The 117302-nt window shown below is 48.6% G+C and overlaps 4 protein-coding genes across 8 annotated transcripts; 2 read left to right on the top strand and 2 right to left on the bottom strand.

Moving 5' to 3' along the window:
- Positions 1–5301: 5301 nt before the first annotated feature.
- On the top strand, positions 5302–52072 carry PRR12 (proline rich 12). Its single transcript, XM_081883746.1, has 14 exons — positions 5302–5606; positions 16042–16154; positions 18484–18645; positions 20181–23659; positions 27545–28163; positions 30170–30489; positions 32035–32151; positions 33342–33475; positions 34898–35361; positions 37718–37843; positions 40690–40787; positions 41379–41507; positions 47118–47213; positions 48759–52072. Exons 1-14 carry the CDS (start codon positions 5521–5523, stop codon positions 48897–48899), a joined length of 6084 nt encoding a protein of 2027 aa, XP_081739872.1. The 5' UTR covers positions 5302–5520; the 3' UTR covers positions 48900–52072.
- A 1185-nt stretch (positions 52073–53257) lies between these two features.
- On the bottom strand, positions 53258–64590 carry RRAS (RAS related). Its single transcript, XM_081884475.1, has 6 exons — positions 63944–64590; positions 61530–61617; positions 59883–59985; positions 58014–58122; positions 56537–56655; positions 53258–54850 (listed from the first exon to the last, which is right to left on the bottom strand). The coding sequence occupies exons 1-6, from the start codon at positions 64046–64048 to the stop codon at positions 54763–54765; spliced, it is 612 nt and encodes a 203-aa protein (XP_081740601.1). The 5' UTR covers positions 64049–64590; the 3' UTR covers positions 53258–54762.
- Positions 64591–76090: 11500 nt separating this feature from the next.
- Positions 76091–100247, top strand: SCAF1 (SR-related CTD associated factor 1). 2 transcript variants are annotated; one of them, XM_081883788.1, is made up of 11 exons: positions 76091–76255; positions 79836–79993; positions 85214–85280; positions 86961–87088; positions 88588–88706; positions 89471–89583; positions 90387–93611; positions 95561–95643; positions 97030–97314; positions 99249–99377; positions 99475–100247. In XM_081883788.1, the coding sequence occupies exons 2-11, from the start codon at positions 79856–79858 to the stop codon at positions 99649–99651; spliced, it is 4464 nt and encodes a 1487-aa protein (XP_081739914.1). In that variant the 5' UTR covers positions 76091–76255; positions 79836–79855; the 3' UTR covers positions 99652–100247. The 2 variants fall into 2 exon arrangements, with proteins under 2 accessions (XP_081739914.1, XP_081739915.1); XM_081883789.1 differs by lacking the exon at positions 76091–76255 and adding an exon at positions 76310–76332.
- A 3032-nt stretch (positions 100248–103279) lies between these two features.
- Positions 103280–116279, bottom strand: IRF3 (interferon regulatory factor 3). 4 transcript variants are annotated; one of them, XM_081884188.1, is made up of 11 exons: positions 116057–116279; positions 114360–114531; positions 111650–111824; positions 111443–111540; positions 111230–111284; positions 110478–110543; positions 110061–110171; positions 109375–109491; positions 107666–108034; positions 106578–106696; positions 103280–104412 (listed from the first exon to the last, which is right to left on the bottom strand). In XM_081884188.1, exons 2-11 carry the CDS (start codon positions 114522–114524, stop codon positions 104248–104250), a joined length of 1440 nt encoding a protein of 479 aa, XP_081740314.1. In that variant the 5' UTR covers positions 114525–114531; positions 116057–116279; the 3' UTR covers positions 103280–104247. The 4 variants fall into 4 exon arrangements, with proteins under 4 accessions (XP_081740314.1, XP_081740315.1, XP_081740316.1 ...); XM_081884189.1 differs by having other exon boundaries at positions 109375–109485; positions 116057–116274; XM_081884190.1 differs by lacking the exon at positions 110478–110543 and having other exon boundaries at positions 116057–116278.
- Positions 116280–117302: the final 1023 nt, after the last annotated feature.

Below are 117302 nucleotides of genomic sequence, written 5' to 3'. Positions count from 1 at the left end.
GGTTTGCGGTATGAAGTCTCTCCATCAGTATAAGTAGTGGTAGCTCGGCCTTCTGCCCCTGCATCCTCAATGGAGCAGTGCCTGATCTAGAGAACATCCCGTCCATATCTAACAATGACATAGGGCACACAGCCATGTATCGGGTCAGTATTTTCTAACCTAGTGTTTTCTGCTGTGATTGGCAGTTGCTTTCCAGGGCTTCAAGCAGGAGGGCTTTTTTGCAATGCAAGCTGAACACCCCCACGCCCCAGGTGTGAAAATTAGGGAACAAGGCAGGGGGTTAGAGGCAGATGCAAGGGTGTTTAAAAGATAAGGGGAGACATAGGTTGGTGAGAATGTACAGATCAGCTGTAGAAAGCAAATACACCTCTATGGTGATGTAAGGAGGAGCAAATTATGTTTACATGCATTGCCTGCGGCTATAGTCAGACAATTTTGTGTGGATGTCCAGGAAGGGAAGATGATCATCCAGTAAAATGGGCACAAGGTGTTTGCATGCCCATATGCTAAACTCATATCCATTCATCCTTTTCCACTCACATGTCCTGAAGTGTTGCTTGCTTGACCCTGAGCACACCTTTATAACTTGAGCCATCTGTGAATCTTTTATTGTAGCATTTGTAGAAAATAAAATTTGAACTATTCTGTCATTGTCCTCCTTGTCTGAATAGCTCTTGGGACTGGGCTTGGCACAGGCAGGTTTCACTTACTCTTGGGAAGAAACTAGCCATAGAGTACCAGGTTGCCCAGGACTTGGCAGCTGAGACATTGCTCTAGCACAGGAGTTCCCAAATGGTACTCCTTGGATCACCAATGGTCTGCAAGCTTCATTTGGGTGGTCCGCAGAAGGCCGCTTCACCCATGAGGCAACCGCCTCAGGCAGCAGGATCCACAGAGCCAGCAGATCCTGATGAGGATCTTCATTCCTCTCCCCTTTGTTTGTTACAGATAGGTAGCCGTGTTGGTCTGCCATAGTCAAAACAAAAAAAATTCCTTCCAGTAGCACCTTAAAGACCAACTAAGTCAGTTCTTGGTATGAGCTTTCGTGTGCATGCACACTTCTTCAGATACACTGAAACAGAAGTTTCCAGACCCTTCTATATAGTGAGAAGGTGGGGAGGGGTATTACTCAGAAGGGTGGTGGGAATGGGTGATTGGCAGATAGCTGTGATGAGCCTGTTGACGACTCTTAACGACTGCAATAGGTCTTACAGGAAAAAGCAAGGGGTGAAAAGGTGAAAAATGGCTTTGTCATGTATAATGAGATAAGAATCCAAGGTCTTTGTTCAGACCAGGTTTCTCCATGGTTTTAAGTTTGGTGATAAGTTGCAATTCAGCAGCTTCTCTTTCCAGTCTATTTCTGAAATTCCTTTGTAGTAAAACAGCTACTTTGAGATCTTGTATAGAATGTCCTGGGAGATTGAAGTGTTCTCCTACTGGTTTCTCTGTCTTGTGATTCCTGATGTCCGATTTATGTCCGTTTATTCTTTGGCGTAAGGTAACGTTTATTCTTTTGGCGTAAGGTCTATAACACAAACCCTTTGTTTGTGTTATAGACCTTCACTCACCCATTCTTCCCTTCCAGTAGCACCTTAAAGACCAACTAAGTTAGTTCTTGGTATGAGCTTTCGTGTGCATGCACACTGGTATCTGAAGAAGTGTGCATGCACACGAAAGCTCATACCAAGAACTATCTGTAACCATTCTTCCCTGGTGAGGAAGGGAAGAATTTTGTGATTCACCTCCGATGCCAAAATCTCTTTGGCCCTGGGTCTGCATTAAACATACTGATCTTTAAAATTGTGTTCTTAGTGTATTATACTGTTCTATGAAATGCAAATTGCAATGCAATAAAATGCAACATAAAAGAAGCAATAAAAATACAATTTGAAATCATACAGCATCTAGCACAGTGCATTATCACTGCTATGACAGGTGCAAATAACGTCAAGCAGCTCACCAAGACCATCAGCAGTTTTCAGGTGGTCTTAGGGGTACTGCAGCACTCTTTGCCAATGTGAGGATTTGGGAAAGGGTGTATAATAGGGGGAAACACAGCATAGTACTCCATCATATCTGTGCTTTGGCTTGCTCCCAAGTGAAGCACCAACCACAGCTGTGAAACACGGCTAGAGATAAGCAGTATATTGTGTTTAGTCTTTACTAGTAGTCTAGTATATTGAGTGACAACGTATTCCAAATGTCAAGGGTTTAATCTCTTGAGGGTGTATTTGTTCCAAGTTTCTGAATAGTACAGAAGAGCCACAACTATGCTTCGATCTCTTGGCTAGTTTGTACCAAATTTAGGCACATGACGCTGCCTTTGGCTGTTGCTCCACCTAGCCTACTATTGTCAACCCTGACCAACAGCAGCTCTTCTCTGTCTTCTGCTACTTGACCATTTAACTGAGGATGCAACAAACTGAACCTGTGTTCTGAATACAACACAATACAAAGTTTACCGCTGAGATTCCGCCCTTCCCTTTCAGCTTCCTGCTGTCTCTCCAGTAAAGACTGGTGAAAGAAACACAACATCCATGGTGGTGGCCATCATTACATCTCGTGGCAGTGAATTCTCACAACCAGAAGACACACACACCTGCCATGTCCAAGTTCTTTGTGTGTTAAGGGACAGGACTCTCACTGGCTTGTTCTGCACTGAATGGACCTTGATTATGACTTCCAAATAAATAAAAACTAGGAACAGCATTTAGAAACTTTAGTTCTCTCCCCACTACAGTACACACAGGGATGCACAACTGCAGCTTTGAGAAAAGAGATGCAATTCTGGGCACCCCCCTCTATTCATACTTTTTGCTTAAGCAACCAAGGTGGTTTACTCAATCAAAGCAGTTGAAAAATTAACATAATGGCAGGCACCAGAAAGCTAATAATGGGAAGGCAATTAGGCAAGCATTCATGCAGGGGCCAAGCCAGGGAGTTGGGGTGGGAGAGCTGTATCTGAATCTCAACCTGGAGAGTGTGTTCTCCAGTTGAGTAAACTCTTTGATGTCAGCAGCTAGAGAGTGAGGCACGGGGAACATATTACATTGCTGACAGCTAGACAGCAGAGGGACAGGCCAATCCAGAGACTTTGTACAGCCTTCCAATCGCAGGAGCTGACATTGCACACCACTGTTTCTGTCTGCACCTATAGTGGGCTGAGCACACACAGACCCAGGTGCCTTGCTAGGGTGTATCTCAGCTTCAGGCCATGAGGTTTCAACCTCTGGAGTCCCTGACAATTAGTAAATGGAGGCGTAGATTTAAACCACTCCTTTATAGCCATAATACCTGCAGGGAGTGTAGGGGGTGTAACATTCTGAAAACTAGACTCAGATTTTTTTGAATACGCTTTTTTTCTGGGCAAAATCAGAATGCTGCTCTACTGCAGTCAGTAAACAGGGTCTTACCCTCCCCGTTTCCATTTTAAGATGATGAGTTGGGTGCTTTCAGGCCTGAATTTAAACGGCCTGTAGCTCGCTGTGTCTGAGACCAAGCAAGTTACAGGCCATTTAACTTCAAGTCTGAGCTGAAAATGGCCTGCTCAGGCCTGAGACCTGTTTTTATCTTGAGCTAAAGTCTTTTAACTGACCTGCATCTTCCCTCCAGCCGAAGCTGTCGATTGCTTATGGTCTATTAACCATTGCATCTTAAAACCAATTCACCTTCCGAGAGAAGCGACTGGCCGTGCATTTGTGTAACTTGCTCTCTTGTAAGGCTTCATTGTCAGATTCTACATTTGCTTTTGCACGTTAATATGAGTGATAATCGGGAGTGCATCAGGAAGCCACTAATTTTCACACGTCATTGGTATACCGCAGAGGGGGCTATTACTGAACTACAACTCCCATCAGCCCCAGCCAGCATGGCCAACAGTTAGGGATGATGGAAGCTGTAGTCCAATAACATAAAATAAAATCTGGAGTGTCACAGGTGAGCCACCTTGGCATACACTGTCATTTATGAAAATTGTGTGAGTGTCTATTTCGATCTGTGTTTGTGGACAGAGCACAGAGGGGAGTTTAGCATTTTAGTTTGGCACATAGTTTAGCTTCACTGTGTCCTTGCAGTGTACTCCTTGTTTTCATAGTGTGTACACAGGACATGAGATTGAAGCCACTTACTGGGCGCGAGAAAGTAGTGTCTCTGAAGTCATATACACACCTGTGCACAGGGCTAGGATCAAACATCCGGCACGAACCATTGCTGTACCTTTCCCTACACCTTTGTGTGAAGCAACCCTGAGTGCCCTTGCACAGATCCGCACAGATCTCCTACTTCCCCACAAGCCAAGGCTTGACTCTCGTCTCCGCCGTAACGTTTTGAAGGGCATCCCCACGTGTCGGAAAACACACGCCCGGTGGGGTGGGGGGGGGAGGAAGAGAGAAGCCTTAGCCAATCAGTGCTGCGAAGGCCGAGTTCACCGCGTCTTTTTAAGATATGCGAATGCCCTTCAAACATTACCGGGGGTGGGGAGTTAAAAACAAAACAAAACACAAAGCCGCGAGAGGAAACGGCGTGGAGAGCTACCCCGCGCGCTCCACCAACTCCCAGCAAAAAGCGGTCCAACTTCCTGGCCCACCTTGTCGGCATTTTAAGTTCACACGTGGAAAGTAAAGCGGGGAAGACCTCGGCACAAAAAAGGGGGAGAAAAAGTTCCCAGCTTTTGCTGCCCTTTCTGCCCCCCCCCCCACCCCGCCAGCCCTACTTGACCTGTCCCCCTCTCCATCATTTCCCGCTTGTTCTGGCTCCTTCCCCCCCCCACACCGCGACCCGCCTCAGCTCCCCCCACATCTCCCCTCCGCCCGTCCACCTCCCCTCCCCTCACCCCGGCCGGCTCCGGCCATTGCCCGCTCCGGCCGCCGCCGCCGTTGCCTTTGTCCTTCGGCCCCTGCGGGCGCCCTCTCCGTCCAGCCTTGCGCCCCCCTCCCCGCTTCTTCTTCTTCTTCTCCTCCTTCCTGCTCCATTTCCTGCGTGCAGACTCTCCCTCCCTCCATCTCCGGCGCCCCTGCCCCTTCCTCCCCGCCTGCCCACCATCCCCTCACAGCCGCCCGCCCGCCTCCTCCTCCTCCTCCTCCTCAGCACGGGATTGTGGGAGGAAGCGGAGCGGAGCGCAGACAGACGCCCAGCGAACATGGCTGCACCATGAGCCGCCTCCCAGAGGCTCGCCGCCGCCGCCACCACCGCCGCCGCCTCCTCCCGCCGCCGCCGCCGCCTCAGCGCTAGCGCCAGCCCGAGGCTTGAGCCCAGGCCGAGCGGCGGGGCGGGGCGGCGGGGAGCGCCGCGGCCGAGGGGGGGAGGCGGAGGCAGAGGCGGAGGAGGGACCCCCCCTCTCTCTCCTTGCCTCCCTCCCTCCCTCCACGGTCTCCTCCCCGATTGCCCCCCTTCCTCCCCCCGTCGACCGACGCCGCCGCCGCCGCCGCACGGGGAGGCGCTGTGGGGACCCAGACTGAGCGCGGAGACGGGCCGACGGACCGAGGCCGGCCCCAGGCGCCCGCTCCCCGGCGCCCGCTCCCCATGGATAGGAACTACCCCAGCGCCGGCTTCGGGGATCCGCTGGGCGCCGGCCCGGGATGGAGCTACGAGCGCTCGGCCAAGGCCAGGTCAGGCCGACGGACGGGGAAGGATGGGGAGGCGGGAGGGGGGAAAGGGAGAAACAACCCCCCCTCGCAGTCCCGGGCAAGCGCTGGGTGGGGGGGGTCAAAGAGGGAACCCCCCCCCTCAGCCAGCCCCTCCTCGCCTGCTGCTTCTGCTTCGCGGGCCTCCACTTCTGGGCCTGGGAAAGCGGGGTGGTGGATGGGTGGGGGGAAGCGGGGTGCAGAGTGCGGGGTGGGGGCCCGAGGGAAGGCCAGGAATAACCGGAGGGTGTGCGCTTTTTGCCCCCTCCCCCGAAGGCATTTGGGGGGACCTTCCTCGCGTCGGGAGGGTTGCCTTGTGCAAAGTGGGGGGAGGGAGAGAAGAGGCCTCTAGGCCATGCAGAGGAATGGGGGAGCCACTGAGGCGCACGGCTCCCCGCGGCGGCGGTTGGAAGTGGGGGGGGGGATGTTTTACACGCGCACGGGTGTGCAAAGGGTAAGGGGGGTGCAAGGGAAGGTGAGGATCCTCGGGCTTCCCCCATCTCCCCCCCCGTGCAAGGCAACCCGGCAACCTCTGCAGGGAGAAACTGTGCTCGGTTCCATGCAGGTGAGAGAGGAGCAGGGAGAGAGAAAAGGCGCTGTGTGGTGGGGCTTTTTTGGGGGGGGGGCGTCCTCTGCTTCCTTGCCCCTAGGGATACACACGCTGAGAGGTGTCCGGTGGGGGACACTCCTTATCCCCTTCCGTGATGCTGGCGTTGCATCCCCTGGATTTTCTTCATGCGATGCAAGAAGCTTTTGCAACTCCCACCTACATCCGTGTTTTGGGGGGGGGGCAGGGAACGTGGCCCTGGGAAAATCAGCCCTCCTTGGAGAATCTTCCTCCTTTGCTAGGGCTGTGCAGAACTGATCTCCCTCCTGCCTTTCAGAAGGCTTTGCATTTGGGGACCAGGGCCTCTCGCAAAGTGGGAGAAACTCCCCTTCTTTTATTCACATGGTGACATGTATGTACCCCCTTGTGCAGTGTTGAGGGTGGTTCAGAGTGAGGTACCTTTGAATTTGTGTGTGGATATCTGGTGTTGGAAGTTGTGGAATATAGGCTAAGCCCTTTGGTTGGGGGATGGAGACGAAGATATAGAGGTGTTTGTAAAAGGCTTGGGGAGGTATGCTCTAAATGAAGGAAGGAAGCACAGGACATTGGGAAGCCCCTATGTTTCCAGGGACTTCCCTGTGAAATAAGGCTCTGATGGGGGGGCAAAGATCCTGTGACCCTCTTTATGCTGTGCTTCTTAACTGGGACACATATCCTCTATGTGGTTTATGCCTGTGGTGGCATCATTCAGCCGTAGAAGAGAGACACAAAAGGGGGGAGTTGGCCACCTGAATCTCTGAGACCTAGTGGAGGAGGGAGGAGGCCTTTGAATCTTCAAACTTTAGATCTCTGGCGATTTGTTCCTGGGAATGCTTCTTAGGAATGAAAATAACTTGTGGGGGAGTTCCACCAAGTACAGATCTGACCTACACCATTTACTAAGAAAAGTGGGAGAAGATTGGCTACACAAATCCTCATCCCCATTGATACAAGACACATCCCACTTGCTCTCTCAGAGAGAAATACAATAGCCCTGCCCCCTCCCTTTTGAAGAACCCAGTTATTTGGATGCTTATACCCTTTCATACCTCTGCTCTTGACAAATTAGGGCAGGCTCCCTCCAGATGTTTTGGACAATACAACTCGGACTGCCTGGGGCTGATGGGAGTTGTAGTCCAAAACACCTGGAGGGCACCAGGTTGATGAAGACTGTATTAGGCCTTGCTGCCTGCTAGGAGAACCCAAGAATGCTGATTCCAATAATTCCTGCTCTCTTTCTGTAAAGAGTCCTGTATCCCTAATCCCGCCTCTCCACTAAAGAACCTAGCAAGAGTGGAATGGTCTTTCCTCCCTTCCAGTAAGCGGGAAGGGTCATAGCTCACCTGCTTTGCATGTGGATGGTCCCAGATTCAATCCCCAGCATCTCCAGGTAGGACTTTCTGGGAGAGACCCAATGTCTGAAAGGCCAGAGAGCCACCGCTGGTCCATGTACACAACACTGAGATGGGTGGACCTAACAGGCTGTCTTGGAATAAGGCAGCTTTCTATGTCCCAATTTTCTTTTTCATTTCCCACAACATTCTGGAGTTCCATCTCTCTCTTTTTTGCACCAGAGGCCAGTTTGCTGCTTCTTCATCCCCTTTCCCAGTAGTGCTTTTACAGGTAAGGAGTGCAGAAGGATGGCGTGTTGTGCCGTGTTACTTCCACACATCTTGTGCAAACTGTTTGAGGCAGCCCTCGTGCTTGTTAGCCTTTGATAAGAAAGTGGCAACCTGAGATTTCATTTAAATGTGACACTGGCCACAAGAAGTGCTTAACCCATATAAACATTCCCTGAGGCCGCCATCCATCTGTATAAATGCACTTACTGCGTGTGCTGCCACACATGGGCAGAGCGCTAGTGTAGCAGTGGTCCACGCAGGTGCGTTGCTGGAATGCTTGTGCTGCTGGAACTTGTGTGTGCCAGCACATGCACACTTAAATGTGCATACTTTTGTCCAGTGTGCATTATGGATTTCCCTTGCAGCAAGTGAAGGACCATGGGAGAGGCAAGATGGTGGGGCCCAGAATCCCTGGCTTCCCTTGAAGTATATGGTCCAGTGCTTTAAGAATAGGGGATTTTCAGAGGCAGCGCTCTAGAGTTTTCTGGGAAGGGGAACTGGGGTCAAGTGAAGGTGGGGAAATGAGGTATCAGATTCTAGACAAGCCACCTCAAAGATTCTTAGTGGGGCACTGCTCCAGTGTTTATTTGCAGGGGTCATGGCTTTAGACATGTACGTATGTATATATACATTAATCTCAAATGGGCCAAGGAGCAGAGTGAGACCACCTGGGCACAGATTGTCTCCAATGTGCATGCAGACATACAGGAAGCAAATCAGGAGGCTACATTTATTACCTCTCACATTTATTGTTGCATTATCTACCCCAAAGGAGCCATCCTCCGGTGCGTACAAGCTTTTGGCTTCTCAGCTTGCCTCCCTGAAGAACCCTCTTCCTCCTTTTTTCTCCTCCTGCCCCTGGGACGAGGGCTGCTGAGGGATGAACTATATTTATTGTGCAGTTCAGTTACATTTGTGGAACATTGGAACAGTTGTGTTTGTGGCTTAAGGTGGGGGGGCTCATCATCAGTATGTCAAAACATGGAGAATTCTTGGCCTTTCTTACTTACTGCTGTCTTGGTGGGGGTGACCTTTTAGAAGCTGATTGGGATCACCTTCATCTCCTTTTGAAAGCACAGGTATGTATTTGGTACTGGGCACCGGGGACGCAGGTGGCGCTGTGGGTTAAAGCCTCAGCGCCTAGGACTTGCCGATCGAAAGGTCGGCGGTTCGAATCCCTGCGGCGGGGTGCGCTCCCGCTGCTCGGTCCCAGCGCCTGCCAACCTAGCAGTTCGAAAGCACCTCTGGGTGCAAGTAGATAAATAGGGACCGCTTACCAGCGGGAAGGTAAACGGCGTTTCCGTGTGCGGCTCTGGCTCGCCAGAGCAGCGATGTCACGCTGGCCACGTGACCCGGAAGTGTCTCCGGACAGCGCTGGCCCCTGGCCTCTTGAGTGAGATGGGCGCACAACCCCAGAGTCTGTCAAGACTGGCCCGTACGGGCAGGGGTACCTTTACCTTTACCTTTATAGGACAGCAACTTCTGCCCCTGCTGCAAGGTGCATCTGTGTGTACACAGAATACATTTCAGTCAAGTCTCTGTTCCCTTTGCTCCCAGTGCAGTAGGACTTTACCTGTCTGAGGCTGGCAATCAGAGTTTCCAGGTTGGAGGGCATGTTTTCTAGGTAGTCTTGAGGCCCGGGAATTCTCTCTTTGCCTTTGGGCCTGAGGTGAGTTGGTTCTGTGGCTGTGTCTGCGAATGACTTTGAGGCAGTCTTGAAAATAAATCTGTAAAAGTTGCTCGCCCAGTAAGTTTGTATTATCTGCCAGCCTGCATGCACAATCTTTGATGTCAGGCTCAACAGTAGTCTTAAGTGGAAAGTGCTCTTTTTCCAGTTGACAGAGGCTTTCTGGCCTTCCTTAGGAATTACAAGCAACCTAGACCAGTGGCTGTTTAGCGGCCTGTTTGGAGGCAGCAAGAGGCTGAGTTGGTGTGGTGGGCAAACTTTTTTGCCGAGGAATCAAGCCTATAACATCCATTGCTTTGTTTCCTAGTGGAGCTTTGTGCTTTGGTCTGTTGAGTCCCCCTCATTCGTAACTTAAGTTTTTGACGTGTTTCTCTTAGACTTAATTTCCACCTCACACCCAAACCTGCCTCTGGAACTCTGCATCTGACCTTAAAAAGCTCACACTCTCCTTTACAGGTTTGTGATGCTCTTATGTCACAAGGCAGTGATACTGAGTGTGTAGGCTTTGGCTTTGGGGTGTGTTTCCTGTAGATGTTTCAGCCTGCAGGGTGAGTGCTCCTTCTCTCGTAAATTACGCTTTGACTACCGTGCGTGCACTTGAGTGTTATATATTCTGTCTTCATAGCGTGGTGATTCTGTCACCACCACACAAACCCGCAACAGATAAAGTTAGTGTGCTTTCTAACACAGTTGTGTGTGGCGTTCATCTAGAGAGTACCCCACTGCTGGGACTTGTGTGCCATACGTTTATTTTTAAAACGTTCTCCGAGGCAATTCAGATTTTCTGTCAAGAAAAGCGGAGTTTGAAAACTTGCATAAATGATGCAGATTTGCATGTGTTTTGCTTATTTTGCCTAATTTGTGCAGCTTCAGATAAGGAGAAAGGCGAAGGAGCTACTAGGCAGGCGGCCCAAGCGCAGAGATCCAACTCTACCAGCTTTGGAGACTTCGCTAGGTGCTGAAACCCATCTTTGCATCATCATTACGGGACAGATGTTTCTCAGGAGACTGTGCCCAGCACGCAATATTAAATACTGTGTTTGCACAGTAGTGCATACTGTTCACAGCTCTTGTCCGCTGCCAGCTTGTATTCCTGCACTTGGGAATACTAGAAAGCTGTGTGGTGTGTTTATATCAGGGGTCAGCAAGCTTTCTCAGCCGGGGGCCAGTCCACTGTCCCTTAGACCTTGTGGGGGGCTGGACTATATTTTGGAAAAAAATAATAATGAATGAATTCCTATGCCCCACAAATAACCCAGAGATGCATTTTAAATAAAAACGCACATTCTGCTCATGTGAAAACACCAGGCAGGCCCCACAAATAACCCAGAGATGCATTTTAAATAAAAAGACATATTCTACTCATGTAAAAACATGCTGATTCCCAGACCGTCAGCAGGCCGGATTTAGAAGGCGATTGGGCCAGATCCGGCCCCCGGGCCTTAGTTTTCCTACCCATGGTTTATATCCTGCCACATATGGATTGTTGGACTGGCAATCTCTTGATGTTACCCTTGAACTTGCAGCACTACATGCACATTTGTGTTTGCCCTCCCTGAGATGCATCCTACCATAACTTAATTCCGCTCCCCACCGTCTCCGCTTCCTGTGTCCATGGCTTGCTTATTCCTGTGCATCATTTTGCATGGATCACACACCTTGTTCTGCAGGCATTTGAACACAATTAACCAATAGCTGTTGGATTTGTGGCTGCACCTGCAAGACCTGCATTTAGGGAGTCCACTTGCAGGCTGCACTCATGGACTGTAATACAAAAGTTCTGCAAGTAGAACATTGGGCCAGTTGTCCTTTCAGTTATGTTGTGGGTGCTTTTTGTGCAATGCATTTTCACTTGCAATAATTGTATTTGCGTATCATGTAGCTTCTGTGGAGGAACTAAGTGGTTGGGACAACGATGCACATGTTTCTGTACAGTTGCATCTACAAAACCTTATGGCTATCATTGGGCTCCAGAGCTCTTAAGTGCACATTCCATTAGCTTACATGGAATCCTGCATGTATGTGTGTTTCTCAAAAACTGCAAGTTTCTAGTTCTCATGGGGCTAGGGATTATTTGAACAAAGCTCAAGTTGATTCCTTTCCTTGGGGGGGGGGGGGAAATCCTGCAATCTTTCTTTGCCAGCCACCTTCCTCTGTTCCTGTTTCCTTCCACCTTATTTGTTGTTTCTCCACACACACGCATACCATATTAAGAAAGACAGGGTGGCAAAGCATGCTCATTTGTAACCTTTTATTTGCTGTTAAAATTTTCAGGTGCACACTTCTGCAGGTGCCTGGCTGCATCCTGGTGGGGAATACCCCACCTTTGCCGTTCCTCCTTTCCCCACTACAGACAGCTGGACATGCATCTTAGGCTCCAATCACATGTCGTGTATTCTCAAATAATTCCTTACAAACCCTCAATAACCACAACTCCCACCTGTATGATGCTGGAAGCAATCTATGTAGAAAGGTTGCCCCGCAAGAGAGGAAGAAATCTTGGTAGTATTCTAGGTTGTGGTTTCCTGGAAAGCGGGGTGGTGGGGGTGGTGGTGTCCAACTCTGATAGGTGGTGGTGTGTTTTTTTAAGTAAACAATCCAGGAGTAGGGATATCTATTTCACTTTAAACTATAGTCTATATTATTCTCCTTCCTAACTTCAGCTTCTCTGTATTAGAAGTGATGAGAACGGTATTTAACAGTTTCAACTGGTGGTGTTTGTGTGAACATGGTGCTTGCATTTAATGCTAATGATATTTTACTGCTGTTCTGCATTTCTTGCAATAAAACAGGGGCTACATTTGAAGCAATATCATTCCAGTTTATTAACAGATCTTGCTTCCCCCAAAAGAATCCTAGGAACTGTAGCCTGTTACAAACTCTGAGAGCTTTTAGGGGACTCTTATTCTCTTCACAGAGCTGCGGTTTTTAGTGTGATTTAACAGTAAGCCTCCCAATGTAAGGCAGGCATAGGCAAACTCCTGCCCTCCAGTTGTTTTGAGACTAAATTCCCATCATCGCTGACCACTGGTCCTGTTAGGCAGGGATGATGGGAATTGTAATTCCAAAACATCTGGAGGGCCGGAGTTTGTCTCTGCCTGCTGTAGGGGAAATAAGAGTCTCCTAACAACTCTCAGAGCCCTTAACAAACTACAGTTCCCAGGATTCTTTGGGGCAAGCCTTGGCAATTTTAAGTGGTATGATACTGTTTTGAATGTATAGTGCAAGTGGGTCCAGGGTTAGGTTTGTAGCCCTCTGCCACAAAGGATTTGTCCGTAACGTTATTCATCATCCTCAAGCTACTCTGGGAAACGGGTCACTCGTCTTCCTCGGTTATAGGTGAGGGAAACTGTTGCTCAATAAACAAGACCCACTGACTTGCTCAGCATCCTCTCATAGCTCCCAGAGGTCCAGTGGTTTATCAGCTGTTGCTTATGTCATCTGGGTTTTTTGGAAGGGTGCGACCTCTTTCCTTCTGCCAGGAGCTGTGTAGCTTATTAGTGGCAGGCCTTGTAGGCAAGATCCAGTGTCCTGAGCAGGAAGAGGGCTAGGATAGGTGGTGTTTGGGCCTGGGCGGGGGCCTGAACTCAAGTGTTGACCCATGTTTTGTGTTTATTGTGTGGCCTCGGAAAAGTCACACACTCTCAGACTCAATCCCCGGGCTCTGTGCAGTGGGAACATCAGTGGCCTGCCTAACTGGATTGTTGTGAGAGTGAATTTAACAGAGGTCGTAAAGCACTCCTGCAAATTAAAAGTGTTGCTATACCGCAACTGAAAATGGTATAGAGCAAAATTACCTCCTTCTGCAGACACCCGAACGGAGCATGTCTCGCATGTGTGGATCCAATCATCTGAATCTTTCTGCCTAGTTACTAGAGTTCACTGGTATGATATGCATTTGCTTTGCCATCTCTGCCGAAAGGGCTTTCCCCATCAGCTACTGTCTGCTTAAGTGAGGAATCGGCGTTTAGTGCAGAATTGGGAGAGTTCTCTGTTCTGTGCTAACCGTCACCGAGGGAGGCTTGATTTCTATTCGCCATGACGGCTGTGCTCTTACCTCCACAGTTGGAGGCAGCAGTGTCTCTGAACACCAGTTGCTGGAAATCACAAGAGGGTAGAGTGCTCTTGTGCCCAAACCTTCCTTGCTGCTTCTCTCCAGGCAACTATTCGGCCCCTGTAGGAACAGGACGATGGACTAGACGGGCCACTGGCCTGATCTGGCAAGCTTTGTTTACGCTTGTGTGCGTCTATCTCTTTCTCTGCCTCGGGATGGTTTTCCATTCAGCTGTTGACACAGTGCTCTGTAGCAAGCGAGACAGTGAGGAGGGTGAATGAAAGACTCTCTTATTTCCTGTTTCCTGTAACCCTTTGCAGAATGGCCCTCTCGTGGTTGCTACAGTGCAGTCCATCCCTCGGCTGCAGGCAGGCATGCTGTGTGCAAAGGGGGGTTTGCCTGCTTTCATGGCCAGCCGCCTCCTTCCTTGCCCTCCCTGCCTCGCTTTCGCATTGCAACCTCTGTAGCTCCCTGCCAGTCTCCCCGCCCGCTAGCAGGTAGCTGCATTCCTGAGACAGGCGCGCTTGCTGCTGCTACCAAGATCACTCGTACCACCTGGATTCCTCCCTGCAAAGAGGGGTGCACACCCCACGTGGCTTCTCCTGTCCCAAAGCTGTGCTTGCGTTTCCTGCACGGCACGTGCATAATAATTGTGCGTGTGTGTCGAGGCATGTGCCACATTTCAGAAAATAAGTAACAGTGGCAGGTTGGTTTGGCGCTGGGAGGAGGGGAGTGGCAGTGTTGTACATAATTAGGCACATGAAGTGTTTCCCAAAGGGAGTGCAGAAAGAGAGAGCATGGCCTGGGTGTTGTGTACAGAAAGCTGGGAGAGTGGCGGGTGTTTCTGTGAAGGAATATCTCTCTCACCCCCCAGTAAATCTTGGCAAACCTGTGTGGCGTACCAGGCCCTTCTGGCACATTATTTACTGCCCCAAGTGAATAGCTGTCTGCGGTTTAGGGTGCGGTGCTGTACCCTCTTAACCCCATTCACTTCAGTGGGACTTACTTTGGAGTAGCCTGTACACTGGTACCTCGGGTTAAGAACTTAATTCGTTCCAGAGGTCTGTTCTTAACCTGAAACTGTTATTAACCTGAGACACCACTTTAGCTAATGGGGCCTCCCATGCTGACGCCGCACGATTTCTGTTCTCATCCTGAAGCAAAGTTCTTAACCCAAGGTACTATTTCTGGGTTAGCAGAGTCTATAACCTGAAGCATCTGTAACCAGAGGTACCACTTTATAGGATTAAATTATAAGTGTGTTAAATCCAAGTGGCTGGGAGCTCTAGCACCTGTGATTTCCGATAAGAGCAACCAAACTGTCAACTGGGCACATATATTTGGGGTAAGGGCAATGGGAGAGTATTGACTTTTTCTTTTTTTTTTCTTTTAAAGGGGTGGTAAATTCCAGTGGTCTAGAGCAGGTGCTTAAGAGGCAGGGCCTGGGAAAGGGGATTTTTGCGACTTAGAGCAGGGAGCTGGAAGCAAGGCCTTTTGAGCTCTCAGTTTTCTTGACCTGGTCATTTTTTTTTAAGAGTACATGTGTGAGAGAATATTTCTACAAATCATCCAAGGCAGAAATGTGTGTATGTGTGTGAAGAGAAGAAGAATTTCAGGTAAAGGACAAGAGTCAGCAGCATCAGGAGCAGGGCTGAGCTGGCTGGGTTGCAGATAAGGAAAGAGAGAGAGAGATATATCTCAGCAGCACCTACAGCTGAGGAAGGAGGTCAGGAATGAGGGGCGTTCTTCTGTGAGCTGTGTTTGCTGCGTTTTGGCCGCTGGGCTAGACAGCTGCGTCTTCCTGTGCAAGGCAGGGGAGAGGAAGGGATTCGGGTCACATGCAGAGGCTGTGGGAAACCAGGAGGTGGGGACTACATTTCCCATCATGCATCACTAGTTACACATTCCAGTCTTTTTTCCTGCCTATGTGAGTTGCTAATGAAAGAGGATGGAGTGTGGGGAGGGGGGTGTATGCTTGGGGTGGTGGGAGGAGGTGCCTTGATTTTTCCCCCAAGCATCTAAACAAGGCAAGGCGAAACCTTCTCCTGGTGCCTGTGGTGTTTCAGTATCAACTGTGTGGCACTTTTGAACGTGCAGCGTGTTTTGGCTTAATATAATTATTTTGTTCCTCTCGAATGAGGGCACTGGTGTGCCCATTTTATGGATGAGGAGCTCACGCCCATGGCTGCGCAATGTCACCTAGAAAGTTAATAGCCGAGAAGGGTTCTGAACTCTAGAGCGCATGTGCTAGACCCCACAATTCTGTGCACTCGAAATTAAAGAATCCAGTATAATTGGGTTCCTTGACCTCAGCCACTACCAGACTTTCCGCTGATAAGCTTTGCATGAAACCTTTTGTGCATATAATCAGGATGTCCAAACTGTGTGAAGTGCGTCAAATAATCTCAACCACATTGCCAGAGAAGTTGCCAAGTCTGACCAAGTCTTTTCTATGTGTCTTTGTCCTTCAGCCTGGTGTATGGTGGATCCCGGAGCTCACACCCAGACACGGATATCTTACACCGCCAAGCGTACGCCACCCCCCATCCTCTGCAGGGCTACGCCACAAACCACCACCCGGCAGGTACTGTGGTTCTGTTTCTCTCTCTCTATTGGTGTTTCTCTTTATGTGTTTTAAAACACATGTGTTTTAACCAAGCCTCCCCTTCCTTCCTCCTCTCCCCTCTAGCTGTGCGCTTGTCCTTCTCATGCAAGTGTGAATGGCTGTCATGCCTACGTTCTCTTCCCCTGGTTCACCTTGACTGCACTCCTTTTGCCCTACGCTTTCAGGGTGATACTACAGGTTACAGTGATGCAGCCAGTGGTACTTCTGAAATGCAGTTGCTGTGAACAACAAGAGAGTAGGGTGCTCCTGAACTCAAGTCCTGTTTGCGGGCTTCCCATAGGCATCTGTTTGGCTGCTCTGGAGAGCAGGGTGCTGAATTAGATGAGTCAGATCCAGAAGGGCTCTTCCTCTTACAGCGTTTTTTTAAATGTGCTTAGCGCGCAGGACGTTCTCTTTTAACCCAAAGCAGAGGATGGGAATCCAGATCAGAACTGTGGCCTGGGAGAAAGGGGATCTAATCTTTTTCTCCATGCCCTTTCCCTGCCTCTCCACCCAAAGCTATTAATTTTCTAGAACAAATAAACCACACTTCTCTTTCCCAGTCCCCACTGCTGTTGACTAAGAAGTACCGTATTTTTCCGTGTATAACACCTCCCCATTTATAAGACGACTCCTATTTTTGGGGACCACAGCAAAAATGGGGGGGAGATTGCCCAGAGTTGTTGAGGTTTTTTTGTTTTTTGGGGGGGGGGCGAGATTGCCACGGCCACCAATCATCAGCACACTAACCGCCGAAAGCCCACCTGCCCACTTGACGCAACCACAGCCGATTGCACGCACGACTCGCCGCTGTCGTAAATAGACCGCCCAGTTGCCAAAGCCAATCATCAGCAGGCCTTGCCGCAGCAACCAATCACACGCCCAATTGCTGCTGCCAATCTCCTACTGGCTGCTGCTACCTATTGCCCGTCCCCCCTGTCCATGTATAAGATGACCCACAATTTTTGCCTATTATTTCTAAGGAAAAAATATCGTCTTGTACACGGAAAAATACAGTAACATGCCTGTGCTCAGCACGCAAAAAGAAACAGTCTGGCCAATGCAAATTATAATTTGGCCCTCAGCTTATGGGTTTCCAACAGAGCCAGTTTTCTGACCTTCCAGCCCGTCAGTTTTGTCTCAGTTCCTCATTTGTCCTTCATTTCCTGCTTTTTCTGACTTCTCCCCTCTCCCTTAGCAGCCACCTGTCTAGCTGTCTATAACTTCTCATTTCTCCCCGTTCTGTCTGTGCATGCCTTGCTCTTGGCTGAGTCTCCCCTTCACCACCAAAACAAACAAACTAAAAAAAAACACCCCCAACCCTCTGTGGTTGGTGTGTCTTCTAATGGTACCAATGTTTCTTCATCCTTTTGCTGTTCTGTACCACTGTGTGTCTCAAGGCTCTCCTGTCTGTTCAAAGTGGTGCTCCTCTTCCTGCCTTCTGTATCAGGCAATTCGGCACTTCAGGCCCAGAGACCAACTGCGGTCCTCAAAACTCTCTTCAGACCACACCCCTGTCCCCTGACCCACACTCTTCACTGGCTTGCCTTCATACGCAGAAAGGTTTTGCCCTGCTGGAAAATGTCATTGAACTTTGATAATGTCTTGTGTTTCCTGGATGGAAGACAGAGAGGGGCGTGGATAGAAACTAGCCTACAGTACAAAGATAAAATCCACATTTTATTTACAAGGATTTAATTTACCAAGATAAAATTTACATGGACTGAAAATTAAAGAGGATGGGACAGGAAAAATCTTGGACAAAGTGGGCTGTGCAGTTAAGAAGTAAAAGGGAAAACATCTAAAGAAAGCGAACTATTAGGTTTTCATACACTCAGAAAGAAGGAAAGGAAATTTATTTTAGAAATAATTATTGATCTTTTGTGGATTGACAATCTGATGAGCAAACTCACTTCTAGGTATCTGAAGTGTTACAATATTGTACGTGCAGGAATTGGCAAATGGATAGCTGATGGCTAAAGAAAAGAAGTTTAAAATGACCAAAAAAATTGTAATATAAGGTTAATTTTGGAAAATTGAATTTATTTTAATTTGTGGTTGATTTGTTGAAATTTGGAAAATTAATGAAAATGTTTTGGCTTTTTTTTTTTACATTTGTTGCTCTGCCCAGATTTGCCTCTGGCCAGACCTACCACTATCATGTGGCCCTTGGATTGTTGCCTCGAATGGAATGCGGCCCTTGGGTAGAAAAAGCCTCTCCACCTCGGATCTATCTTTTCTTTCTCACTGTATTTCGGCACCTGACCTCCTTTATCTGTCTCCTTGATTTCCCCCCCCCCTCCCCCAGGTCTCTCTGGCCTGTTCGAGACAGGGCTCCATCATGCCAGCAGTGCCACCCCGGACGCCTCTGTCATGAATCTCATCTCAGCGCTGGAGTCTCGGGCACCTCAGCCGGGCCCTTCTGCCTCTTCCCTGCTCTCCCAGTTCCGCACCCCATCCTGGCAAACAGGTAACTACTGTAGCACACCTTCCAGTGGCACAGAAAGGACAGGGGCCTTTTGCTGGCCGTGGGCTGGGCTGAGCTTTCACGAAAGGGCTTTTGTTGATTGCACTGATGTACAAAACACATGGTGGCTTTGTTTTACCTCCACTATCGGAGCACTATGCCTCTGAACACCAGTTACTGGGAATCACCGGTGGGCAGAATGCTCTTGTGCCCATGTCCTCCTTGCAGGCTTCCTACAGGCATCTGGTTGGCCACTGTGAGAACAGGATGCTGGACTAGGTGGGCCATTGGCCTGGTCCAGCAGGACTCTTCTATCCTTATGTTCACATAAAGGTAAAGGTAAAGGGACCCCTGACCATTAGGTCCAGTTGTGGCTGACTCTGGGGTTGGGGCGCTCATCTCACTTTATTGGCCGAGGGAGCCAGCGTACATGTGACCGGGTCATGTGGCCAGCATGACTAAGCCACTTCTGGCCAACTAAAGCAGTGCACGGAAATGCCATTTACCTTCCCGTCGGACCGGTACCTATTTATCTACTTGCACTTTGACGTGCTTTCAAACTGCTAGGTTGGCAGGAGCAAGGACCGAGCAATGGGAGCTCACCCCGTTGCGGGGATTCGAACCGCCGACCTTCTGATTGGCAAGTCCTAGGCTCTGTGGTTTAACCCACAATGCCACCCATGTCCCTTATATGTTCATATAACACCAGTCTTAAAGGATCTGCATTGGCTCCCAGTATGTTTCCGAGCACAATTCAAAGTGTTGGTGTTGACCTTTAAAGCCCTAAACGGCTTTGGCTCTGCATACCTGAAGGGGCGACTCCACCCCCATTGTTCAGCCCGGACACCGAGATCCAGCTCCAAGGGCCTTTTGGTGGTTCCTTGTCTGCAAGAAGTGAGGTTACAGGGAACCAGGCAGAAGACTTCTGGGTGGTGGTGCCTGCCCCATGAAAAGCCCTCCCATCAGATGTCAAGGAGATAAACAGCTGACTTTTAGAAGACAACTGAAGGCAGTCCGGTATAGGGAGGTTTTTTAATGTTTGATGCTATATTATGTTTTTATATGTGTTGGAAGTAACCCAAGAGTGGCTAGGGTAACCCAGTCGGATGGGAGATGGGCGGCATATTAACAACAACAACCTCTGATGGGAGGGACCAGGTGGTAGAGTGTCATCTCTTGAGCAGGGGTCGCCTGTAGCATTGGGTCATGACTCTTGATCCCTTTCCCTTAATCTGTACCTGCTCCTGATCGTATCGGGAGCGAACATGGAAGCTTCTGCATGCAAATCACATGCTCTTATTGCTGAGCTGTATCCTGCATCGCAGAAACCCTGTCTCAACAATGAGGCGCAAGGTGAGCCTGCCTCAACATGTCTTTCAGGAGCGTGTTTTGTTGACTCTTTGGGCACAGCTTACTCCTCCTCTTGTGAGTAGGCCAAGCTCTGTTCCTTTACCCCCCGCCTCCCGTGTAAGTGCCTTGCAAATCCTGCAGCTCTGTGCAGAGAAATCCAACTAACCCGATGCCTTTGTTTCTTGCAGCCATGCACACTCCAGCGCCCGCCGAGCTCTTCATCTCGGGGGCCCTCCCAGGCTCCGGCACCTTCCCCTCCTCGTCGGCACTCTCCGCTTACCAGCACCCAGCCTCCTTCAGCGGGCGCAGCTTCCCGGTCACTTCCTCGCTCACCCTGCAGGATGCCACCTTCAGCCCCACCTCCAACGGCCTCTTGTCCCCACATGACCCCCTGCTGCACATCAAGTCCTCCCAGCCCAGCGTCCCCTCCTCCCTCAGCTTTGACCGGCTGGGCAGTGCAGTGCTGGGCACGGGCTTGCCCTCCCAGAGCTCAGCGTACCGCAGCGCTCAAGAGTCGGCTTCCCGCCACCTGCCCTCCCAGTTCAACCTCCTGTCGTCCTCGCTGGGGCCCTCCGACCAGACATCCCAGCTGTACAACACCTCCGTCTTCTCCAGCTCGCCCGCCTCCTCCATCGACAGGGCCATCCCGCGCCAGGACAGTGTCATCAAGCATTACCAGAGGCCCTCCAGTGCCCAGCCCCAGCTGCCCGCCGCCCATTCCCTCCAGCACTACCTGAGCTGTGGGGGCAGCTACCAGCAGATGCCCCACCGTTCCAGTCTTTCGTGCAGCCCCTTGGGCGAGCAGTCGCCCGCCAGCAGCGAGGGCTCGCAGCAGCAGAAGACCTCCCAGGCCACGCGGCAAGAGCCCTCCCAAAGTTACCGCCCCATCATCCAGTCCCCCGGCTACTCTGGCACGGCCTCCTCTTCCAAGTCCAAGAGCTACTCAGCCTCCCGCCAGCCGCCACGCTCCACCGCCACGCCCAAGTGCCAAAGCAACTACAGCTCGTCCACTCCTAAGCCCAGCTCCGTCATCGCGAGCCAGTCGCAGGCCTATTCGCCCGGGCAGCCCCAGAGCCTGCTCTCCATGAGCCAAACGCAGAGCTACTCAGTCAGCCAGCCGCAGAACCTGTCTTCGGTCAGCCAGGCCTCACAAGGCTTCAGCAGCAGCCAGGCCCAAGACCTCACAAGCGTGAGCAAGGCGCAGAGCTACTCAACGACAGGGCAGGCCCAGCAGGGCCAGGCCGGGCAGGGTGGGCAAGGGCTGCAGACATGTCAGAATCAGACTTACTCGCCAGAGCAGCTCCAGGGCCTGTCATACAGCGTCCAGGCCGAGCCTCATGTCTCCGTTAGCCAGACGCCGAGCTACGTGCCGGCGCACTCACAGGGGATGCCCACGGCCAGCCCGTCGCTGAGCTACAGCACCGGCCACTCGCCAGCCATGCCAGGGCACAGCCAGTCCATCGGCTACTCACACAGTCAGAGCCTCCCGGACTCGAGCCCTTCACAGATCATCCGGCCCCTCCAGTCGCCCACCACAAACCGGCCCCAGAGCGTGGCGTCGCCCGGGCAGTCTCAGAAGTACCTCACCTCCGTGCTGTCTCCTTCGTTCATGCAGCCGGCCCACACCCAGAGCTACCAGAGTTCCCAGGGAGGGCTGGAGAGGGCAGCGACCTACGGCAAATCCAAGACCGACTCGGACCTGCTGTCCTCGGAGCGGACGGAGGACGAGGAGTTCCTGATCCAGCACTTGCTGCAGTCGCAGAGCCCGCCCCGCGTGCCCCCCGAGGGCATGGTGGAGTGCGAGGAGAGGGCCGGGAAGGGGATGGGCTATGAGCTGAGCAAGACGGAGGAACGCTACCACCTGCAGAGCGTCATCCGGACCAACTCCAACCTGGACAACCAAGGCCTCGAGATGTCCCTGCAGGGCCTCAAGGACAAGAAGAAAGGGGAGCGGCAGAAGGAGTATTCGCACACGCGCTCGACGCCAGAGTCCCTGGCCACCTCCGTGGTCCACTACAGCCACCAAACCGGCTCCATGGACTCCTATGGGCAGGAGATCAAGAAGTCGGTCGAGCAGCACCTCCAGGGAGGACACATGGACACGGGGGGCAAGGAGATATCGCAAGCACACTCGTACCTGCAGAAGACCCCGGAGCACGCCCCCCAGCCGCACCCCATGGAGCCTCACGGGATGATGCCTGGGCAGCAGGGGGGTGCTTTGATGTTGGACTCCCCTCCCGACCTGCCCCCGCTCTCCCTCTCGCAGCAGCAGCAACAGCAACAACAATCCCAGCTGCTCCAGTCGGTGCTCACTCACACACAGAGCCAGCTGCACTCGCGCGGGAAGGTGCGCACCCCGCTGGACGTCCACCTGATGGAGCCGCAGCGCATGCACCAGGCCGAGGCGCCCTCTCCGCAGCTCCAGATGCAGGCGCTGGAAGCCCACCTGCACCAGGCGCATGTGCGCTCGCAGAGCATGGAGGCGCAGCTGCTGGAGCCGCAGCAGTCGCCACAGCTCCAGGGCCAGCTGCAGCAGGAGAGGATGCAGTCGGAGGGCATGGAGGTGATGCCCCAAGGCAACCTTTCCCAGTCTCAGGAGATCCAGGATTTCCTGGAGCCCGAGCTGAGTCTGGAGTCCCACCTGGGGCAGAGTGGCTCAGTCCAGAACCAGCAGCACCTCCTCCCCGACGCCGGCCTGGACCCCGACTCCTCCCAGCAGGTCCCTCAGGGCCAGCTGGAGGGCAAGGACCAGTTTGAAAGCCCCAGCCCGCAGGGGGCCAAGCAGCGCTTTGTCCCCCTCACCTCCATCTGCTTCCCGGACTCTTTGCTGCAAGATGAAGACCGCAGCTTCTTCCCGGGCATGGAGGACATGTTCGGGCCTCCTCCTTGCGCCGGAGACGAGTTCCCCAAGCCGGACGACGGGACCCAAGGCATGGAGAGGGGAGAGGGCATGAAAGGCGGAGGCTACGACATGATGCAAGGGGGGCAAGGCTACCAGAGCTACTGCCAGTCAGAGAGCGGAGATGGGCAGCACTTAGGCCTGGACTCTGTCTCTGTGAAGCATGAGCTGCCTTCGACGGTCAACACAGAGCAGCTGGGCTTGATCCAGTCAGGGCAGCACGGGACGGCCCCCGTCTCGGAGTCCAAGTCTGGCCTGACGTCGCCCATCTTCTGCTCCTCCAAGCCCAAGAAGCTGCTGAAGACCTCGTCCTTCCACCTGCTCAAGAAGCGGGAGCCTCCCTTCCAGCCGCCCAAGAAGAACTACGCCCAGGAGTACGAGTTCGAAGACGACGAGGACAAGGAGGACGTCCCGGCCGACATCCGCCTCAACAGCCGCCGCCTGCCGGACCTGCTGCCGGACCTCATCTCCAGCTGCCGGACCAACCGCACCAGCCTCAGCCCCATGGGCGACATAGACTTCTGCCCGCCCAACAGCGGCCTCCTGGAAGGGCCCAAGCGCCGCGGCCGCAAGCCGACCAAGCCCAAGCGGGAGGGCCCGCCCCGACCCCGCGGGAGGCCCCGCATCCGGCCCCTGACTGAACCGCCCCATGGCGTGGCTCACGATGGCACCAAGAAGCCCCGTGGCCGGGGGAGAGGGAGGGGCAAGAAAGCCGGGGAGGAGGGGGTTGAGCCAGGAGCAGGCTTGGAGTCCCTCAAACCACTCAAGGTAAGCGGGGACTGGGAGGCAGCGGGGTTCATTTTTTAAGCGGCAGGGCTGGCAGCGGGGGTGGGAGGGCTGTGGCCCCTCTCCTTAGGAGGCTGGTTGGATTGGGACCCCCCACCTACCTCGGCTGAGGCTTTTGGGGGCTGCAATCCACCCAAAGCCTGGGGGGTGGGACACAGCTTCCCCATCCCTGACTTGCAGCGGGAAAAGAATAATTTGAAAAATAAAGAGACCGGTTCTGAGACTAGGGCAGAAACGAGCTGTAGGGACGTGTGGTTTCTGGCTTCTGCAGAGTGGGCTTAGTGAGAGAACCCAGGGAGTTGCCTTAACACCAGCTGAAGCGTATTTGTGTTATCTGACCAGGGTCCTCGGGCAGAGAGTCTTTCCCATCACTTGCTGCCTGATCCCTTTTAACTGGAGATGCAAAGGACTGGTGCCGAGGCCTTCTGCAGGCAGAGCAGGTGTTCCGGCGCTGAGCTGTGACCCCAGCTCGTGTACAGGAAAGGGAGCAGGCAGACCTTTGAGGCTCCTGGTGTTGTTGGCTCTGGAGAGTCTGTCACAGGCAGTAAACTACTACTTGACTTGCCAAGCACCGTTCATATGTACCTATAGTGGTGTGCTTGCTGCTGGAAATTGCTTATGCGCAATCCGGGCTCCATAGGGCTGCAGGAGTGTTTCAGCCTGCTTTACAGGAAACACACTGGTGTCTGAACAGCTCACATAGATAGGTTGCACTGATGTCTGTACTTAACAACGCTCTCCGTGCAAACACTGGAGGGGTTTTCTCGGGGCAGCCACCGTACCATGGGTACATGTGAAATGGCTCTCAGAATTCTCTTCTGTGTGGATTACAGTGGCAGCATATATGGAGCGGGTAGGTGAATTGTTGGCTGGAAGGATCCGTGAAAGTTTGATAGACATGGTACACATTTGCAGCCGGGTCTTTTTTCCATGTGTTGTTCAGTCAGGAGGGAGAACCTCAGTCCCGGAGCACTTGGCTGTGCTTGCTTTTTGCTTAGGGTTCCAGTCATGACTGTCATGTGGCCCAGAGAAGGTTGCCCCTAAGAGAATGCAGCCCATGGCCTGAAAAAGACCCCTCCCTCTATTGCACGCCAGCTTGTGAATACAGAAACTATTCAGGTTCTGTGCTTAATGTTGTAGAAAGCAGCAAGTTGTTCAAAGTTGCAAGTCTTAACACATTTCACACTTTGAAGTGGCGACTCTAAAGGATGCTGCTCTCCTGTTCATTAAAAAAAACAAAACAAAAGTAGAAGAGAGTGAATCTGGAGGCAGAAAGTGGCACACTCCTCCCTTCTTCTAAATCTGCCACCTAAAGTTCCTGTGCCACCCATAAACCTTGCCTTGCATATCTGTTTCAGCATCCAAAGCTCCTCCTTCTATTGAACAGCTTATTCTGTGCTCTTGCATTTACAGATTAAGTTTGGCAAACGTCACGGAGGTTGCATTTTTACTCTGCAATCCAAGGCACACCTACATTGAACACTGTGAGTGAGGCTTGCTTTGCGGTTAATTCGCACAGGATTATGCTGAATTAATCAGGGCTGTTGGGTCTTTTTTTTTTCTCTGCCCTCTTCATTATTCCCTTTGCTTATTTGTCCCCATCTCGGACGTTATTGTTGCACAGAGAGGTTTGCAAAGATGCAAAAGGTACCAGATCGTGTCTTAGGCAGGGTTTGCCTTGGGTTGCAGACACGCCTCCTCTCTATGGCCTGTTCTCCCAACCCCATGCTGGTTGGCTCTGGGTTTGAGGAGGGCTCTCTTTTCTCCTACACCAGTGGGGCCCCTTGGCAGGCTTAGCTAGGGATGGCAATAGCCGTCTGGTAGAGGTCCTCTGGTAGCCACCATGTAAAGTTCCTACATTGAGAGCACTCTGGGAAATTAAAATGACAGCACCTAGAACTCGTTCCACCCACCCTCAGGGCTTCCTGCCACTCAAACGAAAAGGGAGATTTTGAGCAGCAAGCCCTTCCCAGAGCGCTGATGCCAGGCCCGACAGCATGACTCCTAATATCCTGCACCTACTCCTTAATACCTTTCCTGTCTCTCCTGAAAACCATGTCACTGCCACTTCTTGGAAAACAGCCATGCAGCCAACACACCATGCACATTCAGAGGTGCACAGCATGGACATTTAGTAGCGTATTCTGATGGTAAAAATATTTGGGTCTTGTGCCCGTAAAAATGTCCTGTGCTTTATTGCAAAAAAGGAACTTACCCAAGAGGCCTTGCTCCTCTTGTAAAATCTTCGGTTCAACGGTGTTCCTATTTGATTCATTAAAACCGATGGTTCCTTGCCTTTCCATTAAATAACCCTCAAGGCAGCTTGCAGTATCAAGCAAAATCATCCTGCTACGAGTCAGGGTGGAGAATTTTGAGAGGCCGACACTCTGAATGGGGCCTGAGTCAAAACAGGCAGCCAGGGCTGCTGAAACAGCACTAAAGTGGTGCGGTCAGAACACTTTACGCCAGACAATAGTTTGGCTTCCGCATTCTGCGCCCGCTGAAGCTGCAGTTCACTTTTCAGAGGCAGCCCCATGTAGAAAGCAATACAGTAATCCAATCGGAATATAAGCTAGAGCGTACATCACCGTGGCCAGGTCTCCAGGAAGAGATGCACCTGGTACGCTATCCCAAGTTGCTGAAATGCTGTTTTCGCCTGCTTGAAATTCAGGAGTAGCGCCAGATCCAGAAGCACTGTACCAGATCAGCAGACCCCCCTGACCAACAGTTCTTCCATCTTGTAGGGATTAAGCTGTGGATCCTTCCACATGTCCAGTCCATCATGGACACCAGGCACCGATTTCAGGACTTCCTCCACCTCCCATGGGGCAGATGAAATGAGTGGGCATACTGACAGCACCAGCCCAAATCTCTGGAAAGCCTCACTCAGCAGCTTAATACACACTTTATGGCAGATGAGATGGGAATTCTTTCTTAAGGAGACTACTCGGAATGCATTCCTAAAAAAAAAATCCTTTTACCTAGCTGTTTGGTTGTTTTTAAAATCCAAGCGGAGTTTGAAAATAAATAAAATAGCACAAGTAAAATAGCCTTGCAAGCTGTTGCTATTTGCACACTTAACATAAGCATGGCTGTTTCTTGGCACAAGAGTCTGGGTTTCTAGAGTGCAGGATGCTACTAGGACAGGATGGCAGGGTTGGTAGATGGTAGGGATCCCAGATAGATGTTTTGGGAGTGTGTGAAACTAGTTCAGTACATTGTGCATGTTTCGAGGACTAGTGAGTGAGGCAAGCTTGCCGGTTGCTAGATCTGTGTGTGAGCAAGCCACGCATTTCGCTCAACCACAGCATTCGTTGCTGAATGTGGTACCTAGTGAATTTCAGGTTTTGCTTTTCAAAAATCTGGTTTCTAGTCCTCGTGTGAGTGGAGAAGATAGGCTTGTGTCTACAGTGGGGTGGCTTCAAAACCAGAGATGAGCAGGGTGGGGCTTCTAGTTGGCTATGGGGTGGCTTCCAGTGCCGCACAGAGCTTTCCTGTTGTTCGCTTTCTTCTTATGTGAGCTGACTCCTGGGCATCCTGCAGTTCTCTCACTCTGTTCCCTTTCCATCTGCCACCCAGCTCCTTCAAAACAAAACAAAAACCAAGCCAGAGCTCTCAGAAACCCATAATTTTGGAAGCAGAATAAATGGTGAAGATATATGCAAAATGTATCTTTGATTTGGTTGGAAAATGGTGGGTCCAGAAAGCTGGTGAATGGTGAAACCCTAAAAATAAAATAAAAAGGAGAGAGAAAAACGGAGGTCGGTTAAGTCAAGACGCAAAGCCAACATCGGGGGGCGAGTCCAGGAAGTCTCCCTGAGACTCCTCCTCCCCTCCCCCAATTCCTGTCCCTTCTCTTTTTCTCAGATCAAACTTCCAGTCCCCAAAGGTTTGGAGGGGTCTCAGTTGGAGGCTTCCACCCCATCTCATCAGCCCGCTCAAGAGAGCAGTCTGGATAGCAGCCAGACCCGAGAGAAGATCAAACAGAAGATCAAAGAAGTGGAAGAGAAGCAGCCTGAAATGAAGTCGGGGTTCATGGCCTCCTTCCTGGACTTCCTTAAGTCGGGCAAGCGTCAGACGCTGCCTTCCTCTGCCTCCTCCACCTCCTCGGCCGCCACAGTCGGGGCCCCCGGCACGGCGGTTACCATGGTCGCGCCTTCAGGCAGCCCCTCCAAGACGCCCCGTCCCCCGTCAGCCACATCCTCGTCCTCCTCGTCCCAGCCGCCGCCTCCCTTCAGCATGGCGCCCCCGATGCTGCCTGGCGGCTTGGATGGGCCCGAAGGGGACCCTGCTGGGCTCGTGATGAGCTGCACCAGCCCCTGCAAGCGGCTGGATGAGGAGCTGAAGCGCAACCTGGAGACCCTGCCCTCCTTCTCGTCCGACGAGGAGGACTCCGTCAGCAAGAACCAGGACCTCCAGAAGAGCATCTCCTCAGCCATCTCGGCACTCTACGACCCCACCGACCGCAAGGAGGGAGAACCCAATGGTGAGCGCCGGTCCCCTGTCCAAACCTTGAGTTGGGTCCCGGGCCATTGTTTATCTCCTGATTTACATAACCTATCTTGATTTCGGGAGGGCATTAGTTTCTGAGCAGGGTAGACTTCTGTCTGATATTTAGCATGCATTTTTTTCTGCGTTCTTTCAACAGTTCTTGCATCCTGAATGTAGACATTCTTCCCGATCAAATGCCTTTCTGCTGCACATAGCAGTGTTAGAAATTAGCCAGGCGCAGGCGCGTTTTGCACCTGGCGTGGGTGCAATTGCAACCACACAGCTTTGGATGCCAGGTTGGCAATCAGGAAATGCAAAATGTCACTTAGAGAGGGCTCTGAAAGATTTCTTTGAAGCTTGAATTGACCGTAGTCCTAGGTTTAAGGTGCCATTTAGCGATTACATTATATCTTGAGTTTCTAAACACTGCACACATGCTCCCTTATATTTTCCTAATAACCTGTTTACTTACCAAGTTATGTTTCTCTTTCCCGCAAGACCCATGCGCCACCCTGCCTCAAAATTCAAACTCTAGATAATTTTATGCAGTTTTGATGTGAAGTAAAAAATAATAATCAAGAAAGCCCTGCTCTTGTCAGCATAAAAGGGAACACATTTACTAATCCAGTTCCAGGCAGAAAACTTTCTGGGGGATTTTTATTGGGAGATCAATAAAAATGATTTTTTAAAAAAATTAAAAAGAAAAAAAAACTTTCTGGGGGATTTTCCACTACTAAATTTTTCTTCTGAAAAATGTTCCATTCTGAAAAGAATAAGATAAGGGATACACATAGAAACACAGAATTGTAAAGTTGGAAGGGATTCCAAGGGTCATCTAGTCCAGTTCCCTCCAATTCAGGAATCTCAGCTAGATCATACATAACAGTTGGCCACCCAGCCTCTGATTAAAAGCCTCTGAGGAAGGACAATCCACGACCTCTCATGGGATCCTGTTCCGCTGGCATACATCTTAAAGACTGATGAATTTATTATGGCAGAATTTTTCATGAATTGCAGTCCACTTCATCATATGTGTGAGGTGTGATCCCTAAGTTACAAGTATATATGTGCATGGTTTGCAGGGAGGATTGGTAAATTAAATTCCAAAGTACAGTGGTGCCTCGCAAGATGAAATTAATCCGTTCCGTGAGGCTCTTCGTATAGCGGTTTTTTCGTCTTGCGAAGCAAGCCCATTGACAGCTTAGCGGATTAGCGCTACAGCTGTCAAGCGGCTTCCAGCGATCAGCTGTTAAGCGGCTTATCAGCGGAACAGCTGATAAGCGGCTTAGCGGCTTAAAAAAAGGAAGAAAAAAGCGAAAAAAAACGCAGGGGGATGCAAGATTTTTTTCATCTTGCGAAGCAACCCCATAGGGGAATTCGTTTTACGAAGCGCCTCCAAAACGGAAAACCCTTTCGTCTAGCAGGTTTTTCGTCTTGCGAGGCGTTCGTCTTGCGGGGCACCACTGTACCCATTTCTTTAATTGATGGATGTAGCTTTGCATCAATAAATACTCCCTGGGCATTTTGCAAGCAAAACAACGCTTTAAAAATACCATGTATAATAATTAAAAACCATCCAAGAAACAAATAACAAACAGCAAAAAAAGCACACCAGCCAACCCACCCTTTCTGGTGATACAGACAGCATAGCATAGTCCTGATTTAAAACCACAATTAATTAAAAAGCCTAGGGCAGAGTTGAGGAGTCTGTGACCCTACAGGTGTTGCAGAACTACAGCTCCCATCATCCTGACCATTGGCCATTCTTGCTGGGGCTGATGGGAGTTGTAGTCCAACAACAGCTGGGGGCCCATATCCCTGGTCTAGGTGAATAAAAAGGTATTTGCCTGAGTCTAGAAGGACTATAGAGAAGGTGTCAGGCAAGACTTTCTGGGGAGACCATTCCCCAGCTAGGAGGCCACTGCTGAGTAAGGTGGATTTCTGTTCTTGCTTGCTTGCTTGCTTGCTTGCTAACCCCTGCCACTTCCCCCACCACCACAGATGTGCCACCCGTGGAGGAGAAAATCCCCAGCCCAGCTCCCTCAGTGGAGGCAGATGTCCAGCCAGAGCTCCCCCCGCCGCCCATCTCCCCAGCTCCCTCGCCCAAGGAGGCTCCACCTGTCCCCGAGGAGCCACCTGTTCAGGCATCTCCTGAGCCTGAGGACCCTGAGGACACACGGCCTCTTCACCTTGCCAAGAAGCAGGAGACGGCGGCCATTTGTGGAGAGACGGACGAAGAAGAGGCAGAGAGCGGTGGGGAGGGGATCTTCCGAGAACGCGATGAGTTTGTCATCCGCGTGGAGGACGTTCAGGCCCTCAAGGTGCGTTAAGGAGATATTATTATTATTATTATTAAGATATTATTATTATTATTATTATTATTATTATTATTATTATTATTACTACAACTACTACTACTATTACTATTATTAATTTTATTGAGAAAATTTTCAGTGAACAAATAAAGAAGCGAGGAATAAAGCAAGAAAGGAAAAATTGCTTGAGGTTTTAATGCAATATGACATGTTGGTAAATAAGTACTGCTATTACTACAGTCAGTATACAGTTATTAAAGGTAAAGGGACTCCTGACCATTGGGTCCAGTCGTGGCCGACTCTGGGGTTGCAGCTCTCATCTCGCTTTATTGGCCGAGGGAGCCGGCGTACAGCTTCCGGGTCATGTGGCCAGCATGACTAAGCCGCCTCTGGCAAACCAGAGCAGCACACGGAAACGCCGTTTACCTTCCCACCGGAGCAGTACCTATTTATCTACTTGCACTTTGAGGTGCTTTCGAACTGCTAGGTTGGCAGAAGCAGGGACCGAGCAACGGGAGCTCACCCCGTTGCGGGGATCTGAACCGCCGACCTTCTGATCGGCAAGTTCTAGGCTCTGTGGTTTAACCCACGGCAACACCCACGTCCCATACAGTTATTAGCAAGTCATAATTTTTATAAATGCATTCCAAATAACATTTTATTTATCCATGCACAATCTGCATTGAAAAGCAAGTCTGTTCCTATGTTGCGGGTGGTGCTGTGGTCTAAACCACTGAACCTCTTGGGCTTGCCGATCGCAAGGTCGTTAGTTCTAATCCACCCGACTTGGTGAGCTCCCGTTGCTTTGTCCCAGCGCCTGCCAGCCTAGCAGTTCGAAAGCAGACCAGCTTAGTAGATAAATAGGTACCACCGCAGCAGGAAGGTAAATAGCATTTCCATGCACCAGAAGCTGTTTAGTCATACTGGCCACACAACCCAGAAAAGCTGTCTGCAGACAAACGCTGGCTCCCTTGGCCTGAAAGTGGAGATGAGTGCCGCACCCCATAATCAAATTTGACTGGACTTAACCGTCCGGGCTCCTTTACCTTTACCGTATCTTCTATTCATTGATTAAAGCGGGCCATATTATTATCTTTCTGGGCTTGGAGCAGAAATAAAGCCTTAAAAGCATAGAATGTAAATGACATTTTCAAGTGTTTCACGTATTTCAATGTCTTGAATTCTTACTCTTGGGTAAGTTTTAGTTTGAGCTTTAAAAAAAAATCATAATAATACTTAAAATCAAAATGTTACATTGGATCTGACACTAGTTTCCCTTCTGAGGGACTAAGTAGGCTTACACAAGTTGGGCTTATAACCATGTGCTGTAAATCACAAGCGAAGAGGGTTTCTGATGCCCTCAGATTCTGCTTGCGGGCTTTCCATGGGTGTCTGGTCAGCCGCTGTGAGAGCAGGATGTTTGACTAAGTGGGTATTTGGCCTGATCCAGCAGAGCTTCTTATCTGCAGAGTAGTTGCATCGCAGCAGCTAGGCTTGTTTGAGGTTCTTTGCATCCCTGGTACCATCACCCCTTTCTCTGCCCTCCTGCAGCTCGCTCTTCAGACAGGGCGGGAGCCGCCGCCAATCTGGCGGGTTCAGAAAGCTTTGCTCCAGAAGTTCACCCCTGAAATAAAGGATGGGCAGCGACAATTTTGCGCGACCAGCAATGTAAGTGTCCCCATTACTCGCTCACCATGCAAAAAATCGTACTCTCAGTGAATGTGGGCAAAAGAACTTCAGAGGTGGGAGGTCTACATGAACTTTATGCAATTGTATTTGGTACAATGGCTTGATTTCTGGGTTTTAACCACCAGCGCCTCTACCATTTTGTATATCCCTTCTTTTCTTTCTCTTCCCGCTGCTGAGGAAATACATACTTCCACACCAATAAGTTTCTCTCTCCACTCCCATTTCAGCAGGTTTCTGCCACGGCTGTGGCAGAATTTTTTCCCTATAGCTTTTATTTTATTGATTAGCATTGCTGCGTTATAGCATTTCCTGATTAAAAGTTTTGATGCAACCCTACTCTGGTATTACTTTTAGCAACAAAGAGTGGATAATAAATATTTAAATAAATAAAGCTGTTGTTGTTAATTGTCTGCCCTTCACTTTAAGTTTCCAGGGAAGGTGACGACATTAAAACACAATATTAAAACCTAAAACTGTTGGGTGAAGGGCGGACAATTAACAACAACAACAGGAATAATAATAATAATAATAATAATAATAATAAATAAATAAATAAATAAATATTGGAATAAAATAATATTTGGAATAAAGAAAATCAGAAAGACAAAAGGAAAAGAGGGGGGAAACAAGAAAAGATAGAGAAAGAGCAAAAAGAAGAAGAGAGGAAGCAGAGAGAGAAGGAACATTAATAATAAACACCAATAATAATCATAATAATAAACAAAAATTATATATCTAGCCCTCGTATCATAATTAAACCTTAATCTTCAACCCACATACAAAGAAGTGAGCCTTTCCAATTCTCACCTGAAAAAGCTTCCACCTTCCTCAGCCTGAGGAAAACCCTTTTCACCTGTCTCCCACCCAGGTTTCTCTCTCTTATCCAACACTTCTCTGTAAGAATATTATTAAACAACTTCATAAAAATTAGGCAGTTCCTAAAAATATACTCCTTAAGGGTGTGAGGTAAGCCAGAGGCTGAAATACTTTTTTGTGCTTGAGGGAAGTAAATCCACTTGAACTGACTGATATTGTGGGCAAAGGATTGGGTTTTTCTGCTGTGTGTCCCCTCATTATTTCTGGAGGTGGGAAAGAGCTGTGTTGCCGACATTCTCTCCCCGCCACCCCCATTTTGATATTCAATTCCTTCCTTCCCTGTCCCCCCTCAGTATCTGGGCTATTTTGGCGATGCCAAGAACCGGTACCAGCGCCTCTACGTTAAGTTCTTGGAGAACATCAACAAGAAGGATTATGTCCGCGTCTGCTCCAAGAAGCCTTGGCACCGGCCCCTGCAAGCTGTCAGGTAAAGGAGCAGGAAGGGGGGGTGTCTCCCATATGAGAGGCCAATTCCACTTGCAGAGAAGCACCAAAAAGCATTTGAGCCACTTCCTCATGTTGATTTATTCCAGTTTGTGAAGTGCCCCTTTTCCAGAATTGTGAGTTTGATGGCTGAAAATCCTCCCCACAAAAAACCCCTCCCCTGTATTAAACTGTTCAGGTGACATGCCTGGGGGAGATTTTCCCTCCGATCCTTTACCTCCCCCTCCGCTGCCACCCTCTATTTCTACAGTTATTTCACCTGACACGCGGGAGAGTATTTAGCTCCTCACCTGAAGGAGCAAAGAGCCCAGCCTCTTTGTTTTCTCCCCTGCCTAGTCATGAAACTGACTCCGTACCACGCCTCTTCCACCTGTCAAAGGAATGAGCTATTCCAGGCATAGGCAAACTCAGCCCTCCAGATATTTTTGAGACTACAATTCCCATCATCCCTGACCACTGGTCCTGTTAGCTAGGGATGATGGGAGCTGTAGTCCCAAAACATCTGGAGGGCCGAGTTTGCCTATGCCTGGGGTATACCTTGACTGCCCTCCTCACTAGCCTATATTTTTCTGTGCCATGGCCTGTTCTCCTCTTCACTCCAGCTTGAACTGTGAATTGGATGGTAGCAAACACTCCTTTTTTCCACAGAATTAACAGTATATAAGGCCGGCCTTGTCCTCTCAGCTCCCCAGCCCTCCATCGCCCCACTTCTCCTTTTCCCCTTAAAGCCTCCCTTGCAACCCAACACACACACACACACACACACACACACACACACACACAGATGCCTCAGCAAACCTGTCTCCTGAGGCAGAGCCTGTACAGTGGTGCCTCGCAAGACAAAATTAATTCGTTCCGCAAGTTTTTTCTTCTTGCGAGTTTTTCGTCTTGCGAAGCATGGTTTCCCATAGGAATGCATTGAAAATCAATCAATGAGTTCCTATGGAGACCGTCCGGGGACAGAGGGGAAGCGCTGCGCGCCTTCCCCTCTGTCCCTGGACCTGTTTTAAAGCAAGGGAAGGGGCAGCGGGGAGAATCGCTTCTCCCCGTTGCCGCCCCTTGGTTCAGAAGGGGTCTGGGGAGAGAGGGGAAGGCGCGCGCGCTTTCCCCTCTGTCCCCGTTGATTGGGGGGCTGGCAATGGGGAGAAGTGATCTTCTCCCCGCCGCCCCTTGCTTCAAAAGAGGTCTGGGGACAGCGGGGAAGACGCGCTGCGCTTCCCCGCTATCCCCGGAGCTTGCGGGGCAAGCTTCGTTTTGCGAAGCAAGCCCATAGGGAAATGCGTCTTGCGAAGCGGCTAAGAAAACGAAAAACTCCTTCGTATAGCGAGTTTTTCGTCTTCCGAGGCGTTCGTCTTGCGGGGTACCACTGTATTTGGATCTCACGGTTATGTCTGTCCCACTGCAGGAGACAGAGCCAGCCCAAGGCGTCTGGCCCCAAGACCCCGGTGCTGCCCAAAGTTGAGAAGCCTGAGAAGCTGGAAGTCCCAGAGAAGGCCGAGAAGCCTGAGAAGCCCGAGAAGCCCCCCAAGGCCGAGAAGCCCCCCAAGGCCGAAAAAGTGGACAAAGCCGAGAAGCCCCCCAAGGCTGAGAAAGCGCCGAAGCTGGAAAAGCCCCCCAAGGTCGAGAAGTCTGAAAAGCCCCCCAAGGCGGAAAAAGTGGCCAAAGTAGAAAAGCCCCCCAAGGCGGAGAAAACTGACCCCCCTGCTCCCGTCCCCACAAAAGCTTCCCCAGCCGGCGGAGCGTCGAAACCCAAGCCTAAGCCAGCCAAGGTGAAGGCTGAGCCCCCTCCCAAGAAGAGGAAAAAATGGCTTGCTGAGGCAGCATCCTCCTCGGACTCAGATTCCAGCCCTGACCAGCAGAGCGAGGAGGGTGAGTAGACTGATGGTGCCGGAAGATGAGGCGGTCCTTGAATTGAGTTGTGGGCCCACAGAGAGTTTTTGAGGGGAGAAACTGTCCGTGGTAGAGTTGAAGAGAGAGAGCCTTTTGACTTGAAAGCTCAGGGAGAGAGAGAGAGAAATCCATGGATTGCTCAGTTGGTTAGAGTGTGGTTCTGATAACACCAAGGTTGCAAGTTTGATTCCCAGAAGGATCAGCTACATATTCCTCCATTGCAAGGGGTTGGACTCGAACAGTGTTTCCCAGCCTTGGGTCTCCAGCTGTTTTTCGACTACAGTTCCCATCATCCCTGACCACTGGTCTTGCTAGCTAGGGATGATGGGAGTTGTAGTCCAAAAAAACAGCTGGAGATCCAAAGTTGGGAAACACTGGACTAGATGGTCCTCAGGGTCCTTTCCAACCAATTTCTATGACAGCCTGGTGTTTGTTTACTTACTTACTTACCATATATACTCGAGTATAAGCTGACTTTTTCAGCACATTTTTTATGCTGAAAAAGCCCCCCTCGTCTTATACTCGAGTGAGGGTCCTTTCGGGCTGCTCCTTCCTCCTCCTCCGCCTTTGCTGCTGTTGGCGGTGGCAGAGGAGGAATGAGCAGCCCGAAAGCAGCCCTTTTGGGCTGATTGTTCTTCCTCTGCCGCTACCGCCACCAGCCTCTGCCTCTCAGCAGCACCCTAGGTAGGCAAGGGGACGGGAGGGGCTGGGGGGGGAGAGAAGTTCCCTCTGCCGTGTGTGCATGTGTACACATGCACTCCGGCCCACCAGAAGGTTTGTGGTGTGGTGAACTGGATTATACTCTAGTCAATAAGTTTTCCCAGTTTTTTGTGGTATAATTAGGTGCCTCAGCTTATATTAGGGTCGGCTTATACAGTGGTACCTCGGGTTAAGTACTCTGGAAATTCGTTCCGGAGGTCCGTTCTTAATCTGAAACTATTCTTAACTTGAAGCACCACTTTAGCTAATGGGGCCTCCTGCTGCTGCCGCCGCGCCGTCGGAGCACGATTTCTGTTCTCATCCTGCAGCAAAGTTCTTAACCCAAGGTACTATTTCTGGGTTAGCAGAGTCTGTAACCTGAAGCATATGTAACCCGAGGTACCACTGTACTTGAGTATATATGGTACTTACTTATTTAATTGCTTCCACTTACTTACTTAGCACTGCAGTTTCTAAACAGTGTACAATGAGTTTTCAAATAGATACAAAGGAGAGAATCTTAGGAACATCTCCCTTCTTTATTACATTTATATGCCGCCTTTTCCTTCCAAGGATCAAAAAGTGGTGTACATGGTTTTCCTTCTCCCCATTTCATCCTCACAACAACCCTGTAGGGTAGGGTAGGCTAAGCAATGGTGACTGGCCCCAAACTTCACATCCCAGTGGGGATTTGAACTCCCAGGTCATAGTCCCAACGCTCTAACCATTACACCACACACTGGCGCCAGAGTATTATCTACACTAACTGGTGGCAGCTCTGCACGGTTTCATGCTGGGGACATTCCCCAACCCTACTTGGAGATTTCAGGCATTGAATCTGGGACCTGCTACATGCAAGGCAGAGGCTGTATCACTGAGCAGCTCGTCTCCATAATTAAAATCTTAGCAGTTTAAATCAGCCAGAGTGCACGTTAAGAGACTTGCTGAGATAAAGGTCGTCACCAGGCGCCTGAAGGTTTGGCAGGGAAGGGCCCACAGTACTGAATACCCGGGGAGCACAACTAACCACAACTCTCTCAGTGACCTTGGTGATCAAGCAGGGAGATTAGGCACTGAGCAGTCCTTGAGCTCTCCCTGGATCCAAGTTAAGGGCCTTGGAAACAATGGAGCAGGTGCAAGGAACCTTTTGAAGGTTGCTGAACTATACCTCCCACAAGCCATTGACCTCGCTTGCTGCAGCTGCTGTAGTCCAATGGTGTCTGAAGAGCTAAAGGTTTAGAGAGCCGCACATTGTGTGTGTTGTTGTCTTCCTAGTGACCCTGGAGCCAGACTGAGGGAGATCCTTATAAAGACCTAGATGGTGAGGAGGGAGGAGTAAAAGAAGGAATTCCCCTGTCCCTAAATGGACTTGCCCAGAAAAAAAACCACTTTAAAATACTGTTATAAATAAATGAATATGAAAAGCAATATCTGAAGTGCCAGGTTGTGGGACAACTCCGCTGCAGTCAGAATGATAGCTGGACTGCGCTTCCTCTTCCATTATTTTATTTGTAACGTTTTCCTGCCCTTTCATCGTGTGTCGTTTTTGTGTCAGCCGCCTCAGAACGTTTTTAGGAAAGCCCGGGATGTTAGTGCCTTAAATAAATGCTAAGCTAACGCTCCCTCTCCTATCTAGAGCGTGTGCCGACGGGCCGTATTCTGAACACGCGAGCCATGAAGGAGATGTACCGCAGCTACGTGGAAATGCTGGTCAGCACTGCCCTCGACCCAGACATGATCCAAGCTCTTGAGGATACAAACGGTGCGCATTCGTGAATGGTGGTATATTGATCGGCCCTGTGGGTCAGTCGCCTGCCTCCACAAATGGCAGAGTTTATTCGCTCAAAATTGGCCAGTCCTTGGGAGATCTCTGGAGCCCTGCGCTTCCTCCTTCCTTTCTCTGCCAGCAGGGTTGAGCTGCTCATCTCTGTTATGTCATTGTTGGCCTCTTGGAGGTCCAGAGGCTTTTGCTCCCTGTAGAGATGCTTGCTTGGAAAACTCTGAAGCTGCCTGAATGATAGGCGTTCCTTTTCTTTGTTGCCATAGTAAAGGCTGCAAGTTTGCCCTTCTTTAAACATTAAATTCTTTAAGGCAGGGGTTACCAAATGGTGGTCTTGCCTTCAGCTTCATTCAGGAGGCCTGCAGCACCTTAAACCTAGGTTGTAAGTTCAACAACGGAATGTCAAGGCACACTTTTTTATATATATAAAAAGAATACGAAGCTGAAAATGAATGAACTGCAGCTAAAATATCATGTTCATTTTTCACGTGCTCTGGTCCTTCCCCTGCCCACCCCCCTAATATTCTTAAAGGTCTCTCCTCCAGTCTCCAGAGAGTAGCTGGAAGTGGAGCGGCAGAAAAAAGGTCCTCCTTTCCTTCCACTCTGCAGTTTTAATCTGAAATCGTAGGCGCAGTACTGTGCCCAGAACTCAGAAACTGCTCACGCTAATGAAATTCCCTGTTGCAAAACGTGCCTAGGGCAATGGGAGTTTCGAACACTGCCTGCGGCCTGTCTGTGAAGAATGCAAACTGCAGTACAGCAAAATACAGTGTAATAAATTAAAAAGCCAATAAGAATACCATTAAGAATTGCAATTGCTACAACGGGTGGTGTGTGTGTGTAAATCATTAAGTGGTCCTTCAAGTCCACCAGCAATTTTCAAGTGATCTGTGAGGTGGTGGGTGGAGTTTGGAAGCCACTGTTTTAAGGCCTGGGCCAGCTACTTAGCTGATACCTTCGTGGGTTGTTGTTGTTTTAATAGGTTTACTGTTGTAGAATTGACTCAAGAGCTTCCACATCTCATGGGCTGCCTTGGTGTTGCATTGCAGTGAAGTTACTGTTTACAAACAAACAAACAATAAGCCTTTTTTGTAAATAACTCATAACAAGTAAATAATGGTTTTAAAACACTGCATAAAGATGCCAGATTTCACACTGCGCAGCAGCCTTGTAAACAAGCCCACAAAATGTACTAGTCCACGTAAAATGTTTTACTAGCCTGCTAGGGGCTTCCTGAGAAGGGGACTGGGGGCTCTGTTCATCCTCCAGCACCTCTGCATTTTTATGCAGGAGGAAGGTGGCTGTTAGTATTTGTAATGTAGTGTCATTGGGAATGTATTTCACGAAGAATAGATGGTACTGTCATTGGGAACAGTGGCGTAGCGTGGGGGGTGCAGGGGGGCCGGCCGCACCGGGCGCAACATCTGGAGGTTAGGGTTAGGGGGCGCAAATCCACGGGTTAGGGGGCGCAAATTACTTGCCTTGCCCCGGGTGCTGACAACCCACGCTACGCTACTGATTGGGAATGTATTTCACAGAGAATAGTTGGTGCTATAGAAAGGAGGTGGCAGTTGGAAACTGGCAGTTGGGGTTTGGTTGGTTACTCTGCTAGTCCTCTCTTGACTGAGGGTGAGAGGTGTGGGGACTTCATGTAGACGCTGTCTTGAGGAGTTTGTAAATCATACTGACAGTGGCTCCTCTCCTTTGCCGGCCTTCTTCCACCACCGTCATCATCATCAGATACTTGTTTCCATGCCACTTTCCCACCAAATTCTGCCTGAACAAATTAGCATGACCACTCAAAATGCAGAAATTGCTCCGTTTGGTACGCGCAGAGGCAGGACAGAGAGATCCACTCCTCGTCTACTAGCTCACTCCCTCACATTAAATTTCCATGTTGCCTCTGGCTACCAGGCCTGTGCTTCAATCCAAAGCTGTTGCACAGTTTAATCACAGCTTTGACCTCTTGCAGGTTAAAGCCTTATGCTTCTCTGGGGCTAGAAAGGAGAGATATGTTGCCACAGCTTCTCAGAGGAATCAAAGCACTAAATACCAGAAGACAAGAAGAGACAGTTGAATATGGTTGGCATTTTCCTTAAAGTGAAATGATTCTCTTATTAATGTGTAGCACAAGCAGCTCCTTTCAAGGAAGTCAGATCCTGCCCAGGAGTTCTCACACCATCAGAAAGCAAATGCGGCATTTTAAATATTTTCCTGTAACTTTCCCTTCTCCGCAGAATTCTGGCTGCAGAAAATTGGATCCCCTTAGTGCAAAATGCTAGACATTTCTGGCTTTAGTCACAGGTTTGTTTGTGTTCGATACTTGTTAAGGGCCTAGAAAAATTACATAGTGAAAATTACAGTAACCTTTTAAAATATACCAGTGTATGATAAGAGCCCATGATAAATTTGAAATGCAAGCCACTATCTCCTCATCCTGACTTACAGAGCTGCAACCAAATTAAAATATAAATTGGCCTTTGCCAAGCATGTGCTGGCTGGGGCTAATGGGAATTGTAGTCACCATCTTTGGGCAAAGAGTCATATAAATCATAGGAGCTAAAAACGTGACCTGAGAGCAGCGAGGAAAACTACAAGAGCTACGCATTGAGATGATTCATTTGCTTTAAGGAAACACCAACCAAAACATGGTTTTTAAAGCCCTGGGAGGTTAGAAAAGTCTTGGATGCTGGAAAGAACACAGTGTGAGTGTCAGGCAAGCTTCCGCAAGGACTGTTCCATAACTGGGGGCCAAAACTGGCCACTGAAATACCCACCAAGGACACTGTGTGTGATGCTTAAAATCTCTTTTGTCAATCCTCCCCCAGATGAACTTTATCTTCCGCCCATGCGAAAGATTGACGGGATATTGAACGATCACAAGAAAAAGGTGCTGAAGAGAGTATCTCTTAATCCGTCGCTACAGGTATGGAAATGGGGCAAGTGGAAAATGTTTAACTCTTCGCCCCACACCCTGCCTGAGATAGCATTGTGTAGAAATGCCTATTTTAGATATGTAGTTTGCTCTATTGCTAAGGCCTGTCTTGGATACTTCCTTCCAATTTACCTTCACAACAACCATGAGAGAGTGAAGGCCGGAAGATTTGTCGTGCGACCGTGGCTTAGGTGAGGGTTCCCCAAATTTCTGAGTTCATTGATGCCATTGAGGAGCTTATAAAGTTGTCGTTGACCACTTAGGAGTGCAAACGAAGTAAAGTCAGGGAATATCTGTATATAATCAGCATTTGTTAATCCTCAATCAGCATTACTAAGCTTCATAAAAATAAAAAATAAAGAAATAAAACGTGAAAATAACGACACCAGACTTTTCATTTAGCAACATGGCCCGAGATACTGTTATGTTATATTGGTATCTTACTCACAGTTCCTAATTACATTTTTAGCACTATACCACATAAACTACCTCTGGCCCTTTTTGACACAGGAGGTCAGTCTGACAGCCACAGGTTATGTGAAATCTGCTGTCTCACAGTGAATATTTTTGTCCGTCATCCAGGAGGCTCTCCACACGTTCCCCCAACTCCACAGCGAGACGTGCGACACCACAGTCAAGTTGCGCCTAGGGGGCGAACCTTACAACCGCAAGACACTCAACAAACTCAAGAAGAATGTATCCAAACAGCAGGTAGGTGGGAGCCAAGATGGAATCAAGAACTGCAGCAAACTGATCAACACTGAGTATGGTTCTAGATGCTGTTTTTTTGAGTGGGAGAGAGAGTCCCTCTCTTCCTGTTTCATCCTCTCAGCCCTGTGAGGTAGACTTGAATCAGAGAGAGAGAGGGAGGCTCAAGGTCACCCAGGGAGAGCTTCATAGCTGAACGAGGATATGAACCTGGCTCTCCACACTCCTAGTCTGAATCTCTACCAACTGCAACATATTGGCCACGTTTGTGTGCCATGGTAAACTATAAACCATAGCTTACTGTGCCCGAATGAATCACTCTGCTCCTCCCAGCTTGCAGGAGGCAAACTACAACTACTGGCTTAACGTTAGGCCCAAACCAGGGAACGTGGTTCATGTCACTCCTAGCAAATCACAAGTAGTACGTAAGGAGCAAACCTAGGCTACAAATTGTGGTTTTTTGGGAGTGGAACAAGTCATTATCCCTGGTTCAGACAAAACATTAAGCCAGGGGATTGTGGTCTGTTTCCTCTAGAATAATAGAACTAGAATTAATAATAGAATTAGATTAATAGCAATAGAATTATAACTTCCAAGAAAAGTCTTAACAGTTCAAATGTTCATCCAAGAGAAGAGAATGTTTAAAGCCATGCCATGGTCTCTGTCTGCCTCTCCTTCTCTTTCTTTCCCTCCCCAGCTTTCTTGCTCTCCTGTTACTTGGGTATGGTAGTTCTGTTATGTAGAGTGCTAGGGATGTCTAATGAAGATTTTTCAGCACCCTTCCAAAAATGCAGTTGCCCAGTGCTTGGAGTGCAATCTCACATCAGTCGCTCTTCCTTCCTGTGTCTGAAGGCATGGACAGAAAACTCTGAATGGAAACGGTGCAGTGGCTTATGCAAGAGACAAAAGAGGAAAACCAGGAAGTGCAGAAGCACAATCCCTAAAGGCCCTAATTGGAATTGAGGGGAGGGAGAGAAAACCTCCCATTTTAGCAAATGAGAGGGCCCTGTGCTCCCATCATCGAACAAAATGGAAATGGAGAGTGTTGACTTTTCTTTCTCACTTAATCAGGCAAGCCAGTTGGGCAAGGAGTGCCCCAAAAGAGGTTCTGTGCCCAGACAGTGCACACTCTGGAACACCAACTTAACATTTTAACAGAACTTTTTATGGCACCCATCTCCCAAAGGAGGCCTTTGTTTTATACAAGCGGGTCAGCTCTGTAGTGGAGCACAAAGGTGTGAAGTACAAAGTGCTTCCCAAAGACCTGTTGTTATTTCTTCACCCCACCCCAGCGGTGCACAGCTCAGCAAAGCTGACAGTGTGATGGCTTGCCTTCCATCAGCAATTCCACCACGATGGATTTTTAAACCACCAGCATGCAAGTCTTCAGCTGCCCAGGCTACAGGAGACTCCCTTCTTCTAACCAGCAAGCAATGGTGGTGGTGGGGTCTCTAGTTCCTCATGCCTTTGTGCAGTAAAAATTCAGAGCATGGCATGCATCTCAGTCTAGGGATGGACAAACGGGCTAAGTCTGTTTTCCTCTGTACCTGCATGTGCACAAAAGTGAGTGCACCGTCCTGTTTCAGTGTACATATTTTAGGGGAAATCCTGCAGCCGTTTCTCCCCTGCGAAATGTACCCAGGGGAGCTCACTCCAAACTAAGGAGGAGGCAAAATCCTCCCTCTTCATGCCACTCTTTTTCTTGGATGCAAGCAGACTGCGTTAACAAAATTAATAGCATCCACATCCTGTGCTGCAGTGCTTGTATTTGGAAGAAAAGAGGCATGAACATTTCTAAAATATGCCATTTTGATTACACACCAGGAACCCACAGTGTGTTAAAACATATTTATATTTTTATTTTGGAAATGAGAACCGTTGAGCACTGCATCTTCGAACCACAGAACTCTAAGGAATTTATCATTTAGTCTGTATCTCTCATTTCCGGCTCTGAGGAATTAAAACATCCTCAAGGGAGCATATGTTCAGAACTCACCACTTTCAGTTTTGAAAAATAAATAAGGGGTTTTTGCAGACTTGAATATAGTTCTCCCACACCGTTCTTGTTCTTGGTTTCGGCCACAAGAATGCCTGTTGGGTCTCTTGCTGCTGTTGTCGTTTTCTGCTCTTTGCTGCCTGCAAAAGCAGTATGATCATAAGAACCTAAGAAAAGGCTGCCTGATCAGTCCTGTTCTCACCATCACCAACCAGAAGTCTGTGGGAAAGCTCTAATTTTTTTTCTCTATTCTTTTTTGCATGGGAAGCATGCAGTCTTAAGAAAAATGGGCAAAGGAAGGAAAAGTAGGTGAAATTCAATGAAGCAACAGCAGCTGTCTAGGATAAGAGAGGGTTAAGAAGTTCAGAACAGGCCTTGTGGGAGGGAAGGTGTTCTTGGAGGGGTGGTGGGCGGCTCGGCATAGAGACAAGAAGGCCGTTCCTAGGGAGGGAGCAACAACATCACAGGAGAGGGGAAGAAGGCAGCCTTGGAGCAGATTATGATCTGTGGTGTGTGCCAGGAGAGGGGAATAAAGGGAGGTGAGTGAGGAAGCATGGGCCTGATGGACACATGGAAGAGGATAGCTGGATTGGACCACTTCAGATGGCAGGCAGAGATCATATTGTTGGAATATTTCCCTTCATAAGAAAATTCCCCGCAGGTAAAATAACTAATTAGGGAAACAGGATTCTAGTTCACCCCCACTGCCTTTCCACTTGCAGGGAATTGTTTCATTTTTGAAACGTCGGGAGGGGTTTGAATATTATTATCAATTAAATTCATTAATCTCTTCCTATGAAGCATCTCAAGGCAATTTCACAGTACGATGAAAATATGTATAAAGCAATTGCATATGTAAGAACTGTTGCCCCAATTGCATAAATAGAAGCAGTTTGAAATCCAGTACAGATACAAACTGAAGTGAAAAACCAACTGCTTGAAAGTTTTGTTGAAAGAGGAAAGTCCTCAGCAGATGCTTCCCAATAAATAACAAGAGATAGTTCCAAAGGAAATTTGATGTCACCCCCCACTCCAGTCTGAAACATCCTATCAAACCACCTTTGAGTTCTGCTATTTAAATCCCTTGTCATTCTACTCATTTCAGGCCTCGGTCAGGGTTAGGGAGGTGGAGAATCTTGAATATTGACTATCTGCAAGCTAAGGCAGCTATCACCAGCCTTTTCGGACCAGTAGGCACATTCCTAATCTTGTGTGATTGCTGTGGGTGCCAGTCACAAAACGGCTGCCATGGAGTATTGCCAAGGGGTGTGTGACATAACACAATATTGTCACCGCTGCTGTTTCCCACCCCTAGTGGGGAGTCAGTCATGTCCTGCTAGGCCTGATTGTAGAGGTACAGCTGTTAAAGGCACAAAACGTTAAAACAAAGCCTAGACTGCTATCCAGCACCTGCTTACCTGGCAGTAAAGGTAAAGGGACCCCTGACCATTAGGTTCAGTCGTGGCTGACTCTGGGGTTGCAGCACTCATCTCGCTTTATTGGCCGAGGGAGCCAGCGTACAGCATGTGGCCAGCATGACTAAGCTGCTTTTGGCGAACCAGAGCAGCGCACGAAAGCGCCGTTTACCTTCCCGCCAGAGTGGTACCTATTTATCTACTTGCACTTTGAGGTGCTTTTGAACTGCTAGGTTGGCAGGAGCAGGGACCGAGCAACGGGAGCTCACCAAGTGGTGGGGATTCAAACCACCGACCTTCTGATCGGCAAGCCCTAGGCTCTGTGGTTTGACCCACAGCGCCACCCGCATCCCTTACCTGGCAGTAAGCTTCATTAAAAACAGAGAGACTTACTTATGAAGTACCCCTGTGTGCCCTTGTATTGTAAGTTAACCATACAAGGAATTTTTAAGGAGTGCCTGCACAGCAGCAGACACACCTGAGCCACTCTGTCAATATTTCACGTTTTGCATTTGCCGTTTTTTTCTGTTTTGCATGGGAAGAAAAATGGGCAAAGGAAGGAAAAGTAGGTGAAATTCAATGAAGCAACAGCAGCTGTCTAGGATAAGAGAGGGTTAAGAAGTTCAGAACAGGCCTTGTGGGAGGGAAGGTGTTCTGGAGGGGTGGTGGGCGGCTCGGCATAGAGACAAGAAGGCCGCTTCCATCGTAGGGAGGGAGCAACAAGATCGCAGGAGAGGGGAAGAAGGCAGCCTTGGGGCAGATTATGATCTGTGGTGTGTGCCAGGAGAGGGGAATAAAGGGAGATGGGATTCTTTAATAGCCACACTTACGGTTAAGTAGTATTTTCAGAAAACAACTTCCAGGGAATGCATGATCTCAGACGAACCCACCACAGGAAAGATGTATCCTGGTTGCTAGGTAAAAAGATAGGGCTACTAGTAAGGACTACTAGAGAGAAGGAAGAAAATTGCTCTTAAAGGTGGGGAGGGAGGGTGGCAGGGCGGGAACAGAAACTCTTTAGGATCCCAGAAATTCCTCTTGCCTGTCGTCCAAGATGCTCAGTTATCAATCACAGCTCCTAACTTCACTCATTGGCTAACGACTCTGAAAGGCAGAAGAAGCCAGGCTGGCTAATTTCACATAAACTGCTTAGGGTACTTGCACATTTTTTTAAAAAAATGAAGTTATGATATTGAGATGTACAGGACTCGATGGATTGTTTGAACGAAAGACTTTGTTCTGATATGCAAGACTAGATGCCAGGCAAGACCAGCCAGCCCCTATGGAAGGAAGAATCCTCGGCCAAAGAACATAAAAGAGAAGAAGATTGGCAAAATAAATTATTGAACTATGCAGGACAAATTATTACAAAAAGGGGCAATTGTTCAATGCATATTTTTTAAGCTTTGTGTACAGATTTTTACATTAGTGTAACTTTTAAAAGTCACTTGTAATAAGATGAAGAAGGTTTTTCAAATTGGGTTGTTAAGTATATAAGGTTTTATGGACGTGCTTAAACAAGTATATTATAATGGAACCAAGAGGTGAAGTGGAGGGAAGTCGACTGAAAATTTATGGTTTAATTTGGTTATGTTTTTTTCTGTTTTTCCGTATTGTTATTTTTGGAAAATTAATAAATTGTTATCAAAAAAGGGGGGTACTTGCACATTTTGCAACATAGCTTTCTTTCTTGGAGGGCTCGAGACTTTCCTTTCCTAAGACAGCTCAGAGTCTGGGGTCCCTTCCAGAGGGGGCCAGTGAAGGCCTTTGCAGGCATTATGGGTTGGCAACCTCTGGGCTGAGGGGTAGCCCTTCAAAAAGTTGCTGGGACTCCAGTTCCCATCATCCCTGACGATTGGCCACGCTGGCTGTGGCTGATGGGTGTTGGAGTCCCACAGCAACCGGAGGGCACTGCATTGACTTACCGCTGCAGGAAGTTCCGGGCGCTGAGGTGAAGATGCCATAGCAACAGGAGGGAGAAATTAACTTTGCAGAGGCAAAAGGGGAAGACATGGCTGCGAGGGAAGAGATAGTAATGAGCAAGGGCAGGCAGACTTGTTGATTATTGTGAAACATTGAGGGAGGGAACGGTTTGATTCTGAGGTACTTCGGGTAGGTGAAATGGAAGAGCTTGTGAGCAGTGGGCTGTGATTTCTTGTAAGTGATTTCTCCCTGTTATTTCTTCGCCCTTATTGCTGACAGGAATTCAGTGTGGAGGTGGAGAAGTCCTTTTTCTACACTCTGTACCATTCCCTTCACCACTACAAGTACCACACATTTCTGCGTTGTAAGGATGAGGTGAGTAAGAACCGTACCATTTTACTTCCATCACCTGGGATCCCATTTTTCTACCGATAGAACTCCCACCCCCCACCCCCCGTAAAGCAGTGAGGAGTGGGCAGGTCTGAGGCGAAATCCAGGCTGCACAAACTCCTCCGTCTTTGCTGTGCTTATTTGGCGCAATTAAAACAGGTCTTACACAATAATTCCGGAGGTTGTTGCACAGAGACACTGCTGCATTCTCTGGGAGACAGGTGCTCTTGGGGGGAAACGGTCAACCAAGGTGACTGGAAACTTGTTTCTTAATTTTTTAAAAAATAGATTTTTGTGGCAGCTGGGCTTTCTGGAATACCTTGGGTATGCTGGCCTTCTTAGGGGCAGGGTGTCCCTTGCATTGAGGAGAAAGAGATCAAAAGGCTCAGTCATCTTTTCCAAGGTCATCTTTTCGAACCCGCTGCAGTGCAGGACACTTTTTGCCCAAAGTAGAACTCAAACCCACAATCCTGAAATTAAGAGTCTCATACTCTACTGACTTTTCCATGGTATTCAGTTAAGGTTTACTCAGGGGTAGACCCATTGAAATTAACGAACACGGCTAAATTAGGTCCATTAATTTCAGTGGTTTCACTATGAGGAGAACCTAGCTGAATGCCAAAAAAATTCCCCATTGTCTTAACCCATAGCAGTGTGAGTTGACAACAGTATGGTTGGTGATACCGTGAGATGTCTCCTCAGTCCTTACGGTAAAACTTTGAGCGTTCACTCTTATACTGAGGATGATGTATATACTGCAGGGTGTGCAGATCATAGAGGTGCAAAACCTGGAATTGGGTTCAGAATTCAGCTACTATTTTTAGGGGGGGAAAGTTGATTGTCCCTGTTGTTGCAAATATATCCTTGTAACTTTGTGATCATGGCCTAGTAAAATCTAAAAAGCCATAGAGGTGGTAGGATAGGATTTCCAGTGACTAGAGGGATCTGCCACGGGTGGTTTGCATTACATTTGTACTACTCCTGTATCTAACAAATCAAGAATGAACTTGTGCATTGTAGGGGGTTGAAGTAGATGGTCCTCAGGGACCTTTCCAATTCTGCAATTCTATGAAATTATTGAGGGGCATGGGGAGTGAGGAATTGCATGAAGGTGCTTAACTCATACAGGTGTCTTCCATACCAGCTTTTCAGTGCCTGCTGAAAACTTTTCTATTCCCCCCAAACCTATGCAGACAGTCAAGAGCACACAACGGTCTCTTGATGTTTGCTTTCAACTTCCTTTTGCTTCTAACTTGTTTATGACTTTATAGCTTGACTGTGTTTTTATGGTGTTGTAAACCATTGTGCTACGTTTTTACGACGCAGCGCTATACAAATATTTTTATAAACAAACCAAACACAACTTGGCTTTCTTCGGGTTGCAGAATTTGGTTGGCCTGGTTGCGGAATCCGTTTGTGTTTTCATAAGCCCCGTGAGTCCCGTGCTGCCCACATGTCTGCACGTAATGAAGCCTCTTAGCTAACGTTTTGTCCTTCTCTTGGGGGGCGGGTGGGGCTCTCCTTCTGCAGACAACGGCGATCGAGGGTCAGGACGAGGACCTGGGCCAGGAAGAAGTGGTGCAGCAGTGCATGCGCAACCAGCCGTGGCTGGAGAAACTGTTTGACTCCTTCAGCGAGTTGCTGACTCAGGCACAGAGCAAATGTGCGTGACGCAGCCGCCGGAGCCACGCCCCGGGAGGGGCTACCTAATGCCCGCCCCTCTGCAGAGCCAGAGCAGGAAGTGGGGAGAGGAAAGTCGAGGGGTACCATCACAGGCAACGAGTTCAGACTCAGCTTACCATCACCACCACCTCTTCCCTTTTCAGGTTTTCTTTTCTTTTTTAAAAAAAAATCGGGACCTGGGATGCGCCTCTTTATTTTTATTTTTGGTGGTGGGGTGCGCGGGAGGTTTGTGATGGCAGAGAGCACACGTTGAGGAGGGTTCTCATCAAAAGGAGCGGATGGCTGGACAGCCCCTTTCCCTTTTGCCCTGGCTGTACAGAGAAATATTATTTATATATAAATGTATAAATGTCTAATTGGAGCAGCCTCGCCCCCTGCTCTGGTGGGGACTGAGAGTAGGAGGAACCCCATAGGAAGGTCAGAGGAGTGTTGGTGCCGGGATCTGGAGCTTGTGGGGACGGGATCCAGGAGCCGTGGGTTTCATCGGGGTGACGGGGTGGGAATGGGGACGCGTGTGTTTTGGCGGGCAGCGTGAATAAACACATACAAGAGGGTCCAGGGTACCATCCTGCATCTTGTCCATCAGGAACTTCTCCCTAGGGAAAGCTGAGTGTGTGTGTGGCAGGGGGTGTATTTGGCCACCCTTAACGCAGTGCCCGGATCCTTTTACCCACAGTCTGACCAGGCAATGAGACCCCACTTCCTCTCCCTGCCCGTAGACAACTCTCATCCCATCTCTGCCAAATAAACTGTTGCTTTGAGTTGAGGCTGGGGAGAGGCACTCCACTCACACACTCACAGCGGTTGCCTCTGTTACTGCTTCCAACAGGAATATTTATTGCCAAGTTGCTCCCTTCCCAACCAAACGGTTGCAAAGAGCCACACCTCCAACCCACTCCCCTAGGCTGTCTCTGGAGCACCTTCCTTCTTCCCTCAGACATTTTCGTGGGGGTGATTGCTGCTGGTGGACCTGCCACGAGCCACTCTCCCCCCTTCTTTTCTTTTTGCCCGCTGAGTTTGGGGTTCTAGCTCTTTGGGACGTGTGGAGCATCTCTCCACCCATAACCCTTCTGAATAGGTAACCATAAATGGGGGGGGGGCATAGCGACACCCATAGCAACCTGTCTGTATCAAGGCTCCCTAAATCTCTCTCCTTCCCATCCCTACCGCTTTCCCCCATTTAAAAAAAAAGACTGTTCAGACTTTCTCAACTGGCCCTCACACGGATCACGGAAAGGGGTGCACTAGGCTGTAGTTATGTCCCTCTGTGCTTTTCTTAGAACTGAGCTCCTTTGAGGAAAGGATAATTCCCTTCCACCCCCTTCCTCGTGGTGTTTGACAAGGCCGGATTCTGCTCCCCATCCCTCCCCTCAGCTGTATATACTGTATAGGATAAAAAGTCTATGTATCATATTGTATTTGACTAACTTGAACTTAACGATACGCAGGAGTTTCTCTCTCTCTCTCTCTTTCTCTCTCTCCTCACCTGTAGCTGTGACGTTATTTGGTTTGGACTGAAACTTTTCATTAGGAGGTCGTTATTATTATTATTTTTAATCACCATTATTGTTGTTGTTGTTATTGAGGGGGAAGGGAGATTCTGTGCCCCCCGCCCCGCAGCCTCCTAAGCAAAGATCCCTCTCTAACCCTGAGCTGAAATGCTAAAATGAACTCTCTTTAGATAGACAATTAGGTCCTTGCCCTGTTTCACACACTTTCCGCTCGCAGCCCAGCCCGGTCATTCAGCCAGCCTCTCTCATCTATCACCAATAGCCCAGCCAGTTAACCAGTTTCCACCTCGGCATGTTTTCTCCTTTGGGTTTTCCTAGTGACCTCCCAGATCCATCTCACATCTCCACGTAGATTCCCCTGCTAGATCAGATTCCCGCCCCCCCCCAACCAACGTCTACCTCATTCCCACTCCCCGAGACTACTTCTGATTTCTCTGTACCAGCCCGGTCTCCCCGCGGTTCTGTTTTTGTTTCTTCTTTGCTTTTCTCTACCGTCAAAAGGTTGCAGGTTTGATCCCCATATGGGGCAGCTGCATATTCCAGCATTGCAAGCGGTGCTGAAAGCACCCACACACCGGTTTGATTTTTTAAAATCATGGTTCCCACACACTTCCCATGGAGGAAGTGCAAAAAGGTACTCTAGGGTGGAGGAGAAAACAGATCCCACCTCAGAAGAGGGGTTGGTCCCATTGCCCCAGCAGAGCTTCTTCAGTTAAGTTTCTGGACAGCACAGAAATGTGTCGGGGGCCCATCTGGCTGTGTTAGATCAGGGTCCCTTATATATACACACACAACTCTCCACATCCCCCTGGATCCTACCCTTTCCCCTTAATTATTTATTGTGGATGAGTAGAGGTTGGCAAGTGTGATTGTGAGAGTGCATGGAGGGGGGTGGAACTTGGTGTACATGAGCTCCACTCAGAATGGAGTGTTTTTAAAGGGGGGAAGAGGGTTGACTGGCTTCCTTTTGGATATTTTAAAAGCTTGCAATTTAGTTTTTAACAGCTTTTCCCCCTCGCAAACCCGGTTTACTGATAGCTGTTGGGCCTTAGAGGCGAAGGACTGTAGCTTGAACCTGTGTGTGGAGGTGGGGTTAGTAAGTTGAACATGGGGTTTGGGAAACGAAGGGATGGGGGGGACATACACGTGGTTTGTTTTCGAGGGACATTCAGAGCCTCGATACCTCCTGGAACGACAGACTCGCACCATCAATTTCATGCGAAATTTTGCTAAGGCGTTTGCCTCCTGGACGGAGGGGCCGAGCAGCCCAAACCCTGTGCACCAGAATTGGAAGGGCCCAGCTCAGAGTTGTTTAAGAATGTGTGTGTGTGCGCACACACACACACAAACACACCCCACAGCTTCCTGTGACGAAAAGACTTCTCCTCCTCCTCCCCCACCCGCCCCAAATTTGGATCTTGGAAGGCCCCCTTTTTTACGATGTGTATTTCTGTGTATCTTGTTCGCGCCTCAAGGGTATTGTTCTGAGATAATGGGATTTGTGTTCTGTATTATTGGATGTTCCTATATATTTTTATTGTTTATTATTAGTGTCCGAGACGTTTTTTTCTCTCAATATGTAAAACTCACATTGTATACTGTGTACACAAAACAAAATGACAAAAAACACTTTTCTTTGCAAAAATCAAATGCCTGCTGTACAGCTTTATTCCTTGTTTTTGGGGTGGCAGGGGAGAGTGCAGTGAGCAGTTTGGACAGCGAGAGACACCCAGGAGACCTGGCTTCCTAATTCTAGAGCAGTTGCTGCCAGAGAGCAGGACCTTTGGCCAACTAGATGTTGCTGAACTACAACTCCCTGAAGCAGCTGAGAGTTGTAGCAACATCTGGAGGGCCGAAAATTTCCCATGTCCTAGAGGTTTGTCCCCCATCTTGGTTCGGTGTCTGCCTAACGAACGCACAACCTCTGGCTTAAATAAAGCAATCTAAGTCCGTTTAGACCAGCGTTTCCCAAACTCAGGTCTCTAGCTCTACAACTCGCCTCATCCCTAGCTAGCAGGACCAGTGGGAACTGTAGTCCAGAAACAGTTGGAGACCCAAGTTGGGGAACTGGTTTAGACTTTGGAAACCCCATTCCTTGCTCCAGATAGGTTTTTCCACCCCAAATCTCCAAAAGTCTAGTAATTGTGTCCCAGTATTCAGTTTTCTTAACTTCTGAAAGAAAGATCGCAACAAAGGACAGCATCACCAGTACCTGCCCAGAGTTTGATTTTATTTGCAGTACCTTTCTTTTCTTCAGGAATTAAATACAGAAGAAGTTGAGACTCAAAACACTGTTGCCTGAGGATATGGGTCAATCTTTCCATTAAGTTTTAAGTTACAGGTGTTTTAGGGCCCACCCAAGAATTTGTCCAATCCTCTCTTAAAGCCACCCAAATGCCATAGTTAAGTGGTGTGCCCTGTATGTCTGTCCTCCATCCCTCAGGTATAGGTTAATCATGGATAGATCACCTTGAGCACCTATGCTGGTCACTAAATTCCTGTTGACCCAAGCGCCCATCGCACCTCACTGTTAGCCATTTTTGCCACAGTTGGTGTGAGCTGGATCCAACGTGTTTGGCGGGCCACCAATTCCCCATTCCTGCTCCCCGGGCTACATCCTGAGACTCCTGAGGCAGCCTGTTCACCCTTTAAATGTGGATGGACCATATCCAAGGGGCCACACTGAATATCTACTCGAAAGAAAGTTCCACTGAGTTCAAGGAGAACTTGTTTCTCAGGTAAGTGTGTATCAGATTATAGCCTGAATGTCTCCATAGCCTACTCAGTTTCCTGACCTGCCCAATTTTGTGCCGCCATCACAAAGAGCAACACACACTGATTTGGGAATGACTCCCTTTTATTCAAAACCACTTCTGGGTACGTGAGAATTTCACAGCTTCCTACCCTGACATTTCATGGCCCTTTGGCCCCACTGTTTGCAAAAAAAAACCACCCCTCTGTACCGTGTGTGTGTAGATTGCATAGAATTGCCAACAGAGAAGACTTCCTACAGCTGAGAACGCGGACTCTATTCAAGGATGGCTTATGCCATAATAAATCTGGTCGTATTTAAAGTGCCACAAGATGATGATGCTTGAATAGGTGGTAACTCTTTGGTGTTTAACAAGCTGGAATGATCTGCAGCAGGATGGCAGGGGAATTGGCAGAAGTGACCTTCACACACATCCCTTAACTGCTTGCGGGGGGGGAGATGCCTTGCATTTGGGCAGGATTTAATTTCATTATGCCCATTTGCTCGTTAGGTGGCAGGTAGAAGATCTAAAACGGGTGGATAGCCCTTAGGGTTCATTCAACCCGCTGTCCCAGACGGTTTTTGTGGAGTGGGGGTCACCCTCCCCACAAAACTTGATTTTTTAAAAAAAGATTGCTTCTTTGGGTCCCCTACTGTAATGTGATGCTAACCTGTTTTTGTTTTGGACTACAACTCCCATCAGCCCCTGCTAGCACGAGTTCTGGCTGGGGCTCATGGGAGTTGTAGTCCAAAGCAGCTGGAGGGTTGCAAAAAATAAAATAAAATTCCTTGCTTAATTTGTAATGACTGTTCCTATTAATCATGTGCTGTGCATAATGACGGCTGTGATTTTTTAAAAAATAGATAACACCCCTATAGATGCATTTGTACAATACGGCTTTGAACATGTACATAAAACTGTGTATGTGCAAAAAGCTTGCTGGCTCTGTCTGCATTGAAGGGTCTGAGCCCCTCGTTTTCCTGCCCACTCTCTCACCCATCCTAAAACCAGACTATCCTATTCTTTCCAGATTTAAACCCATGAACGCACAGTTCTCAAATTGCTCTGCCTTCTACCACGGGCAGATTTAGAGAAGCATGACCGGTTCACCCACATTGGGGCGGGGGGCACAGCACCAAATTTTGGCATCTCTGAAAGCCCCAAGTCCGCCTCTGCTCCTACCGCCTGGTGTAGGAGAGTCCCCTTCTTGCCAGTTTTCTCTGAAGGCTTAACAGAGAAAGATGGGGGAACAGAATAGGAAGGCACTGAGCACTCTTCCCGCACCTTGTCCCAGGCTTCATGTCTATAACCTATTTCCTGTCTATTTAGTGGGTGTTGAAGGGGTACATGATTTATCTGCTTCCTGACCTGTTCCAGTTTGCAGGAACTCTCTGCGCCAGACGTATTGTAGTATTTGGACACAACTGCAGAATACACATTGCCAGCCCTTGATGCATAGGTGAGGGGGGTGAGAGGTGTGGGGAGGTGGAGATAAGAGAGAAATCCTGCCGCGTCCACTCCTTAGGAGGGAACCTGAGCAGTTGTTCTTCCCTTTCCGGGCTTTGTAGCTTGGTGTGGGAAGGCAGTTTACAGCAGGGAACAAGGACAGCCTTTGCTTTCTTTCTTCTTAGGGCTGACAGCCGGGGCAGGGGGCGATTCCAGCTCATGAAACCTCCTGCAAATCGAAAGAGGAAAGAGGTGGAAATTGGGACAGGAAGCAGAGAGAGAATACAGTGGTGCCTCTGGATGTTCACATCCAGAGCAGAACGCAACCCACATCTGTGCATGCACAGGCAGCAATTTGCCGCTTCTGCGCATGATGTCATTTTGAGTGTCTGCGCATGCGGCAAAACCCGAAAGTAACTCATTCCGTTACTTCCGGGTCATCACGGAACGCAACCTGAAAACGCTCAAGCTGAAGCAACTTCAACCCGAGGTATGACTATATAGCAAAAAAAAAAAAAAAAAAAAGGCAGCATAGCTCTTATCACCCGCTCAGATTTTCAGGAAAATGCAAGTTTTTCTCATAGGTTCTGAGACTGCATGGGTGTGTGGGATGGATACCCTTCCAACTCTACAATTTTACTCTCTGACTAGGTCACAGGCAGCCCTCCAGTTGTTGTTGGACTACAATTCCCATCAGTCCTAGCCACCATGGCTTTTGGTCAAGGTTGATGAGAGTTAGAGTCTAACAACTAAAATAACACTGTATTGGGTACCCCTGAACTTGGTGGCCAAATTTAGCAAGGCTCTATTTGTTGGATCTTGAGGAGCTCGTAAAAGTAGAAACCACAAGCCTCAAATCTGTTTACCCCTAGGCTTAGGGCATAGGGATAGATAGATAGATAGATAGATAGATAGATAGATAGATAGATAGTAAATCAACTTTCACCAAACTATGTTGGCTGGGGCTAATGGAAGCTGTAATCTAAATTATTATTATTATTATTATTATTATTATTATTATTATTATTATTATTATCAGCAGTAGTAGTAGTATTACATTTATTTATTAAATTTGTATACAGCCCTATACCCATAGATCTCAGGACTGTTCACAACATAAATTACAAAATAAAAACACAGGATCCATAATAAAAACAAAAACAAAGACAACCCAATAATCTGAAACTTCTGGAGGGCACCAGGTTGAAGTAAATAATGAAATACAGTACAAATAGCCACAAACGGCCTCCATATTGATGTTATTATCAAAGGAAACTGCTTCCCCCAGGCTTTGGGAAGCCAATTTTATTACATGGTACCTTGGGTTAAGTACTTAATTTGCTGCAGAGGTCCGTTCTTAACCTGAAACTGTTCTTAACCTGAAGCACCACTTTAGCTAATGGGGTCTCCTGCTGCTGCTGCGACGCCGGAGCACGATTTCTGTTCTCATCCTGAAGCAAAGTTCTTAACCTGAAGCACTATTTCTGGGTTAGCGGAGTCTGTAACCTGAAGCATATGTAACCTGAAGCGTATGTAACCCGAGGTACCACTGTATTTACTTGTTCATTATATAGTCGTACCTTGGATCCCAAACACCTTGAGAGTCGAACATTTTGGCTCCGAAACGCCACAAACCTGGAAGGGAGTGTTCCGGTTTGCAAACATCGTTTGGAACCCAAACGTCCGATGCAGCTTCCATGGCTTCCAATTGGCTGCAGGAGCTTCCTGCAGCCAATCGGAAGCCGCACCTTGGTTTCCGAACATTTTGGAAGTCAAACGGACTTCTGCAACTGATTCCATTCGACTTCCGAGGTACCTCTGTATTTGACACCCCTGCAAAAAAATGATTGTCTCAAAGCAACCAACTTAGTCGTGTTAAGACACAGCACGTCCAGCAAGTCACCTGTCCTCTTACCTGATGGCCCTGACCAGCTCATAGAAAGATTCATCCACATTGAGGCGGATTTTGGCAGAGGCTTCCATGTACGGGATCCGATTCTCCCGGGCAAAGCTGAGGGCCTCCTCCTTGGGTACCTGGATAAGAAAGCAGCGATAAGAAATAGCAATGGATACCGTTACATGGTGGAAGAGTGTAGCTGCGGTGGTGGGAGGGAGGGAGCAAAAGGAGAAAAACAAAATGGTGGCTGGCATTAGGTAGTTGTAAAGTTTGGTTGCACAGCATCCCACATCCAGCTAATTTGTGACCCCTGCCCCACATTTTTTAAGGGAACTGGAAATGTGGAGATACTGAAGGGGCATGTAAGGAGGCATAGGTGCCTCGTGGCAGCCAAATCTTCCCCACTCATTGCTGCTCACAAAAGATAAATTTTCTCTCAGCCAATCTCTCCTAATTTTGGAAACCAACTAGGTCAAATACAACACTCCTTGCTGCGTACCATATAAAACAGCCAGGGAATCGCAATTATTCAATTTTATTTATTGTCATTTACAGTGGTACCTCGGGTTAAAAACTTAATTCGTTCTGGAGGTCCGTTCTTAACCTGAGGTACCACTTTAGCTAATGGTGCCTCCCGCTGCTCCTGTGCAGTTTCTGTTCTCATCCTGAAGCAAAGTTCTTAACCCGAGGTACTATTTCTGGGTTAGCGGAGTTTGTAACCTGAAGCATCTGTAACTTGAAGCATCTGTAACCCGAGGTACCACTGTATTATATTTATTAGCTGTCCAGATTTGGATGACCTGCTAAGGAAAATCACAGCTCAGCTCAGGGCAACAGCAGAACGAGTGCCGGAGGAACAAAGTGGTCATTATTTCCCTGTAGAAGTCCACCCACCTGCACGTTCATCCTAAGCCATGGTTTGGCTTAGTATCATGTAGTCAGAACTTGCAGCAGAGCAAAAACAAATGTAGCAGCAGCAAAAGATGTTAAATCAAAGATGGCTTAACCTGTGGCCTTCCACATGTTATTGGACTCCAGTTCCCATCAGCCCCTGCCAGCATGGCCAATAGCTAGGGATGATGGGAGTTACAGTCCAACAACATATGGAGGGCTAACGGTTCCTTCCTATTGTCCATTACAACCGGCAACAACAAAACTGGGTGTGAAACACACACAAAATCCCCCATCAAAATAGAAGTGCATCCCATCTCTGACAAAACACAGAGGGAGCCTGATGAAATAAAATTGGGAAAGCATTCAGGAGTTGTGGCGCCACCACAAAGAAGGCCTCGTCTAGCAAGCTCATGCCTTGCCAAACCTCCCTAGACCAAGGCATTACACATTTATCTTAATTATTACCCAGGCCTATATGGGTTTCCCAAATTGAGACTGCAGAGAGAGGATTCAAAACATTATCGACTCATGTACCGCCGCGGAGTACCACCACACAGAGACTGATATCACAGTAAGTGATTGAATGCTATGGAAGGCTCACCTGCCGATAAAGGTCAAGGTCAGCCTTATTCCCCACAAGGATCATGGGAAAGTCGTCCCGGTCTTTCACTCGAAGTATCTGAGTGTGAAACTTGTGGATCTCATTGAAACTGTGGCAGAGAGGCAAAGAACACAGGTGAGAAAAAAACAAAGAAAACAGCATTTATTTATTTTGTTGCTATAAGAACCAGTATGAGGTTGACTTAAAAAAAACCTGACTTTTTTCCCTCTCCAAACCATGTACAAAAAATGGGCTTGTCAAAGGCTTGAGGGGAGGGGCAAGGGTAGCCATGTTTACAGACAGCTGGGGCTGCCCCTCTTTCCCCAGATACATGGGTATTTGGGACCAGAGGGCAACTTAAAAAAAAAGGGGAGGAGACATAGAGACAAAAAAGGAGGAAAAACAGCTGCAGGGATGGAATGGAAGTCACTCTGAAAGGGGTTCTGTATTTCCCCAATCCATGCCATCCCTACAGTCTTCTCCACCCTGACCCCCAAACACACACACACAGAAGAGGGCACAACTTGCATTTACAGTGCTGCCATGGGGAGGGGAGGGAAGTGGCCAGCATTGTGCGCAAGTCTGAATTGTTAGGGGAGGGTTAAAAAAGGAAGGGAAAACGTGGAAATTAAAAATTACATATATATATAAACACAGGTGAGACTTTTCAATAAGATACTCCCTAAAAAGGACACTGTTCTAAGTCTGGTTAAAAACTACCAAGGTTAGGGGAACTGGAAACATCAGGTGTGGCTAACCCAGGGCCAAATCCTTTCTTAACTGTAAGCTTACTGGACAGACTAGAATAGGTTACGGTGGTGCCCCGCAAGACGAATGCCTCGCAAAACGAAAAACGCGCAAGACGAAAGGGTTTTTCGGTTTTTGCATCGCTTCGCTAGACGAATTTCCCTATGGGTTTGCTTCGCAAGATGAAACTTCTTGCGAGAGTTTTTTTCCTTTTTCTTAAAGCCGCTAAGCCGTTAATAACCGCTAAGCCGCTAATAGCCGTGCTTTGCAAGACGAAAAAACCGCAAGACAAAGAGACTCGCTGAACAGATTAATTTCGTCTTGCGAGGCACCACTGTACTCTCAGTCTCAGTTTCCCCAGCTGTAAAATGGAAATTAGAACAGTCTGTTTTGATGTTGTGAGGATAAACAATATAGAATATTCTGCAGAGTATATGTGCAACGTAAGCTATTGGCAAAACTGTTTTATTTCAAAACTAGATCTTTGCATCTTTTAAAAATGATTAAATGCACCTCATTAATTGAGGTTTTATTAATGTTTTAAATTTCATAAAATAAAAAAATTCCTTCCAGTAGCACCTTAGAGACCAACTAAGTTCGTTATTGGTATGAGCTTTTGTGTGCGTGCACACTTCTTCAGAAAGCTCATACCAATAACTAACTTAGTTGGTCTCTAAGGTGCTACTGGAAGGAATTTTTTTTATTTTGTTTCGACTACGGCAGACTAACACGGCTACCTACCTGTAATTAAATTTCATATATTGTGTATTTTATTGCTGTAAGCAGCTTTTGAGATCTACGTGGTGAAATGCAGGATATCATGCTTTAAATATACAAATAAGAGTCCTGTTGAGCATTCTGGCAACAGTCAATTCATTTAAGTAAATGTAGATGTTTAATTAGGCACAGGGAGGTGTTCTGTTGTACCTGGCATTATCAAAACTTGCTGTCCTAGCAAAGCGCCAACCATTCTAAACCAACTGCAAATTAAACACCTCCTCAGAAAAGCATCAGAAGAAAACACACCAACTCAACTCAGAACCCACAGAAAGTTCTTTCCCCTCCATCCTTTGACCACCGGACTGAGAGGACAGGACCTTCTACTGTAACCATGGGTCTTACCTGCCACGATCATTGATGGCATAGACGAGGAGGAAACCTTCCCCAGTACGCATATACTGCTCTCGCATGGCCCCAAACTCCTCCTGGCCAGCTGTGTCCAGAACTGAAATCATAAGGGAAGCAGTTTAGGTCTGAGTCATTCCAAACGTGATGGGTGTGAAACAAGAGACAGCCCCCTAGGACTGATTGGGTCCACCAAGCCTTCCCATTTGGTCTGCTATGATGCCTTGGCCCTAGTCATGCTCACCTATCCTACACCCAACGTCATGGATGATGCCAGGTGTGGGGCAGGTAAATATGATGGACTCCAATTCCCATCAGCCCCAGCCAGGAGGGCCAATGGCCAGAGGTGATGGGATCTGTTGTCCAACAAACATTTGGAAGGCACAATGTTGGCTATCCCTTCCCTACATTCATGTGCTCTCCCACATCAAAACAGACAGACAAAATATTCCCTGCAAGTAAGAGGCAACCAGCACCACCCCTTCCATCAGCTGAGGGAGAAACCACTAGTTTGTGGGGGTAATTTGCTATTTGCAGAGTGTAGGGCATGGGCAGGCAAACTAAGGCCCGGGGGCCGGATCTGGCCCAATTGCCTTCTAAATCCGGCCCACGGACAGTCCAGGAATCATTGTGCTTTTACATGAGTAGAATGTGTGCTTTTATTTAAAATGCATCTCTGGGTTATTTGTGGGGCATAGGAATTCGTTCATTCCCCCCAAAAAATATATATAATCTGGCCCCCCACAAGGTCTGAGGGACCCTGATGAAAAAGTTTGCTGACCCCTGGTTTAGGGTCATTGTCAGTGTGGTTTTAAGTGCAGAACTGGAACATTCACCTGGAGTTCAAAGTGGTACACTCCACTCTTATCACTTTATTACACTCCATTTGCAGAACAGGCCATAACCATTATGACATCATTATCTTTATTTTTTGTATATTGTATTGTTGTTTTGTTGCTATGGCTGGTGGCTGATGCAAATAAAGATTCATTCGTTCATTCCCATGTCCTTCTGATATTGACACGCACCCCTACTAAACATGTAACTCCTATTCACCTTTGGGAAAAAACATTTGTTCCAAATTCCTTTATGGTTCCCCCACACCCAGTAAGTGCTTCTAGATCTTTAACCCTCCATGTAGTAGCATGGGCTACCCTTCTGTCCAATCAGATGATGTCATCAGGAAGGGACAGCTTTCTTGCGAGTTTGTTGCAATAAAGCACTTGGGACATTATACCTGTCTGAGCTCTCTCAATATGGCACTTCACATCATATTGTTCCTGATCATCCCTTTGTCGTTGAGTGATTCTCCTCTCCCAATACTTTCTGTCTAATTTCCCCTCCTCAATTTGCTTCTAATGGAGCCGTTTTTCACACAAACTGAATGTCGTCCCCCCCCCACTCATTTGACCACTGATGGAGGACACTGGCGATGGGGAAAGCATAACAAAGTCCCCTCCCACAAAGCTGTGGTCATGATACACTCGACGTTCTTCCATCCCTTTATAAGCAATGCCAAGGAAGGATGCGGCCCATTGCAGAATGTAAGGATCACGTTCTCCCAAGCTTCTGTCTCCCTCATAACATTTGCATGCAGCCTCCATCCACATCACCCGAATAGGACGCCAGCCCAGTAATACTCACTATCCAGCCGTGTGGAGGTGCCATCGATGTTGCAGATTTTTGTGTACGAGTCCTCAATTGTGGGGTCATAGTCTGAGACAAAATATGACTGGGGGGGAATAATGGGCAAGGAAGAAAGGAAGGAAGGATGTTAAGGATGACAGAAAGAACTAAACTTGAAGACCCTTGCTACTCCATAAGAGTAAAAACAGGACACCCTACCCCCAGTATTGACCCTGTGTTCCCCATGAGAACCATAGTTTTCCAGCACAAGAGTTCCTTCAGGTCTCTTTGACATCAGATCAGTAATTTGGTCATCAGAGGCGACTAGGAATTCCATGCAGGCAAGTGAATAGGCTGGCTGAGGAGAATGTGATTGCTTTCTGTTACTCCCTGGCCAGCAAGGAGATAAAGCAGGATGCTGGAGGGATGGATCTGGCGAAAGGCCGTTTTTTAAACTATCCTGCTAGGAAGTTAGTAGTCTGGTCTCCGTCCCCATGTTGGCTACGAAGGAGAACTTCTCTCCTCCACTGTTGTCTTGGGATAGCTCAGCTGATAGAGAATGAGACTCTTAAACTCAGGGTTTAAAGCCCCACGTTGGGTGAAAGATTCCTGCATTGGAGGGGGCTGGACTAGATGATCCTTGTGATCCCTTCCAATTTTATGATTCTATACTCTCTTAAAGGTAAAGGTACCCCTGCCCGTACGGGCCAGTCGTGTCCGACTCTGGAGTTGCGGCGCTCATCTCACTTTATTGGCTGAGGGAGCCGGCATACAGCTTCCAGGTCATGTGGCCAGCATGACTAAGCCGCTTCTGGCGAACCAGAGCACGGAAACGCCGTTTACCTTCCCGCCGGAGCGGTACCTATTTATCTACTTGCACTTTGATGTGCTTTCGAACTGCTAGGTTGGCAGGAGCAGGGACAGAGCAACGGGAGCTTACCCCGTCACAGGGATTCGAACCGCTGGCCTTCTGATTGGCAAGTCCTAGGCTCTGTGGTTTAACCCACAGCGCCACCTGCGTCTCTTACTCTCTTAGCTGACCACTAAAATGAATCAGAAGCATGCTAATAACGTCCGTGGCTTTATTTGCAAGGATCTCTGCAGTCTGCTACACAAAACTTGGATTCTGGTCCTTCCCTTCCCTGCATTCTTAAAAAAATTATAAAAAGGTTTCCCTTTCTGGATCAGATCCAAATTTATAAAATAATGCAAGCTTTGCTTTTCTGCATCGGAGCCAAAGGTCATCTGATTATTTGAAACTGCCTGGTCCATCTAGCCTGGGCACATCAGCTTGAACAGTGGCTCTCCAGGATCTGAGCAGAGATCCCTTTCCCGCCTTCGCATGCAAGTTCCTTTAGCTGGAAATGCCATCCAGCCCAGCCCTTGTTTACAACAGGAGCCAGCTGCCTCTAGAAAGCTCACAAGCACAGTGTGATGCTGATGGTCCCAGTCCTGGGTACCTCCCTTTTTTCTCCACTTGATTTGGCCCTTTCCAATCCATGCCAAGGATAACTCCCCTTCCCCAACCTCCTGGGGGCCAAGGTCCTTTCGCCCCCAATAAAATATTTGAGGGCCCCCCAAAGTTGATTGGCATTGCCGTTCAGTGTGCATGTGCCGTGTCTTGTAAGTGGGATGGGGCTTACCTGCCTCCCTCCCCAATATTTTATTCAAGCTGGCACCCTTGCCCACCCTCATCACCTGGTTCCCAATAGGGGAGGTTCAGGAGGACCCGCAATCTCAGCCTCTCCAGAGGGAGAATTTGGGGCTGCTCAGCACTGAGCAGCAGCAAACCCCAATCGCCCTTCCCGGTCACCGGGAAACATCAAAGCCCTTTTCTCTCTCACCGTGGATCTTGGTTATTGGGTTTTTTTGGGGGGGTGGGCAGCGACGGGATCGGCTTAGAACAGGACTGAGAAACTTTGTGGGACTACAACTCCCATCAGCCCCAGCCAGCGTGGCCAACGGTCAGGGATGATGGGAGCTGGAGTCTATCAACATCTAGAGGTCCACCTTGGGAGAAATCCCTGCCTCCGCCGCTAGGGGAAAATAGGCGACTAGGTTCCTGCGCACGTTTAATCGGAGCCCCACCGAACTTCCACGGGGATTACTCCCGAGTAAACGTGCATACAGCGTCGGCAGTTGGGACTTGCTCAAGCCAGGCGGCTACGCGCTGAACGCTTCTCTTGGGGAGGGAAAACGTCCCAGCAAAGGCGGCAAAACCTCCTCCCAGTTAAAAAAAAAAACTCATCCTCATCAACAACACAGGATCTTGGCTCAGGTTTCGCTTTCACCACCGCCCTGTGTCACCTGAACGCGAACTTCGGCGCGGAAACATATGGTAAAGTTTGGGGAGGTTTTTAAATATATATTTTTGTCGCCATCTGCCCACCCGGCCCCGCTCTCCCGCCCTCGCCGCCTTGGGCTCTCCATACCTGGATGAATTGGATGGTGAGCGCGCTCTTGCCCACGCCGCCTCCGCCGACCACCACCAGCTTGTATTTCTCCAGCGGCGCCGCGCCTTCCTTGGGATTCATCATGGTCGGGGGGGTGGGGGATCGGCTGGGCGAACTCAGAAGCCCCCCAGCCCTGCCTCTGCCATCGCCGGCTACCGTCCCTGCCGCCCCTCGAAAGATGGCTGAGATCCGGGGTGGGCCCTCCTCCCTGCACTATACGAATCGGCGCTCCGAGAAGCGAAGCGCGGCGATTCCCGGCCGCTCCGCTTCCCTATTTGGCCAACGGGAGCCGCTGCGGGGCGGGTCCCACGTCCGGAACAAACTCCGCCGGCCCCCACACTCCGCCCCCGCCCCGGGGTGGTGGGCCCCGTCGCTAGTGGAGGAGGGAGGAGAGGAGGAGGAGGGCCGCTTCTCTCCGGTCGTGCGCTTTTCTCCCCAGGACGCACGGCGCGCCTTCGGAAGCGCTGCTTGCTACTCCCTTTCCGCCAAAGCGCAAAGCAAAAGCAAGATCGGGCCAAAACAACAACAACGACACGGTTACAACCCCGCGGTTTAACGATTCGCACTGACCCCGGAGTGACGGCACCCCGGGGAAAGAGCAGGGACTGTGCGCAACAGGAACTAGTAACTTGACTACTGCAGCTTCCCACGTGGCGGCCTCGCGCTGACTTTCTAGGCGCGCCCTGCGCGTCGCCTGCGGCTCGGCATTTTGCTTTGCGGGGTGGCGGAGAGGTTTGGTGTTGGAAGGGTATGGCCGGACTCCTGGGTCCTTTTTGGCGCTCCGGCGGTGGGAGGCGGGAAGTGGATGCTGATCCTTTGGGTGTCGATGATGATGATGATTCGAGGCGCATCACAATGTCGGAGATTAGTCCGTGAGACTTTATTCCCAAGGTGGCGCACATAGGATCGGTTGCAGCCATAGCTGTTTAGAATAGTTTGGGGCGGGGTGGGCTTAGGGCTGCCCCAAACCTTATAACACGCAGCGCGCATACATACCATTTGAATGGCAATACCCAGTGCTCCCCCCCCCAAAAAAAATGTTTAGCGGCACTCTCATTTTGACTCCAGAAAAATCACCATTTTATAGTTAAAAATCAGGGGAAATAAATACAGTAAATGGACAAAAGTACAAAGGTTCACGAGAAAATTGGTTTAGGAAAACTGCTAAAATTATATACACCGAAATTCAACCAAGGGGATCGCTTAACAATGTCACTAAGATTGGTTTAAATACGGTTGAGATTTATGTTTGTTAAAAATTTTTGGAAAATCAATAAAAAAAATTGGGGGGGGAGTACAAAGATTCACAAAATGTTTAGGGGTGTGCGTACCCCCAGAAAAAAGCAACTGCGTGGTTTGGGGGCTCAAATAATTTATGGGGCGGGGTGACGAATGGACCTCAGCCCCTAGGACTCGGAGTCAGGATTTCTGGGTCTTTGGAAGCGCAGGGAATGGGCCAGCTTTAAGGCTGGGTCCCCACCGCTCTTCTCGTTGGACTGAGCGCAGGGCGCTAGGACCCGGCGCGGGGCGGGGCGCGCGGGGCGAGGAGCCATGAGCTCACCACCACATTCCTTTCATGTGTTGTGCGAAGGAAGTCGAGGCACCACCCGCTGCTTTTTGCCTCCCTCCCTCCCTCCACCCGCCAGCTGCCTGCACAGGACCCTCCTTGCCATGCACTGAAGAGGAGAGAGCTCGGGGGATCGGTGGAATGCACTGGCTTTTCAACTTGGCACCTTCTTCTAGCGCACAGGCTGGGCTCAGATTCTGCAGATGTGGAAACAGCTGCGTTCATCTGGGAAGCAACAGCAAGAGTTCCACTGAGCATGGGCTGGTACTCAGGGAAGCACAGATCTATTTTAGAAATGTTTGTGCAAAACAAAGGGCCGCTTTACTGAGGCCCAGAATAAGTTTTTTTCATACTGCTTAGTGTTTGTCTATTATTGAAGAGAGGCGGGAAATCAGGAAATACAACAGTAAAGGTAAAGGAACCCCTGACCATTAGGTCAGTCGTGACCGACTCTGGGGTTGCGGCGCTCATCTCGCTTTACTGGCCAAGGGAGCAGGCGTTCATCTTCCAGGTCATGTGGCCAGCATGACTAAGCTGCTTCTGGCGAACCAGAGCAGCACACGGAAATGCCGTTTACCTTCCCGCTGGAGTGGTACCTGTTTATCTACTTGCACTTTGATGTGCTTTTGAACTGCTAGGTTGGCAGGATCAGGGACTGAGCAATGAGAACTCACCCCGTTGCTGGGATTCAAACCACCGACCTTCTGATCGGCAAGCCCTAGGCTCTGTGGTTCAACCTAACAGTACCAAGGTATAATTGGAGTGCACGTGGTTTGCACCATCCTTGGACATCCGTATCAAAGTGGATATCTTTGTTATCTTTTGTGATTTAGAAATACTTCTATAGATATATAATAAACCTGGCTCCCTGCAGATGTTTTGTACTGCAACTCCCATCAACCCAGCCAGCGCATGTCCAAAGTACCTGGAGGGCACCAGGTTAGTGAATTAAGGTTTACAGAGCCAAAGATCAAGCGTTCAGGACGTTGTAGGAAAACTCTGCACTCTCACCGTGTGCTACAGCAGGAGCAAAACTAGGCTTTATTTCACCCTGGTCAAAGACCAAGTTTGACACCCCTCGGGAGGCTTCATTCAGGGCAAAAAGCCTGGTTAGCCCTTGCCCCATAGCTCTGGCTACAAACAAGTGGCCAACTCCTCTGGATCAGCACCACCCAAGACTTAAGCAGGATCTAAGAGGCTTGAGTACGGGACGCGGGTGGCGCTGTGGGTAAAACCTCAGCGCCTAGGACTTGCAGATCACATGGTCGGCGGCGGGGTGAGCTCCCATCGTTCGGTCCCAGCTCCTGCCCACCTAGCAGTTCGAAAGCACCCCTAAGTGCAAGTAGATAAATAGGTACCGCTCCGGCAGGAAGGTAAATGGCATTTCCGTGTGCTGCTCTGGTTTGCCAGAAGCGGCTTAGTCATGCTGGCCACATGACCCGGAAGCTGTCTGCGGACAAATGCCGGCTCCCTCAGCCTATAGAACGAGATGAGCGCACAACCCCAGAGTCGTCCGCGACTGGACCTAACGGTCAGGGGTACCTTTACCTTTTAAGAGGCTTGATAGGCTACAATAGCTCTTGGTAATCTTCAGGTCAGGAGTGTGTTATCCATAGCCAGTATGTGGCCCTCAGGTTAATTTCATATGGCCCTCGCCAAGCTGTTGGTTCAGACCTCTTAAGAAGAGACATCTGCGCCTCTTCCTACATTCCACTGGATAAAGAGAGAGGGGGAGAAGAAGACTGAAAAGAGGGCACTGTTTAGCACCCTGCCCCCCCAACTTCCACCAGACCCCCCCCACATCTCATATTAACTAACAGGCAAACGGCTGCTCACCTATGCTTTTAATGGAGATGATCAACCAAGGACCATTGTGCAGAATGAAAGCAGAAAACTGATGGTACTTAGGAATATGTGAGACTGAGCGGAGGAGTTGACAGTGACACTTAATTCACTTTGACAAAAATGAGATGAATGAAACTCTGGGAGTTGGGTAGGGAAAACTGCACTCAGGTTACCTTATGGTAAGACCAGGGCCAAAAGGTCTATTTATTTATCTTATACCACTTCATAGTGGATCATATATCGCAGCAAGACTTAAGACAGGTGCCTAGCATCGTGAAGTTTAGGCACTGATGTGTGAGCTCTACTGAAGATAATTTGGTTTAAGAGTGTGACCCAGTCATTTATAGGATATTACTTGCTCATTTGGGTTTATTAACAAATTTTATTGATTTTCAGCATACAAGACATAAAAAAGAAAGAAGATTCTACAGATATACTGAATTCCTCCTTTTCCCAATCATCCCCCCTTAGTTCTGGTTTTATTGATTTCGTTTAGAGTTTGTAGGGAAAAGTTTTTATTGCTTTTAGAGCTTCTGTAAATGATTTCATTGTTTTTTATAATTTGTATATTTTTTGTATTTTATCTCAGGTTTATCTTAAAAGAAAAGGAATCCAATACTTATTATTTTATTTTAAAAAGCACCACATTGTAGGCTGCATTACCAGATTGCTTTAGGGCTACAGTTAATCTCTCAGCCCATATACATTCTGTTTATAATGTTTCCTGCTTGATGTAACAGCCATAGTAACACATCTGCGTTATTTATTGTACTGTATACTGCTTCAGTGCTCAGGCTACAAAGTGGTTTATCTTTTTTAAAAATAAATGAATTATATGAAAAATACAAAACAAATTCCACGTTCAAAATGAAACAATTTTTGACAATATTATTAAATAATAATAATTTCACATATCAAGTTACATAATTAGGCAGCAGTAAGTATCTCAAAAACTGCACGTACGTAAATTAAATAAGAACCGAAACAGCACATCGTATACAGAACTTCAGCATACATGAAGGTACAACATCAAAATGCAACATAATTACGGTGTATGTCATCCTGACAACCTCATAAACATAGCAAAAGCTACATATAAAATGGTACAATCACCAAAATAATTCACTTACACGTTCACACAACACAAAGTGAATCGAAATGCACAACTCCACTCAACAATCACACTTCCCTTACACCCACCACTGCAGTATAGTCACTCAGGTTCTCACTTCAGTAAAGCACTCCTTCAGCTAACGCACTAATCCTGCACAGAAAAATATTTCTGCTCAAGAAATACAATCCAATAACAGCAGCAAAAAAATAAAATTCATTATGTATGATTGTGTGGCGTCCGACTCATTATATGTTCTGTACTCAGAACATATATATGTTCTGAGTACAACAGAACATTATATGTTCTGTTGGTAGAACATTATATGTTCTGTTGGTTGTAATTCTTACAACTCAAAAATGTATGAAAACGTTTTGTTTAAAAAGGCTCCTCTGTTGCAAACTGTTGTACTTGAGTTACAGTATATATCGTCTCAGATTCTAGTAAACTGCAAGGCTGTATACTTGAGATGCAGCATACAAATAAACAATATTTTAAAAAGCAAACTTTAAATTGATTAAAAAGGCACCCAAAACCAGGCAGATTTTTTTTTTAAAGTTGCCTTAAGGAGGTAGAAGTAATTAAAAACTGTCGGTCCTCTTTACCATACAGGAAGAAAGGGCATCGCAGCGGGCAGGATGTGTCTCAGTGTGGCTTTGGGCTGACTGTGACACTGTGGTCAGCAACTACATAGTTCTATGAGTGGACTTCATTGAAGTGGATGACAATAGGCCCAGACTTGACTTAGCTTCCCTAAACGGACTCCCAGCAAGTTCTCTTGCTACTGCTGTTGCACTTTGCACAAACACAGAAAACCCTCTTGCTTTAAGTCTAGCGCCGAAGGCTTGCGGTTCATTTATCTTGCCATAGCCTTCCTGCAGTAGCTTTCAAGGTAGGGCAACTAATCCAGATAGGCCAGCGGTTATGGGAGGAAGCTGCGCACCCTGAGAATCCATGTGAATGGATTCATCTGCACATGTGCTGGAATCCAAGACTTGGGTAGGAAGAGGTGCTGAAATGGGAAGGAATCTAGTTCATTAGTACACAGGGCAACACCTTTTTAAAAGGACATTCCCTTCATCACCACCAAAGGCCGAAGAATGTGGAGCAATGTTTCATCAATGATACAATAAAACGGACTGTTGTTGATGTATAAGGACAGCTGGAAAGTATGCATCTGTTGTGTCTATAAAGCAGCTAGCTACAAACCGAACCTCAATTCAGTAGCTGCGGCAGCCAGAAACAGAAGACATGTCGAAAAGCCAAGAATTGCCAACGTCTGAAGCCTTCTCAGTCATGGCATCCTGGCAGTGGAATAAGCTTTTCTACGGTGGCTTGCCTAATGACTCCTCCATGGACTTTTTTTGCTACCAGCTTTACCATTTTATTCACCCAGGCCTTTCTACATCCTGCATAATTTAAAGAAAGCTTTCAAGGTCTGAAATTAAGTATCACTTTGATAATCCGAGCTGCTAACTGGCTTCATTGATTCTTTTCTTATCTTTTTTTTTTTTTTGCTGTGAGAAATGAAAGGGTTTTTTGTTTTGTTTTTAAAGCTGCATTTTAATCTTTGTACAGTAGTACCTTGGATGCAGGTGGCGCTGTGGGTTAAACCACAGAGCCTAAGACTTGCCGATCAGAAGGTTGGTGGTTTGAATCCCCGCGACTGGGTGAGCTCCCGTTGCTCGGTCCCTGCTCCTGCCAACCTAGCAGTTTGAAAGCACGTCAAAGTGCAAGTAGATAAATAGGTACCGCTTCAGCGGGAAGGTAAACGGCATTTCTGTGCGCTGCTCTGGTTCGCCAGAAGCGGCTTTGTCATGCTGGCCACATGACCCGGCAGCGGCCAATAAAGAGAGATGAGCGCCGCAACCCCAGAGTCGGCCACGACTGGACCTAATGGTCAGGGGTCCCTTTACCTTTACCTTACCTTCGGTTAAGAATTTAATTCATTCTGGAGGTCCGTTCTTAACCTGAAACTGTTCCTAACCTGAAGCACCACTTTAGCTAATGGGGCCTCCCGCTGCCGCCGTTGCGTGATTTCTGTTCTCATTCTGAAGCAAAGTCCTTAACCCGAGGTACTATTTCTAGGTAACCTGAAGCGTCTGTAATCTGAAGTGTCTGTAACCCGAGGTACCACTGTATTGTATTTTAAGATGGTATTTTTATTATTTGTTGTGAATCTCCCCGAGAATGTGCATTGACAGGAGGTCATACAAATATGGTTGGTAGATTAAACAACCTCCAGCACCATGTCAAACATTGCCCACAAATCATCTGGAGAAGACTACACTCGACAGGACTACTCGACAGGATATTGACAAGCTGGAACATGTGCAGAGGAGGGCGACTAAGATGACTAAGGGTCAGGAAATCAGGTTTCTACAACATGCAATGAGGATTCGTCATATAACATTTAACTTTAGTGTTATTTGCAGGTTTTGATGAGTGGTTTTATTGTACTGAACCCAATGGAATCCTGCATATGTGCCAATCAAGGTTTGAGAATTTGAATTTGGGTCTGGAAACCAAGCCTTATGAGGAGCAGTTGAGGGAGTGGTTGAGGGATGTTTAGCCTGAAAAAGAGGAGACTGTAAGGAGATAAGATAGCCATCTTCAAATACCTTGAAAGGGCTGTCATATGGAAGATGGAGCAAACTTGTTTTCTGCTGCTCTGGAGGGTAGCTTCAAGTTACAAGGAAGGGGATTACATCTAAGTAATGGGAAACTTTCTGACTGCAAATGGAATGGACTCCCTCAGGAGGAGTGACTCCCCTTCCTTGGAGCTTTTTAAGCAGAGGTTGGTTGGCCATCTGTCATGGCTGCTTTAGCATCCATACACTGTAGGTGGTTGGACTCGATGACCTTTGATGATGATGATGATGATGATTATTATTATTATGCATTTTAATTTAATAAGAATAAGCGTATTATTACCACTAGAGCAAAAGCAGGTGGAATTACACCAAGTTCAAAAGTGACCAACACGTGTGCACTGCAACAGCTGTGCTTGGACCCAGATTTATCCCCCCCCCTTTTTTTAACTAGTTGCTACATCTCTCAATTCTAACCCTTAACTGTCAAAACAAAAACAAAACAGGTCTGTTCCAGGGACGCTTCGCCATTTCCTTCTCAACCACGTTAGTCTTGCAATTCAAGCATATGAGCACAAGTTTTAAAACACATCAGCTTCTGTCTGGGATCGTTTGATGGCCTAGGATCACTTGATCCTGGGATCATTTGATCCTGATTGGGAACCCATCATTAGAACATGTCAAAAATTCCTCCTTTATTTTGTGATGCCAACATCCTGAATTCAGCATTGCTGTGTGTCCCTTGGTGTTTGCCATGTCTACGATGTACAGTGGTACCTTGGGTTAAGTACTTAATTCGTTCCAGAGGTCTGTACTTAACCTGGAACTGTTCTTAACCTGAAGCACCAATTTAGCTAATGGGGCCTCCTGCTGCTGCCGCGCTGCTGGAGCACGATTTCTGTTCTCATCCTGAAGCAAAGTTCTTAACCCGAGGTACTATTTCTGGGTTAGCGGAGTCTGTAACCTGAAGCATATGTAACTTCAAGCATATGTAATCCGAGGTACCACTGTACTGGTCTCCTTTTACACACTCCATTACAGGAAAGCCATCTCTGTCAAGGACTTTGGCTTGGGAGTAGCCTGCAACAACAAGGATGACATCCCCTGTGCTACTATACTGCAGAGACTTGATCTGGTGGTATTCACATGGTTGCAAAGATCGAAAAGCTTGAAGAGAGGCATCCATTCCAGCAAAATCCCAAAATCTAACACCATAGTTGTAGCTTCCAGTTATCAAATGGGCACTCGAGGGATCCAGCCCTAAAGCAGAGAGTGTTTTTGTCCCATGATGCAGTGTAATTTCATGTGAGTCAGGAATCTTCTTGACAGGTTCCTGGAGGTGCCTGGGATTGAACCTGGGTTATTTGCTAGTGAAATACAGCCCTTTCTCATAAAGGTAAAGGGACCCCTGAACATTAGGTCCAGTCGTGACCGACTCTGGGGCTGTGGCGCTCATCTTGCTTTATTGGCTGAGGGAGCCGGCGTACAGCTTGCGGGTCATGTGGCCAGCATGACTAAGCCGCTTCTGGCGAACCAGAGCAGTGCACGGAAATGCCGTTTACCTTCCCCCCAGAGTGGTACCTATTTATCTACTTGCACTTTGACGTGCTTTTGAATGCTAGGTTGGCAGGAGCAGGGATCGAGCAACAGGAGCTCAACCTGTTGTGGGGATTCGAACTGCCAACCTTCTGATTGGCAAGCCCTAGGCTCTGTGGTTTAACCCACAGCGCCACCCACGTCCCTAGCCCTTTCTCATATCTGTCCCTTAAAAAAGCTCTTATTTCCACTTCCCTCCCTAACAGCCCAATCCCTCCAACTGCATGACCCTTGATTCTATGACCCTTGATTCGATGTTGCTTGCAAGAGCTGCCTGCATGTGGTTATTTTGCATGTGACTTTTGATTATTATTTTTTTAATGTGGTTTTTCAGCAAGATCCCACCGCTTTCTGCGTGTGCATGTGTGTTTAATTACCGTATTTTTCGCTCCATAGGACGCACTTTTTCCCCTCCAAAAATGAAGGGGAAATGTGTGTGCGTCCTATGGAGCGAATGCAGGCTCCCTGGCTTCAGCGATAGCAAGGCAAAGCCTCGAAGCCTGCGCTCCGGAGGCTTCCCGTTGCTTCCGCTGAAGCCAGGAGAGTCTGCTCTTTGAGGCTGGCGGGGGGAAAGCAGCGCTTCCCCCATCGCCAGCCCCAGAGGATGGGGGGCAGCAGGAAGGCGCGCAATGCCTTCCCGCACCTCCCCAACCTGCCTTTGAGGCTGGCGGGGGGAAAGCAGCGCTCCCCCCATCGCCAGCCCCAGAGGATGGGGGGCAGCAGGAAGGCGCGCAATGCCTTCCCGCACCTCCCCAACCTGCCTTTGAGGCTGGCGGGGGGAAAGCAGCGCTCCCCCCATCGCCAGCCCCAGAGGATGGGGAGCAGCAGGAAGGCGCGCAATGCCTTCCCGCACCTCCCCAACCTGCCTTTGAGGCTGGCGGGGGGAAAGCAGCGCTTCCCCCATCGCCAGCCCCAGAGGATGGGGGGCAGCAGGAAGGCGCGCGACGCCTTCCCGCTACTCTCCAACCCTCCTGCAGGCTTTTGCGGGAGATGGGGGAATTCCCCCACCTCCCGCAAAAGCAGGCAAAAGCCGTGCGCTCTTTAAAGAGGCTGCACGGCTTTGCTGGCTTTTGCGGGAGGTGGGGGAATTCCCCCACCTCGCAGAAAAGCCTGCAAGAGCCCCGCAGCCTTTAAAGAGCGCACGGCTCTTGGGGGCTTTTCCCCAAGGAGGGAGAAGGGACTGACTGGCCGAGTCAGTCCCTTCTCCCTCCTGCAGGCTTTTGCGGGAGATGGGGGAATTCCCCCACCTCCCGCAAAAGCAGGCAAAAGCCGTGCGCTCTTTAAAGAAGCTCCGTGGCTTCTGCTGGCTTTTCTAGGAGGTGGGGGAATTCCCCCACCTCGCAGAAAAGCCTGCAAGAGCCCCGCAGCCTTTAAAGAGCGCACGGCTCTTGGGGGCTTTTCCCCAAGGAGGGAGAAGGGACTGACTGCCGTTTCAGTCCCTTCTCCCTCCTGATCGAAAAGCCCGCAGGAGTCAAGCGGGGCTCCTGTGGGCTTTTGCGGGAGGTGGGGGAATTCCCCCACCTCGCGCAAAAGCAGGGAGGTCTTGGAGTAGCGCACAGCTGCGTGCAGCCTGTCCACTGCTCCCAGAGCGGGGGGGGGGGGAATCATATTTTTTCCTTGATTTCCCCCCCTGAAAACTAGGTGCGTCCTATGGTCCGGTGCGTCCAATCGTGCGAAAAATACGGTACATATAAACACATCTCTAGCGATACGCCCACAGCACTCGGTGAATCGCGGGTCAAACCCCATCTCTCAGCGCGCCCCTGATGTCATCAAGGAGTGGCGTTTCCCTCCTATGACGACATGCCCTTATCTCTGGATACGACATTGCTGCTGCGAACGGGACTTGCCCCACCCAGAAAGATTCCATCTCCCGCAACTCCCCAAGGAAGAGCCCGCCGCAAAGCATTATGGGACAGGGCAGGGGCGCCTGGAACTCCTGCTCCGAAGTCCCGTTGCGAGTCGAGCTCGAAAACGGGCTGGTCCAGTGCCGGAAGTCCAACCCCCTCATGCCTACGTTTGAGGAAGTGAGGCGTCTCACCCTAAGAGATATAGAAAAGGCAAAGCGCCTCAGGCAGCTCTCACTTCCGGCTCCCGTTAGATTTTCCCTCCATGTGCGGGGTGGGGGCAAAGGATGCAGGACACTATATCGGAGCCGATGCAAACAAACGGAACCGAGCTCCCTTTTCCTTGCAGTGCTTTGAGATACCCATGCCCTGAGACACCTTCCATCCTCCACCCTTGCGGGAGGGGAAAAAAAAGGCTTATTTTGGGCCCCAAAGGAACATGCATGCTGTCCCCTTGATGGTTGGAATTTTTTTGATTTTTTTTTTCCAGTGAAATGCTAAAAGTTAGGAAGATAACAGAGGTCATCAAAGCTGGCACACCAAGTGTGGGCGTTAAATCCGATTCGTGCCACGAAGATCACGCGCGTTGTGTGTTGTTTTTTTGTAAATCGATGAGTTCCCGTGTCTTTTTTGCCCTGGGATCATTTCAAGCGGACAGAACACTGATTTTATTCTGAGCCCTGTTTTGCTTTCGGTCGCTTTTCTGGGTGCAGAACAGATGCTTGCAAAGCCCTGCAACGAAACTTAAGGCGGTGGGGCAGAAAAGCGGCGCAAGCGTGGAAATGCATCCCCGCGTCGGGGGGACTGCTGCCTGTCAGGGAGAGGCGTCTGGAGAAGCGCCGACCGTGATCAAAAGTGCAGATCATGCCGCCTTAAGCCCCTTTCCTTCACTTCCGATTCACCGAGTGCTGTGGGCGTATCACTAGAGATGTGTTTATATGTAATTAAGCACACATGCACACGCAGAAAGCAGTGGCATCTTGTTGAAAAACCACATTTTAAGAAAAATAATAATCAAAAGTCACATGCAAAATAATCACATGCAGGCAGATCTTGCAAGCAACATAGAATGAAGGGTCAGGCAGTTGGTGGGATTGGGCTGTTAGTGAAGGAAGTGGAAATAAGAGCTTTTTTAAAGGGACAGATATGAGAAAGGGCTGTACTGTATTTCACTAGCAAATAACCCAGGTTCAATCCCAGGCACCTCCAGGATCCTGTCAAGAAGATTCCTGACTCACATGAAATTGCACTGCATCATGGGACAAAAACAGTCTCTCCCACCCACGTCCCCGCTCAGCTAAGACTGCAGCCCCTCGGCCCTCGCACAGAGGGGAGCGGCCTCCGCTCCATACAAGGCCCCGTCAGCGGCGCGGCTCGCAAACTACATCCCCCATCACGCCCTGCGCGCTCCCCACCCACCCCGCCCCCTTTCCCCGTGCCGCCTCGAGGCATTCTGGTCGTTGAAGTCCTGGGCTCCGCCGCCTTCTACGAGGGGCTCTCCGGGAGCGGACTTCATCTCCCAGAATGCCACGGGGGCCGCCCTCTCTCGGAGGCCCCGCCCTCCCCGCCGCGGAGCCGAGCGGAGTAAAATGGCTGCCGCAGAGGCCGGGCCCGGACAGTGTCGGCGGCGGCGGCGGCGGCAGCAGCGGCCGCGCCTCCTCCTCTTCCTCCGCCTCCTCCACCTCTTGTGTTGAAGTGGGCGGGCGGAAAGGCCTAGCTTCCCGGTGGAGCTGGGTAATTATGGCAATGGCTCGGGAGGGGCTGCCGGCCAAAGGGTCTTTCGCGGGGCTGGTGTGCGAGCGCGCGTGTATGTATGTGTGCAAAAAAAAAAAAAGTGTGTTTGTATACATATATTTATTTATTTTATTTGCGCCGGGCGTCTGTTTGTGTGCGGGGGGGGGGCGAAAATTAAGTGTACGCAATGCAGGGGCGAGGGCTTAAAAGAATAATACAATAATAATAATAATAATAATAATAATAATAATAATGGGGGTGTTCGGTTGTTTTAAAGTAGCGGTGACGGGCGGAGAAGGCCTCGGAGCGCGCCCGTTAAGGGCGTGATGTAGGGTCGGGGGATCCGGGGGGCGGCGGGTTGATCGGGGTGTGGGGTGGGTTCATTTTGGCTTGGAGGCCATTCCCGTAAGCCTTAAAGGAGGGGCAGCTGTCGGGGGGGGGGGCGGCCCCGAGCCCCGTGCCTTGTCTTGTTTCGGTATTAAAACAGTATGGGGGGGTCGTATTGTGAGGAGCTCTGTGGGGAAGCGATGCTTGTGGGGCGGCATCCATCCTGCGCCCACCTAACCTGAGGAGAAGCGCTGCTGGGGTCAGTGGGGCTTGGCGCTCCCCCCCCCATCCCCACTATACAGGCAGCGGATAGGGCTTTGTTTGCACCCCCTGGGAAAGGGGGAAGAGGGCATTCAAGGGGGTGTGTGCCTGCTTCTGGGGCTGTACATGGAGGGAAATGGTGGGGCAGAGGGGTTTGCGGCATGTGGAAGAAGATGGGTGGGGGGGTTGTTTTAGTATGGCTTAGAGACGGATGGGGGTTCATTTGGGGTTGGTGGCAGTCAAGGTCCTTTCTTGTGTCACTTTGGTAAGGAGGAGCTGATTTGACCCTGGGAAAGGGAACTGGGTAGCATCAGTTAGACTAAATAGAATTTATCTCGCCATTCCGGGACAAAATGTTTGGACACCTGACATAGCGTTGTCTACTCTTGAGAGAGTCTCTCGAATCGCAGGCAGGGATTTTTTTCTCTCTCATTGTCCGTTACTTTTGGACTGGAGTTGCCGAGGACTGAAGCCTAGGACCTTTTGCACGGAAAACATAGCCTCTTTATCCCTGAGCTCCAACAGTTGATGGTCAGGTAAATTCTATACTGGGAGTTGTGGACCTGAGATGCGGCTATGGTTAAGGGTGCTTTTTGTGGCTGAAGATGGCACAGAAAGCTCGTGGATTGCCCCAAATGTGGTGTCATCAATGGGCTGTGGGATCTTGGTTGGTAAGCTGATGGAATGGCATGTCCAGGGTGAAGTGACAGGAGAATTGTGAGGTTCCAAATGGGAAAATAAGAGAATGGGAAGGTTTTTCAGTGCCATGTGGTGAGAAGGTGGGTGGCAGAGGATTGATGGAAGGTTTTTAAGGAAATGTTGGATAAGCAACTTAATAGCAATTTTTAGACGTAGAATGTCTGAAGCAGAGGATTGGGCAGATGATCTGAAAGGTTGCTTCTAACTCTCTATGCTTAAAACTTTACCTGTCTTTTGGGTCTGTTAGTATTTAGAATCCAGCACAAAATTGTGCAATTTAACCAAATAATTGTTTAGGTAAATAGGGGATTGAGGATTAACAGGTCTTTTTAAGTCTCATTTATCCATACCTACTCAAGACTAGAAAATACGGTTGTACATACCTTCACACACGCCACATATCTAGGATTTGCAGATCTCCCAAAGAAACCAACATTCTATTAGTTTCGAACCTGGATCCTGGTCATTCTACCAAAGTTTCTATGTCTTGGACTGCCTCAACATCTGATGCTGTTCAAGTTCATTCTTATTAGAAAGGAAATTAGAAAGGAAATTATTTAAGATTAGGAATGGTGGGGAAGGCACTAGTGTTCTGAGCTGAGAAGATAAGATAAGGATCAGGGTTTATAAAACTTAGAGAGTCAGCTCTTGTGAAAGAATGGTGCAGCAGAGAAGAATTATTTATGTGTGGGTGGGTAGTCTGTGATGATTAGAAAGTGGGGGAATTTACTGGGTGAAAGTCAGACTCAGGGATGGGAAATATGTGGACTTTCAGATATTGGTGAACTACAGCTCCCATCATCATTGACCTCTCGCCATGCTGGTTGGGTCTGCGTGAGTTGGCGTCCATCAATAACTGGACGGCCACCCCATTCTTGGTGTAGGTGGAAAGGAACTTGGAATACTGGGCTCCTAACAGGCTACACGTATAATGACAACTTTATTTTAAAATAAGCTTAAATGTATTGAACTATAAATCAGCTAATCAGCGGGCTTCTAGCACATTATCATTGTCGATCTTAAGGACACTGCAATCACTGTATTCGCTTCTCCCACTATCTTCACTTAAGAGCATACTGCTCCACATAAACAAAAGTAATTTTAGATATGCCCGCGTACACTCTTCTTTTAGTATTATGTTTATTACCTATTTGGTTCACAAAACAGGGTATGAAACCGAGCTGCTTTCTTGGTGTTGAAGCTGGCTCAGAAAATAACCTGGAACATTTCCCTTCTCGAAGGGAGTGCTGACAGGAGACTGTGATCTGTCTGTGCGGTAGGAAGCCTTTCCTCTGGCTGAGCCTGACTTAGGTGCTGTCTTACTGATTTAAATATGCACCCTCAGGTGAGGCAAATAGCTTATATGCTGCCATGGTGTTTTAGCTACTTCCATTGGGCAACAATTAGAAAAGCATAACTGGAACACTGAAATACCGTATTTTTCGCCCTATAGGACGCACCTTTTCCCTCTCGCTCTCCAGGCTTCAGGAGAGCCCCACCGCCAGCCCGACAAGCTCGGGAGACAGCGGGGAGGCGGAACGCCGCCATCCCGCTGTCCCCCAACTTGGTTAGAAGGCTGGCGGGGGGGAGAGAAGCCTGCTTCTCCCCGTCGCCAGCCCCGCAAACTCGGGGGACAGCGGGGAGGCACAGCGTACCATCCCGCTGTCTCCCGACCTGGTTTGGAGGCTGGCGGAGGGCTTCCCCCTCCCCCAGCCCCGCAAGCTCCCAGAATGATGCCAAAGCTGCACGCAGCTTCAGCATGGCTCTGGGTCGCGTTCTGGGGGCTGGGGGAGGGGGAAGCTCGGGCTTCCCCCACCCCAGCCCCGTGCCTGGGGGGGCAATTCCTTTATCCCCCCCCCCAAATCTAGGTGCGTCCTATGGTCCGGTGCATCCTATAGGGCGAAAAATACGGTAGTTTTTACGGAAAGCCAGTTGCTACCTGCTCAATCCCAGCCCCTCTTCCCTTTGTTGTTTAGCTGAATTATGGACAGTAGAGACCTAGATCCTGTGTGGCAGCAGTGGGAGCAGGCAGAGTTTTCTGTGAAAGATGCAGGGCTCTGGCGGATCAAAACATGGGCTGGCAGTCTTTGCAAATCCTGAATTCTCTTGGAGAAGCATGAGGTATTGAGAGGGTGGGATGGGGACTTGTTGCGGACTGGGTGTCTGGATTTCAGAGTTCTATGCAAAGGGACTGTATTTCATCTAGTCTAGTTGAACAAGCTGTATCTGAAGAGGATAGGTAGGTGAGAAACTGGATTGTCAGTCGCTAATTCTTCACTCCGTCAATATCTAGGATTTGCAGCTCCTGCAAACATGGAAGAGGAGGAGAATCGACGCCCCCCAGTAAGGGAGGATCCTGCACGAGGTGGCGAGAAGCCAGCCAGTGAACCTTCTCTCGATGCAGATTGGGACCAATCGGGTGCCCTCTGTGCTGGCCAAGTTATCATTCTGGTAATGACTGCTCAGTTTCTCAAGGGGTTGTGGGCTGGAGTGATGGGCATAGGCATTGCTTAATACTTATGTTTCGAATGAGTAGTTCTTGCTGGGAAGCCTGTGGTTCCTTGAGGTTGAGCACAAATAATAGGTCCATTTTGAGCCATTAGTGGTGGTTTTGCTCAGAGGATTAATTTGTATTTCCGCATTGTGCTGCTTTGTAGATACAGACGAGTTTACGAAAGCAGGACAGTTAAGTTAACATATGCAAAGTAAGCAGTTGGGTATTTGGAGATGCTCTCCCCTGCTTCTTTCTTACAAAAGTTTGTCCAGTGTATTTTCCAGTTCAACCCCTTTATGGGCATGTAGCAAGTACTGAAATGATGTATTGATTAAATATGTACATGGCACGTTACTGAAATACACCAAGAAGGGGTTGTGGCAATCTGGAAGAGGTGACACAGTTGGCATTGGACTGAGTGGCTTCCTGCCATTGGATCAGGAATGGGCAGTGAGAAGGACCCCAGCTCCCATCAGCCCTAGCCCGTATGGCCAGTGCTCAAGCATGATGGGAATTGTAGTCCCAACGGCGTATGGAGGGCCCTTCCCTATTCTGCACAGTCAACTACAGCCACAGGACTCTGAAAATGAAGTTCGGAGAATGTGGGACTAACATCCTCCTAAAAAGCAAGAGCTTTCACTCAACCTGTTCACACTCTTTTTTTGACAGCTGCCAAACAGCCATTTGTTAAAGATACTGGACAAATAGCAAGGCTGGAGATCTTGAATGATGTGTTTTTATTCAGAAAACAAGTTTAATGGACATTGTGAACGGGCTCGCTGCAGATAAATGAGAATCATTATCATGCAGAATCATAATTCATATCGTTACCCCCCCTTCCTCTACCGTTTTCAAGGTGCTGTATAGGAGTCCCGTCCCCAAATTTTTATGACCACAACGTATCTCAGCACAAAATAGTTTCCATGTGAAATAAGTCTGCTGGGCAATAGTAAAGAGAGAGTGGATACTGAAAAACGAGGCAGCCTCACAATGAGAAGATTCACCTTCCCTAAGAAAGCAGTCTCTTAAGTTGACTCTTGCTTTCATAATATGGAAAGAGTTTCATAGATCTACTTGCATGTATTTGGATACATTGCTAGACTTGCTTAGTTTTTTAACCTGAAAATAAAACTTTTCGTTTACTTTTGTGTCAATTCCTAAACATGAAAATTCATCATATGGGCTGAGATCCAAAAGGACCGTGCACACACTTGCGTTTTTGGGAGACTTCCTTTCCCATTGCAGCCTCCTGTGTAACCCAAACACCAAATTCCAAAGGGTTGTCATACAATTGCCCGATTCAAATGATAAACAGCGGTATATAGTTATGTTTATGGGTTTATGCTTTTTCTGCTACACCTCTCTTCACTGGTGCAGACACAAGGAGGAAATTGGAAGCTTATGTGTTCGATTGCAGTTAGCCACAGTTCAGGATTGTGTCTTGAGTGTTAGGTTAAGTTTAAATGTGGCTAGTTAAAGCAAGGTAGCTTCATAAGCTATGAAGCTGGCTTATTTCAACAGATCGTAGTTAATATTAACCCCCGTTTAGTGTCATGGCCAAACCCTAAACTGGGCTTATTTGCCATTGAAAGCAGTTCAGTTTCCTCCTGCTGGGGTTGTGTGTAGAGTGTGCGAAGTGCGATTTAAAGCTTATTGCAGCTCATTCCTGCCATGATAAAACCATGGTTTACTGTGGTATCCAAACGAAGCTAATATAGGCAGTGACCATTTTGCATGGGGGTTCTGTATAAGCCCACTCTGCCCCGTTCTCCCCTCTTCTGGTTCCAAAAAGACCTGCACGTCAGGACAATCGAACATGGCTAAAATGGTCACTGCCTGTATACGTGTATCAGGATTATTATTTTTTCTATCCATACGTGAAGTGTGTTTCTGGTTGCACATTGTTTTTTTGTATGTGTGTCACAGTCATTGCTTCCTCCCGACAGTATTATAAATCAATAATTAGGTTTTCCTTGCAGAAATACGTTTAGGCTGCTATGTTTTTGTTTTTTTAAAGTACACATCACTGCCATGTAGAGTTTACTTGAAGTAAATATATTTTTTCTTTCATTCCGTCCTACATTTGACTTCAGAAACCGTAATTTCTTCGTTTTCTTTTCCACCTCTCCCTCACTTGCGCATTGTTGTTCTTTTAACTTCTCTCTTGGTGCTTGCCAATTGTTCTGTGGAACTGTTTGTTTAGTTCTGCCAGCTGGTGTGGCGTTCCAGAAAGAAGGAAAAATCTGTAGAAGAGCATTAAAAAAAAAATTGGCCTTGCAGATAAGGATACAGAGATTGTAAAACTCGCCAGCCCACACATGTGGCTTCTTGCTTAACCAGCTTTCAGCAAAACAGGCTCCGCTTAGTCTTAGAGCTTGAAAAATAACGGTTCAGAAAACAACTGTTTTGGGCTTGGAGGGTAGAAGGAGTTGAAAAGCAGAGAAATACTGGATAGGGTTTGGAGGGTAGAAGGAGTTGAAAAGCAGAGAAATACTGTCCTTCAAGAAGGACACTGACAAACTGGAACGTGTCCAGAGGAGGGCAACCAAAATGGTCAAAGGCCTGGAAACGATGCCCTATGAGGAACGGCTAAGGGAGCTGGGCATGTTTAGCCTGGAGAAGAGGAGGATAAGGGGTGATATGATAGCCATGTTCAAATATATAAAAGGATGTCACATAGAGGAGGGAGAAAGGTTGTTTTCTGCTGCTCCAGAGAAGCAGACACAGAGCAATGGATCCAAACTACAAGAAAAAAGATTCCACCTAAACATTAGTAAGAACTTCCTGACAGTAAGAGCTGTTTGACAGTGGAATTTGCTGCCAAGGAGTGTGGTGGAGTCTCCTTCTTTGGAGGTCTTTAAGCAGAGGCTTGACAACCATATGTCAGGAGTGCTCTGATGGTGTTTCCTGCTTGGCAGGGGGTTGGACTCGATGGCCCTTGTGGTCTCTTCCAACTCTATGATTCTATTTCCCCATCAATGTAATAAGCAGCTCTTGCCAACAATGAATAATTTTTTTTTGCCCAGACATTATATGTGCAACCCAATCTTGTATACGATTGAAAGGAAGTCTGAACCATTTTCATTGGTGCTTACCCCAGAAAAGTGCGTATAGCAGGGCATTCATATATTATTTTAGTGTCCAAATGGAAACTTGGACAAAGATCTTGGATGTGTGACATTCACAAAGTGGTATGACCTTTTTAATGAAATTAAATAGTATCAGTAGAACACAGCAGTATATCACACACTAATTCTTAGGTTCTTCACAAGCAGTAGCATTTGTGGAAAACATCTGAACAAAATCTTTCAATATGTAGTGTGATAATATTTTCTTCGTAAGAATTCTGCTGCGGTTAATTTCCCCTCTCCAGGAGTCTCACTTTTGTCAGAACAGAAGTTAGTAGAAAAAGAGATTCATTTAAAGCATTGGGGGCTCTACATACAAAATGTAGTAGACTATTAATATTTACATTAGTAATAGGATAATAATATCAAATTTATAAACTAATGTGTGGGTCAGGGTATTTTTCATATATATTCATATAATGCTCTCTCCCCCCCCCCTTACACAATTTTGTGGCTTTTTTTCTTTTGGAATCACTTAAATGTTTTATAGTTGAAAATTGTTCAATAAAATATCACTTTTTAAAAAAGCATCAGGGCTTCATTTTTTGGAAGACTTGCTTGCAGACATGTTTAAGTTCATGTAGTTAGATTTTTATCCTCTGTGCACTTACTTGGAAATAAGCCTCATCTTGAAACTTGGTGAGATTTCCTCTTTTATCAGCCACCCATTGTGCATTTAATACGTTTAATTAATAACTACTTCTAAAAGAAACGTCCTAGGGACAGGGACGTCTGGAACGAACATGCATTCAGGAAGCGTCTTTTGAAGCCTTTCCTCCTAAGAGATAAAGAGCAAACATTAAAAGATGCTTGGCCTTGGGGCATGCAGAAGAATGTAGCTGGAAGGGGAAAAACAGCCTACAGCTGCAAAGTTGCACAACTAATTGAGCTGAGACCGTGATCTTGGATCATTGGGTAGGCACAAGATAAATGAGACAGGTGACGGTGACAACCAAGCAGAAGGCTTCGGGTTCAAACTTCAAGGTATTGGCTCAGCCTTGGGTGCTGAAAGCACATTTGAGTGCAGAGAAGACCACATGCAATGGATTTTGGTTAATTTTTTAAAGTCCTAGCTACAAAGGAGAAATTCTGGATCAACACTGGCTTCTTAGGGGTGGTTTCTACTTGCCCCACATTTGTGGCAATTTGCAGGTCTGGTTTTAATAAAAATCATCTATCTCCGTCAGGTTCAATTTTTGGGTTAGGTTTTTATTATAATGTATATAAAACAGAGAACAGGGATAACTACGGGCAAAAATTAAAAGACAAAAAACAAAATTATAAAATAGGCACTTGAAAGAGTTGAAATAATAAAGTCCAAGTGAAGACAATCAACGTTATCAGATCATCACGTGTAATTCCAGATTTGCCAGGCTTGTGACCTGTTGTCTTGAAAGTGGTGGTTCCATTGTGTATGTCATAAAGGAATGTCAAATTGTATAAAAACTGAATGTTGTAGTCCTTGTCATAATTTGCAGCTGGTGATACCAAGCATCCAGTGTAGGATGATTCCATTGAATTGCAGTTACTATTCTTACTGCCGAGATCATATATATAAATCATTTTTAAACAATATATTTACATTGGTGTCATCAAAAATACTCAGTAACATTAATTCTGGGCAACGAAAGATTTATTTTTGACAACCTGCACTGTTTCTAGCAAATCGTTCTTTTTTAATTATGAGCCATTCATCACTCAATGTGTATATTTAACTACATGCTTAATGTGAGCTTTACGTCCAGTATTGCAGTGTAATAGCTTGCTTGCTATCATTGTTCTGATGTTTCTTAAAGTGGCGCTTAGGCTGGAAACAAGATCTCCAAAGTTCTTGGGCAGTTTTTGTTTTATTTTGCAAGGTTCTCATGTATAAGATTTCTGTCTTGGTTTCATGTCAGCCTTTGAGTCTTGCCCCATTGATTGTCCCTGTGCAAACCCATCCAATGACCGCCATGAAAGCTAGCTAGTCACATTCATTTGGGCTTCTGGCAGTTGCAGTACTGGATGTTTCTCAGCAAGAGCTGAGGTGTGTTTTTTTTTTCCTTGCAGAAAGCTTTGCAGCAAGCTGTGGGCAGTGGCCTGCCGGGTGAACTGCAAGATCCAGCCAGTGAGAAAGGTAACTCAAAATCAAGAGGCAAACCAAGGAGCGAAGGGACCAATAAGTTCGTCGGGTGGATTAGTTGCACTTTCAGCAATAGGTGCCTCTGCTGTGAACATCACAATTCAACATGAACATAGCAGATCTCAGACCAGACTTGAGGGATGTGAGCTTTTTGTGGGGAGGAGCGGTGGAGAACGAGAAGTTGCCTTTTACCAAGTCGCATCAGTTGCCCATTTACCTCAGTGTTGTCTGCTCTGATTGGTAGAGTTTCAGACAAGGGTCCCTCCCAGCCCTACCTGGAGACACCAGGGGTTGAATCCAGGGACTTCCAGCATCCAACAGGTGTATTCTTTCACTGAGCTATTCACATTCGCCTTAAGTTGAAGCCACATGTTTCTTTTATTTACTAAAAAAAAGTCTATCCACAAGGTGCCTAATGTTCACCAATAAAAAACCTGAACTAAATTATAGGTGCTTAATGCGCCTAATAATAATAATAACAACAATATATTATTTTTACTCCACCCATCTGGCTGGGCAGCTCCCAACAGAATATTAAAAACACGATCAAACATTTAAAACTTCCCTAAACAGGGCTGCCTTCAGATATCTTCTAAGAGGCAGATCATTGTTTATTTCCTTGACATCTGGTGGGAGAGCGTTCCACAGGGAGGGAGCCACAGCTGAGAAGGCCCTCTGCCATCATCCCTAGCTAACAGGACCAGTCGTCAGGGATGATGGGAATTGTAGTCCCAAAACAGCTGGAGGGCCAAGTTTGGCCATCACTGGTCTAGAGGAAGTTTCATGTGATCTTAGTGGTCCTTGTTAATGCTTTTCACTAAATGCTCAAAGTCCTCCTCATACCAACCGTTACTGATTTATCTCAGGCTACCCAGCAAGTTCTAGGGACGCGGGTGGCGCTGTGGGTTAAACCACAGAGCCTACGACTTGCCGATCAGAAGGTCGGCGGTTCGAATCCCCACGACGGGGTGAGCTCCCATTGCTTGGTCCCTGCTCCTGCCAACCTAGCAGTTCAAAAGCATGTTAAAGTGCAAGTAGATAAATAGGTACCACTCCAGCGGGAAGGTAAACGGCGTTTCCGTGTGCTGCTCTGGTTCGCCAGAAGCGGCTTATTCATGCTGTCTGCATGACCCGGAAGCTGTACGCTGCCTCCCTTGGCCAGTAAAGCGAGATGAGCACTGCAACCTCAGAGTCGGTCACGACTAGACCTAATGGTCAGGGGTCCCTTTACCCTTTACTTTACCCAGCAAGTTCATGACCGAGCTGAGATCTAAGGATTCCCAGGGCATGACTCTTTAGTACTGAGGTAGAAGTTTGATTGTGGCCTTCAGGTGAGCCACTATACCATTTCTGGTGGATCTCGTGGACAGGATCTTGATTTGATCTAGCAAGGCGTTTCATGTGCTCATAAGCAAAGAGTGCATCCTCTAAGATTTGTGGTCGTTCACTATTTGTAATAAGCAGTCTGGGTATGGACTCTTTTTTTAAATGAGAATTTGCAAAGCAAAAGAAAGAATGAAGTCATCCAGTCTTTGGGCTGTGTAATGGCAAGAGTTCAGCTACCTGTATAGTTCATGTGCAGGTGCTTTTTAGAGCAGTATATCCCTGCAAAGCAGGCATGTCATACCTTTCTAGTGGATTCCTTCTTGCTCTCATTGCCTCTCTTTTTTTCAGATGCTGAATGCAAGCACACAAGTCGGAGGAAATGGTGCAAGAGCTCCAGATCCGAAGGACTCGGAGGTACCTGGCTGGGAACTGGGGACCCTGCACTGGCCTGTGATAGGAATGCCACAATGGGTGAGGTATGTTGCCAGTTTCATACTGTAAACACTGCATCCCTATTATAATGTGTTAACACTGGAAAGTTTGCATGTTCCGTTGCAGATCTGTGCAAGGTCAAACAGTGTGACTGCTAGAGATTCCTAATGCACTGGGGTCAACTACACATGGGTTTGGTCTTACAGGGCAAATAAATTCTGGTGAATGGTGTGCTCACCTCCTTTCTTCGGTGATGGGGCCTGCTGAGGGCCTGAAGGGCCTCACCCTTGCCTCTTTCCGCCTGGCTTGGGGCAGGGCCTGACAGGCTCTTAAGGACTGCCGCTGCTTAGCACCGAGGGCTCCTCTTTTAAATTGTTTTTAATTTTTATCTGTGTTGTTTTAAATGAGACCATCTTGGCTGTGAGCCCTGGATGACCTGCACCCTGACTTACTGGCCCGTTCCCATGTGGCCTGGGAGAGTGGAGTGCTGACTGACTCCAGCTACAAAAGCTGAGGCTGTTGAACAGATTCTTGAGCTGGAGTATTGTTTACGGGGGTTGAGAGAGCTGATGCTGTTATGGATATTGTTGTATCTTTAGTTTTAGATCTTACAATTTATCTGGAAATTGTTTCCATTAGGTTGTGTACTTTTTGATGTGTTTTATTTGTTTATGTTTTCTGTTATGTTTGTAATTATGTAAATCTTGTCATGTTGTAAGCCGCCTTGAGCATAGTTTCAACTGTGGAAAGGCAGCATACAAATACTGTAAAATGGTGATGATGATGATGATTCATTTGTGAACAGCTGTGGGTTTTCTGTTGTGAATGTGGGCCTGTCATGGTGTTCTTTCCCCAGCATTCTTTAGAGGAGGAATTTAAGGTCTTGGCCTGTGTAGTGATACCAGCTTTTGTTACCTTCTAGGCTCTTCTTCTAATTATCATCATCATCATCATTATCCAAGAATACAAAAAAATAAAAAATAAAAAATTATGTTAAAAAGAGAAAATATTACAAAGTGGGAATATGATTTGACTACAAAGTATAGTTGTTAAACTCAGTAGATTTTGAGTTCATAGAATTGTACAGAGTTGGAAGGGACCCTGAGGGTCTTCTAGTCCAACCCTCTGCAATGCAGGAATATGGCAGATGTCCCATACAGGGATCAAACCTGCAACCTTGGCATTACCAGCCCCATGTCCAGTTACAATTGTTATATTTGGTAAATTGGTATTTTCTCTGGAGATAAGACACACATGATTCCTGTTAATTTACTCTTTATCATATAATTCATACCATTCAAAAGGACATAAAATATGTGGATGATAAGTAACATTATTCATTTTCAAAGTAGACCCATTAGGTCAGTGAACTTAAAACAACTTGCACCCACTGTTTTTTTAGCAATATAAGTCTGCTCTGAAAATGACTTTGTTGGCTATCACCCCACGACAATTCCCAGCATTGCCTAATTCTTCCTTAGCATATATAACCAGAGGGTCCCAGTTATTCAGCACTTGTTTATTTTCCTGTTCCTTCCTCCAGGTCCTTGAGGCTCCTTCTTCTGGTGTGGTGCCTGACTTGGCTGGAGTCTGTGACTACCTGGAGTGGACTTACCATTTGCCGCAGGGAGTAGAGAGCTCCGTAGGAACTCAGGCAGTTTAGTAAGTGGGACTCCTATAGGGCAACTATCTACATCTCAGGGAGGGCAAGTGCCCATTCTTGTGGCTGCAGTCTGGAGCTTCACAGTAAAAGCTCTGAAATTCTGCCATTCAGTAGAAGTTCTGTAAAACATCGGAGCTGCACAGCTGGCAGGATAACGGTAACAACGAGGCTTTTAGAAACATAAGCCTGTTGGCAAATTAAATTCAGAAGTGCGTCAAGCAGTAAAATGCACGTATCAAAGTATCCTTTTTAGGAACTTGGGAATTAAATCTGAGTGCAGTTGCAGAAGGAAGGGAAATTGCAGAAGCCAAATGGCTTTGTAGCAGAAAAGGGGCTTTCATGAGCTACTGCCCTGGCAAATAGAATAGTATTGACTGCTACTTCTATGCAGTCCGCTGTGGAAAGGGAGCTCAACTAAGGGGGAGAAGCTGTTGGATCATGACCCAGGTCCCCTCAAGGATTTAGACACTGCCAAGCAGAGCTTAGGGATCACACTGGACCAGAGGGAACGAGACAAATTTCTAAGGTACGTGGGACCACAATGCCTTGAATTATGCCTGCAAGTCAGTGGAGTTTAGTGCAGACCACAATAATACTTCCCTTATTTCTGATCAGTGCCCATGCTGGCAGGAACTGGAGTCCAATATCTAGGGGGCAACAGGTTGGGAAAAGGCTGGCTTAGAATGCCGTGCTGGAAATTGGGATCTCTGGGTCGCCGGTGCGAGATCCGCTTCCTAATTCTGTTTTTTGCCTCTTTCGACAGCGGGGATGAAGATATGGAAGAAGTGGAGCTGGTGGCTGAGGTGCGGCTGGGGGATGTGGGCGCCTTGTCTGGCATCTTGAGAAGAAATCTGTCTTGGAGGATGCAGAAGTCTGGTGGGTGTCTGCACATATGCGAGAAAAAATGAGACAGATGAGGAAAGGGATGCAGGCGTGACTCTCTAGGATGGAAACTACATTATATGGTAAACCATAGAGAGGGGGTCAGGCAGGATGTAGTAGCAAGATCCAGGGTGGCGGTGCCATTCAGCAAGTTCCGTGTCTTGCACATCCAGAGCCTGCCATCTTATACATAGCAGGGGGAAATGAATGGGCTGCCGTACTTGGTGGTAGGGTAGTAAAACGGTTTCTTTTCAGTGTTGGGTCTCTTCCCCCAGCCCATTCATAATTGCGTATGTGCTGATAGAAGAGCTTCTATTTCAAGTGCTCCAACCCAGTTTCTCTTAGGCCCAGGACCCACAAAGATACTCATATTTCAGGGGACCCCCACCCCTGCTGCTCAATCCTGCCCCAATATGACCTGCTGGCAGTCCCCTGCAATGGCACCTCTCCCTTTCTGCTGACCTTGGACCTTGAGCCCAGATATGGTGAGGATAGGTCCTGCAGTTGGTGGAAACGCAGGTCTCTGTAGCTTAAGATTTGGACTGAGACTCTGAAGTTGCTGGCTACAGCTTTAGGCAGCTCCAGGGCTGGATGCCTGTACTGGCTAATGGAGTACTGTATGCTATCTGAGGCTTACACCCATATCGATAGCAGCAGAATTGGAAATATCGGAACCCTGACTCCTGTGAAGCACCAGTTGTGGAATGTGATACGGGGCCTTTATGTATTTTTTAAAAATTCCCATCTTCTTCCAATTTGGATGCACGCCTAACCATTTCCGTTTTTGCTCCCTGCAGCCTGCCTTGGATTATCTGCACCTTGCTGGAGAGGAAGTAACTCATGTCCCCTTGGGCACCGTTCCCTTTCGGAGCAGCCTTATCCTCTGGACTCACACAGAACTCTGCCTGTAATGGACCTGGCTCCTTGGACTTCTCTTTTAGCCAGGAGCCAAGTTCCGCAGTCCCCTAAAGCAGACAGGACTTCTCCTTCACCTTGCTTGGGCATGACTCTGGGTACTGGCATGGGGGTATCCAGCGGGGGGCAGCAGCGCCCACAGAGCGCCGCCAACCGGGAATCTGAATCCCAGCAGCGTTCCCAGCCACCTCCCGCCAACTCCTTGGACAAGGCCGATTCCAGCACCTCTTCTTCATCATCCTGCTCTTCGTCGTCATCCTCAATCTCCTGCCACCAGGGCCTGCCGGGCGAAGGTGGCGGCGACTCTTCAAACCCCTGCCCCCCAATGCGCTCCCCGGACTTAGATATTTATGATCCCTTCCACCCGACCGATGAGGATAACCTCAATGGTGATTTTGCCTTCGGCGACTCCCCCCACAAAGAGGCAGAGGGTGGGCGGCATGACCAGAAGTACGACCCCTTTGACCCCACGGGCTCTAACCCCAGTTCCTCCATCAGCACCCCTTCGCACGAGGAGGATGACGAAGATGAGGACGACGATGAAGACGACAACGACCAACACCCTCCGGACATGTCCCACAGCATCAGTCGCATCTCAGAAACATTGGCTGGGATCTACGACGAAAACAGCCTGAGCCAAGATTTCCCCAGCTCGGACAAAGGGCAGGAAGATTCTGAGCCAGAGGTGGAAGCCGGCAGGGATTACGAAACGGAGGCAGCCTGCTCTGCTGAGCTACCCGAGGGCAAAGAGCCCCCTGGCGCCGATTCCACTCTTCCTGAGGAGCTTCCTTCAGAGCAGGCGGAAGCTAAAGCCCCTGAGCCACGCCGCCGGGTCTTTGTGGTAGACTTGGCCCCCAAAGGACGCTTGGATGCTGAAACCAAGCCGCAGCTGGAAGGGAAAGTGTCCCTGGAGGTGGTGACTGTTGGAAACGCCAAGCTGAGGAGTGGCGAGAAGACATCCAAAGGAGGCGGGCATCATCGGGCCGGACGCCGGTCATCCATGGAGTGGGACGGGAGTGGTGGTGGCGACTCGGAAATTGAGGAAGGCGAGATTGTCCAGCCAGAGGATGAGCGCTATAGCCCCATTCGACTTTTCCGGAGCAGGTGCCGGCCTGCCGAACAGCGCACCCTGCGGGTGGTCGAAGGAGACGACTTCCTGTCGCTGCACGCCGACTCGGATGACGAGGGAGCCCTACAGATCGACTTCAGCGAGAGCCAGCCTGACCCCCGTTGGAAGGGCGTGGACTTGAGGAGAAAGATTCTGACCCAGCGACGAGAGCGCTATCATCGGGCCCCCTCGCCCCTGCCTCCACCACCGCCGCCTCCGCCAGCCCCCAAGCGCCCTGCCTCCAAGTCTCACTCCGGCTCGAGCTCCGGCTCCTGCAAGAAATCGAAAAGGGAGCGCAAAAGGTCTCGCGAGCGCAAGGCCTCGAAAACCAAGGAGGCCTACGTCTCCCCGTGGAACCCCAAGAAGAAATCCAAATCGCGCTCGAAATCCAAGGAGCGCCGGCATTCGCACCACAGGGCTTCGCGGTCCCGCTCACATCACCGAGCCTCCCGGTCCTGGTCGCCGTCGATCAGCACCAGCTTGTCTGCGGTTGGCTCCTCCCATACCTCCGCCGAGCGGCGCAAGAGCAGGAGATCAAAGTCAAAGGAGAAGCGCCGCGGCCGGCGCTCTCGGTCACGCAGCAGCAGCCGTGCCCATCGCAGCAGGCACAAAGAGAAACATCGGGGGGATGGCGGCAGAAAGAAGAAGAAACGCTCCCGGTCTCACTCGCGAGAGAAGCACCCTTCCCATCGGTTGTCCAAGGACAAGGAACGGGAGGTGCACCTGCAGGAGGAGCCCAAGTCTGAGAAGGTCCTGATGGAACGCCGTAGAGATGCACGGACTGTGGTGCCCCCATCGATCCAGGACCTCAACGACAACGACCTCTTCACCATCAAGAGGACCATCACGGTCAACCAGCAGGAGAAAATGGAAGGGCTCTTGGAGACGCCGGAGAGAGCTAAGCGGGAAGTCCTTTACGATTCCGAAGGGCTGAGCTTCGATGCTTGCTTCTCGGACCGCGAGCCCGCGGAGGAATCCAAATCGGGCGGGGGACGGCTAGCGTCCAAGGAGGACGTGGTCCCGTCCCGCAAGGACAAGCGGCCGGAGGAGGACATCAAGCAGAAGGTTCCTAAGGAGAAAGAGCGCAAGAGGGCCTACTTGGAGGAGCGCCCTGGTGCCCGCGATAAGTACAAAAAAAAGTTGAAGGAGGGACCGCCCTGTTCTGAACAGCAGGAGTTGCCCAAAGTGGAGAAAAAGGCCCGGCCGGATCGGGACAAGACTGGGAAAAAGATCAAAGCTGGAAGCCACAAGGAAAGTGGCAAGTTGGGATCAGGCCGGAAGGTGAAGCTCCAGTCCAAGGTGGCTGTTTTGATCCGCGAAGGGGTCAGCAGCACCACGTCGGTCAAGGAGGTGGGTTCCATCGGTGTGAAGTTCAGCCGCGACAAGGAGAGCCGCTCGCCTTTCCTCAAGTCGGAGGAGAAGGTGCTGATGGTTGGGGCCTCGGCAGCCGGCCAAGGAGAGATGGCCGACGTCAAGGAGCCAGGCTTCAAACCCAAGAAAGTCAAAGGGCTGAAGGCCAAGATGGGCGTGAAGAAGCTGAAGGGCATCAAGCCCAAGGGTGCCTCCGAGCCCAAGAAGAAGAAGAAGCTCAAGGTGAAGACTGGGCTGAAGAAATCCAAAGCCGACAGCTGCAGTCAAGGCGCGAGCAGCCCCTTGAGGGTCAAGGAGGAGCCCTCGTGGTCTGGTTCGGAGAAATCGGAGGTCACCGCCAAACCACCCAGCCCGCAGCCCTTGGCCCCAGGCCAGGAGCTCACGCCCGACTCCCAGACGGTGGACAGCAGCTGCAAGACGCCCGATGTCTCCTTCCTTCCTGAAGAGCCCCCCGTCGAGCCCCCCAGGGTGCCAGCAGACGAGCCGGAAGCCGACAGTTTGTCCGAGACCAAAGAGGAACAGCCGCTGCAGCCACCCCCTCACCCACCTCGCAGCTTGCCCCAGCCACCGGCCCCCATGTCATGGAACCTGCAGGGTGGGGTAGACTGCACCAGTGGCGTGTTGGCATGTAGGTATTGGGATGGGGCCAGGGAAGTGGGGAGGGAGTGCTGTCGTGGAGCCCTACTCATTGGTCTTTTTTAACGCATTGCTCCATTGCTTAATACTAAAACAGTTTCCAAGCAGGTTACAAAAATAACTTGCGTTTGTGTATGTGCGCGCGCGGACACACACACACACAGAGTGAAACTGAAAAACTAAAGCAAAGCTAAAACACAACACAATGCAAAACAACAAAATCCTAATGAAGCAGAAACATATCAGCACATTTTGAAAATGTCTCGAGGGCCAGGTATCCCTTCCCTCTTCTCCCTTTTACCAAAGCACAGCCATTGGTGGTTTTAGTATGAATCTGAAATACGGCTGCAGACCCCCTGTATTGCTTGCGTGCCATAATGGCATTGCTTTTTTCCCTTGATGGATCTTTGCCATATGGAAGCTGTTCCCGTCCTTGCCTAGAAGGTAGAGCCTCCTTTGTGTGCCCATACAATTGGAAGAGGTCTCAGAGTTCACCTCTTCCGCCACTGTGCTCAGCGCACGATGCAAGTACAGCATCCCTGGCAGGTGCCCACCAAGAGCTGCTTAAATGCTTCCACCAAAGGAGTGTTTGCTGCCTCCCAAGGCAAGCCTTTTCCCATTTTTTTTTAAAAAGAATTTTCATTTTCCAAACAAATTTTATACAATCAACAAATTATTTTGCAACCGTTCTTCAATTTTTGACTTCCCTCAGTTTCTCTGTCAATCTTTCGTAAAATTTCTATTTATTGACGCATTTCTAAACATGATATTGCCTTTCCCAACTCCTTTTCCTCTTACTCTCTTTTTTTGCACTATTTCTTATTATCTCACAGAGTCTCTTCAAAACCAACAAGCGTTGTCTGTACATCACATATATTTTTTAGATATTCTGTAAATTTCCCCCAGTCCTCGATAAACTTTTGGTCTTTCTGATATCGCATCTTCCCAGTCAATTTGTCCAATTCTGCATATTCAGTCAATTTAGCCTTTTCCCATTTTGGACCGCTATCAGCATAACGTCCAGCTGATAGCTGCTTCCCTCCCAGTTCTCCCCTGTTGGTTCTGATCCTCTGGAGCGACCAAGGGCCTAAGTCTGCTCTGTTTACTGCATGACAGACCTCCAGATATTCAAAGACTGCTGCGTCTTGAAGGATTAAACCAGTGTTAAATCCAGGTCACCACAAGACTTCACTGTCCACGCACAAAATATTGAACGCAGCCACAGTCTTCACAACCTTTTTGTTATGTTTCTTGGGGCTGTCGATAAAAGTCTGAAATTCTGCACTGCTCATCCAGTGAAGGGTAAAAATTCAGAGGACTGGGTGGTGGTATGAAGTGTTTCTCTTCAGCCATAACTTGTGTGACCAAAAGTTCCCAAGTCATTAAAAGCCTGAACCTTACCAGCAGGAGAAATCACATAAGGAAAGTACATGCCTCTGAGTGTGTGTCATTTTGCCCTAAAGGCACCTGGAACTTGTGTTCCTTGGAGCAGAACCTTCCGAGCTCTGCTAACAGTTGGAGCCAAGGAGCACAGCCCTTTTCATAGATCCGCTTTCATTTTTCAGTGCATCTGTGTTTTTAAACTCTGCAGAGCAGTGTTAAAGCCTTAACTATAGATGTTGTAGGAGATCCGCATATTTTAAAGAGCACCTAGGGGTGGGATTGAATTTGGGCAGTGATAGGATGTTTAACCCCATCTCAGTTACAAGTTTATTTCTCCCCCCACCCCGGTGCTGTTTTTCCATGCTGAGTGGGCAGAGAGGGGAGAGAGAATGAAAGAATAGAGCAGACCACCCCCCTCTTTGATAAGGGAAAACCCAGGACTTGAGCGCCTGTATATCGGGTGAGGAACCTCTTAATTGTCCGCCTGCACTCCCTTCTCCACCCCCACCCCATGCCTGTTTGGGAAACCGTTTCTGAGCCTCTTGTTTCTTAACCTAGTGACTGCCCTGCTTTTCAAGATGGAAGAGGCCAACCTTGCAAGCAGGGCAAAAGCCCAGGAGCTTATTCAAGCAACCAATCAGGTACGGAGCAGGTTTGAAATGGTTAAAACCGCTGTTGCAATTCATTTTCATTGTGTAGATAACGGAGATTGGTCTACCCAAAAATCACAGGGTGTTGGCAATGGGGTTACAGCCACAAGTAGCATTTTCAGTACAAAAACCTCAAATTCAGCCAAGAGATCTGGCTGCGGCAACTGTTATTTCTGGGAATGCGTGTGAAACTCCTTTCTAGCCATAATGTGGGAGGGGAGGGCAGGAGGTGGAAGGTTGTGGGGCTGACTTGATAACACAAACGGGACGAAGTGCAAACCTCTTGGAAGGCAATACAAAGATGACCATTGTATACTTAAGGGTTGTGTCAAAGCCCAGAGCACTGTGTATTCTCGTGAAAGCAAGGTGTGCTGTCTAGCACAGAAGCTGGCACTTGTAAGAGTTGCAGCTCTTCCTTTTAAAAATAAAATTATTATTATTAGATTCCTGGTTCTCATAGTAGCAGGGACAAGCTTAGATGTACTGTATTTTTCGCCCTATAGGACGCACTTTTCCCCCTCCAAAAATGAAGGGGAAATGTGTGTGCGTCCTATGGGGCAAATACAGGCTTTCAGTGAAGCCTGGAGAGCGAGAGGGGTCGGTGCACACCGACCCCTCTCGCTCTCCAGGCTTCGCGGACCTCTCAGCAAGCAGTGGGAGCACTCCCGCTGCTTGCGGAGAGTGGCCTGCATGCTGAAGCCTGCGTGCGCTAAGCTCAGCACGTCCAGGCTTCGCGGACCTCTCCGCAAGCAGCGGGAGCCAGCACTGGGCTCCCACGGCTTGCAGAGAGCTGCCTGTTTGGGGGCTGGGGTCAGGGGAAGCTCGGACGGGCCTCCCCAGCCCCGCGCCTGGGGGGGAAATAATTTTTTTCCCTTTATTTCCCCCCCAAAAAACTAGGTGCGCCTTATGGGACGGTGTGTCCTATAGGGCAAAAAATACGGTATATGGGTGTTTTCTGGTAAAGGACTTGCATACAGTGAGGGCTTTATCTTCCCCAGTGCGAAGAGATGGGGGCTTCATCTCTCCCAGGACAACAACTGGTTCTCCATCTCCCAAGCTGGCTGCCATGTCCTTCCTGGCCTCCCTCTGCCCCTCTACTCTTTGACAGACTAGTTCCCAAATTTAATGCGAACCGAAACAAACCTCAGCAAGCAAAGTTGGGTTTGCTTTCAGAATACACTCGGGCAACTGAGTTGTAAATTCTGTCCAATCTCAGAATGTGTTGTTTGGGGTTCCTGTCCCATCCACAGCCAGGTATACCCATCTAGTTACCTGATTGCTTCTGGGTGGCATCCCAACATCTAGCTCTTGAGTTTGGAGAAATGGAAGGCCAATGACATGCCGTCTTAACCATCTCCTCCTCCCTTCCCCTGCCAGATCCTGACCCACAGCAAGCCCGCTGCCTCCTTGGGCCCCCCTCAGCCTCCAGCACCACCGGCCCACCCGCCTGCCTCGCACTTGGCTGTACCGCCCGTCTCCTACCTGCTCCAGAGCTCCCTGCCTCTCGGAGGCTGTGGCTCCACCCCCACCACTCCCACTGGAGTCTTGCCTGGGACGTTGAGCCAGGCTTCGTCAGGCCCTCCCTCGGCGGCCATATTTGCCTCTTCCTCGGGCACCGATCTGGGGAGCACCAGCTCTGAAGGGCGCGGAGACAGCGACAAGGTAAGAGCTGGGGTTGTTTTTGGAACGAAGCAGCTGGTGCTTTAAGGCAAGCCTTCCCCAGCCTAGTGCCTTCCAGAAGCTGCTGGGCTTCAGCTCCCATCAGCCCTAACTACCATTGTCCATGCCAGCTGGGTTTGTGTCATGGACTGGCTGGACACAGAAGAAGGATGGGATGTACAAGCTGGGGAAGCCCCAAGGGAAGAAGGCTCAGAGCCCAGGGAGTGGTGGTGCCACGCCAATGAGCAGCCAGAGGGAGAAGACTGGGAAGAGGAGGGTTCAAAAGCTGAAGGGGTAACGGTTTAGTGAGCAGGGAGAGTCTGTGACAGAAAGAAGTCCAGAAACAGAGGCAGAAACAGGAGAGGAGGAAGGGCAGAGATTAGTCAGACTGGTGAAGAAGCCAGGGTGTCTCCCTCTCCTGCTTTGACAGGAGAGGCAAAAAGTGGGAGGAGCAAAGGCAGACGCATTGGTGTAGTCTCAGATTGGGAAGGACCTTGGAGAGGAGGAGACTTAGGCAGCTGTGGGAAGGTGCAGGTTTCTTCAGTCTCCAAAACTGCCTCCTGGGGTAAGACCTACCAGAGATGAGTTGCTGTGCTAATTAGGCCCGATACTCCTGTGCAGCTCCTGTTTTGCTAAAAGTTAACTCTGAGTGATTTCTTGCTGGCCAACTTACTTACAGAATGTCGGAAGTTTGAGAGTCCTGAAACATCAGGAGGGCCACAGGCTCCTCGCTTCTGCGCCAAGCAGCACAGATTGAGGCCAGTTGCCCAGCACTAAAATCAACAGGCACGCTGGTGGCGCTGTGGGTTAAGCCACAGAGCCTAGGACTTGCCAATCAGAAGATTGGTGGTTCGAATCCCTGTGCCGGGGTGAGCTCCTGTTGCTCGGTCCCTGCTCCTGCCAACCTAGCAGTTCAAAAACACCTCAAAGTGCTCCGGTGGGAAGGTAAACGGCGTTTTCGTGCGCTGCTCTGGTTCGCCAGAAGCGGCTTAGTCATGCTGGCCACATGACCTGGAAGCTGTACACCGGCTCCCTCGGCCAATAAAGCGAGATTAGCGCCGCAACCCCAGAGTCTGCCATGACTGGACCTAATGGTCAGGGGTCCCTTTACCTAACATCACCAGGGATGTGAGGATCTGCCTTAGACCAAGTCAGACCATTGGCTCATCTCGTTCAGGATTGGCAGCAGAGATCTCTCACAGCCTTACCTGGAGGTGACAGGGCTTGAACCCCGGGACCTTCTGCATGCATTGAAAGCGGGTGCTGCACCACTGAGCTAAAGCCCTCTCCTAGATATTCAGCAGTGGACCATGGTCCATAATCCTGGTATTGGGACAGGTGCTTTAAACCATCTATGGAGGGGGTCAAACAGTTTCCTGGGGGAAGAGAAAGGACGTTCTTACAGAGGTATCTCTTTTGGCTAATGAACCGTTGCTTGCAAGCAACAGAGGAGCAGGGCTTGATCAGCCCACTCTCACACCTATGCCATGCCATCGACATACCTTAAAGATAAAGGGACCCCTGACCATTAGGTCCAGTCGTGGCCGACTCTGGGGTTGCAGCGCTCATCTCACTTTATTGGCCAAGGGAGCCGGCATACAGCTTCTGGGTCATGTGGCCAGCATGACTAAACCGCTTCTGGCGAACCAGAGCAGAACACGGAAATGGCGTTTACCTTCCCACTGGACCTATTTATCTACTTGCATTTTGACATGCTTTCAAACTGCTAGGTTGGCAGGAGCAAGGACCGAGCAACGGGAGCTCACCTCGTCGCAGGGATTCGAACCGCCAACCTTCTGATTGGCAAGCCCTAGGCTCTGGTTTAACCCACACCGCCACCCGCGTCCCACTCAACATACCTTAGAACTAGCTTTACTTCACCTTGCGCCCCCCCCCCCCCGGCTTCAGCTGACTCTCCTGCCTCTGCTCCACTGCAGTACCTGAAAAAGCTCCACACACAGGAACGGGCAGTGGAGGAAGTGAAGTTGGCCATCAAGCCCTATTACCAGAAGAAGGAGATCACCAAGGAAGAATACAAGGACATCCTGCGTAAAGCCGTCCACAAGGTGAAAGAGGCTCCTGGGGTCACGTGGGAGACTTGGAAGTGGGGAGAGGGGGAAAGGTATTGACTCTTTGTTTTGTCCTCCTCCAATTCTCCTCTAGATCTGCCACAGCAAGAGCGGCGAAATCAACCCCGTCAAAGTGAACAACCTAGTGAAGGCGTACGTCCAGCGATACAAGTACTTTCGAAAACACGGGCGCAAGATGGATGAGGAGCCAGGCCCCCCCAAGGAGATAGCGGGGCTGGACAAGTCTGGCTTGCCCATGCCCCCGCTCTGATTTCCCCCCCTCTTGACCACCAGGGGGGAGAAAACAAATCAAAAAGAATGGCCCTTCTTTATGCAAATAGGCTTGGCTGGGCCCCCCTCCCCCAGCCCCCTTTCCTGTGTGTGGGGCGTGTGGAAGGGAGGGGTTGGGGCGACCCGCTTTGTTTGGGGAGGGGTGGCATTTGGAGAGTGCGGTTCTTCTGCGTCTTCTACCTGCCCCTCAACACTCAACAGTTTTAGCCACAAAGCGACTTGTGTTTTACCCTGTAAATACAGATGAGAGGATGGGAAACTAATTTTTAGTTTCATCACTCTCCAGACCCCACTACCCCCCATGATAAAATGGGTGGATGTTATTCCCCCCCACCCCACCCACTCCACCTTAGTTTTTACTCATTTAGCATGTTTTTAATTTGACGGTTTTATTCTCGCCCTCCCTCCCTCCCGTCAGGAGTCATGAAAGAGCAGTACTGTGGCCGGCCTGTAGATGGCAGCTTCCTGCCACACTGGGCGGGTAGCACATCCCTCATCCTCCCCCCGGTTGTAAGTTCGTCTGCCATACTCTTCCCCACCCCTTTCTCTTCATAAAACTGCATTTAGCCATCTAAACCGAGCTCTGTCTCTGTGGTCCTTTAGTGAGGGGTGTGTGCGTGTCTCTGTACTTTTTGGGGGGCGGTGCACTCCCCCAGAACACAGATGGATCACATTTGTTGCTACAACTACCTTGTGGAAGAACTGCTTTGGTTTTTTTATTCTTTAAAGGGTGCTTGAGGCATCGGGCAAAATCTTGCTTTACAGATGGCAACCCTCTCTCCCTGTCCTATTCTGAGGGGCAACTGCATCTCTGGACCCCTATATAAGCAGTCACGTTAGAGGAGGCCTAGCAGTCTGGATCAGCTCTTCAGCCTTTTTTTTCTTCTTCTGGAGTTCCCGTTTTCTGAATTCTTCCTCCAGGCCCGAATGTTGATTCTTTGGGCTCATCCCTATCTCACAACTACCCATGAAATCAATATGACACATCGCCTAGGGCTGGGGCGATGCCAGCTTTTCAACATTGTGATGCAATGCCAGCCAAACATCATGATACAGTGATACACTTTGCGGTGTTGCAAAGCAGAGGAAGGAATGAGTTGCATCGGCCACATCCTTGCGATGAAACTGCTGCCTCTCCCTCTGAGGGAGCTGAGGCAGCTTCACCCCAGCGCCTTGTGGGGCTGCGGCCGTCGCAGCTTATTCTTCCGCATGGCGGAGGAGCTCAGGAATGGCAGAGGTTTCACCTGCGATATACTGCTGGGTGAAAGCACCGTCGCGGTCTGGCCCTGGGCGATGTATCAATGCATCACCCAGGCCTAGTGTTGCCTGGTACTTAGTTGAACCCGATCACATTGTATAGTAATGGGGGCTGTGGCCCTCCAGTTGTTGCTGGACTCCAAATTCCATCCGTCCCTGCCGGCATGGTCAGAGATGGGAGGTGTCCGGCAAATTCTGGAGGGCCACAGCTTCGCTTTCCCCTTCCCCTTGCTGTAGTTGGTCGACTGTACCCTTTTGGTCATTGATGTTGCCATCCCCTGAGGATGCCCAGAGTCAGGTTGCCCAAGAAACACCTGAGAGGTGGGGTAATACAGGGGTAGCCAATGTAGTAGAGGTATTGGGAGAACTACAGTTCCCAATATCCCCTACCAGTGTGACAAATGGCTGAGGATGAAGAGAGTAAGTAGGAGAGCACTACATTGGCTATCCCTGGAGGAAGTGTATAAACCAGGGTTTCCCAAACCAGGGTCTCCAGCTGTTTTTTGTGTGTTTTTTGGGACAACAATTCCCATCACCACTGACCATTGGTCCTGCTAGCTAGGGATGATGGGAGTTGTAGTATATATAACCACTGGTGGATCAGACTGCTGCTGAAAAGGGGTAGGAGGAGAATGTAAGGAAGAAACTTGCGAGGTACTGCGCGGAGAAGGAAGTCTACGTAACAGTCCTTCTGAGAATCCAGTATAATCCAGTATAACATTGCTAAAGGAGCCTTCTAAACAACCCCCACAAACAGCTGCTGGCAAACAAATTTCTCATTTTGAAGAAGGTGGGACAGTTTTCTAAGATTATGTTGTTGCTGCTGCTGCTGTCACTTTGACTTCCTGCCCCAGGCTATGAATTGGAAAAGTTGAGAGTAAGAATGGGGCGGCAGCCTTGAGCCCAGAGAACCTGAGTTAATTTGCTCAGCGAGGTTCTTGCCCAAAGGGCTGCAGGAGCAGCCGTGTTGGTAGGATGGATGCTTCAGCTAACCCTGGAGGGGCTGACACCAATTAGTGGGAAAGGTGCTATGGTAAGAGAGCAAAAATGGGAAATGTTGTCAGGGACAGATGTGGACTTTGTCTGAACTCACACCCCTTGGACACTCGGGACTCCAGCTCAGATTAGCTGCAGTACCTTCTCTGTAAGAGCGCAACACAAATGTTTGGTGCATTTCAGTTTAGGAAAAAACGTAATCAGCTGGGGGTGAAGAGACCTAATAGAGGCTTACTGCATCAAGCATATTGCAGAGAAAGCAGGTTGAAGTTTTTCTCCCAAACGAAATAGTCAAATTTTGATAATCCAGTGAAACGAACTGGCAGGTTGTTTCAGAGCAGATGAGAGAAAGTGCCACACAGTGTATAACGATTCATGGGATTCGCTGCCACAAGATGAGACAGCCGCTGGCTTAGATGGCTTTACAAGGGGGATTAGAAGGATCAGTCTGTCAATGGTAACTGATCGTGATGGCTGCATGGCGTTTCCAGGTTCAGAGGCAAGATAGTTCCTTCCCAGTACTAGTTGCTAGACCTCTGATCCGATCCTGTGGGGCTTTTCTTGTATTGAATCCTTCAACTCTTTGCTGCTCTTGCCTTCAAAGTCATGGCAGTTTAGGGGTTGAAATGGTGTGTACATATTCTTCTGAGTTTTATTTATGAAGTGCCTAAAATTACTATGTACTGCACATTTTCGAAAAACCATTCTCTGCTTCGCAGGGTCACGCTTTGAAATCTAACCAGCATCATTAGGAAGTGAAGGGAGGGAAGAAACCGAGAGGAAGTACTGTATAGCCTGTATAAATACTATACTGTACTATACTGTATAAATACTGTATGGCCTGTTGAAAGAAAATGCAGTCCAGAATAAATTGGCTTTCTAAAAGAAGAAACCAGAGAGGCAGAGGTAGGGAGTTCCATGCAGAGTTAGAAGCCAGTGGCCTGGTTCACACATAATGCTGAGCCATGGTTTGCTCAGCATACTTAGCTTGAACATCCAAACCCAACCCAGCAGACTAACCATGGTTTGTTTTCTGGCAACCATAAGGCAAAGCAATTTGGGGATTTTGTTGGCTTACAAACTGGTTTGTTCAAACTATGGTTTGGCATAATACCTGCACCCAGCAGCCTTAACTATGGTTTGTTTGGCAGCTCCACCCTAGAGAATACCACCCAGCTATAGAAAAACAAGGCAAAAACAGCTGGAAAACAAGCCAGCACTTTGAGGAAACCAGTTGTTGCTTGTTTGCTTGTCTGTAAAACTACTCTTGTGTTTATTGAACAAACCATGGTTTAGAGGCGTGTGAACATAACCAGAACAAACGACTGCAGACAAGAGGAAAAAGGGAGGGGACATAACCAGAAGATGATATTTTTAATTAAATCTTGTTCTACTAAAAGTACTCAGATCAATGAGTGCGTGGACTAAGGAGTGCATAACCAATGAAATCATGTAAGGAGAAATGGAGAGAAAGGAATAAGATCAAGGGGAGGGAGGAGACTTTAAAATAAGTTTATAACAAGATGATTAGCAGAGCTGAGGACTGGAATAAGGAAAAAGGCAGGAGACCAATTGGAGTTATATTAGGGCAAACAGGGTGAGAATTGGCAAAAACTTGCTAACATCTTAGCACCATCAAAAGGACTGGATGCATCTAATGATTTTTAAGAAAAACAGCAAGCCTGCATCAGAATTACTGTGGATTAAAAAGTGAGATAAAAAAACACACTAAGATTGCCAACAATAAGCAGTAAAAAGTAACATTAAATCTTAAGCATAATTGGGACACTCAGAGATGATAAATCCAGTTTTTGCCATTGTTATTATTTCTTAAATTTATATACCAGCTTTCACCTAAAGATCACATGGTGGTTTACAACATAAAAACACAAAGTGCATAACATAATAATAAAGAAAAAACCCTCACATTTTAAAAGCCAGAGAGTGTTTAACAGCCAAAGACCTAGTTAAAGAGGCGTGTTTTCGCCATGTTCAGCTGCTGGTTGTGGTTGTGACGCCTACGACGAAACCAGCGAATGATATGAACAAGAACGGATGAAGCAAAAAACAAACGAAAACCCCCCACAAACTCTTGAATATCCTCTGCATGCAGGGATGCTAATAGAAACCGACAACGGCTGCCAGCTGTCTCAGTGGAAGGTTTGTGCAAGTGTGCAGTGACCAAAGGGGCTGCCGGAATGCCCCTTTCTCAGGAGTGGCAAAGAGGAGTGTCGATTCTGCTGCGTAAGAGAAACCCCGAAAGCTGTCTGAGGAAGAGGACCCAAATCTGCAGCTATCTGAAGGGGAGAAAAGTTTTGCACGGCTAATTAAACTGCACCTCCATCTTCTCTCTCCATTCTCTCAGTTGGTCCAGAAAGGATCCTTGCAGCGAATCCGATATCCTTAGGTCCGGCTCTGCTCCCTTTAATGATGAAGCCCCGCTGGACTGGCTCAACTCGTAGAGAGCTTCCAGGGTCTTGGGGATGACCTGTAAAAAGGGAAGTGGGGAGAGAACGAGAACAAAACAGTTGCTGCTACTTGTGTTCCGTTCATTTAGTTCTTAGAACTGCCTACCGTGTGTGGCAGGGCAGAGACTATAGCATTTTCCCACTTTATCCCCAGGGCTACATAAAAGGAGGGAGGGCTAGGCTACCTTAGAGGGAACCGCTCTGCCCACTGCAATGAAAACAGACTTTGGCTACAGAGTTTTGCTGATTAATGGACATACAGTGGTACCTTGGGTTACAGACGCTTTGGGTTACAGACACTGCTCCAGGTTAAGAACTTTGCCCCAGGATAAAAACGGAAATCGCATGCCAGCGGTAGCAGGAGGCCCCATTAGCTAACGTGGTGCTTCAGGTTAAGAACCGTTTCAGGTTAAGAACGGACCACTGGAACGAATTAAGTTCTTAACCCGAGGTACCACTGTATATATACAGTGGTATACAGTGGGAGGTTTATGAACTTAATCTGCTCTGGAAGTCCATTCTTAAACCAAAACCATTCTTAAACAAAGACACGCTTTCCCTAATGAGGCCTTCCACCGTTCGGATTCCATTCTTAGACTGAGGTAAAGTTCTGAAACCAAGACATTATTTCCGGTTTTGCGGAGCTTGTGAAGCAAATCGTTCTTAAACCGAGGTACCACTGTACATATTTATCAGCTAAAGAAGTACCCACAGTTGATCAGGTATCCAATTTTGCAAAAAGGTAAGTCCCTATGAAAGCTATAGATGATGTAAACTATATCTGTGGTCTTTCGCATGTTTGTTAGGACTCCCAATTCCAGTTCTCCCACACCCCCAAGCTGGTTTGTATGACATCACTGCTTTTACCCTTACCACTAAATAATCTTATTCTCTAGCTTAAGCACAGGGAGTCTGAGGCTTTGATTTTTAAGATACTTACAAGACTTAAAGGACCTGTTACTCAATTCAAAAAATCACGGTCAGTCAATCTTAGTTTTACATAATCCCGCCTGTGTATAAAACAGTTGTAAAGATTTTCTTATGTGCTTTGATTCAAAAATGATGCATGTGTCACCTTAGCCAATATCCTATTTCCCTCTTCTCTCAGTCCTCCAGATGTTGCTGGACTACAAATCCTATCATCCCTGACTACTGGCCTTTGCTGCCTGTGGCTGATGGGGACTGTAGTCAAACAACATCTGGAGGTCCACAGGTCCCACAGTGAATCCTCAGACAAAGGAACCTTCACTGCTCAAGTCAACATTGATCAAAGTGGTAAAACAGGCTTCCTCAACCTCGGCCCTCCAGATGTTTTGAGACTACAATTCCCATCATCCCTGACCACTGGTCCTGCTAGCTAGGGAACATGGGAGTTGTAGGCCAAAAACATCTGGAGGGCAGAGGTTGAGGAAGCCTGTGGTAAAGCTTCTCTTTTTTTTCTTTTTTTTCCGCCTCCAAATATAATATTTATTGAAAATTTTAAGTTACAATATAAAAAACAAAGTTATTACATAACATGACATATTTTCTTATCTCCTTAGGACCTCCTCACATCTCCCGCTCCTACCTTCCACGTTATAAAATTAAGCCAGCAATTTATCACCTTACTTCCATCCTTACTGTCCGATTTTCCATGTTATATCTCAAATTTTAGATACTTTAGTTATACTCCTTGAAAAATTAAATTTAGCCAAATAATTATCCAAAAATTTGTTTTTTCTTACATTTTAACTTATCTTCCTAATTCACTTCATCTATTTTAATGATGCCAAATTGTTTATAATCAAGCATCCTGTGGTAAAGCTTCTCAAGGTGCGTTAGCAATATCTGCTTTAGTTATCTTTATGCCTGGGTCAAAGTATGATGGGCTAGCCTTTTTGTGAGTACCTCAGATCCACACCAGGTTTGGAATAAACAGGAGGAAGATGATGCAGGAGGACATGTTCCAAGCAATGACTGTGGCAGAATTAATCTCCAGGTCTTCCATCCCAGCTCATAGATGCCCCTTCAATAACAGGCTAAAAGTATACCCCATTTTTCAAACCATGCATGAGCAACCCTGGTTGCAGCTGTGTTAAATCAGTTGGAGGCAGCACTTGTAGATGTTTGCTTCTGAGCTGTGGAAAAGAGAGCAACGTATTGGATGGTGCTTAAGCAAAGCATGGAAAGGGACAGAAGTACTTACTTCCACCATGATCAGTTTTTTCTTCCAGGGCCGCCGGGTGTCTGGCCAATCTTCCCCAAAGCATAACCACAAGGTGTATTTAGGAGATCCCTGTTTGCCTTCCATATATCCAACCAGGTCTGGGGAGGCAGAGACAGAAAGGGAGGAGAGCGTTTCCTTCATATTCTAAAGCCCTATCAGTTCCTCAACTGGTAGCTGCATGCTGATTACTATCTCTGTGGCCTTTAACTCCGTACGAGGGCTGTGGAGGGGTATCAAATGCTGCCAAGGTCCACCAAAAAGGCTGCATGTTAGATCACCCTGGTAAAGATGCTAAAACAGTACAGGGGAGAGGACGGAACCCTGCAGCCCAAGTGCCATGGGGCTGAGGAGCGTTCACCCGGTGCCACTCTTGGAACACAACCCTGAAGGTAAGAACAGGACCACTGTAAAAAGGTAAAGGACCCCTGGACGGTTAAGTCCAGTCAAAGGCGACTATGGGGTTGCGGCACTCATCTCGCTTTTCAGACCGAGGGAGCCGGCATCTGTCCGCAGACAGCTTTCCAGGTCATGTGGCCAGCATGACTAAACCGCTTCTGGCACAACAGGACACCGTGATGGAAACCAGAGCGCACAGGAACGCCGTTTACCTTCCTGTCACACTGGTACCTATTTATCTACTTGCACTGGCGTGCTTTCGAACTGCTAAGTTGGCAGGAGCTGAGACCGAGCAGCGGGAGCTGACCCTGTCACGGGGATCCGAACGGCTGGCCTTCTGACCAGCAAGCCCAAGAGGCTCAGTGGTTTAGACCACAGCGCCACCCGCGTCCCAGAACCACTGTAATAAGTTGCTTTCAATGATTCCCCACTACATCAGCCCAGGAGGACTAGGAGTCTATGAACATCCGGGGAGCCACAGATTCCCCATTGCTGTCCTGAAGGCACTTGTATTTCAGTTGGCATGTGAGTTGAGTACCTGTCCCTCTTGCAGTGGTGGAAAGAGAATCGAAACTTGTTGCAAAAGTTCTCTTAACAGTGAGGGTGAGCCCTTAAGACACCAACCCTTACCCAGGAGCCCTTATGGGACAGGCAACATAGCCCTTGCGTACCTTGCACAAACTGATGCAGGCTGTAAATGGGACCCAACTGTTCCTTCAGTAGAGCACCGTGAGGCGTCTCGTCTTCAGGCATCTCTGACTGGCTCCAGGACACATGGCAACAGCCTTGGCGCATGCCACACAGAGTCATGCCCTCGATACGGAGAACCACCCCCGGAGCCACGCCTCGCAGAAGGCGCTGAGTGTAGGTCACTTGCAGACTGTCGCTCAAGCAGACTGGGTCAGGCAGGACCACGTCTGCCAAATCAGGGTAGCGGCCCTGGGAGCCTGGAGGCACGAAGCACAGGCCTCGCACGTTCTTGAACACGTCGGCGAGGACCAGCCGACCCCGATAGTAGACTCGGACCTCGAAATCTGATTCTGTGGAGGAGAGAGGGATAGTTTGGGGGAGCCAGCTGCAAAATACCACCCACTCTTCCTGTCTCCCAGCGGCAGGAGACACAGCCTTTGCTGTTCCCCGGGACGAGGGCGACTTCTTCCTCTGCTCGTGCAGCAGCCAGTATCATTTTGGAACGACCGCTGAAAACAGAGAGCAGCAAATTGCCGCTTAATTGCCAAACCTCTTCCAGAGAAACCACCCATTCAATGTAACAGCACAGTCTTATACGGAAGTCCTCCAAAGTACAGTGGTACCTCTGGTTGAGCAGAACACAACCCGCGTCTGTGTGTGTGTGGGTCGCAATTCGCCACTTCTGCGCATGTGAGTGACGTCATTTTGAGCGTCTGTGCATGCGCGAGCGGCGAAACCCGGAAGTAACCCTTTCTGGTACTTCCGGGTCGCCGCGGGACGCAACCTGAAAAGATTAAACCTGAAGCAAACGTGACAAGAGTTATGACTGTATGTGGCACTGCATTCACTCCCAGCTATGTGCAATAGGGACTGCAGACTATCTTCCCCAACTGATATTGTTCATTCATTATTGCATTTATATCCCACCTTTCCTTCAAAGAGCACAAGGTGGTCTACATAGCTCCCCACTCCTATAATCCTCACAACAGCTCTGTGAGGTTGGGCACTTCTGCCCCAGGAAGGTCACTTTGGTGATGCCAATGCAGCAAAAACAACATGGGAGGGAAAGGTTTTGGGTTATAAGCTCAACCTGATTGGCGAAATATATGAGTGCTAAGGGTTTCCTTCATCAGGGGGAGAGATCATGAGCGAGACGGATGATGGCTGGTGGGTCAGCTCCAGCTTCCAAGCTATTTTCACTGGGCTAAATATATACAGTGGTACTTCGGGTTACATATGCTTCAGGTTATATACGCTTCAGGTTACAGACTCCGCTAACTCAGAAATAGTACCTCGGGCTAAGAACTTTGCTTCAGGATGAGAACAGAAATTGTGCTCTGGCAGCGTGGCAGCAGCAGGAGGCCCCATTAGCTAAAGTGGTGCTTCAGGTTAAGAACAGTTTCAGGTTAAGAACGGACCTCCGGAACGAATTAAGTACTTAACTCGAGGTACCACTGTTTTAAACAACAAGCCAATCGATTTTATTTTCACAACTTGTCAGATGGTTCCCACCTCCTGCCAATCATCTGATCTCAAAGTTGGCCTAGGAGGGAGGGTGGGTGGGTATAAAGATCTGGCCCACCGAGCCAAAGGAGTTCTCCACCTGCTACTTTACACCCTGATTTCTACTACTTAAAAGCACAGCAGCAGCAAGGGGACCAGATACTTCTTTTAGATTCAAGGCGCTCACCAAAAGTATCGCTACTCAAGAGGTTCTGCAGGGGAGATGCTGCAGTTGTGGGTGGAACTAGATTCAACTCGGATGGGGGCAGGTCTCCACAGAAAGCGGGATTCTCTGCTCCTAGTGCTAAACATGGTTGAAGAGAAAAAGACAAAGCAAGCACTTGATACCCAACACAGACACAAAAAAACAGAATCGAGAGAGAGGTAAAAAAAGCTAAAGGACCCCTGGATGGTTAAGTCCAGTCAAAGGCGACTCTGGGGTTGCGGCGCTCATCTTGCTTTATTGGCCGAGGGAGCCGGCATACAGCTTCCGGGTCATGTGGCCAGCATGACTAAGCCGCTTCTGGCGAAGCAGAGCAGCACACAGAAACGCCGTTTACCTTCCCGCCGGAGTGGTACCTATTTATCTACTTGCATTGGCATGCATTTGAACTGCTAGGTTGGCAGAGAGAGGAAGCCTGTCAATGCCGCAATTCCCACCACTTTCAGAACAAAAATCTACTAGACTGTTCCTAAGGAGATGGGAACTGTTTTTTGTTGCTGTTCAGCAACTGGGAGTTGGGAAGCCTTGCCAATCTACCACAAAGCACACAGAAGATCTACCTTTGGTTCCTCCCACACTAGATGAAAGGGATAATGGTTGCAATCTCGGCTTGGCCCTGACAATATTTCCTCTAGATCCAAGCAGCTCACCAAACGTAGGAGCTCCCAGTATCTGATCCAGCTGTGGCTCTGCGATTACAGGTAGATTCGTATCCACGCTGAATGGGGACAGGCCTCCAATGCAAGCTAGATTCTCTGCTCCTGGCAGCAAAAACAATGTATTTCAGAACAACAACAAAAAAAGAAAATGTGATACCCGGCAGGCGCACACAGAAAGAGGTGGATCTAGAATGAGCACCTGAGAATGCCAAAATTCTGGGATTTCTGGGGAGTTAGGAATGCCTAGTGCATTAGGGCAGAAGCTGCTAATAGTCAAAGCTTCTTTGGTTGTGGTTTTGGAGGGAATGGGGCAATATAGGGCTGGAATGCAGGACTCCTCTTTCCAGATCTGGAAAGAAAACAGATTCTAGGGGTGGGATGGGAGGAGGAAAATAGAATTTCATTCACCAGCAGCACTCTCACAACTTTCTTCTCTACATCCCATCTGATACATGGAGCACAGGCTCGGGACAGCTGAATCAAAAAGAAAAAATACATATGCACAAAACTATGTAGTGAAAACCGATTAAAATGGTATGTGAAACCCCTAATTACTTGACTACAGAGTGGGGAACCTGTGGCCCTCTAGCAGTTGTTGGACTCCAGTTCCCACCAGCCCCTGCCAGCACGGCAATAGCTAAGCATGATGGGTATTATAGTCTAACTAGCTAAGCATGATGGGTGTTATAGTCTAGCAACCTTTGGAGGGGGGGGTACAGCTTACCATTCCCAGCTCCATCCCAGTGCTGACTCAAAAAGACAAAGTGTAACGCTGCTCAGCAGAAAGATGGAATACAATCTTACATGTTCTCTCTAATGATGGAGCTGTGTCAAAAGTTAATACGAGAGCAGCTGCAGAAGAAGGGTGCCAGGGTGTTGTTTTTTTTTAAGTGGGGGGGACAGACTACTTCCATGATGCATATGGTCACCAGCCCCCAAGATTCTCTGTTCGGATGTCTCCAAGAAAAGTGAGCATCTATATATAAAATAAGTAAACTAAGCTTGGTGGCCTGAGTGTTGAACGTGGCTTGATTTAGAATTTCCCCTTCATTTCTTCTCCATGCTTTTATTATATTTATTCATTTATTTGATGCATTTATACCTCACCTATTTCCTGCAGCATCCGAACAAATCCCTTTCCAGTATCCTGGATCACTCACCTTCTGTGGGGCTGCAATATTCCAGGGAACTCAACATGCTCTCCAGGATATCGCCCTGAAGGACAGGATAGAGAAGGTTCACAGACTGTTTATTCCTCTTTCCCTGTCCTCCTCCCACTGGCGTCTCCCCTACAGGCTGCTCCGCTTCTTCTTTCCACTTCCCCATCCCATGGCTGCAGGGACTGGGACAGGGAGGAAAGTAGAAGCACTGACCTGAGAAGAGGAAGAACTGTCTCCGCACAGTCCCGTGCTCCCAGACAGGGTAGGCGAAACATCACCGACTGCTGCCCCCTGGGCAGAGTCATTCAGATCTACAAGATTACAAACAGAGGAGATTCTCGGTCTGATCCTTGGCTCCTCCTCGCATCTTTTGCCTAGCGATCCCCATCGGAAGCCCTCTGCTCTGTCCGGTCTACCTACTTGGGGCATGCAGGATTTCAAACACCTTGTGGGGGTCTTCGGAGTCTGTGCTGTTATCCTGAAACATGCGGATCCCCTCCTTCCGGTTCAGGGCTGAGCGGAAGTTCCTTTTCCACTCAGAGGGTGTCCGCTGGTCAAAGCCTGGGCGATGGCGGCCTCTGGCAATGGCCCAATCCTGGAAAGAAAGCAGTTAGGTAGGGAGATTTCATAGGGATGCGGGTGGCGCTGTGGGTTAAACCACAGAGCCTAGGACCTGCCGATCAGAAGGTCGGCGGTTCGAATCCCCGCAATGGGTGAGCTCCCATTGCTCGGTCCCTGCTCCTGCCAACCTAGCAGTTCGAAAGCATGCCAGTGCAAGTAGATAAATAGGTACTGCTCCGGCGGGAAGGTAAACGGCGTTTCCGTGGGCTGCTGTGGTTCGCCAAAAGCGGCTTAGTCATGCTGGCCACATGACCCGGAAGCTGTACGCCGGCTCCCTCTGCCAACAAAGCGAAATGAGCGCCGCAACCCCAGAGTCGGTCACGAGTGGACCTAATGGTCAGGGGTCCCTTTACGGAGATTTCATACCCCCACACAGCAGACTTCTAAGCCCAGCTATAGCACCCTGCTCACCCATAAAGACAGTCTATCTGAAAGGCTCACGGTCAACTCTTTCCCTCCTTCAACCCTTGTATCATCTTGACAGATGGATTTAGGTCAGCTGCCCCCAGGACTCTCCGACCTGCCACAAAACTGGAGGTCCCTCCAGAATTTACTGCACATTCTGAGTGATTTGTGCTCAGGATGTGGCCCAGGGAAGTCACACACTGCTTCGTTTCCAATCAGTGTTTATCCCATAATTTCCTGCTGAAATCCCGCAACCTTTTACACCACAAATAATAATAATTATTATTTATTGAATTTATTTACCGCCCTTTACCCGGGGGTATCAAGGCGCTTCACAGAATAAAATCAAGATATAAAACCACAAAATACCTAATAAAAATAAAAACAACAATAGCGCCCCCCAGTTTTGTTTTGCTTTTTAAATCACATCAACCAAAGGTCTGGTTAAAATTAAATGTTTGTGCTTGATGCCTAAAGGTATATAATGAAGGCACCAGGCGAACTTCCCTGGGGAGAGCATTCCACAGAGGGAGAGCCACTGCAGAGAAGGCCCCGTTCTCGTGTTGCCACCCTCCGGACCTCTCAGGGAGGGGGCACACGAAGGAGGGCCACAGAAGATGATCTCAGGGTCTGGGTAGGTTCATATGGAAAGAGGTGGTCCTTGAGCCGTTTAAGGCTTTATAGGTTAAAAGCAGCACTTTGAATTGGGCCCAGAAACTACTGTATTTTTCACTCCATAGGATGCACTTTTTCCCTCTTAAAAACTAAGCCTGTCTGCTGCTCTTTGGATCTGGGGGGGAATGGAATAATTTTTTTTTTCTTGATTTCCCCCTCTAAAAACTAGGTGCGTCTTGTGGTCCAGTGCGTCCTATAGAGCGAAAAATACGCTAATTGATAGCCAGTGCAGTCGGACCAGGATCAGTATAATATGCTCAAACCGTCTTGCTCCAGTGAGCAACCTGAATTCTGCACTAGCTAAAGTTTCTGAATCGTCTTCAGAGGCAGCCCTACGTATAACGCATTGCGGTAATCTAACCCTGAGGTTACCAGAGCATAGACAACAGTAGTTAGGCTATCCCTGTCCAGGTAGGAGCGTAGCTGGGCCACCAGCCGAAGCTGACGGAAGGCACTCCGGGCCACTGAGGCCACTGGCAGCAAAGGATCCAGGAGTACCCGCAAGCTACGAACCTGCTCCTTCAGTGGAATTTGCTGCCAAGGAGTGTGGTGGAGTCTCCTTCTTTGGAGGTCTTTAAGCAGAGGCTTGACAACCATATGTCAGGAGTGCTCTGATGGTGTTTCCTGCTTGGCAGGGGGTTGGACTCGATGGCCCTTGTGGTCTCTTCCAACTCTATGATTCTATGATTCTAAATGCCCCAGTGCTGTGTTCAGTTCTGAGTGCCGCAATTTAAGGAGGATATTGATAAGCTGGAATGTGTGCAGAGGAGGGTGACCAATGTGATAAAGCGTCTGGAAAGCATTAGCATGACCCAATCACCAAATATTTTGAAAGTGAATCTTGGGAGGGATGCGAATGCCCCGGGGGATCCAGTATCCTATCTCTGTTTGTGGATGGTGCAAGGCAGAGGAGAAGCCAACGCAAGATCATTGGGGAAGGAAGGGCAGTGACCTTTGTTCTGTTGCTTTGTTCAGTAAATAATAATACAGTGGTACCTCGGATTAAGAACTTCGTTCTGGAGGTCCGTTCTTAACCTGAAACTGTTCTTAACCTGAGGTACCACTTTAGCTAATGGGGCCTCCCGCTGCCGCTGTGCCGCCAGAGCACGATTTCTGTTCTCATCCTGAAGCAAAGTTCTTAACCTGAGGTACTATTTCTGGGTTAGCGTAGTCGGTAACCTGAAGCGCCTGTAACCCGAGGTACCACTGTAATTCGTTTTGGTCTCCCTTGGACCCCATTCATCCCGCCCACCTCCCACAGCTATTCCAGAACGTTACAGTTAAAACACGAAGGAAACCTTTTCCCCAAGCTGACACCCTGAAGACATTTTGAACTCCCAGCAGTAGTTCAAAACTGCTGAAGGGCATCAGGTTGAGGAAGATGGGATGCGATGTGGGACACACACCGAAGGAAACACTACAAGATTACCTCAAAGAGCTGGAAATCCTCGTCGCAAATATTCTGCCGTGAGCCGTGTTTCCACGGCACTCGGAACAGGGTCCGTTCTGGGTTCAGCCATGACAGCCCCGGGTACCGCCGGGCGTCCAACTGTTCAATTAGCCAGGGCACGATGAGAGGTCTTTGAGTACCCATGGGGGAACTGTGGGAGCAGGAGAGTAAAGGGGAGGATGTCACAATGAAACCTGATGGGGAGAGAGAAGGGAGTGGCAGGGAAATGACTCACTGCAACACAGCTGCAAGGCTGTAGGGAGAGAAAAGCTGAGTGTGTGTGTGTGAGAGTGAGAGAGAGAGAGAGAGAGAGAGAGAGATTGTGCAGATTGCCCCTCCTCTGGCAATCTGCACAGAATTTTGCTTAATGGTTGCCATCAATTTGATTTTAATTAATTTTATAATGAATGTTTTTAGAATGTTGGATTATTTTGATTGTTGTTAGCTGCCCTGAGCCCAGCTTTGGCTGGGGAGGACGGGATATAAATAAAATTTACTATTATTTATTATTATTATTATTATTGATCGTGTGCTTTAGCATGGGACCCCAAACTCTAGTTTGCAGACCACCATGAGCTTCATGCCTGCAAAAACACAATTAAAAACCATACAGCCCCTAGCACTGCATACGACTGGCTACAACAGGCAGAAAAATCATGAAGTGGTCCGCTAAGTCCCTCAGCCATGTTCAAGCAGTCAGGTGGGGAGTTTGGGGACATGGGTGGTGCTGTGGGTTAAACCACAGAGCCTAGGGCTTGCCGGTCAGAAGGTCGGCGGTTCGAATCCCCGCGACGGGGTGAGCTCCCGTTGTTCGGTCCCTGCTCCTGCCAACCTAGCATTTCGGAAGCACGTCGAAGTGCAAGTAGATAAATAGGTACCGCTCCGGCGGGAAGGTAAACGGCGTTTCCATGCGCTGCTCTGGTTCGCCAGAAGCGGCTTAGTCATGCTGGCCACATGACCCGGAAGCTGTACGCCGGCTCCCTCGGCCAATAAAGCGAGATGAGCGCCACAACCCCAGAGTCGACAGCGACTGGACCTAACAGTCTGGGGTCCCTTTACCTTTATCTTAGAGCTTGTCCTTGATGGAGAGCGTTATGTATGGCTGACAGAGATTGTGTGTGTGTTTGAGACGGAGAAAGACAGCGCGTTACTCTGATCCTTGATCTTTTTAGAAGCCTTTTCAAAGTGCTTCCGATCTTCAGGAACACAAAGAGTCCCTTGCTGGATCAGGCCAGAAACAAACCCAGCAACGCCTCCTCCCAGGAGTCCGGAGCTGGATTAAGCTCAAAGATCCCTTCATTGCAGGGGGCTGGACTAGATGACCCTCGTGGTCCCATGTCTACAAATTCTATGATTCGATAAGCAAGAAGAAAGGAAGACCGCAAAAGCCCCGCGCAACGGGCCTGTTTGCCTGGTTTGGCTGTAACCCAATAATATAGCAACTAGAGGCCGGTCCCACCGAAACCGGCGTTGCTGAATTCCGTGCAGTCCTGCATTTACTTCCAAGTAAACGCGCCTCAACGGGGATTGAGCTGCCGTTTCGGGATCCCTGCGAAACGGGGTTTGCAGCGAGGCCAGCTTGAAAAGTCTCCCGCTTGGGATCTGGAATGCGGAAGTCCAGGAAGGATCTCCTTTCGGAGGGAGCCCCTCGTTGCACCCCGCAACCAAGCACCCACCTGTTAGGATCGCTTTTGTTCCGAGACCCCCGTCCAGACTACTTCTTCCTCTCCGGCGAGCCGCAAAACGGAGCCTCTTCGCCCTTCTCCGCGGCGCCACGTGATTGCGAAAGTAGCTTTCGGTTTTCAGTCCCGAGAGCCATTTTCGCCTGATTCCCCTCCTCCCTCGGCGGCGCGCAGAAAAGAGGGGATTTTCTTGTGGATTTCCCTGCGTTTTCGATTCGTTCGTTTCAAAAGAGAGAAAACGCCTTCAGGTGCAGGATAGGTTTTAATAGGAGATGATATACTAATTGCAGTCTATCCCCCCCAGGCTCACACGTGTGTGACAAGTTGTGCAGAGTTCCAAAGTCCTACCCCTGACAACAAAATTAAAAGCACAGGAATTAGGTTTTTGATCTGGCTTCCTCCTCCTCCTCCTCACCCCACTTCAGAAAGACTCAGGCAACAACTTCAAAAAATCTCTACAAAACACAAAATCTGTATTCCTACACAGTACTGAGCCCATAACCTTTGTGGGATGGGTTTTAATGGGCAGGAGAGGATATAATAAAATAATAATAATAATAATAATAATAATAATAATAATAATAATAATAATAATAATAATAATAATAAAAAAATAATACTATTATTTATACCCCGCCCATCTGGCTGGGCCTCCCCGGCCACTCTGGGCGGCTTCCATAGAAACCAAAAATACAGTAAAATATCACACGTTAAAAACTTCCCTGAACAGGGCTGCCTTAAGATGTCTTCTGAATGTCAGGTAGCTGTTTATCGCTTTGACATCTGATGGGAGGGCGTTCCACAGGGCGGGCGCCACTACCGAGAAGGCCCTCTGCCTGGTTCCCTGTAGCCTTGCTTCTCGCAATGAGGGAACCGCCAGAAGGCCCTCGGCGCTGGACCTCAGCGTCCGGGCAGAATGATGGGGGTGGAGACGCTCCTTCAGGTATACTGGACCGAGGCCGTTTAGGGCTTTAAAGGTCAGCACCAACACTTTGAATTGTGCTCGGAAACGTATTAATTGCAATATATCCCTCCAACCCATTAAAACCCATCCTGCTTCAGGAATTGAGATGGTTTTGGTTGCCAGTATGTTCTCCCCCCTTTTTTTGTACATGGTGACAATTCCAAAGCTATGGATGCGTTCCTCTGCTGCATTGTGTGTGTGGGCATTATTTATCAGAGCAGCTTGCAAATATCTGTGATTTACCTCTCTCAACGTATGAGAATATTCCTGGTGTAA

The sequence above is a fragment of the Podarcis melisellensis genome (genome assembly GCF_964234715.1).
Source record: "Podarcis melisellensis genome assembly, chromosome: 13".
Lineage (NCBI taxonomy): Eukaryota > Metazoa > Chordata > Lepidosauria > Squamata > Lacertidae > Podarcis > Podarcis melisellensis.
This window is presented reverse-complemented; position numbering and strand designations above follow the sequence as displayed.

Coding starts and splice junctions, on each gene's coding strand:
- PRR12 (XM_081883746.1), top strand. CDS start 5,521: ATGGATAGGAACTACCCCAGCGCCGGCTTCGGGGATCCGCTGGGCGCC. Junction 33,476..34,897: donor CGGCCCCTGCAAGCTGTCAG/GTAAAGGAGCAG, acceptor GTCCCACTGCAG/GAGACAGAGCCAGCCCAAGG. Junction 35,362..37,717: donor TGACCAGCAGAGCGAGGAGG/GTGAGTAGACTG, acceptor TCTCCTATCTAG/AGCGTGTGCCGACGGGCCGT.
- RRAS (XM_081884475.1), bottom strand. CDS start 64,048: ATGATGAATCCCAAGGAAGGCGCGGCGCCGCTGGAGAAATACAAGCTG. Junction 56,656..58,013: donor ACCTTGACCTTTATCGGCAG/GTGAGCCTTCCA, acceptor TTTCTTATCCAG/GTACCCAAGGAGGAGGCCCT. Junction 54,851..56,536: donor GAGCTGGTCAGGGCCATCAG/GTAAGAGGACAG, acceptor TTCGATTTGCAG/GAGGTTTCATGAGCTGGAAT.
- SCAF1 (XM_081883788.1), top strand. CDS start 79,856: ATGGAAGAGGAGGAGAATCGACGCCCCCCAGTAAGGGAGGATCCTGCA. Junction 79,994..85,213: donor CTGGCCAAGTTATCATTCTG/GTAATGACTGCT, acceptor TTTTCCTTGCAG/AAAGCTTTGCAGCAAGCTGT. Junction 93,612..95,560: donor CACCAGTGGCGTGTTGGCAT/GTAGGTATTGGG, acceptor TTCTTAACCTAG/TGACTGCCCTGCTTTTCAAG.
- IRF3 (XM_081884188.1), bottom strand. CDS start 114,524: ATGGGTACTCAAAGACCTCTCATCGTGCCCTGGCTAATTGAACAGTTG. Junction 111,825..114,359: donor AGGATTTCCAGCTCTTTGAG/GTAATCTTGTAG, acceptor CTTTCTTTCCAG/GATTGGGCCATTGCCAGAGG. Junction 104,413..106,577: donor AAAAACTGATCATGGTGGAA/GTAAGTACTTCT, acceptor CCCTTTTTACAG/GTCATCCCCAAGACCCTGGA.